The sequence below is a fragment of the Rhododendron vialii genome, chromosome 7a (genome assembly GCF_030253575.1).
Source record: "Rhododendron vialii isolate Sample 1 chromosome 7a, ASM3025357v1".
Classification (NCBI taxonomy): domain Eukaryota; kingdom Viridiplantae; phylum Streptophyta; class Magnoliopsida; order Ericales; family Ericaceae; genus Rhododendron; species Rhododendron vialii.
Genome location: NC_080563.1, coordinates 15,939,027 through 16,083,205, shown reverse-complemented (window position 1 = coordinate 16,083,205; position 144,179 = coordinate 15,939,027). Strand labels below are relative to the sequence as shown.

Sequence of the window (144,179 nt, the reverse complement as noted above, 5' to 3'; positions counted from 1 at the left end):
AGAGACCTCTAATCATCATGCTGACATCATTAGCCGTTACGTATCAGAGTTTTGGACATCCGATACAGATGTTAATCGTAATCCTGATATCGTCCTCATAATCACATCCGATACAGATGTTAATTGTAATCCTGATATCGTCCTCGTAATCCCCATATCGTCACGCATCCCGATAAGCCATTTTGAAACCTGTCTCAAATTAATTTGCATTCCTTTTGATGAAGTTGTAATGTGGAGTACATCTGGAGAGAGGAGACAAGAGGACTGACGGAGAGCGAGTTGCCCGGGCAGCGCGCAGATGTGAAAGAAGAAAAAGGCTGCAGGAGGGCAGGGCAGCAGGGGTGTGGACTGGTGGGGTTGGTGTCAGTTGTGGTCACTGCCGCGCTGGTCACACCGGTCAGCGGATGAGGCGTAAATCATAATGGAATGGATTGCAAAATCGTTTCCCCTCTCTCTCTCTCTCTCTAACGCTCTTTTCCATGCATTCATTGCATTGGCTATTGTTGGCCACTATTTGGCTCCGACACATGCCTTTGTACTATGCTTCTTCCATTTCTACATACATTCATACGTATGTGTAAATGCATATGTGTCGCTTGCCTGTGTATATTTTTTCTAAAGTGCTATATACAAAATAATTTAAATACAACACCAATTATAATCTCACATATACGTGAGATTCAAACACAACCTCTCATAAACATTTAGGGTTCACATAGTGTATGTGAGCCTCACATATATGTAAGATGTTGTGCTTGAATTATTGTGTTCCTAGCATTTTGATATTTTTTTATCTTAGCTGTGTTATAAGTACATACATTTATGTATATTTATATGCATTTTGGACCCAACTCGGATTCCACAAAAAATGATGCGAGCTGCTTATTAATTTTGTTCAAAATAATTTGTTTATGGTTCTTGAAAAAAATCAATTTTTTCGAAAATTGATAAAGATGTCTACAAAACATCCAATTTTAATTTAACTCATATACTTTTTGGTTTTACCCATTACAAATTGAACCTTGCTTGAGTGAGAGCATAATGCGAGTACAAGATGAGAGTGAAGATTCTAAGCAGGAGCATAAAACATAAATTAAGAGCCCAAACAAAGACTCGATGTAGTGAAGAAATTACGTGACCTAGGTTTTTACTCTAACGTAATTTTTATTTATTAAGAAAAGTTGTTTTATTTTTTTCACTAGTAGTAATAAAGAGCACTTCTTTGAATAATCTTTTGAATTCTTATGTGATAATTTAATGGTCCCAATTGATCATTCACAAATATACATTATTCGTAGATTTAAGTAAAAAATGCTAATAATGTTCAATGAACAGTTAATTAAAATTGTTAGCATAATGTCCTGTTAACATATTTTTTAGGTTTGACTGTTGCATTTTCTGTTTAAACTAGATTATTATTCATATTTCTAGTTACTCTCGGTTTTCTTGGTTAGCATGTTTCCTTAGTTTGTTTAGATAGCCATCAATTTTGTAACCTATATATACAGGCATGCTAAGGTTCTATTTTGATAGTATAAAAATGAGTGAAATAGATAGTTAATTGTAGGCGAATTTATTTTTTTATTATTGCAGTGGGCTGGATTTTGGGCTCGCCATCAATTGGGCCAAATTAGCTGGATTGGGCTATGAGCATAGCATGTACTCGTCAAACAGGCTCGGATGTGGTGGGCAACCTAAACAGGACCAGTGGGGCCAACTATTACAGAATACTCTCTCTGTTACTCTTTAAGTGCTCACTATGATTCTGCGTGCTATTTCAATGGCTTATGTTTTTCGACATATATTTATCTTTTTAAAATATTGTCTTATAAAAATAATTAAGATATATCAAACAAGATCCATATTGCATATTTTTAATAATATACATTAAGATATATAGGCTATTGAAAATAACACGCAGAATCATGGTTCACTTAAAAAATTACTAAGAGAGTATATTAGAGGGTGGTTATGGGCGGTAAAAGAGATCAAGATGAGAAAGAGAAGGAAGCAGTTTGAATTAGGAAAGCTATCCTGATAAGAATTCCATTTCTTTTTTGATAATTTGTGTTGCAGAATCCTAAAAGCTACCCAATCCAGTTTTAAATTTTTTTAGAATTTCTTTCATATTTCAGGTTCTCAGAATCTGTAGATTCTAAAAATCAATTATGTAAAAATTTTGACAAACATTTTAAACTGATTTTTTGAAGCTAGAATCTAAAAATTAGTCAAAATAATTTTTTCCAAACACCCACCTTGGATGTCAAGGAGAATCTATAAAAGATGTTATCCTCGACTAAATGTACACATAATCTCACGTACCAAAACTCCAAGTTTCTCTTCTTCTCCTTCGCACACTCTCTAACTTAAATATCGGAGAAGTATTCTGACCTGACCGTAGCCTTATGTTCTTTTAGTTTTGCAGGTATTTGCGTGTAACCTTACTTAGCATACTTTTCGAAGGCTTGATTTCTGATGGTGAAAATCTATCAGAACATATAACATGGTATTAGAGCTTGTAACAAAAATCTAGTGCATATTTTGGGAATAAAAAGTTTGGTGCATGTTGATTGATACTTGACCCTACCATAAGGAAATTTTGTGAAAGGCCTTCTTTACTACAGGAAGTGGGCCCTCCTCTACTACAACTTTTTCCATGCAACGTCCTCGACCTCGAGTTTCTCAAAATCAATTTCTCTCTCTCTCTCTCTCTCTCTCTCTCTCTCTCCTAAAATTTAAGGTGGTGGATTGGATTGGGTTTGTAAAAGGAGGAGGATGGGGGGGTCAAGGGGTGAATAGAAGGCGTCAAATTCACCAGTCACTTTCTCCACTCCCACAAGCTACCCTGGCTCCACTCCAGGAGGTCGGTCATTTTCCTCTCTCCTTTACTTTTCAAATGCTGTATTTGGACCACTCGTAAGTGAGATCTGACGGCTCGCAGGCTCTGTGTGCGTCCACATCAAGTGACAAGATCTCGACACGTGTTGATAGCACCAAGAACCGAGAATGAATGATAGTGTAATGATGGTTAAATAATTTGACATTCTTTATTCTAAAGCTGCCCTCTCTACTGCTGCTCCCACTCTCTCACCTGTCCCCCTGCCCTGCACCATCAATAGTACGCCCTCTCTCTCTCTCTCTATAAATATGTATGCTCTACATATGCATATATATTTACTGTATTGTCCTCGGCCTGCTATGGTTTAATAGCTCATTACTGTATTTGTCTATTTGTTTTCAATGCTTCTGCCTTTGGCAAATAATTAACTCCAGCTTTCGTTTCTGTATTGGGTTTGAATTTTTCTTTCTTCAATGATTTTTGAAAATATGGAGACAGTTTTTTGAAGAATTCCATGCGACAATGTGATACTGAACATCATAATTCAATATCCATGGCTAGGGTTTTGGTTAATTGACTAGCTAGGATCCTGGAATGACCTCATGACCACAAGCTACTTTTCCCAAAATTTCTATTAATATCCAGTACTCTCATTGCACTGATCCTAATCACAGGATCATGATCGATTTTCTACTTATTTGTATCAGCAAATGCTAGAAATTTTGATCACCACATACGCACGCTTTATGCATTTTCTGTGTACTAAGTTTTACAATAGATCAAAGTGCATTACAGCTGGTTCGAGATGGGAAAGAATTAATCCAAGCATATGTGGTTTGGCTTAGGCATTTGTACGTGAATTGAATAGCAAAAACGTAATCCAATGATGAATATAAAGTTTATGGGTGATCACTTTATAACATCTGTGACCTCTCCATTTATTGTTAATTGGTTTTGAGATGAATATAAAGTTTCCACATGGTATCAGAGCGGGGCCCGTTTCACCCCATATTTTATAAAATTCACAATTCACAACCCACGATGACAGACCGGCGAAAAGGCTGCACGATGATAGAACCCAAAAAGTGACCACACGTGACAGACCTCAAAACGCGGCTGTACGTGAGGGGGGATGTTAAGAAAATGAATCCCACATTGCTTGGGAGTGAAATGAGTGATCACTTAATAACATTTCAGACTTTTTCACTCATTGCCAATTGATTTTGAGATGGATATAAAGTTTCTACACTCCAAAGAGTGCGCGATACAACTAAATTGCCAATTAAGCATATAAAACCTAATTACCTTACCGCCCCTTTAGATGTAGTGATTTCAAGAGAAAAAAAAGAAAGAAAAGGATTTTAATTTCTAGTCAAATCACTCATTTGAATTGACTATTTTGATGAGAAATTGAGAGAAAAGTACAGAATAAAATATTTTGGTATTCCAATATCAATAACCCGGGCATCAAATAAAGCCTTTCTTTTTTTTTTTTTGGCCAAACAGAAATATCAAATAAAGCCTTTCATCAACAGGGTGAATGAATTATGAAGAGAGATGATAGTAAACAAGTACTATGAAAGTCCTGTTCCAAGCTACAGTTGACCCCAATAAACAAGTAGTACAATTAATTATTCAGCTCTCCTGGAGCCCATACAAATGTGTGATGTAAAAAGCCTCTGGAGCACTATGTGGCGGTGATTCCGGGGCAAATAATAATTTTTCCCAACTGAAGACTCATGTAGTGGCTGCATAATTGAAGAAACTCCAATGTGTACATGTGTTGCATTTAGTACGCGCAGTTATACACTTGATGTTTAGATTTGCATAGTAATTTAATATACATACCTTGAATCGTATTTCTGGCAATTGTATAGAAATTTATAGAATTTTTTGCCCATGATTTTATTACAAAACTTGAATACCATATTGGTTTTAAAAAAATTTGAGCTTATTTTTTCTATGAAAAATATATACAAATATTAAGAATTTAATGGCGATTTAAGGGATGTATAAAATACATTCCCTATTGAGAATGTGAATAGTAGCACTTTTCATTTGCACTACTAAAATCCGTGCCTAAAATCACGACGTGTTATTTCAAACCAATATCGGTCTTAATTTCCAACAAAACATTCATGTCCCAACTGTCCTATATATATACTTCCTCCGTCTATATTCTTTTGTCTCTCGTTCTATTCTAACCAGATAAAAAAACTTAATTTTTAATTGGTAATACTATTTATATTTAATATAAATCTTATTTGATAGATCTCAATGAGCTCTTTTAAACAATATTTTTTAAAATTACCTAAAATATTATAGATTGCGACATATAATCAATTAAAAAGTAACACGACCTCCAAAAGGAACTAAATAATTGGGACTGAGGGAGTATATACCAAAGTCTAAAACAAAAGGCTGTCAAGGAAGATTGGAGGTTGGTAATGATGATAGCAATAATTGATAAAAAAAAAGCAACAATGCAGACAGGAAGTCTACATTCACATCCGGCCTAATTAAATAAAGTCAAAAAGTTTACATTAGGAGTACTCAAAGTTCATATTAGGAGTCAAATGAATGGCTGGCACTGACAGTTCTCTTAGAACTTCAAAGGATGGTATGGGTAATCGCAGTAATATGTGTTGGAGAAAGGTGTTCAATAATATTTTCATGTTACGGATAATCCGGTGCAAACGAAATCAGACCATGTATGAACTGAAAATGCCCATCACAGCCGCTGAGTATGCAACCAAAAAAAAATTAAAAGAGAGGATCCAAGACATCGATTACCTCACCGATAAACTAGAGCAACATTAATATTATATTTGATCACTTGTCCTCCATAGGCCGTGGCCTGTGGTTGGTTTCTAGTAGTACTTTGTTAAGCCAGGCTCAATTTGGATGCCAATTAGCCAAGTGGAAGGAAATTGTGGCTGAAAGGGTGGAAAATACTTATAGAAGATCACAAGAGGGGATATATAGCGGCTTAATTGGGTTGTTACAAGCGATGGGCCACATGCAGTACCGTGGGAATGAAAACTCAGAAATGCTAGCTCCCTCTTTCTCTTTGCCTAATTATAAACAACAAAAGTGGAAGCCGTTGCATGTTTTGTAGCTATATATGATATGCGTTGGACAAAACAAAACAACATTGCCACCAACTTGAATTCGTTAACGGACTGCGAAACACATCAGGTGTTGATTCATTCGTACAGCTAGCCCGTGATTGATGAGCATATTAGTTTGCTATTTATTTTGTTATTTCAACTCGGTTTCTATCACTCCCTTCGTCCCAAAATCATAGTCTCCTACAAAAAGACGTACAATTTTCGGACCAAAAAATAAAGAGCTACCGTTCATAATTTTTCGTAAAAAATTATAGAACTATATGTCGAGATCTTTAATTTTGTGCAAAGAAACTCGAAAAATCATGTACAAAAGCACTTACTCCATATTTTTATTCGAAAATTGCACGTCTTTTAGTGAGGGACTTTTGAAAGGAAGGAAGGAGTAGTAAAGTTCAAATTGATGTAATGTTAAGACAAGTCCATCTTTTGGCAGCGAATGCCCACTAGAAACATATTCCCTCTGTTCCAAAATGTTGTGTCTGTTTTCTTTTTTGGACGTCTCAAAAAATTGTCTACATCTTTTAATGTATAATATTTCATATATTCAATATGGATCTTATTTGATAGATCTCAATTAATTCTTTTAAACAAAGTTTTTGAAATCATAAAAAATATTATAGATTGTGAGATATAGATAATTTTTGTGAGGTTTCAAAAAGGAAACAGGCGCAACAAATTGGGACGGAGGGAGTTGGTCAGTATATTGATGTATTGTTTTCATTTGTATGTATGTATGTATGTATGTATGTGTGTGTGTGTGTGTGTATATATATATATATATATATACGGGACGGTTCAAGAGACACTCAAAAAAACACTCCAAATTTTAATCTCATAGTTCACGATCAAATTTTTATGATCCGAACCATTCGATGTGTGCAGAATGTGATTTTAGGGTGCCCGCGAGAAATTAGCAAAAAAATATTACCAGAAAGTGCATGTTTTGTATAGTTTTTAATTGAACCGTTGATCAGTAGGGATGGCAAGTTAAACTGAACCGATGGATAACCGAATCGTAACTGAAGTTTTTTCCCGATCCATAACCGAAATTTTCCCCACAGGTACGGGTATGGTTGAGACATTGGATAACCGAATGAGTATCGGTTCGGTTATGGTTTAACTATTACCCGAACCGAACCAAAATATATATAATTACAAAAATAACCTTTCATATATATATATATATATATATATGTGTGTGTGTGTGTGTGTGTGTGTGTGTGTTTATGTGTGCCACGCTAGGGTTCAGTATTCTCTCCAGATTGGGAGAACGCCTCCACTGTGAGGTGATTCTCTCTCTCTTTCTCTCTAATCCGCCCACAACAGCACAACCCCAGCCCTCTCGCCGTCAATCATCCTCAACTCTCTCGCTGTCACTCCTAACGCCATCGATCATCATCACTCCTCTCGCAGGCGGTGGCGATCTTAGGTTTCTCTCTCCCTCCTTTGTTTTTGTCTCCCTCTATCTCGACTCTCATTGTCTCTCCTTTGCTGTGTTTTCTAGGCTATCTCATCAACCAACCTCTCCTCTTGCAGTGGAGTAGAAGCATATTTTTTCCCATCATTATCTGCTTCTGTCTCTATTAATTATGTACCATCATTTGTAGCAAAGTTTTAGATTATGAGTTTCTTATATCGGTTGAGAATGACGAATTTGTGATAAAAGACTTTTGGTTTGTTCTAGGGGTTATGATGTGTCCCCAAAAGCTACTGGCAAAGAGAATCAAACCTGAGACATTACGAATAAGCAAACTCATAAGTCGCAAGCTAAGATCATTTGGCTAACCCCTTGGGATTTTGCAAGTTGTAGAAACCCTAATTTGGCTTATCAAGTGCTTAAGCCCCACCTCGGGCAAGTGCCGAATGGCAGAGTGAGTAGTAGAGTGTGGAAACGTGTTTTAGCCTTAGTGGCACTGTCGATCTTCAATATGGTTTATTTTCAGCCCATTTTTCATAAACCAAACTTCCTTATTTTTATGGTTGGATTCCACTATCGCTTAGTACTTTCAAAACTCTCTTTATTAATATATAGTAAGGCTCAATCCGATTTGAAATGAGGGAGATGCGATGATTTTACCAAAACAATTCATTTTTCGATCCACTAAGGATATAATCTTTATATCTTTTGATGTACAAAACATTTTGGATCCAAACCACTTAGGTTGGAAAGTAGACTTTACAAGCTTACTAACGGCCTAAAGAACACGCAAATTCAAGTGGAGTATCCAAAGTGTGCCCGTGAAGTTTTAGTTAGTTGGGTAGAGTAAAAAGTTGTTCATCCCATCAAAATTTTCAACTTCAAATTTGGCGTTAAAAGACAAAGCCCTCACCATAGAACTGGTGACAGACCTCGTTACTATCAGTTTCGTGGACGACTCCTCAGACATCTTTTGATCCTATTTTCATAACCTACCAAACAAGGAATCCAAAAAATCAAGCGGAACAAAAAGAAGCCCAAATTGAAAACCTACGCTCAGATACCAATTTTTTGTGTGCAAGACCACCTAAGACTTAATCGCACCCAAAGAAACAATGGTGATTATGAACATTTATTCGAAGATCGAACAAAAAGTGCAAAGCAAACAAAACATATGAGAAGATGAGACAAATCAAGCAAAGGAGAGAGAGAGAGAGAGAGAGAGAGAGAGAGAGAGAGAGAGAGAGAGAGAGAGAGAGATTTTTTACATGGCTCGCTTACTTTGGGATGTAAACTTACTCCACGGGCAGTCGATCAATGACTTCATTAAATAAAAGGCAAACCAATGCTCAAAGAGTTAAAAAGAAGAAGTTCTGCAAAAATCCTTCCACCCAATCCAAGAATAAAGGCAAACTCTCTCAAACCCTTATGCAAAATCTAATATTTGCTCTTATGCAAAATAAGATGCCAATTAATAAACCTCAAAGGATTGGCCAAGTGGTATTGATCTGAGACTTAGGTGTTTGCTTCATCTTAAGGTTTCAGGTTCGATGTTCTTTGCAAATAACTCTTGGAGCTACCTCACCCCCACACGTAAGCATGTGAAAAGGCTGTGGGAGGGGCTAAAAGGATTAGTCTGAGGTGCGCGTAAGCTGACCTGAGACACTCTACATTACCAAAGAAAAAAAAAGATGTTAATTAAAAAATATTTATACTCAGAGTAATTGTAATACAGAGAATAACCTAATTGGGTTAGGAAGCCCCCAAACCCCCTAAAAACGAGGTCTTCAACGCATCACCCAACCCTAGCCGACCCTATCTCTCTCTTTCTCTCTCTCAACCCTAGCCACCACAACTCTTCTCCCTTTCCTTCCCCCCTGTGGGTTCCAAACCCGTGTGCGGCAGTGGGAGGGAAGACATGGTACTATTTTGACTCCCTTTTTTTTTTTTTTTCCTTTTTTTCCTGTCTCTCAAGATCAACGACTTATTGTTTGATTTGTGAGAATTTTATCTCTCATTTTATGAGAGTTATTAGTTTCATCTTTGGACGAATTTTGCCTGCAGATCGGGTTCTCTCAATCGATATTGCTTCACAACGATACTTGAGCTTCAACATTCTATTCCTACATTGGTGCATTCATACTTAGGAGATCTGTAGTTCTTGGGAGTTCATTGGTGTATTCATACTTGGGTGGAGTGCATCTGATCGTCTGGATATTTCGTGTCTTTTGTACTTAACTTTGCACTTTTTTTCGTTTGAGACTCTTAATTAGATGTTAGGCAGTTTAAAAGTGTCGTTGTTGCATCAGGTTATGCTTGGGTTAGGATGAAATACATCGATTGTCTTGTGATTTACTAGTTTTGTTTTTGTTAGACGATTAGTTTGGTTTTATCCAAATTCTTTGTAATGATCTCTATTTGTAAGTGCCGCTGAACATTTATCAGTACAATCTTTTCATTTTTGACAAAAATAAAAATAAAAATGCATCACCCGCATTTTGAACTGTCTGGATGGAATTTACCACCATCTGGACATACATGATTTATAGAGACCTCCTAGAAACCAACTCTGTGTCGACTGCCCGAACAGCCATGACTCCCGTCTGGATAAAATTTAAAGAACACCCAAATCAAGTAAAAATTCAATAGAGTGAAAGGGGTTGGGTATTATCCATTTATCTTTAGGGATGACATTCGGGGTGGATATGGAAATTTTCGTACCCGATCCCTAAAATCGAATGTCTATCCATATCCGCCCTGATACCCAAACGGGGAGAGGAAGAGGGAATCATAATCGAACCGATTAGGTAACCGAATTAAATGGAAAAATCTGTTTACCAACTTGTAACCACCTCAAACCGAACCAAAATAAAAACACTTACAGTTGCAATTAATAAGAGATATACAAATCTAGGGTTCGATCAAATTTGGACTCCAAAAAAATCAATAGAAACAAAACTCCAAAGCAAATCCGCAAAAATGTAAAATGGCTATGGGAGGGGTGAAGAGATTAGTTTGAGTTGCGCGCAAGCAGGCCCCGCACATCCTATATTACCAAAAAGCCAAACATATACTACAGAACTCCAATTGAATAGTGCCACCCCTAGTTCAATCCTGGCTCTGCTGCTGCTTGAGTCCTCCACCGCTGCTCGGGTCCTCTTGCTCAGGGTTATGGTGTGTCTCGGGTCATCTTGCTCAATGTTGTGCCTGGGTCTGTTCTTGGGTATGCTGTCTTCTTATCTTCTGGCATTGGGAACTATTGCCATGGTGGTCATGCCGTTGAGTTATGTGCCGGATTACCAATGTATGGATGCCTTCCAATTATTTCCTGGCTGCATTTTGCTCATAGTACTATGGGCATAATAAGCCTTTTTTTGGTTCGCGGGCATTGCTGTCACTGGTTTTTCGCTATTGCAATTGCTTTTATGTCCAGTTTTTTCTAGTTTTTTTTTTTTTTTCTCGGCGAAAGAAATTTTTTATTAATCTCGAAGGGGTACATCGAGGAAAAAACAAAAATTACAAAGCACTAAAAGCATAGAAATATATCCAATCAAAGTTGGATAAAACACCTCAATTATCCAATCTACACTTTCACTTTTCGAATCCCATCCAAATACCCTTTGAAATCCTCCACTGTGTAGATCTTGATGTTAAATTTAGCCTTCATCCACATAGCTACTTTTGTTTTAACCATATCCGCCACTTCCGAAGCCTGGGTGGTTGCCCCATTGAATATATACCCATTCCTCTTTAACCAGATGGACCAGATCGTTGCAAAAAAACATACTTTCCAAATGTCTTTCTCCAAGTTTCTAAACCTATTCCCAAACCACCAAAGTGCTAACTCTGCTAAGGAGGATGGACAAACCCATTGGATGTTCCACCAAGCCAAAATTTCTAACCACACCACCCACGAAAATTGATAATGAAGGAACAAATGTTGAGGTGTTTCCACAAGCAAATCACACAGGGGGCAGACTGCCAATTGAATCTCAAAAATTAAATTCCTATCGAAAAGTACCGACCTTGTAGCAATCTTATCTTGAATGGCCATCCATGAGAAAATTTCCACTTTGAGAGGACTCAAATTCTTCTAAACTGAGCCAAGTAGGGTATTTCGTGGCTGTGATTGGGCTTCCCACTGCCTATAAACCGATTTTACAAAGAAAACTTTGTCGGCTGTCCAAATCCATTGTAACATATCAGACTTTGAAGGATCTAGAGTCACACCATCCAATCATTGTTTCAAAACCTCGTGCTGGTGATATTCCCGAGCCCTTAGTTTTTTCTAGTCCTGTTCTGAGGATATTGCTACTACTTAATTTTGGTCCACTGCCGCATGCTGGCAAATTGTTGCTAGGTTGCTGATCAAAAAAAAAATCTGTTGCTAGGTTGCAGTTTTGTTCAAAGGAGCTTAGGGAAACATACTGTGGGCCACATTTGGTATTTTGCCAAGAACTCTGTGTATTGTTTTGCTTTCTATTGGTTGCTAGGTTGATTCCTTCTCAACCTTGTTGGGGCTAGAGTTGCATACGATTGTCAGGGGATAGAGTGTACCCTCTTCTCTTGTTAATAAAATTCATTGTTACGTTCCGCCATTAGAAAAACATTTATTTATTTTTGAACGGCAATTTTTTTTAATTAATCTTTAAAGTGAATACAAAGATTTAAAGGAGCTGGGAGAAAGGCAACAAGTGCCCATACGAGACCCAAATCCTTGATTGGCAAGATGCCAACCAAAAAGAAAACCTCTTGGGCTTTTTTCTTTTTTTTTAAATTTTAAGAAACGCTTTTGTGATGCAAATGGAATATTTTAAAAAGCTTATGGAAAAACGGTCCAATCCCCTTTCTGTTTGATTTTTTTTAACCAATAATGGTCACTGAGAGAATTTTTAAATTTCCAAAACCATATTGTGAAAGTCATACATGCAAGAAATTACATACTATTGTCCATTCGATTTCCTAGAGGCCTCTAATCAAAATTAGTTGGCAATAGGCAGAGTAATCTCCGATTACATTAGCTTAAATGAGCGATTGACCTTAAAAAAAAGAAGAAGAAGAGCAATGTGAGATAATTAGTCTAACGCATCCAAAACCCTATCTAATAATACTGGAAATAAAATTAAGGTGAAAATTTTCCTCCTTTTTTTCCTCATTCTTTACCAAAACAATTCTCACTTTCACTTTTTCCAATACAGAGGAAAGTGACAAGATGAATTTCTTATCAAGGGAGTAACTTTATGAAACAAACCCCCTACTAAAAGTCAAAACATGAGCTACAAAAGTCAATTGCGAGGTCCCCCATTTTTCTGGGCTAGCATTCTAAAACCCAGCAAAGGTCACTACCCTACAACTCAAAGTGGATGTTACTTGATACCTTTGGCAAATAGCAAATTTAGGTAAGGATTCCTCAACCTATGTGTTGTCATGGTAAGTAATAAATAAATGGCTGAAAGGAAATGAAGGAAAAGGTAAACAAGATTTTCCACAATGGCTTGATGTGTCATGTTTCTTTGTCTCTCGCACTCACTAATGAATTGAACTTCCTGGTTTTTATGAGGCGATTCTAGTAATATTATAGTGCAATAGTATTCTTCTAAAGTAGTGTATCCACTATTTTAGGTATAGAGATACTCTCTACGTCTCATTTTGTTTGTTTTTTTTTTGTTTTTTTTATTTGTGTCTATTTTCAATCGCTGAATCTCTAAAATATGTAATAGGAATCTTGTTTGATAGTTCTCAATTAGGTCTATAATACAAAAATTTTAAAATTATGAAAAATATTATAGACTGAGACATATAAGCATTTAAAAAACAACAATAATAACAAAAATGAATAAATAAAATGAGATGAAGGGTGAAAGTCGTCGTCGGTAAATATGGGATGGACTCAAATTGTTGGCTGCCATATGCGCATGGATCAGGATCAATCTCGAAAGTTTGGGCGAATATATGCTCATTGGAGAATCCATCATCTCACTTGGGTTACTCTATTTGAGACAGCTTTAGAGTTCAAGTGAATTCAGGTAACGCTACTGTCTTTTGGGAACATACCTGGTTGGGAGAAAAGCCTTTCAAAGAGGAATATCCCAGATTATTCGCCTTATCTACTCAACGGGAGGCGAAGGTGTGTAACATGCGGGGTGACGTGAATGGGGGATGTTGGGAGCTGCTATTTTGGAGAAATCCTTTCGGAAGGGAGAAGCAAGAAATGGAGAATTTGAAGCGGAAACTTCAGGGTGTGATTCTAAACCCAACCAAGCCTGACCTTTTACAGTGGAGATGGGCGGTGGACGAAAACTTTTCTGTGAAATCAGCGTACGAACAGTGGGAACTCACTGCCCATTCAAATAATGCTTTCTTAGGTTCTCTGTGGAAAAACTTAAGTCCCCCAAAAGTTGAAATCTTTGTGTGGATGGCTATTAAGGTGAAAGTGGCGTCCAGATCTCTATTCCTAAGCAGAAATTTGATTAGCGAAATTCAACAAGCCCTCTGTCCTCTCTGTTCCGAGCACCTTGAAACAAATCAACACTTGTTTCTTCATTGCAGATTTTTTTGGGCTGTGTGGTCGGGAATTTTGGAGTGGTGGAACGTCCAGTGGGTATGTCCATATACGGTCCTAGACTTAGCTACATGGTGGTTTGCTCATGGATTCCACAATCTGGAGAGGTATATATGGAAAGTGTGCTTTTATGCTACTATGTGGTCTGTGTGGCTGGTTCAAAACGAATACGTGTTCAACAACGCATCAACTCGGGCTTGGGAGGTGGGGGATTTAGTTAAAACAAGGGTCGAAATTTGAATGAAGGTAAAGTTTGATATCAAAGTGTATACGGTGGAGGATTTTAAGGTGTTCCTAGATGGTATTCGGAAAGTAAAACTGTAGCCTTTTCCTTAGGCACATCATCCAACCGTTTGTTGGAGATGTTTTTTGTTTGTTGTTTATGGTTGTTCTGTTGTATCTTGGCTTGTTGAGCAAAGATGTAATCCCCTCGATGTACCCCTTTGAGATTTATAAAATCGTTTGTTTGCCGAGCAATAAAATAAAATAAAATAAAATGAGATGAAGGGAGTATCTGTTATAAAGTCACAAACTTATTGCACTGGAATGTACCTCTTGAATCGTACCGGCCTTCATAACTCATACATGGATTCATAACATCTGTTTGTTATCATTTGACTTGATGTTACGATTTTTACAATAAATATTATGAATTTAAGGAGATTCAAGGAGTGCATCCGGAACACAGTCAATGAGAATATGTATTGTAGTGCACTTTTTTTTTTTTTTTAATATATTCGGGTTTTTTGATCACCAACATATGTGCACTTGAACCAACGCCAAGACCCTAAGTTAATGACCATCATACTCCATAATAGGACTCAAAGAGCTTTTTGCGAGCGATGAGAGTGAAATTCGCCATACTCTCAATCGACCAAACCCCATGGGTTATTAACCCCAAAAGGTTAATATATTCTGCACAAAATCAAACTCTTAAAGCTTAAGGTGTTTTCTTTTGATCTTTGTCTTTTTCTTTTTGTAATATTCCCTCTTCTTTAATTTGGTCTTACGTATTCAGTTCCGAGTTCTTTCCTTTTTATTGGTGAAGTGTAGAGCACGTGACAATGCCTAGCAAAGAATGAATAGAGAGAGAGTTCCAACTGACAACTCATTTCATTTGGTAAACATATATATTTCATTTGTTAAATGTAACAATGTGTTCCCATTACATGCAATTACCAAGGATCACCCCTCATACTTTAAGCTACATAGTTAAATCTCTCTCTCTCTCTCTCTCTCTCTCTCTCTCAATTAGAGATAGCATATTTACGTAGGAAGATATGTATCTCACAACTTGATACAGAAGACGGACATACTAGCTTTTCCCTACCCTTCTCCTTTTGTTGCTTTCTGTCTTTCTTGTCTTCTTGTCTTCCTTTAGTACTCTTTTCCTTTTCTTTCTCTTCCTCTTTTCTTTTTCTTTTTTTCTCCCTGATTTCCCCAGTGGAGTACCTGATTCTCTTCACCAGCCCCCCTTCAGAGAGAGAGAGAGAGAGAGAGAGAGAGAGAGAAGGAGGAGGAGGAGGAGGAGGAGGGTTCACTCTGGTGTACACAAAGTGAATTCCAGATTGGGCTTCTTGGGGCTTATCTCTTCATAGCTCAAGCACTTTGGATCCATATCCTTCTGCCCAAAGAGAAAAACGGAAAAAAAATGATCATAAGAGAAGTGTGTTGAAAGTAAGAATCAAAAGGACATTTTGACCAAGGGGAATAAAGGAATATTTATCAGAGGGGTGCTTAGCTATGGTACTGTGAAAAGGCTGTCGTATTGTGTCTCATGTGCAACCACACAATATTCTTCTTATGCACAATCCAACAAAAAAATTGGCACAATACCATAGTTCCTCATCATCAACAAGATGTATCATGTTTGTGTACTCGTTAAAACAAGAAAAATAACGAGTCATGCATTTATATACAAACAGGTGCCCAAACACACACACACACACACACACACACACACACACACACATATATATGAAACTTTACAAACTAAACCTTCATCGAGAAATCTTGTTCAGATGAAAAACACAGTAATATAGTAAATTTTGAGATCGTGGACACAATGGTGGTCTTGGGTTTGTATTTATCGAATTATTGATCACCAATTCCACTTAAAAGTCTAAGCTGCTAGGATGCTAGTCCTTTGAAATTATGTCAAACAATCAGTATTTATTCGCTGCTATGGTATCATGTTGAATTGTTGAGTACTAACTCAATTAGTAAAAACTTAAGCTCAATAGCAGCTTTATTATTTGTATCCTAAACACAAACAATAGACACTCATCCTTGTTATTCACACTCTCAATAGGAATGACAGAGGTGCACAACCATCGATTGATCACGATTGTTGAACTTGAAAATGATTAATTTCTCTAGAACGGACTTCATTTTTTCTTTTTGTTTTACCTCAAAATTGATCCTTGAATTTTTGCAAGAGACTCACTCAGCTTTATGTGTTAAGTTGCCTTTCTCTTTTTTCTATCCCTTTCTACTTTACATGGTTTTTTTTGTTGAAGAGAAGGCCATTTTGGTGAATGGAATGGAGTCATGTGTGAGTGATATTAGGTACCTCAAAAGATGGTATGTTTCCTCCACAATCCCTTGTTTTTCTATGCAACCAAACTTCCCTGCAGCAACAAAAAAAAAAAACCAAAGCAAAGAAAGCAATACTGTCAGGTTAATAAATTTCTTCTGTCGAGCCAAAAAAAAAAGACCAAAAAACCGAAGCAATACTTGGAGAATATTTCAGTTCAGATTTGAGAACAGTAAAACTGAGTATAGAAAGCCATCTTTTTACTGTCTTGTTTGGACTTTGCTCAGTTTATAGGCTGATTCAGATAAAGTTGAACCCACCACCCCATGTGATACTATAGTTCCAATGCCCATGAAAAAACAGACTTGCAAGGAAGTTTCACAAGTCGGATATACTCTTTTGGAACTCGATTCTAACACTTTTTTGTTTTTTTAGAGGAGCAAGAGGGTAATTTCAATTCACCACTCACCTAGACAAGGCCAAGATGGACTTTAAACACACACATACACACAAACCCAAACTGCCGATGGGTGAGGCACTTGGGCCTTTGTCTGTGGAGTTAGCTCCCACATCGAGAGTTTGAATTTGTGTGTGTGTTTAACACCCTTATTTTTACCATTTACACTTTTTTTTTTATTTTTTTGTTCTTATTTGGTTGCCTTTTAAAGTACAAATTAAAACCAAACCACTAGAAGGATAATATTACGCATTCACCATAACAAAGATAGAAAATGGATGTAGAAATGAAAAAAACAAGTACAAAAATCACTACCCTACTCTTTTCGGGGGTTGTTTATAACAACTTTTTTTTTTAACTAGCCGATCAAAAAAAAAAAAAAAAACAATTTTTTTAAAACTGGTCGTGGGCAGATGGAACAAACCAGTGTTACAATTCCTTACGATCTATCCGATTTCCGCATCTCCTCTTTTTTTTTTTTTCCGCATTTTGATAGAAATTGCCCAGTTATTTTTTGACAAGCATATCTTCACTTCCTTGAATCTCAGAACCCTTCATTCTTCAAAGCAAGAAAGTTTGCATAAATAGAGAAACAATTTTCGCTTGTAAATTCGTTAATGACGCTCAGTTTATGGAAAATACGCTAAACACTCTTTAGGAACTTTTATATATATATATATTCTCTCAAAGACATACACCATGGCTTCGAAACAGGTGAAATGTGGCTTGAGAATCCAAATTTTCTGGCTCTATGTCTACCTTAATTAACCTCCGCTTAATAAGCGGTAGACCGTAGTCAACAAAATTCATTGTGCCTTCTTGCAAAATTTCCCTTTATTTTATTTTGGTTGCAGAAGTTGTGCTTAATGATTGCCCCAACTGATCTAAAGTTTTAGTTCCGCCTTTGATATGCCCGTTTATGAAGGAGATCTAATTTGGCCTCACGGGATGCAATTTTAAGCGGCATAACCAATACATTACTCATATCTCAACAGCCTAGCTAAGCTTTTAGATTAAGTTGTATACCAATGCCACAATATGCACATATCCATAACGTATATAGTATATAAGAACTTTATCGAGTTTTAATTACCTTGAAGAGTTGCTCCAATGGGCATGATTTAGTTGCGGATTCGGCCCCTCTTGAGTTGATAGCTCAGCCTTTCTACGGTTGTGAACATTTTCAAACATCATTTCGTCTGAAGTTTCTCCAGAAGACCCATTTTCATACACTTCCGATTGTTCTGTATATTTGTGAGGATAAAATAATTAATAGTAAACAATTTCAGAATTCCCAACTCATAATTCCAATATATATAAATGAAGGTAAATGTAAAAGTAGGTAATTATTTAGGGCCAAACCTGAAGAAGCTGCCGCTCTATCAGTTGTCTTCACCGTTCGATACATCTGCAATTAATAGGAAGATAAATATTTCAGTGAAGCCATAGAAGCAGAATATTAATGTGTCGTTATACATTGCCGAGCCAAAAAAAATAAAAATAAAACAGAATTACACAAACTTAACATTTGATGACAAACACCTACTAATGTGGCTCATTAATACGAAACTGGAGCCTCCACATCATTTGTATTTGGTAACACGGGTGTCCGAGTTAACTAACTCGATTAGCTCTGAAGATCAATTCTACCGTCTACCAGTGGGTGTCTCCGGGGGGTGTCTCCATTAAATCAAAAGCAAAGCTCGGAATCATTCTTGATGGGAAACGGTTCCCATTTTGCACTAGAGGAGACAGTCGAAATCTAGACTGTCCAATAGTGCAATCAAAGATTTCGGATCTACTCAGACTCTTCACGGGAAGAATCGATGTATGGTCCAGATTTGGACTGTTTTGTCCGATCCAAAACTTGGACCGGAGAAAATCCGATCCCTTCTTGATGAGATTCTTGCATTAAATTATGATTGCATGCCCATTATCTATATACCTTAATGGGATATGTTTTACACCCAACTACATAATGTATGAGAAATGAATTAATTAAAACAATTGAAGAATGTAGAAATGCATAAATACCCTTCTCTATACAATTCAGTAATTTTAGGCCCTCTTTGATAATAGTGACAAGTGGATGGAATTCGTAAGGAGATAGGATTGGAATTGGTAATGAGAAGGGATTGATAATGAATATGTTTGTTTAGGATGAGATTAGATGATGAGATTATTAATATTATGTTTGTTTGAGATGTAATTAGATGATGAAATTGGATTGATATAAGATATTGATAATGAAAAGGGGTTGGAATTAAACTACGAGTACTAAGTCCCAATGAGTATTGCTAATACCTCCTGTGGTCCTGTGGGACTATCAATCCAGACCAATTTTGAAAATCAAACAAAGTATTATTAATACTATCACCTTCGCAATGCAATCACAACCTCAAATCCGTTTATCAAACGGGGCCTTATGGTACAATGCTAGTAGACAAAGTAAGTAAATGTGGCTATTTACTGGTCGTTAATTATCTGCTGCTCCCCGGCCCTTCGTACAATGCTCCCCGGCCTTCGTACAATGAAGAAAACGTGCTACCATTATAGAATAATATATTTTGTCTTTCTTGTTTTTCATAAAAGAAATCAGTATTTTCTTAAACTTGCGCTTGAGCTTTTCCATCTCAAAAACAAAGTACTTCCTTTTACAATTTCTAAATATTTTCATACCAATTTAAAGAGCAAAGAGTTCAAAAAAGTAATGCACAAAAGTTAGAGTTTCTCGACCAAGATTTTGTGACGGAGCAAATGGTTCTCAGCGGAAGATGGTTAATTTACGCAGCGGAAGATGGTTGCGCATTGTCCACATCCTACTGGACAATGAATGCCATAATACTACGTACCATTAAAGTTCCAAGTTTTACTGCACTTTTTTAACGTTATCAATGATCTATAAATTTTTTAAAGACATATGTTGACGCCTTTTTTCGTGCAGCAAACATTACGTACCCACAGAGTTGTGGTTAGCATTTTTCAAAAAATAAATGAGAAGTGATATTTCAACATCACTTGATTAACATTAATTTGTTTTCTGAAAGTTGTACAAGAAATATACTCCACCATTTTACTCCTGCCAGTTGAAAAAAAATTTACTCCCATTTTACTACTTCTGATGTGTTTTTGTAAAAAGCACTTTTTTTCTCTCTGTGTGCGTCTGTCTTTCTGTCTCCAGTGGTTAAATTTTTCTCTTACATGGATGGTTCATTCTTCCATGCAAAAAAAGCTGCTCTCAATATATAACTTGCAGGACTATCAGATCTAAGAGAAATACAAGTGCTGTGGATGGATTTGAGAGACCTCTGTCTCTCTCTCTCTCTCTCTCTCTCTGCAGCGAACCCAAGACCTTGGAATTTGAAATACTATTTATTATAACACCCTTATTGAACTAGTTTTAGGCTGTACAAAAATACAAAGTTGAGCTACTATCAAATTCAGACACCACTTTTTTAACTGCGGGCACCTAAATTCGAAAGATGTACAACTATAGTAATAGTAGTTTGGTGCAAAAAGATATTAATAATTTCTGAGGGGGAAAAATGCACTTGAGATTTAAGAGGTTCATTTTTACCTGTAAATGGGATTTAACATGTGCCAAGGTGAGATCTTTGACATCCATGAGCTCAAGAACTGACTTGGGTGTAGCCCCTAAAACCCCCCACACACAACAAATTAGTATTATATTAGTGCCAATTTAATTAAACTAAATTAAATACTCGAGGTTATGTCGTATTTCTCTTGAACGGCGAAGAAAAAATTCATGTATCCTGAGAATAAAAATAAAATAAATCTTTGAAATAAAAAATATAAACACTGAGAGAGTCTAAGAAAGTGCACTAGAGTTCGTAATTAATTATTTTCCTAATTCTATATCTTATAGATTTTCGGGTGATTAAACATCTCCAACCCCAAGATCCTCCGATCCTCTATTCGGGAATATAAAAGTAATGCATTCTATTCAAAGAGTGATTTTGAACTGTTTTCTAGTATCTTTCGTAAACTCCAAAACTATTTCTAGCTCTCTAGTTTTCAAAAAAAATACTCCAAAAGTCGAACATTCTTCATTTTTCTCCACAATGTAAATTATCATTGTCTGAACTTTAACTAACTAAAAATACTCAATATTTGTCCCACACCAGAAATATTATAAATCTCTCTTAAACCATTATCAATATTATAGAAAAAAAAACGGGTAAATTAAAAATTATACCCAGTTGTATATATTTTTTTGTTCCACTCTCCAAAAATATAGAGGATCATCTTCTCATCCTCATATCTGAAGTATCAAAATCCATCCTCTCGGGAAGAAGGGTATTGCACTCAAAAATATGAAGCAGATAGAGAGTGGGTTGGAGATACAAACCCCCGTGGGAAAAAAAATTTCAGTACTGAGCGGGTATCACGTGGTGTCCGCTCGTGCATTCGAGCCGTCCATTCCATATTTGAACGGCTCAAATTTGGAAAGAAAAAAATAAGAGATAAAATGTTGAGATGAGAGAAGAGAGGGGGTTTCAATCTGAACCGTCCAAAAATATATCGGACACTTCGGATATGCCGAGCGGGTACACGTCGGATATAGCCGCTGGACGCTGAAAAATCTCTCATAGACTGGAGTTGGGTAATGTACGGATATATGTGAGAATGACAACTTTGACCAGAGAGAGAGAGACAGCGGAAAAGCTTACTTTCATGGCCACCCAAGAGCTCAACGGCATGAACGAACCGGGCATGGAGGGTGGTCGTCCATCGCATCCGAGGCGCCCTCATGCTCCGTTTCGCCGGGAACCTCGGAAAGAATCTTGACCGGATTACCCCTTGAGACTGGAAGTAACTAGGACAGTTATTGGTACTAGTGGTGGTGGTACTCCCACCATTTGTGCAAGATGTATCTAAAAAAGACTGTTGAGGAAATATAGGGTACGAAGGAGGGTAATTTTGGTACACCGGAATCCCTCTTATGGGCCTCAAGAAACGAAGTTCTGGGCTAAGCCCGTATTGTTGTTGCTGTGGCTGTGGCTGATGCTGCAGTTGTTGAAACAGTTGCGGTGGCGGCCGGTGGCGGTCGGTGGAGGTGGGCTCGGAAGGCCGCGGATTAGAGAGAGAAAGATCGAAGCGGGAATCCGGTTGGGCCGTCGAAGAGAAGGAGTTTCTGGAGCCCAAAGCTCTTTTCCAGAACCCCAAATCCATGTCTTCTTGCGCTGTAGCAGCACTAGTTTTCCAACTTGATGTGGGGTTTTTTGTGCTGTTTGGGGGGCTGATTTGGAGAGAGAGGTCTGGTTGTGGTGGAAACAACTCCATTTTTCACTCCAACCAAACAAGCCCTGTGGGCTATGAAGATCTCGTATATTGTTCTTCCTTCTTCTTTTTTTCTTCTGCTTCTTGTTCTTGTTGTTCTAGGTTTTTGTTTCTTGTTATGAAGAATGGAAGAGGGTTGTTGATTTTAGGGGGTTTTGATGATCTGGGTTTTGGATTTTGAGGTGAGAGATTTCTGGGTTTTCCTCTTCAGATGGAGATTTAAGGAGTCGTTGTGGAGATTTCAGATTGGGAGGAGAGAGAGAGAGAGAGAGAGAGAGAGAGAGAGAGAGGGGAAATGACAAGGAATGGAGTGAATAGTTGTTTCATTTGTGTGAAGTATGTGTGAGAAAATGACACTTGAGGGAGAGAGAGAAGTCTCTTTTGTGGTAGAGATTTTTCAGTGTCGAGCGGGTATATTCTCCGTGTATATGTTTAGTGCATTCGAACCGTCCAATACACTTTTGGATGGTTCCAATTAAAACATTCTCTCTCCTACCATCCTAACATTTTCTCTCTCTAAATTTGAGCCTTTCAAATACGGAATGGACAACTCGGATGCTTGAGCGGATATCATGTGGTACCCGCTTGGTACTGAAAAAAATTTCCTTTTGTGAACGTGGGGGTAGGGTGGAAAGGGAGAAAAAGATAAGAGGAAAACAGTTTTTTTCTTTTTCTTTTTCTTTTTCTTTTTCTTTTATTCTCTCGTTTTATTTGATGGAAAAAAAAAAGAGAAAAATCTTTCTAACTTGTGAATGTGTCTCTTAACAAGGCATCAAATATTGAATGGTGTAATGCGATTCATATACACACAAAAAGAATAATAAAACATTATACTAATACAATTCGATCATGTGCATTTTAAGTTTGTCTTGAGTGCTTTCCACAACACTTTTATGTATCTGGATTACTGATTGACTTTTTCTATTGTGTTGTTATTTATGGTTAGCTTATGATGTCTTTACTTTGTATTTTTTCCATCCAAATTGATTCACTTGCCAACACTACTGTTGCAGGGGGAGTTTCGATTTCTACTCTGTTTTCATTCTATTTTTAAGGTATTTAAGTATTTAACAGTGTCATTTTCATTACCCTGGTTTAAATATATGCAACCGTTGGGGTCTTTTTGTCATCAGATTTTCTATATCTAATTTGGTTCTCTTTATTTTCTTATTTTCGTACTTCCAATGGAAATTCTTGACAAGTGCAGCTGGACTTTCACAAATAGAATTATTTGCTTGATAGTAATATGCATGTTGTTATAGTGGTATTAAATCAATGTCACGTGATAATCTAACATTAGAGCTGATTGAACAAATTTGATATTATTATTATTATTTTTTCCAATCGGTAGGAGAGATTATTACATCATGTATGAACTATAAAGTACAAATCAATGGATACTACATCCATTATGTGAGAGTCCAAGAGAAAATCAAACTCTACAACAGAATCAATAGGATAAATAAGTCCATTATCAAAGAAACCACAATTACTATAAACTCAACTCAATTACAAGCTCCATTAAGGGAAGAAATAATCTCAACAAATGCAAAGAAAAGAACACTTACACGCAGGTGAGGTGAGAAGACTCGAGCTTCTAACCTCATAGTGAGATTCAAAAGTTCAGCCATCTGAGTTAACCTCAGTTGGTCACACAAATTTGATAGTTTATTCACCCTACATTAGGCTTACGGCATGTTATAGTATATAAGTGGTACAAGAACCTTGTAATGCAAGGATGCACTATCGGGATAGTGCGTGATCCAAACTGCAAATCTAGGCCATCAAAAATATTTTTGAACAATTTAAATTGCACACTACACCTCTGCACTAAAAGGTCCGCGGTTCCTATGATTGGGTAATCATTTGGTACAGTAGTTTTTCATCTACATTCAGACAAAATCTAAGATTATGCTTACGCATCATGATGTGGATGATTACACTCAAGTTTCAACACCCTAGGGTTTGGTTTAACTACCACTCAATTTAATCATGATGATGAAACCCTAATTATAGCAATTGTGGAATAATTTGTCTAGGGGGGGTACAGTGTTTTCAGACCAATTACTCATTTTCTCGATCGTCATGATCTTCTCATTATGGTGGTACTGTGTGACTGTGAGTGGTTGAAAGAGCTGGCACGTGACAAAGTCAAAATTACTTTTGCTTCACATTTGTGTAGGGGCAAGAATGTCCTTACATTGTCAGGTGTAGATCAAATTTTTTTTGATCCGAGGTGTAGATCAATTAGGGCGCTCAAATCACTATAAAGGATACTTGTTCAGTAATCCGATCGCAAACTGTTCAGAAATAGGTCTCAAGTTTTTTATTTCAATGATCGAAGAGAAATAGGTGTCAAGTTTTTTTTATTTCATTGATTTTTTTTTTTTTGTCTCTAAACTGTTCAGATTAAGCTTTTATTAGATTTTTGGGTGCTTATGTATTATGATATCTCTCTTCTTCTTTTTTAATGGAGAAATAAATCGCAATAACAATATCTTGCTACTGGAAAGGTTTTATGGGAGGCTTGTCTTTCTTCTCGATGTTTTCTTTGTCGAGTTTCTAATAGAATTTTGTTGGCAATCCAAAAAAGAAAGATTCTATTGGTGGCCTGTGACCATGTGTGGACTGTCTAATCCATTATTTTAAGCATTTGCAATTCAGAAATGCTAGGGACAAAAAAAATTTACCCCGAAACTATCCCGAAAAGATCAACTAGTGGTTGAGATTCACTTTGATGTATGTGACACAATCATCAAAGTGATTCTCAACTATTGATTGCTGTTTTCGGGGTACTTTCGGGGTAAGTTTTCTTTGTACCTAGCATTCCCCTTTGCAATTTTACATTTATTTTCTTGGAAATGGGATCGACCAAATTTCCAAAAATTTCCAAGGTCACTTATTCAAGGCAGAGTTAGAACTTGTCATTGCTTCCGCTCCTAGATATAATATGCATAGATCATACTAGTATTTGAAACCAATAAAGTAGAGGCCCGCTACCGAGAGGCTTTCTGTTCAACGGCATCATAAGTGTTCATAGGTGCCAAGAGAAAGGAGATCAAGATTCAATTCCTCTTTCAATGTGCTAATCTAATTATTCTTACAAAAGTGACTTTCCCCGATCAAAAAATAAATATAAAATAATAATAATAAAGTGAGCACAATTTAAAAATGGGTTTTTTTTTCTTTCTTTAAAGACTTGGATTGAAGATTACTACCAATTTAAGCCCATTTATTTGTCACGCGGACCTGGTAATTTTCAATCCATCTCAGCCCCAAGAAAAAAAATTACAAATCAAACGTGAATTTTCATGACAAAAAGGTTTAATTGAAAGTTGGTTCATCCACGGGTGGGTTGCCGAAGATAGCTCGTGGGAAACCTAAAAATTCCATGTTAAACTTTCGTTTAAAAGAAGAGAAAAGTGAACTCAATTATATGGGGGGGCAAGTATACATGGAAGAAAAAGATGACTAAAAGCAACTGAGCTCGGGATTTAGTGATTTGCTCTCTCAAAATTTTAGGTTCGAAATCTTCAAAGTACTATCAACTTCTTTAGGACTAATACATACGGAGCTTTACCTAGTCCTTAATTGAGTTCTCTGCAAGTGGATGGTAAAATTGTGTATTTATGATAATTCGAGGCGCGTGTAAACTAGGCCGCGAACACCTCAGCTTGGTTATCATGAAAAAAGGATGACTAAAAAAAACAAGGTTAAAAGGACTTTAACGTGGTCAATAAGCATCGGTACACGCAATGGTTACCTTTGGCCATTGGCCTGTTGCCGGTAGTACTTTGCTTTTTGGTGCCAAAGTTTTCAATCACCTACTAGCTATCTATCTACATGTGGCTATGTTGAATTTAATAGATGGGTCAAATACTCAACTAACACCTTTATGAGAGAGGATGAAAAAACAAAAACCCATTATGTTGGGGTCTGCGGGTAGGGTCGGGTTGTACCCGGTTGTGATCAGTACAATAGTACTACATTAATCCTTAACCAACTCCTTTTTGATATATATATATATATATACACACACACATACAGTCCGGTTTCTATCCACACCTCTTCCCGTCCGCACCCCTTTTCTGATCGAATTTTGATGATCCGAGCCGCTCAAAATGTTCAAAACGTAATTTTAAGAGTGCTCGCAAGAAATCGGCAAAAAAAAAAAACACCAGGAATGGCTTGATTTAAGCAGTTTTTTATTGAACCGTTTAATAAAATATAAACAAAAATTGTTAGGATGAAGCCCTTTTTCGATCATTTTTTTTGCCGATTTCTCACGAGTACTCTTAAAATCACGTTCTGATCACATTGAACAGCTCGGATCATTGAAATTCGATCGGAAAATGGGAGGTGCGGACAGGAAGGGTGTGGACTTTAGGACTGTGTGTGTTTTTCTTGATGATGAGAGGTATGAGTATCATATTCACATGTATCATGAAAACGAGGGATGGAGCGAGAATTCACATATAAGGGAGGGCCGAAACTTAGAAACTAGAATTCCACATATATATTCGCATGGTCGAATAAGTGCAATGGACTTTTGTATGGTACGGTCGCGAGAGAAACAAATGGGCTCACTGGATAGCATCAAATTGTCTCAAGAGAGAGTTGTTATTTCATACGGGTTGTATTCCGCCCGGGCTAGATGCCGTTTTGGCTAGTGATTCGTTTTATTAGCTTCTACATCTCTAATGATGATATCAAAAAAAAAAAAAAAAGAATAACCATAGTTTTTTTTTTGCTCGGCAAAAGAATAAGCATAGTTAATGTTGAATGTTTAAATTTTCATTACACCTAGTTTGGAATTCAAACATATTCATACTCGGTACATTGTGACTATTTAATGTATATTTTACGTTATATATAGGGTTATTTTAGCGAGTTATATTAGTGAAATGGATTATTGACGTCAATATCACTTATTTTAAAAATATATATCGCACACGTATATTCATGCTTATTATAGATATATGTGTACATAAATGGGAAAGCAATATATGACTGAGGCATGGTGATCCATATAACAAGAAGACATAACAAATCTTACCCAGAAATACATTCTATTAAACAAAAGAAAAAAAAAATATCACTAAATCCCAAGGAAAAATTCATGAGCACACCACGTGGCACGTGCTCTACTGTTTGATCACCTACATGTACATCTCTAATTTAAAAGAAGGGAATTGAGTTTTATTTTATTTTTTTTTCACTCTTCTTTTATTCCCTTGCCCTCATTTTCATGTTTTTATTCACATAAAATTATTAAATTATTTTATGACTACAATTTCCACATATGAATGGAATTTTTGTCATTTCACGTGAATAACGACAAGAAAACGAGTGCGAGATAAAAGAGGATTGCAAAAATCATTTTCCAAAAAAGAAAAACAAACAAAAAAAAAAAGTGGAAAGAGACCCTAATATTAAATTAACCATTTTTGGTCCTCCTTAGGATTCCCGACAACATTGGAAACTAAAATAATATTGTACAAAACTCCCAGAATCATGTTATTATTTTGTTCTAATGTCTGTTCAATTCCCATGATTTATCTAATACTAGTAGATTAGTAAAACTATAGTATGAATAAATACTATAAAACCCCTCCGCAGCAGCGATCGATGCGGAACAAAAATGGAAGAGATTTTTTTTTTCCTTGATCGGCAAAAATGGAAGAGATTTCTGACATTTTTTCGGTTTGTGTGTGGCAATGGGGACTTGATCATCATCATAATCATAATCTTATCATTAGTGCAGGGGTTATTATTAATTAATTTTAACTAATCAATGGGATCAATGTCAACCATTCCATATCCTCGGTAATGAGGATTATTAGGGTATTGAAATCCACACCACTCCTGCCTGCTTGTTAGTACAGTACTATTTTTGAGGAATTTTCAGAGATGAGATGAGATGTGGGTTTGGAGGCATCTGATCTAAATTGGTCAGCACAATAAATAATCCTACTAGTAGTAGGATTGGTCTGGTCTTCCCTAGACATTTAATGGCTACAAATGAGAGAGGTCCATGAAGAAGAACTTAAAGATGAATAATAAATAAGAAAAATTCTAAAATTAGTCTAATGGGCTGACAATAATAAGTGTGTGAATGTGTATTAAAGAATGCAAAAAGTACACAAAATTACGTGTTTTTCTTATTTTCTAGTGTACTTATTGTCAGTCCAGTGGGCTGACAATAGCAAGACCGAATAAATAAACCTAATTTTGTAGGGTATCATATTGATATTAGAAGAATCTACGAGGGTTAAAATGTTACATATTGGACTAAAGTTACTCCATCCGTCCCCTTTTTTGTGTCCAGTATTCCATTTTGGGCTGTCCCTTAATAAGTGTCCATTTTGTAAAGTTAGGGAGGTAAAAGTTAGTGTATTGTCTATTTTGTCCCTAAAAGTAGATTTTATTTTGAAAAGTTAGTGAATAAAAGTGTAATGATGATGGGTAAGTAGAGAAAGTGGAGGAAAAAGTTGATGTGAAAGGTGTAATGATGATGTTTTTTTAATAAGTTGGAGTTACGAAGCAGAACACTTAAAAAGGGACGGAAGGAGTACTATTGTTATGCAGGTAGCAATAAATGGTGATAAATTGAATTGATAGATTGAGCATTTGCCAATATTCGATTAAACTGAATTTTTGCTTAGTCTCCTAACAAATGATGCCAAATAAAATAAGCGGTTCCAATTATCGTAGTAAGACACAGAATAGGCATACCCTCGCGAGAGTAAACGAAATTTCGACTTCTATCTAGTTAAGAAAAAAAAATAGGACTATTCCAATTTTTTGAATTTCAAGCCCATTCAGGCCCCTTTTCCACTAACCAAAATATTGTAGACCATAATTTTTTGGTTGTCCTTATTTAAATTTTTTTCACGTTTGTTACTTTTGTGCCAAATTTTTATGTATTATTAGTTCATCTTGATGAGAGGAATTAAAATAATAAAAAATTATGACTTTTACACAAGTATTTTGAAAAATATTCAAGAAAAAACCCCAAAAATCGATCAGTTTTTTGGGCTTTTTCTTATATATTTTAAAAAATACTGGTGTAAAATGTGTTCAACGGCTTTGCAATAAAGTATAAATATATCTGCACTAGTAATATTTACAAAACATAAATCTGCACGGAGTAATATTTAAACAAACTTATTTAGTTGTTAACAGTCTGACTACAATAATAAATAAATACATTACTCTTGGATCTAATATCAAGTGCGAGGGCGCTCTTAATTATTATCCATTATTTTTATTAGGGTCAACATGGACTTTTCTCAGCGGAAAACGAAATCATTAATTAATTAACTGCATAATGTGAAAATTTGACTAATACAAAAAAATATTGACCAGTAGATCATATTAATTGTATCTGGGGGGAAATTACCTACCGACATAAAATGTCTCTATCCTTCTTCTTTTTCTTTTTTTTGAGGTGTCAGGGTGTTGATAAAGGACTCAATATGATTGGAGGACGGTAAACGACCCCAAATACAATAAGTACCTTGTGTGAGTTTGGGGGACGGTAAAATACCCCGTGAGTGTTTGGACAAATGGTAAAGGACCTTGGGTATATAGTAAAGGACCCCCGGTGTTAGTATTGTTCAACCCCTACTGCACGAGATGTCATATGGTTATGTCTTCCCTTGTTATAGTCGTAGGTGAATCTGGAATGAGTAGATCGTTTGGTTGTATTCACTTTGTACTCTGGGTGATCGAGAGGAAATGAGTCTTGTGGAGAAGACTCTTAGAATTCACTTAAATTTGAAGATGAATTAAGTTGTAATCCTATTTTAGAAATTAAGGCCCCGTTTGATAACAGTAATAGATGGATGAGATTTATAAGGAGATAGAATTAGGATTGGGATTGGTAATGAGGATGGATTGATAATGAGTATGTTTGTTTGGGATGAGATTAGATGATGGGATTATTAATATCATGTTTGTTTGAGTGGGATTAGATGATGGGATTGGATTGATAGAAGAAATTGATAATGAGAATGATTGGTAATGAGAATGAGTTGGGATTGGATTATGAATACCAAGTCCCTTAGGCCCCATTTTGTAGGGGGATGAAAACAATTGACGCTTCGGATCAACTGGATTGCAACGGCTTATTCGTGCCTCTTCACCGGAACCCTAGCTCGACGTCTGAACCCTAATCTGCAAAATAGACAGGGGGTGAGTGCACCTTTGCCTCTCGTGGCAAAGGCCCTCCGATGCCTTTATTAGTATCACGTACTAGAAAACTCAGCCCTAATTATCAGTAGGAAAGCAATAATAATGCAACGTATTGCGTACCTCTCACCTCTAGGTTTTCCTCATATTTATAGATTTATGGATGCTTGCTGTCCAAGCATCCTTATTGCCATAGGATTCCTAACTCGTATAGGAAACCCAGGATATCAAGGAGTCTCGTTTCCTTTATCAGTTTATGGAAAAGAGTCCTTTTAGGATTCTTTTCCTTTAAGAGCCGAACATCCCATACTCGTTGGGTATCTTTCTCAGATCCTATATTCTTGGGATCTTTATCCCTATATGAGACATGACTATTCTGGAATCTTCCAGAGTATTCTCTCTGCTCCAACTCTCGATTGGAGTTCCATCTTTGTTCGGCCGTCTCATAGCCGAACAGACGGCTTGGACCAGTTACCTCACATGTAACTGGTCCTTGAGCCCGTACAACCTTCCTGGACCATTGACTTCTCATGTCACTGGTCCATATTGCCGAACACTTGTTTAGCATGATGACTGTCCTGTCTATATTCAAACTATGGTCCCACGTACCATTTATTCGGATATCGATTGCATTGCTTTCAACCCGTGATCACTCGTATCACGTGCTAGGTTCTTTACATCATCTGTTCGGCTGTATCATAACCGAACAGTCTATTTATAGCCATGACTTCTCATATCACTGGTCCATATCGCTGTTCACCGAACTGCTCGGCGATAAGTCCAGTCGTATTTACCACGTGTTCCCAAACATCACGTGTTTGGTAACTAAATGTATCTGCTCGGGAATACCTCCCTACAATTGCTCCCCAGCTTCATGTATTTACCACTGTTCGGGGGTAATATATGACGCTTAGAAACAGAATTCTATCTAGACCAAACTCTTTTGATCCCGTGCAGTCATAATTTCAATACTTCATTGATGCCTTTTGGCGCCTATGTCATTATACCATTTCGGGGTAAACGACTCCACGTGGCACGTTTTCGTATGCCTAGCATTAACTTTGAACTGACGTTCTATGAAACGGCGTCAGAACGGTTTCGGCTTTCCGTTACTTTTTCCTGTAACGGTGTGAGAGGAGACGTTTCGTCTCCGTCTCTCACCCTTAAACCCCTGAAAGGGCTCCGTCTGGTCTTGTACCCAGAACTCGAACTTTCAGTCTCTCTAAAAACCAGGCGAAAGCATCCCGCTATCTGCCATTGCCGCCATCTGCAAATTCGATTGCACTCCAAGAATTCATCACGGTATCGTTTGTAAGACTCTCGTTCCAACTCCATTTCTTCTGCTTAGGTTTTCATCTGAGATTTCATTCTCAGATTGTGGTCACTTCTAGGGTTTCAATCACGCCCATTCTTTCATTTACGTTTTCTTCGAGTATATCCATGGCGGATGAACGTGATACCCCTCCTAGACCCAGTAAGTTTAGGAAACTCTGTGAAACCCCAACTGCCATGGCGGCATTTAGGTCTGAGTATAATATCCCTGATAATGTGGGGCTCGAACTCGCCCCTTTAGGAGCAGATAGGGATGGTGGCTCCTGGGATAGAATGTGCATCCCTATCGTGGCCATCGTCGAAGGTGGGGTCCGATTTCCTCTTCACCCACTACTCCGTCAGATCCTAAACTGGTATCAACTCACCCCCATGCAAGTATCAACAAATGTCTTTAGGCTGATAATGGGTGTAATAGCTTTGAATAGGATTCTAGGGACCCAGTTAGGAATTTGGGATATTCAGTGGTGGTACAGTATTGTACTAAACCCTGACTATAATACCTACTATTTCAAAGTTAGAAGGGCAGAAAAGCGCTTCGTGCTCAATCTGCCAGATTCTGCTCGTGACCACGAGATCGACTTCCTCTATGTGACTGGAGCATTCGAGCCCTTAGGGGAAGATGGCCAAGTGATAGGGCTCCATTGCCCCCACATATGGGGTTATCCACGTATGCTCTTGCTTTTTATCTTTTGCAATTTCTTCATTTACTGCTTTCTCGTAGCTTTCCTATGAACTAAATTTGGTTTTTCAATTTGAAACTTTCAGCTGAAAACGTTAACAAACGTCCTAGACGTGAGCCGAGCTACGTCCGAGCAGGGGACATTAACAGGATACTAAAATATACAGGAGAACCAGGTACCCGAACAGCTGGTCGGGGTCGAGACGCTGATATACTGCTGGGATACGAGCCTTCGTATAGAGGGGTCATTGATAGAAGACTCGCCCATCCCAGTACCAGTGCTGCATCCACCTCAACTGCTCCTCAAGAACGTATTTCAAGACTTCAAACTGGGGTTACTGTTGCTGGCCAACCTGGTGAAGTTCCCATTTCAGAAGGCGTGCCACTTCCTCGTTTGAGACTCAGAAGATCTACTCGTGGATCAGTCTCTAATCAACAACAACCCGAGCAGTTAATTGCAAATCGTGATACCAGCCAGTCTTCTTCTTCTGGTTATTCTCGATCCCCTTGTAACCCAGGTACAATGACCCGTCAACCTCTTAATCTGAGCTCTTTACTTACTGTGTCCGCACGAGGACGTGGTGCTACCAACAGGGTAGCATCAACTGGCGCCCCGCCCCCACAATCACGTCGCAACAGGGGGGGATCAGCAAGATCGTCATCTTCTCCTCGGGGAGAGGAGGGTTCCATTGATGCTGCTAACGCACATCGGGACAAACGGCTTAGGTCTGATGACCCAGCTGGTTCTGTTCCACAGGCTGATACAGAAACCCATCTCCCCGTGTCACCAACTGCTCAAGTACTCCCCCAGACATGGACTCCTCTTTTTACTAGAGGAGACCGTCTTGTTCATGTTGGGGATAGTGCTAGTTCATCTGAGACTGCTCTAGCCTTGGCTCAAGGGTTAATGCTCCCTGTTGATTTGCAAAAGGAGTCCCTGTCGTCACCTGATCGGCTGGTGTCTACTGGGCTCGTTAATGGAATTAAGGTAATGTGACTCAACCTTTTCATATAAGTCTTTATGTATATTTCGTATACCACATATCATATATTGCTACACTTGTCACTTACCACTCGCTGTTTTTGCCAGTTCATTCAAAAAATGGTAACCATAGGGCAAAAGTACCAAGAAGCTGAGGCCGAACAAATCAGATTGCTGAATGACAACACTCGACTCCTTCGGACAGTTGCTCGTCTTGAAAGAGAAAGAGACAAATCCAAGGCGGATTTCAACCAAACCAAAGAAAAACTTGAAGTTGCCGAAGAGAGTCTCAACCAGGCTCTATCAGAGATCGACAATGCCAAGAAAGCTGCATATGAAGAAGGGTACCAGAAGGGTTTCGACACCACAACTGCTAACTATGTTGAACAGATTCCCTCTATCCAAGATCAGATTTGGATTGCTTGCTGGGAAACGTGTTTAACGAAAGTTGGCGTTGGTGAGGACTCTCCTCTCTGGATTGACAATGAACTACCGAGCAGCCGTGCTGCAGCTTCCCAAGAGCAAGAAGTTCCTCTGGAAGATGATGTTGAACAACAAATTGAAGATTTTACTGGAATAGAAGAAGATATTCCCTCTGGATCTCAGACTGTCCAGTCTCTTGTTCGAGATTCAAATCCTGAACCTATCAACTTGGAGGAGAGTGTGACTGTAGGGGATGTCACGACTGAAGGACCTGTCAGGGCAAACTCAGATGTCCAAAACCTGGACTAAACCTTTGGTAAGTTTTTGAAAAAAGACTTTTTTGTTTTTAAAACAGTTTGAGCTGGTCCTGCGTGACCGTAGTTTTTAAACCCTGCGTGGTACCAGTACTTTCGTTTGGTAATGCTCTGGATAATGCAGGTATTCGGCCCTTCGTGGCACTACTTTTATATTTTGCTCGGCTTCCATGTTTGATGCAGCTGTTCGTATGCAATTTTCAATCTAAGTATTTCGTACCGTTTATGTATCATTTGTTTGCATAAGTATTTCGTACTTTTAGCAAATCTTTCACGCCTGTTCTGAATTTTAAGTTTCACGTACTTAATGTTTGTTTAAGTTTCTCGTACTTACCAATAAACGTTTACAAGAGTCATGTACTTGCATTCGTTGAGTTTCACGTACTCACACCACAACTTCTAAGTATCACGTACTTAGAACTACTAGTGTATTGGATTCCTAAGTATCACGTACTTATAACACCATATAAGTATCTCGTACGTTGAACGTCCATACAAGTATTTCGTACTTGTATTTGTTAAAAACACACAAGTATTTTCATACTTGCTAAGTATCACGTATTTTAAGAAAATACATACAAGTGTGTTCATACTTGCATTCAAATGTATACCCAGGTTTCACATACTTGGGATTCTATACAAGTGTCTCGTACTTGTATTCGTTAAGTGCCACGTACTTAAAAATGTATAAAACCTTTTAAGTTTCACATACTCAAAAGGTATACCCTGCTCCCCAATACGAATAAGGAGAACCAAACTCGTAGTTCGTATTTAAATACCACAACAGTTAGTTGAAAGAAGTGATTTTATTCATAATCTGTAAAACGCAAGAGGGCGTTACTCGTACCCTTTAGAAAATAATCAAAACTAGAACAAAGGAATTATATTCGTAATTCCCACACAATCACGTAGTGTAAATCCAAAACAGGATTTAATACTTCTAAACAAAGAACTTTCGTAAATTATGAACATTCCAAGGCCTTGGAATTGGATCACCATCCAAATCTGCCAATCGATAGGCTCCTATGCCTATAATCTCAGTTACTCTATATGGGCCCTCCCAGTTGGCCCCCAGCTTGCCTTCGTTTGCCACCTTGGTGTTGCCGAGCACTTTTCGTAGCACAAGGTCCCCAACACCAAATTCTCTAGGATGAACATGTTTGTTGTAGCTTTTCATCAGCTGCTCTTGGTAAGAAGCAAGATGTACCAAGGCCTTTTCTCTCTTCTCCTCGGCAAGATCAAGCTCGATTTCAAGGGCCCTGTCATTGCCTCCACTCTCAACCAAAGCTGTCCTGTTGGTCGGCAGACCCACTTCCAGAGGTATGACAGCCTCTGTTCCAAATGCCAACGAATAGGGGGTCTCTCCCGTAGACCTCCTAGGCGTTGTTCGGTGAGCCCATAAAACTAATGGTAACTCATCAGGCCATTTTCCCTTTGCTCTGTCCAGCCTCTTCTTTATCCCATCTAGGATAGTTTTATTGGATGCCTCTGCTTGCCCATTACTTTGAGGGTAGGCCGGAGTGGAGTAATAATTTCGTATTCCATACTGGGCACAAAAAGCCTTGAATTTCTTCTGAAATTGGGATCCATTGTCTGTAATCAATGAATAAGGGACCCCAAAGCGGGTGATGATGTTTTTCCACACGAACCTTTCTATCATAGGCTCGGTGATTTTGGCCAGTGGTTCTGCCTCAATCCACTTTGTAAAATAGTCAGTTGCAACAAGCAGGAACTTCCGATTCCCAGTTGCTTTGTGCAATGGACCCACGATATCCATCCCCCATTGAGCAAAAGGCCAGGGACTTGTCAATGGCACCAGATCTTCGGCAGGCGTTCGAATCATTGGTGAGAACTTTTGACACTTCTCACAAATCTTTACATACACCTTTGCATCTTCTTGCATGTGTGGCCACCAATAGCCTTGCGTAATTGCTCGGTGGGCAATAGATCTGCCTTCAGCATGGCTCCCACACGTTCCCTCGTGGATTTCATGAAGGAACTTCTGTACCATCTCAGGATGTACGCATAGCAAATAGGGACCCGTAAAGGATTTCCTATACAACTTACCCTCTGGGGACAGCCAAAACCTAGCAGATTTGACCCTTATCTTGTGGGCCTCCTTTTTATCAAAAGGGAGTATCTCGTCTCGTAAGAACTCCATGATTGGGTCCATCCAACTTGGTCCTTGGTTCACGTCCAAGACCAAATCTACACTCTTCCCAATGCTAGGCTCATTTAGGTATTCTACTGCCACCCTTCTTTTGAACTCTGTTGGTACTGCTGCAGCCAACCAAGTTAAAGAATCTGCATGAGCATTCTGTCCAGAACTTATTTGCTCAATATATACCCTCTCGAAGGTATCAAGCAAGTCTTTTGCTGCCTGCACGTAGGCTACCATATTTTCATTCCGAGTCTCGTACTCGCCGGACAGTTGATTCACAACAAGCTGGGAATCACAATACACCCTGACCCTTTCTGCTTTAAGGGTCTTCGCACTTCTTAACCCAGCCAAGAGTGCTTCATATTCAGCCACATTATTCGATGCACTGAATCCAAGCCGAACAGAGAGTTCAATGAGAACTCCTTGAGGAGGAAAGAGGACAACTCCAATTCCAGAACCAGTATTGCACGCTGATCCATCAACGAATAACTTCCATTCTTTGGGATCCTGTTCGGCTACGGGTTGATCCTTCAAGGATGATGTCTTAGCTGCCTGTTCCTTTCTCGTAGGAGGCAAGGGAGCAACAGTGGGGGAAAACTCTGCCACAAAATCAGCCAATACCTGGCCTTTAATTGCTGTACGTGGCTGATACTCGAGATCATACTGACTTAACTCTACGGACCATGTCGAGATCCGTCCCGAGAAATCTGCCTTTCGAAGCAGTGATTTTAATGGATACTCAGTATAAACCACAACCTTATGGCTTTGGAAGTAGTGTGGCAATTTCCTGGTTGCTGTCCTAAGTGCCAGGACAAGTTTTTCTAAAGGCAGATATCTCGTCTCTGCATTCAACAATGTCTTGCTAACATAATAGATGGGGATTTGTTCGATCCCCAAATCCCTCAACAAGACTGCACTTACTGCATGCTCGGAAACAGCTAAGTACAGAATTAAAGACTCACCAGGCTGTGGAGTTGACAACAGTGGGGGCTCGGCCAAGTACTTCTTCAGGTCCTGGAAAGTTTGTTCACATTCTGCTCCCCATTCAAATCCCTCCCTTTTTTTCAATAACTGAAAAAAGGGTCTGCATTTGTCACTTGACCTGCTGATGAATCTGTTAAGTGCTGCTGTCATTCCAGTCAGTCTCTGGACTTCCTTGGTAGTTTTGGGACTCTGTAGTCTTTGTAAGGCATCAATCTGATCGGGATTTGCCTCTATCCCTCTCAAAGTTACCAAATGGCCCAGGAATTTTCCTGAACCAACTCCAAACGCACACTTCGAGGCGTTGAGCTTTAATTTATACTTCCTCAGGATTTCGAACACTTCCTTTAGATCAGAAATATGCCCTCCCTTTTCTCGACTCTTTACCACCATATCATCTATGTAAACTTCCAAAGTCTTCCCGATGAGCTTCTTGAACATAATGGTTGCAAGTCTTTGGTATGTAGCCCCAGCATTCCTCAGCCCAAACGGCATGACACTGTAACAGTATAACCCTCGTGGTGTGATGAACGAAGTCTTCTCTTGATCAGGTTCAAACATAGCAATCTGATGATATCCTCGATATGCATCGAGAAAACTCATTCGCTCGTAGCCAGAGGTTGCATCAACCAATTGGTCAATCCTAGGCAAAGGAAAACTGTCCTTAGGACATGCTTTGTTCAAGTCTGTGAAGTCCACGCAGATACGCCACTTTCCGTTCTTCTTCTTTACCACAACGGTGTTGGATAACCACTCTGGGTAATAGACTTCACGTATTGCCTTGGCCTCTAATAAACGATCGACCTCTTCAATCACTGCATCTACATGCTGCGCGGCAGCCCTTCGTTTTTTCTGAATGATCGGCTTGTGTTGAGGGTCAATGTTTAAATGATGACAGATCACGTCTGCATCCACCCCGGGCATTTCCTCTGGCACCCATGCAAAAACATCAATATATTCCTTTAGAAATCTTATTGACTCAGCCTTTTCGTTTGCTGATAATGATTTCCCAATCAAAAAATATATTTCAGGATCAATCTCGTTGATCTGAATCTTCTCCAGGCCCTCAACCACTTTTTCAGCCGGGCTTCTCCCAACATCCTCGATGGTTGGTTGATCTGGTACTTCTAGTGTGAGAACATGGTGGACCTTTGGGGTTGTTTTGATGATGGAAATCAAGCATTGCTGTGCTACCTTCTGGTTTCCTTTAAGGACTTCAATCCCATTTGATCCTGGAAATTTCACCATCTGGTGATATGTCGAGGAAACTGCTCTCATTTTGTGCAACCATGTCCTCCCTATAATCACGTTATAAGAAGATGGGACATCGACTACCAAAAAGTCTGTTCTTAACACCACAGATCCAGCCCGAACAGGTAAAGTCACCTTTCCTAGGGGCCAGACTGCTCCTGCACCGAACCCAATTAGAGGTGTTGTTGATTGTTCTAAGTCTGATTGGGCCAGGCCCAGCTTCTTGAATGCATCATAGTACAACACCTCTGTACAGCTCCCCGAGTCCACTAGAATTCTTTCGATGTCGTATTCCCCAACTCGTAGGGTTACGACCAATGCATCTTTGTGGGGTATTTGGACCTCCGCCAAATCATCGTCACTGAATGCCATGCTCTCGTTGCATGCATTAGTCTCTCGCCCTCTCTTGTTTCCCAACCGCATCACGTGCTGATCATGCTTGACCTGTCTTTGCAACAGCCTCACCTCACTCCTTGTATAAGGTGCAGCCAACCCATGTATCATATGGATCACGCCTTTAGGGTGTTGCTCGTAACCCAGTTCCATGGCCTTCCCTTTCTCTTTAGGGTCCTCCTGGATAAACTCTTTGAGATAGCCCCGAGAGACCAAATCATCAAGGTGCCGCTTGTATACCTCACAATCCTCGGTCATATGGCCCCAATCTTTGTGATAACTGCAGTGCTGATTCGTAGCACGTTTTGCATCTTTGTCTCCACCTAGACTTGGGGGCCATTTAAAATATGGCTGATTCTTTATTCGATAAAGAATCCTGTATATTGGCTCTTTCCAAACCGTAGTGATAGAAAAGAAGGACTTGGGGTCAGGAGCTTGCTTGTCCTTGTATGCCTCCTTCTTAGCCTGCCCGTACTCCCTTCTGTCTGTGTAAGACTTGCGTTCTGGCTTATCCACCTTTTTGGCAGGTGCCTTCTGCTGTTCGGCAACCGTCCTGCCATCCTCACGGAGTATGTCATCCTCCATTCTGGCGTGTTGCTCTATCCGTTCCATCAATTTAGCCAAGGTGGCTACTGGATGTTTATTCAATGAACGGCGCAGCTCCCCCCGAACAGGCAAACCAGTTTTGAACGTAGCAATTGCATACTCTTCACTGCAACTTTCAATCTCGTTGAAAGTTTCCCAGTACTTCTTTGCATAATCCCTGATCTGCTCGTTCTCCTCCTGCTTCATGGTGGAAAGACTCTCAAAAGTCTTTGGGGCCTTTCTGCTCGTTAAGAACCGAGCAGTGAATTCCTCTGCCAACTGCCTCCATCCTCGTATGGATCGTGGGGCCAACTTATGAAACCAGGATAAAGCCACCTTGCCAAGACTGGAGGGAAACATCTTGCACAAGATGGAATCATCCCCCTCATGCATAAACATGGCCTGTTGGTAATGCTGTATGTGAGCTACGGGATCCGTATTTGTCTCGTAAAGTACGAATGCACCGTGCTTCACTCTGCTCGGCAACCTTGCTTCTTGTAGCCTCTTCGTAAAGGGAGAGGCTGCAATATTACTCAGGGCCTTGCGTGCTGCTTCTCGTGCAGTCGCTGTCCCATCCTCTTGCTCCTTTGACTTGTGGGCCGAAGTCTTGACCCAATCAGCATCAGGTCTCTCGTACCTGTCTCGATGATGCTTTCTCGTGTCCTCTTCCTCGGGGATAGAACTCCGGTCTCTGCTCCTCCTTTTTCGTGAAGAAGTCCTTCTCTCTGGTGTTCGGCTTCTACTTTTTCTTCCCCTTTTTCGTGGAGAAGCTTCATGACGCCCTATGACAGGACTTCTGCTCCTTCTTCCTCGTAAAGGATCTTTTCTGTATTATACCATAGCATACCTACTGCCTCTAGAATTTCCTCGAGACAGGCCAGAATCCTCCGGATGCTCCCTAATTCTTTCCAATTCTCTGATCTCATGCTCTCGTTTTTTAATCAGACGAGCATACTCCTCGACTTCTTGCCTCTTCCTATCAAGAACGTCGTCACTATGGTGCACACTCCTGGAGTGCGCGATCGATTCATCCCTTTGATGGGATTTACTCCTTCTCGTGGATCTCGAAGCCGTCTCTCCATCTCCTCTATTTTTGGAGTTATGATGCACGGTAAGGGGGCGGTCCTTACTCGTGTTCCTTCTGTGCCCACCCTGGGGCTTTCTCGGAGCCCCAGGTGGTGATTTGTCCCTTCCCTCATCTAACACATCTTTTGGTTCATGCGGCGTTGCTGGAGTTACTTCCACCATGGTCGTATTTCAAAAGGGAATTCTTTCGTTTCCCACAGACGGCGCCAATTGTAGGGGGATGAAAACAATTGACGCTTCGGATCAACTGGATTGCAACGGCTTATTCATGCCTCTTCACCGGAACCCTAGCTCGACGTCTGAACCCTAATCTGCAAAATAGACAGGGGGTGAGTGCACCTTTGCCTCTCGTGGCAAAGGCCCTCCGATGCCTTTGTTAGTATTACGTACTAGAAAACTCAGCCCTAATTATCAGTAGGAAAACAATAATAATGCAACGTATTGCGTACCTCTCACCTCTAGGTTTTCCTCATATTTATAGATTTATGGATGCTTGCTGTCCAAGCATCCTTATTGCCATAGGATTCCTAACTCGTATAGGAAACCCATGATATCAAGGAGTCTCGTTTCCTTTATCAGTTTATGGAAAAGAGTCCTTTTAGGATTCTTTTCCTTTAAGAGCCGAACATCCCATACTCGTTGGGTATCTTTCTCAGATCCTATATTCTTGGGATCTTTATCCCTATATGAGACATGACTATTCTGGAATCTTCCAGAGTATTCTCTCTGCTCCTACTCTCGATTGGAGTTCCATCTTTGTTCGGCCGTCTCATAGCCGAACAGACGGCTTGGACCAGTTACCTCACATGTAACTGGTCCTTGAGTCCGTACAACCTTCCTGGACCATTGACTTCTCATGTCACTGGTCCATATTGCCGAACACTTGTTTAGCATGATGACTGTCCTGTCTATATTCAAACTATGGTCCCACGTACCATTTATTCGGATATCGATTGCATTGCTTTCAACCCGTGATCACTCGTATCACGTGCTAGGTTCTTTACATCATCTGTTCGGCTGTATCATAACCGAACAGTCTATTTATAGCCATGACTTCTCATATCACTGGTCCATATCGCTGTTCACCGAACTGCTCGGCGATAAGTCCAGTCGTATTTACCACGTGTTCCCAAACATCACGTGTTTGGTAACTAAATGTATCTGCTCGGGAATACCTCCCTACACATTTGATAACGGGTTTGGGGGTTGGGATTGGAGTACTAATCCTATGGGATTATTAGTACTCTGTTTGGTAACAAAAAAAGGTATGGACTATTAGTCCGTTGGGTTGTCCAATCCGACCTTTAGGGGGTATTAGCAATACCCCGTGGGACTATTCGTAGTCTCATCCCAACCCATTCGTAGTCTCATCCCAACCCATTTTCATTACTAATCCCTTCTCATTACTAATTTCTTCTATCAATCCAATCTCATCATCTAATTCCATCTCAAACAAACATGATATTAATAATCTCATCACAAACAAACATACTCATTATCAATCTCTTCTCATTAACAATCCCTTCTTATTACCAATCACAATCCTAATCCTATCTCCTTATGAATCTCATACATCTATCACTATTATCAAACGGGGTTAGGGTATTGCTAATTCCCCCTAAAGTTCAGCTTCCTTATCCCATGGGATTCACAATCCAAAGCCATTTGTGTTACCAAACAAGGAATTAATAGTCCGAAGGGACTATTACACCAATCCTATGGCCGAATCAAGTTATCAAACGAGGCTATTACATGTATTTCGCATTTGATGAAATCAAACTAATTAAGCTTCCGCTGATAATTAACAAATGTCTTTAACAACTGCAAATCATTCTGAAAAAGAACTTTTAATAACGTGTCTGAAAATCGAAGTGTTACAAATGGCATGAAAATTCAGCCCAATTGATACGTTCCGGTTTGGCCCAATAGATGTTTCGGTTCGGTCCATAGGTGATCCGGTTCGACCCACTGACATTAAATCAATGTACTTTATTTTCACAAAAGGCCTTCTGAAAACTAAGCAAGGATTTGTTTTTTGGGCATCTGAAAATGGACTTAAAACATGTCGGGTGTTTGGATCTTGAGTTTGGAAAGGAATTTGGTAATGCTAAAGAAACCGACGGGAGCCACCGACGGCATGCAGGGCCCACTCTGGGCCCCGCACGGATGATCCGAGCCGTTAAAAAAAATTTAAAATTTTTTGAGTGGGCTCGCTATTTGCGCCATATCTGTGATTTTTATATTCCCCGTCGATTGAGTGCCACGTGGTATAAATGAGAGGGTAAATTAATGGGACTTATGGTTGGATTAATTAATCTGATTATTATTAAGCCATAATAAGGTTTAACAGATTAATTAAACATAAAGTTTGTTTCTTCCGTCGATCGATAGCTATTGGTCGTTTTCTATGACGATTAAATTACAGGTGACAAAAGAGAGTGTTTCCAGTTATCCTATGATTAGGGGAGCAGTTATGCAACGTGTTTTCATGCTTCTTCATGGCAATTATTTGCATGATTTCTCTATGTTAGTTATTTACACGAGCGTGACGGGAAACCATCATCCTGAATTGGGGGGAAGATTTAAATTCAAACTTACGAGGGCCTATTTATGCTTGAGATCGTGACAGTTTTCACAATAACAAACAACGCCAAGAGACCTTTATCTTTTCTTTTCTTTTCTAGGAGTAGTTATAACTTGTTATCGTCCACTCGACTATCTCAATTGGTTGTACTTCTACTTTGGAGATTAATAAAGTCCATTTATTATTATTCTTTCATATTTCATCCACTTCATTGTTTGTTTCATCCACTTCATTGTTTGTTTTCAAAGAAGTCGTGAAAACGGCAAGTGTAGAGACCTGTAATTTCTAAAAATATTTAAGAGTTTATTTGATATTGAAAATTGAGAAAGAATATAAAATGTTATAAGTTAATGTGAAGTTGGGGTTAATATGAAATTAAGGAGTTGATTTAATTTGGGGTTTGAAAAGAAAGGAACTTGTATTTTTTTTTTTAAAAGGATTTTTATTAAAAATCCTTCGACTATTCTTGAGCGAATCAACGGTTTCCGGTATTCATGCACAAAATCAACGGACTCCGGTTATTCAAACTCGAGTCAACGAAGCTTGACCCGTAAAGGTCGAGAGTTTTCTCAAAACTATTTTGGCAACCAAAAAGGGATGTTTTTATGAAAGGAGGCTTGGTGATGAATGGTAAGAAATAAGGAAGTTAAATGTGACATTCATTTGAGAAATTGTCATTGGTTATCTAGATTGACGTGTGTTTAATGCTACTTCTAGCTTGATATATGAATGGTTAAGGATAGCTATAAGTCGTATAGAATCCCATAGCCGTAGTTTGTCGGTTCTTCGTGATATTCCATTGTATCTCTTGCCCGTTTATTGGAAACCATTCACTTTTATTACATGTTTCATCGCATTTACATATAGCTTGAGTTTAGAAATTTCTACTAGGCTGGTGTAGCTCAACCTATCATTTTCAGGTGCATCCCAAGGACCTTGACGCGGAGTGCATGGTGTGCATGCTTGACTTCACATCTTTGAAAGCCGTCATTAAGAAGTGGTTCTATCATCTTTTGTATGACCTCATGAAAAGATGTAATTGTAAATTTCATTTGAACTCTTTTAACTTTAGATATCTTGTAACCTATAAATTTACTGTCTTTGACTAATTATGTAATTTGGGCCAGAGTGCCAATGTTGTAAATTCTCCAAACTTGGGGACTTGTTTTGTAAGTGATCTTCTCGGGAGCTCTCTTTTGGGTATTATCTCTATATTATGCGAAGATCGATTACTGAAAAGGATTATTATTTATGTTGAAAATCGACGGCGTGACAGCAAGGAACCAAACTCCACTTTTTACACCCCACATTCCAGCAAAGTCACGAAATAGTTCCCCGTCAATTGGTATTCTCCGTCGATTGGATAGAAATCAGAGAATTTGGTAACAATTTTGGCACTAGAAAGAGGGCTCTTATTAATTTGGAAGCGATTGATGGCACCAAAGACTAGGAATCAACTGCCAATAGATGGTAGTAGTGACAACAACAATGCCACCAATGCTAATGGTGGGAACAATGTGAATGAAATGAATGTAGTGAATCCAAATCAAAGGATTCCAGCGGGAGGCCAGCCAAATGGCTTATAAATTGAATCATCTTATTTGATTCAACAATTTGCAAGGGTTTTAAATGATCCAGAGAATGAAACAGCCAAAGCATTGATGGTTATGTTTCAGGATGCCATGGCACGAAATCAGCCAACAGTGGAAATGCCAGTTAACGTAAATGTTAACCCTGGACAAAACAGTGGATATCCAAATCATGCTACTGAAATGCCTTCTTCTCAGGTATTTGATAATCTAACTTTTGAAACTGTTTTTACTAGAGTTAATAGAATTCCGCTTGGAAACCAAAACTATGAACGAAATCAAAGTTTCAATCAAAGCATACCAACCACAATTCCTATAGGTGTAGGGGCTGGAAATAATGGAAATAACATCCCAACATAGAGATTGGGGAGAAAAATCTCAATGCAAATTTTAATAGGAATGATAACAGAAATGTTCCAAATATGACTAATGTTGACCCAAATATGTATGGGTATGACCCACCAAATGGAAGAAGGTAGGATTACCCTTATGGGTATGATATGAGGCTTGAAATTCCCAACCAAGCAGGAAGAGTACAGGAGCCCTATTTAAGGGTTCAACTCATGAATATCATGCAAGATATGTATGGTCCTGGACTAAGAAGGATTGAAAAAACCTAAGTTTAGGAAACCATATCCAAATTGGGTCGATAATGTGCCTTTTCCCAGGCATTATAGAATCCCAGACTTAGTTCTTTTCAATGGAGAAGAAAATCAGTCGTCCATGGAACATGTAGGAAGATTTTGCCTACAAATAGGTGAAGCAAATTTGGATGAGGCTTTAAAGTTGAAATTGTTCCCTCATTCTCTTACTAGGACTGCCTTTTCATGGTTCATAAGTTTGCCTCCAAATTCTGTTCACTCCTGGAGAGAAATGGAAGAACAATTCCATACTCAATTCTTCAGCCATGCATCAGAAATTTCAGTAGCAAACTTGGCTAAAATCAAACAAAAGCCTAAAGAGTCTGTTGAACAGTATATGACTAGGTTTAAAAAGATTAGGAATCAATATCATTTTTATATTCCAGAATCTAAAATAGTTAAAATTGCCCAAAAGGGGCTTGATTATGACTTTAAGAAACATTTCACTGGAACTGAATTTAGAAATTTGTTTGGCTTTACATCAAAAGCTATATGATACGAGGCTATTCTTATGGAGGGTGAATATAAAAAGAACAAATCACTTGGCACTTATTATCAAGATATAGAGGGTGATGTGGAAATTGATGTTGCCTAAGTAATTGGCAAGGCTCCAATTGTATGTGATACTCTAACAAAGGCTGAGAAGCTTGTGAATATGCCTTCATCTCATCCAAATAGAAGGAATCAATCAAATTTTAGGCAATATTCGTTTGACCTATCTAAAGCGGACCAGTTGTTTGATGAACTAATGATAGTTAGTAGTAGTATAGATTAGTTAGATTTGTAGAACAGAAGAAGATAAACCAAAAGTTCTTAACTTTGTCACCAGGGCATGTGATTCCTCTAGAAAAGAAACAGATTATTGTAAATGGCATAATTCCTTTAGACACAATACTAATAATTGTATTACATTTCGAAATTGTGTACAGAACCTAATTCAAAAAGGACTGTTGCAATATGCTAAGGGGAACAAAGAGGTGATGGAAATTGATATTGATCCATTCCCTTTAGTGGAAGTCAATATGGTGACTGCTAGATTGAAGAAAGGAAAAATGGCATCCCAAGTTGAAAGAAGAATTCAGGAAAAAGAGGATATCATGGAGACTGAAGAAGAGTCACATGTGAAACAGAAGTTTGAAAATGATTTATGTTTGAGATGTGATAAGGAGATCAAATCAGGAGAAGAAGTGATTGCAGAAAAAGAGTATAATGGAACTTATGCTAAAGGTTCCCTAAGATTCAATACTATGGGAAACAACGATTTACAGATTTATGTTGGTCCAAAGTTAATATTTGAAGGTGAAGATCCTGGAATCTTTATACCATCTAAATTACTTAAGTGGTATGGGGAAGATGATGGACCATTTCTATTTAAGGGATATCCCATGCTTCCAGCATTGCCAGGAAAACCAAATACACCTACGTTCACAAATGAAAGAGAAAGAGGTTTCTACCCAAGGGGTATGAGACCAAGAGGAAGAAATCCTTTTATTATGGGTGGTTAATAAGAAAGAATGGTCATCCCACCAAATATTGAGCATCACATGTGGGTTACAGTGAGACATCCTAAATTCTCAAATATGGGAGAATTTGTTCCTATTACTAATACTCAGAAAATGAGGTTGCAAAGGAAAATTTCAGAAATTGAGAGAAGAGATCCCCATATGATGATAGAACCAACACACTGGCCAAAACTAAAGGCCAAAGCGGTACCAAATCAATCAACTCCTATGGTTTGGACTAGGGAACCAATTGTCCCAATTATGCCTAAATAGAAGGCAAAGGAGACAGAAAAGCCTGGGGGGCAAACAAGCAAACCAACCTTTGCTCAAAGACTTGGGGGGCAAGGCCCAAGTTCATCTGGAACTTTTATTTTGTCAATTGAAGAAAAGAAAGCAGAATTTTTAAGGACCCGTATTTTCAAAAATTAATAAAAGGTTTATTTGCTATTATAATTAAGGAAAATATGGGTTTTATTAAGTTTAAATGAATTGGGGTGAATGTGATGGAATTGATTGTAGGAGGGTGCAAGTGCAATTTGAAATGTGGGTAGTATATATATGTGTGGGTGTGTATGTAGAAGAATATTATACCCTTCACTCTTTCTCTCTAACTCCCGATCTCTCTCTCCCTTTCGACACACTCTCTCTCTCCTCCTCCAACACCCAAAACTTCACTCCTCATTCAAAACCCATGACAAATAACCTTCAATACTTCATCCATTCTTGTTATTGAGCCCATATCTCGTTGGATATAGCTCGGAGAGGTGTTTTCTTGCTCGGTTTCGACTTTGGAGTTCAAGGGCTTGGTCGATCTCTTGGGGTTCGGCTTTGGTAATCGAGGTAGGGAATTCTTACTCTCTCTACATGTTTATGTGTTGGTTGTGTGCCAAAGATTGAGCTCTAAATGGTTGAATTCGAAGTTATGATCTCTTTTGATTTTTCTGCAAATCGTCCGCTGTAATGCAGTGGTACCGATACTATTTTTTTGAGGTACTGATACCTTGACTCTGATTGCTTACTGGATTGGCATGGTACCAATACCTACTTGTTTAGGTACCGGTCCAATGACTCAGAAAACTATTTTGAACTCTATTGATCATTCGTCGATTGTATTGACTTCCGATCACTTCTAACACACTCCAATCACATTCTAGTCATCTCTAAACCTTGTTGCTCGTGTTCCAACGACTCGATGTTCATCCCCATTCTTTTGGCCCTCGTTATAATAAAGAAAAGTGTAAAACTAAATGAATATGATACTTGTTCCTTTGTTTATGCATTCGGGTTATTATGTGAGTATTGTGGCTTGTTTTGTGAGTGATGCGGACTTGTCATATGTCGTGCTTTACGGCATTGAGACTTATAGAATGCAAAATCACAACTTAGAACAATAGAACGAAATGAAGAAAGCCACGGATCCACTATAAGGTGTGATGCCGGAAACGGTACGCACGGGGTCCCAAATGCTCGGAAGTGCATAAGAAAGGCACAGATCCACCGAATGGTGCGATGCCGGAATGAATTCGGGATGCACGGGGTCCCAAATGCCCGGAAGAAAAATTGAGAACACTTGATATAATAAAAATGGGGAAATCTAGAGATTATTAAGTGGCGTGAATATGAACGTTGTGATATCAAGTGTTATTCTCTTGCTCTTGTACACATGGGAAACTTTCTTGTATCAATGTTCATCTCGGTGCATTGTCCATCTCATTAGCATATAGTTTGAGCAAAGATTTCTCTACTGGGCTAGTGTAGCTCAACCTATTATTATTTTTCAGGTACCTCTCAGGGGCATTGACATGGAGTGCTTGCTGTACATTTTGACTATACTTTTGAAAGCTAACACCGAGGAATTACTATGGCATCTTTATTAAAACCCTTTTGAAGATGTAATCGTAATTTCAATTATATTCTTTTGGCTTACATTCCCTTGGATTATTGTCTAGGAAATTGGGGCTAGAGTGCCAATATTGTAAGCCTTTAAACTTGCTGTTCACTTGGATGGATTATGAGAAACATTTTGGGGACATTATGAAGTATTATCGTGATGGTCTATTATCGAAAAATGCGATTATTATTATGTAGAAAATTCAGGGCGTGACAACTTGGTATTAGAGCATAGGTTTAGAATACCTCGAGACCGTGGGGAGACTTCGTCTCATGGGTTCAAAAAAAAAAATATTGGATCTTTTTACATGACATGTGTGTGCTTGTGTGATTGACATTCATGGAACTATGTGGCATTTCATTTACCTTATCGTAGGGTGGCGTAGAGTTATTAACCCGTGTTGGGAAGTTAGGGGTTTGATCTCATAGTTGATATATTGCGGTTGATAGTTTTCTCTCTTAATCCTTGTAGTAAGTTGCCTCTGAGACTACACGAAAGGCGAGGGAGGGCTGGAAATCGGGGTGGCCGGGGTCGTGGTCGTGGCCGTGCGGAACTGTTAGAGGATGAGATTAGTCATCATGGGGAGAACCCAAGTAGGGATGCGGAATACGGGACCGGGTCCGAGGGCGCGAAATGTTCAAAACCCTTTTGCTAGGGATATTGTCGCGGCACTTGCAGCCGCTAATCTTTTGCAACCTCCTGCTAATGAGAATGCAGACAATCGGGCCTTAGTAGCTATGCGAGAATTCTGTCGTTTAAATCCACCTTCGTTTGACGGGGCAAGCAGCGACCCTCTCATGGCCGACCACTGGTTGGCCCAAATCCGTAAGAACTTCACCGCTCTTAAGATTACTGAAGATGACCTATGAGTGAGCATCGTGGCCGTTCAACTCGTCGGAGAGGCCGGTGAGTGGTGGGAGTCTGTTTTGGAGAGTAGAAAAGATGCGAGGAGGGCGGCTAGGACTGCGGTTCAAGCAAACGAGCCGGATGTGGAGAATATGACATGGGCCGAGTTTGAAACACTTTTTGAGGATCAATACTTTTCGGAGTCTTCCCGTGATCAGTTGAAGGATCAATTCGAGAAGCTTGAGTAGGGTAATATGACCGTTTTTGAATACGCGATGAAGTTCCAATCCTTGTTAGATTCGCTCCAGAGTTAGTGGCTACTGAGGAGAAAAAGTGTAAACGTTTTGAGAAGGGGTTACATAACACTATGAGGAGGATGGTAACGATGCAATGCAAGATGAAGTACACCGAGGTAGTTGAGTGTGCAAGGAGTATTGAGATACCAAAGGAAGCATAGAAGAATAGGGGGGTTTAGGAATCGAGGCAACCAGCTGTTACTGCTAGTTCTTCGGGTACTTTCGGGAGTCATGGGAGGAAGCGATCACGGGAAACAACTTTTGTAACTCAGAGTCAACCGAGTGTCAGGCCATCGACCGTTTCTTCCGGAGTTCGAGGAGCTCATTCTAGGCTTGCGATTACGTGTCACCGTTGTGGTCAGCCGGGCCACTTTCGAGCAGATTGTCGGGCGAAAGAGTGTTATGTGTGTGGGGAGTTTAGACATCTAGCCAAGGATTGTCCTCGTAGAGCGAGAGGTGCTCGTAGTGAGTCAAGTTCTGTGCAGCAGTCAGGGTCAGGGCATGGGTTTGGCCAACAGTCATTCAGAGGTACGCAGAGGCAGCAACAACTACATTTCTACCAGACCACTACCATTCAGGGCTCTCAGAATGAAAGGGGTGCGAGTTCTTCTTCTCCTTCTCAGGCTTCAGGACAGCGGGGAGGATTTGTGCAGAATTAGACTACTCAAGGAAGAGTTTTCGCCATTACTTCTGCTATTCCACCACCTCTAGTTACTTCTCATGCTCCAGAGGCTTCGGTTGTGAGGAGTACATTTCTATTGTTCAATTCCTTTGCTAAAGTACTCTTTGATTCTGGAGCATCTCATTCATTTATTACTGCATCCCTTGTGTGTGCTTTAGGGTTGGAAACTGAAAATCTGAGTCCACCATTATTTGTTGAGACACCCTTAGGGGGTAAGACACCTTTGGATTGTATTTGTCGAGACTGTGACCTTCTTATTCATGATCGCCATTTCACCTTTGATTTCATTGTATTGGGAATGTTAGGTTTTGACCTTATATTGGGAATGGATTGGTTATCTAAGTTTCATGCCACTATCGATTGTTTTAAGCGTCGAGTTCGTGTTTATCCGCCTAAGGGTGCTTGTTTTGAGTTCTTGGGGGAACGTCGGGAACCGTTGGAGCCGTATCTGTGTGGGTCTTGAGAGCGGGGGTCCATTTATTCTTTGTTGTCGAGTTTGACTCTAGATGTGGATGTGTCCGTGAGTGGGGAGTTGCCCCTAGTTGTTTGCGATTTTCCAGATGTGTTTCCGGAGGAGTTACCCGGTTTACCTCCCGAGAGAGAAGTCGAGTTTACTATCAAGTTGCTTCCCAGTACTTCACCGATATATGTACCTCCTTATCGTTTCGCTCCCGCCGAACTTAGAGAATTAAAGGTCCAGTTGCAAGAATTTAAAATTTTGAGGTTTTTTCGTCCGAGCACATCTCCGTAGGGGGCGCCGGCACTTTTTGCGCAAAAGAAGGATGGCTCACTTCGTTTGTGTATCGATTACCGTAAGCTCAACCGTGTCACCGTTAAGAATAAGTTTCCAATGCCTAGAATCAATGACTTGTTTGATCAACTTCGGGGTGCGACGTGTTTCTCTAAAATCGATTTGAGGTTCGGTTATCATCAATTAAGGGTCCAGAGAGAGGATATTCCGAAAACCGCTTTTCGTATGCATTATGGTCATTACAAGTTCGTGGTTATGCCATTTGGGTTGATGAATGCGCCTGCTACTTTCATGGACTTAATGAATCGTATCTTTCGTGCCTACCTTGATCGCTTCGTGGTCGTTTTTGTAGACGACATTCTCGTATACTCACCTTCGGAGGAGGAATACCAATCTCATCTCACTATCATTCTTGAACTCTTGAGAGAGCACTGTTTGTACGCGAAGCTTAGTAAGTGTGAGTTTTGGTTATCCGAGGTCAAATTCTTGGGTCACGTGGTTTCGAAAGGTAGAGTGTCCGTTGATTCGGGGAAGGTAGAGTCTGTCATGAATTGGCAACGACCGAAAAATGTGTTTGAGATTCATAGTTTCTTGGGTTTGGCAGGGTATTATCGCCGTTTCGTCCAAGATTTTTCGCGTCTGGTGACACCTATGACTAGGTTGACACGGAAGGGGACACGTTTTGTTTGGAGTGATGCATGTGAGATAGCTTTTGAGGAGTTGAAGAAACGATTGACGATCGCTCCGGTTTTGATTGTGCCCGAACGTGGGGTTGACTATTTCGTTTATTACGACGCTTTGAAAGAGGGGCTTGGGTGCGTTTTGATGCAATTGGGGCGAGTAGTGGCGTACGGGTCACGGCAATTGAAAACTCACGAGCGGAATTATCCTACGCAAGACTTAGAACTTGCGGCCGTTGTATTTGCATTGAAGAGTTGGCGTTATTACTTGTACGGTGAGAGATTCGAGGTCTTTTCCGATCATAAGAGCCTTAAGTACCTATTCTCCCAAAAAGAGCTTAACTTGCAACAACGACGTTTGATGGAACACTTGGAGGACTACAACTTCGATTTGCAATATCACCCGGGGAAGGCGAATGTAGTGGCCGATGCATTGAGTAGAAAACCGACACACCTTGCGAGTCTAGCGATTCATGAGTGGAAAATGATAAATGATCTAGGATTCTGTGGGTTGCACTTTGAGGAAGTCTGGGATGGGGTTATCTTATGCAATTTGACTGTTCAATCTTCTTTGTCGAATCGAGTCATTGAAGCTCAACAACATGACGAGGAAGCGAAGGCACTTCGTACCAAATTCCTTAGTGGGAAGGCTCAAGAAGGGTGGATGATTCATACCGATGGGGGCTTGCGTTATCAAGGAAAGTTGTTCGTACCCATTTCGTGTTGGGAAGAAGTTTTGCGAGAGTTCCATCATTCTCCGTTTGCCGTTCATCCGGGAGGGACGAAAATGTATCATGACTTGCGTAGACAATTTTGGTGGTCCGGAATGAAAAGGGATGTCGTTATTTTCAGTGTCTCACATGCCAACAAGTGAAAGCTGAATATCAACGACCCGCGGGAGAGTTACAACCGTTACTAGTAGCCAAGTGGAAATGGGAGAACGTGACCATGGATTTTGTTACGGGTTTACCAAAGTCGCCGAGGGGACACGATGCTATATGGGTGATTGTGGATCGTTTGACCAAAACCGCTCACTTCTTACCTATTCAAGTTATCGATTTGATTGACACGCTTAGTCGATTGTACATTCGAGAGATTATCCGTCTTCATGGAATCCCCGTTTCTATCATATCCGATCGAGATCCGAGGTTTACCGCATGCTTTTGGCAGAGCTTACAGGCCGCTCTTGGCACCAATCTTTTGTTTAGCACTGCGTATCATCCTCAAACAGATGGGCAATCCGAGCGAACAATTCAGATTTTGGAGGACATGCTTAGAGCTTGCGTCATGGATTTTCGGGGTAGTTGGGAGGATCATTTGCCGTTAGTCGAGTTCGCGTACAACAATAGTTATCAATCGAGTATCGAAATGGCACCATATGAGGCTTTGCATGGGAGACCATGTAGATCACCCGTGTGTTGGACCGAATTAGGCGAGGCTACATGAGTAGGGCCGGAATGATTAAGGAGACCTCCGAGAGCATGAAAGCAATTCGCCAACGCCTTTTGGAAGCTTAAGAAAGAACGACCGAATAAGTCAAGGTGATTCGTCAAAGATTGTTGACCGCACAAAGTAGGCAAAAGAATTATGCCGACATCATTGCCGGCCGTTATCATTTGAAGAAGGGGATCACGTTTTTCTTAAAGTATCACCACGTCGGGGTTTGTCACGTTTTGGGAAGAAAGGGAAGCTTTTACCACGTTATATCGGGCCATTTGACATCATTGAAAAGATTGGGGAAGTAGCATATCGCTTGGCTTTGCCACCAAAACTTTCAAGAGTACATGACGTGTTTACGTGTCCATGTTGAGGAAATATGAACTGGATCCGTCTCATGTCTTAGAGTGGTCCAAACTTGAGTTAGAAGCCGATGCGTCATATGGGGAGGAACCGATACGTATCCTTGATTCGCGCGATCAAGTGTTGAGGGGTAAGACAATACCGTTAGTGCGAGTCTTGTGGAGTAACCAAGGCAAGGAAGAGTCAACTTCGGAACGTGAAGATGAGGTTAGGGAGAAGTATCCACATTTATTTCCAGTTTAAATCAATGTGAGTTTTCGAGTTAATACTTATGATTATGACATTGTTGCATGATATTTAGTAATACAATTGGTGCATATCTAAATGTTGCATACCTTGTTGATTATGGTTATAAATTTTGATGACGAAATTTCTTTAAGGAGGATAGGTTGTAAGGACTCGTATTTTCGAAAATTAATAAAAGGTTTATTTGCTATTATAATTAAAGAAAACATGGGTTTTATTAAGTTTAAATGAATTGGGGTGAATGTGATGGAATTGATTGTCGGAGGGTGCAGGTGCAATTTGAAGTGTGGGTAGTATATATATGTGTGGGTGTGTTTGTAGAGGAGTATTATACCCTTCACTCTCTCTCTCTAACTCCCGATCTCTCTCTCCCTTTCGACACACTCTCTCTCTCCTCCTCCAACACCCAAAACTTCACTCCTCACTCAAAACCCATGACAAATAACCTTCAATACTTCATCCATTCTTGTTATTGAGCCTATATCTCATTGGATATAGCTCGGAGAGGAGTTTTCTTGCTCGGTTTTGACTTTGGAGTTCGAGGGCTTGGTCGATCTCTTGAGGTTCGGCTTTGGTAATCGAGGTAGGGAATTCTTACTCTCTCTACTTGTTTATGAGTTGGTTGTGTGCCAAAGATCGAGCTCTAAATGGTTGAATTCGAAGTTATGTTCTCTTTTGATTTTTCTGCAAATTGTCCGCTGTAATGCAGTGGTACCGATACCATTTTTTTGAGGTACCGGTACCTTTGATACCGATACCTAATTTTTGAGGTACCGATACCTTGACTCTGATTGCTTACTGGATTGGCATGGTACCAATACCTACTTTTTGAGGTACCGGTACCAATGACTCAGAAAATTGTTTTGAACTCTATTGATCATTCGTTGATTGTATTGACTCCTGATCACTTCTAACACACTCCAATCACATTCTAGTCATCCCTAAACCTTGTTGCTCAGTTCCAACGACTCGTTGTTCGTCCCCATTCTTTTGGCCCTCGTTATAATAAAGAAAAGTGTAAAACTAAATGAATATGATACTTATTCCTTTGTTTATGCATTTGGGTTATTATGTGAGTATTGTGGCTTGTTTTATGAGTGATGCGGACTTGTCATATGTCGTGCTTTACGGCATTGAGACTTATAGAACGAAAAATCACAACTTAGAATGATAGAACGAAATGAAAAAAGCCACGGATCCACTATAAGGTGTTATGCCGGAAATGGGACGCACGGGGTTCCAAATGCTCGGAAGTGCACAAGAAAGCCACAGATCCACCGAATGGTGCGATGCCGGAATGAATTTGGGATGCACGGGGTCCCAAATTCCCAGAAGAAAAATCGAGAACACTTGATATAATAAAAATGGGGAAATCTAGAGATTATTAAGTGGCGTGAATATGAACGGTGTGATATCAAGTATTATTCTCTTGCTCTTGTACACATGGGAAACTTTCTTGTATCAATGTTCATCTCGGTGCATTGTCCATCTCATTAGTATGTAGTTTGAGCAAAGATTTCTCTACTGGGCTAGTGTAGCTCAACCTATTATTATTTTTCAGGTACCTCTCAGGGGCATTGACATGGAGTGTTTGCTGTACATTTTGACTATACTTTTGAAAGCTAACACCGAGGAATTACTATGGCATCTTTATTAAAACCCTTTTGAAGATGTAATCGTAATTTCAATTATATTCTTTTGGCTTACACTCCCTTGGATTATTGTCTAGGAAATTGGGGCCAGAGTGCCAATTTTATCCTATAAACTTGTTGTTCACTCGGATGGATTATGAGAAACATTTTGGGGACATTATGAAGTATTATCGTCATGGTCTATTATCGGAAAATGCGATTATTATTATGTTGAAAATCCAGGGCGTGACAGAATTCAAGAAGAGTTTGAAAATGAAGATAGCAGAATTTCAATAGGTGTTGATGGAGGATGATTAAGATGACGACGTGCTATCTGTCGATAGTTTAGATATCATAAAGGATGACTTCAAAGATCATAAGAATGAAGTACTCTCAAAAGTCTACTACTTTTGGCCAAGCATTGGATACCATCCAATTTGGGTCAGCTTCTCCTACTAGACTTCTTTGCAATATGATTTTAGTATTGCCAAAAACTTTTCAGGCAAAACCTAATCAACCAACAAGTCTGGAAGGAGATGTTAAGGATAAAACAGATGCTATAGTTGAAATAAATAAACGTGAGAAAGATTTTCAGCAGGAATCCATACGAGTTGAAAGAGATACAAAAGGAAAAGATGTTATTGTATTAAGGTCTCCTGATGATGCCTTGGTTAGGCATTTAAAACCTTTATATATTATGTCACATATCAATGGTCAACCTGTTAATAAGATTTTAGTTGATAATGGGGCTATTGTTAACATCTTACCGTCAAAAATGATGAGGGTTTTGAACAAAAATGAATCATACTTGATTCCAACAGAGGTAACAGTTGGTAACTTTGTAGGAGGATGTTCACCTGCTAAAGGTGTGATCTCTTTGCAATTGCAGATTGGAAATAGGAAAGTGAATATTACTTTCTTTGTTCTTGATTCTTCTTCCAATTACAATGCCTTGTTAGGCAGAGATTAGATTCACATAATGGTTGTGTTCCTTCTTCTTTACATCAGGCATTGATATTTCTAAAGTAAGGGCAGAATAAAGAAGCCACAGAGATGGAGATTTTCTGGGCAGATAAGCATCCATTCAAAGAAGATACCAACAATGTGGAGGCAGGTCTGTATGTTGAAAACTTGTGGCCAATCAAAATTGAAGGTTCAGAGGTAAAGTCAGTAGGGGCAAGTCTCACTGAAAGCCAGTGTCTTAAGTATATTAAGGATGGCTTCCAAGAAATAAGTAAGGATTTTGTTAGACCTAATATAATACTGAGGTTTAGTGGCTCTGAATCAAAGGTTTCTTATGTCTAATGGTGCTTTGAATTATGTAGATGAAGAGTTGGCTACTTTAAAAGCTACTTTTAAGAGATTGTTTTCTTTTATTGTGTCTAGGAGATTGGAGGCTAATGAGCCTATTTCTTGTAATTGGGCAGACTGTGTAGTAGATGATAGTCCTTTAACTCTTAAGGAATTCGCTATGGAAGATCTTAAAGCTACTCCTGCTAAGCTTGACGATCTAGGAGCAGAAGTTAAAGATCCTTTAGAGGATTTCAACGTAGGAACAGAAAAAGATCCTAAAATTCTTCATGTATGTGCTTCTTTACCTGATGAAATGAAGGACCGTTTGAAGTACTTATTGTCTGAATTTAAAAATTATTTTGCTTAGGATTATCCTGATATGCCTGGTTTGGATAGATCATTGGTTGAACATAGGATTCCTATTAAGGAGAATTTTGTTCCATACCAAAAGACCCCAAGACAAATGACGCCTGAAGTACAAAAAGAAGTAAAGAAAGAAATGGAACAATTATTTAAAGCCAAATTCATTAGGCCTGTTAGATATGTGGAATGGATTTCTAACATTGTTCCTATAATTAAAAAGAATGAAAAAGTTAGAATTTGAATTGATTTCAGAAATCTGAATACAACATCACCTAAAGATGAGTATCACATGCCTGTTGTAGATCATTTGGTTGAGCAACTGCATGCCATCAATTTCTTTCTTTCATGGATGGATATTTTGGTTATAACCAGATATTCATTGCTGAAGAAGATACACACAAAACTGCATTTAGATGCCCGGGATATATTGGGTTATTCGAATGGATTGTGATGGCATTTAGATTAAAAAATGCAGGTGTAACTTATCAAAGGACTATGAATACAATTTTCCATGACTTAATTGGAAGGTTCGTAGAAGTCTATATTGATGATGTAATGGTAAAATCTCATATATTTGATGAGCATATTGACCATTTAAGGCAAGTTTTGTTGAGAATGAGGCAATACAAGTTGAAAATGAATGCAACAAAGTGTGCTTTTGGAATTATTGTTGTAAATTTCCTAGGCTTTTTAGTGCATAAGAACGGAATTGAAATTAATAAGGATAAGGCTAAAGCCATAATGGAAGCACAGCTTCCAACAAATAAACAAGAACTACAACAGGTCTTGGGGCAAGTCAATTTCCTTAGAAGATTCATTTCCAACTTATTTGGGAAAACTCTTGCTTTTTTACCACTTTTGAAGCTAAAATCTCAAAAAGATTTCAGGTGGGATGGAGAACATCAGAAGGCTTTTGAGATTTTAAAACAAACATTAGTTAAGCCTCCTATTCTTATGTCACCAATATATGGGAAACCATTGAAATTATATATTACAGCCAGTCATCAGTCGATTGGTAGTCTTTTGGCTCAAGATAACGAAAATGGTCATGAACAAGCCATATATTATCTTAGTAGAAGGTTAAATGAGTGTGAAGTAAAATATAAACCAATCGAGAAGTTATGCCTTACATTGTATTTTTCTGCAATTAAATTAAGGTATTATATGTTATCATCAACAGTACATGTGATTGCACAAACTGATAATATTAAAAATATTTTGACAAGGCCTATATTGAGAGGTAAACAAGGCAAATGGCTCTTAGCCTTAATAGAATATTGCTTACAACATGTGCCTCAAAAGGCAGTAAAAGGTCAAGCATTGGCTGATTTTCTCGCAGATCATCATAATATGTTAATGGAGAAGGATGAATTTGAGATTCATATGGTTGAAATAAAACCATGGAAACTATCACTTGATGGTTCTAAAATTGATAGAGGAGTTGGAGCAGGTGTAGTTTTTACATCTCCCAAAGGAGAATTATTACAGTTTTCTTTTCAACTAGATGAGAACAAAATCTTGTCCAATAACCAAGCTGAATATGAAACTTTAATCATTGGCTTAGAAATTGCAAAAGAATTGAATATAAGACATTTAAGTGTTACAAGAGACTCACAGTTGGTGATTCGACAGGTAACAAGTGAATACAAGTGTAATCATCCATTATTAGAATTACAACTACGAAAAGTTAAAATTCTTATGTCATACTTTGATGATTTGCAATGACAACATATTTATAGATTAGAAAATGGCGAGGCCAATCAAATGGCACAAATTGCTTCTAGGGTTAGGATCCTAGAAGGGCAAAATGAAAAATTAATATAAGAGTGCAAAAGAGATTCTTGCCTTTCTTTGTTGAAAGAGATAGAAATGACTTAGATGTTATGAAAATAAACCTATTTGATGATTGGAGGGTTCCAATAAAGAAGTTTTTGGTAAACCCAAATGAAAAGACAGATATGAGTATAAAGCAAAGGGCTGTCAATTATATTTTTAGATAATGATTTATTTAGAAAGTCATCAGACGATGTTTTGTTACTATGTATAACGAAGCCTGAAATAATGACAGTGATGGGTGAAGTTCATGAGGGAACTTGTGGATCACATCAATTTGGAGAAAAAATGAAATGGTTAATTAAGAGATATGGCTATTTTTGGCCTACTATAAGAAAATATTGCATTGCATATGCAAAGGGTTGTCAAAAATGTCAACAACATGGGCCAATTCAAAGGGTCTCAGCTTTTCCTTTACAGTCAATTGTTAAACCTTGGCCTTTTATAGGTTGGGCAATTGACATGATTGGTGAAATCAAACCTCATTCTTCTTTACGACATGAATTTGTAATGGTGGCTACGGATTATTTCACAAAATGGACAAAAGCCATTCCGCTAAGAAGTGTGGCTCAAAAACTAATGATTGATTTCTTGGAGGAATATATTTTCTGTCGATTTGGTATTCGTGAAACATCTGTGTTTAATGGTCAAGAGGTAATGGCTTATGCTAGTTCATATGGAGTCAAAATTTTAAACTTTTCTCCCTGTTATGCTCAAGCAAATGGACAAGTGGAATCTACCAACAAAATAATTAAAAATACTTTGTCCAAAATGATTACTATAATCCTTGAGAATGGCATGACTTATTGCCAAAAGTTTTGTGGGCTTATAGAATATCAAGAAGGAATAGTACAAAGGCTACACCATATGAATTGGTGTATAGTCAAGCGACAGTTTTACCTGTTGAAATAAATGTCACTTCTCATTGAGTTGCTAGACATTATGATCCATGTAATTTTGAGTTTGAAGAAGCAATGTATCAAGAACTAGATGGACTGGAAGAGTCCATAATAGATGCCTTAAATAACATATAAGCCCAAAAGAAAACGTTAGAAAGCGTGTATAATAAAAGAGTCCATGAAAAGTCATTTGCAGAAAGTGAGTTAGTTTGGAAGGCAATTCTACCTTTAGACAAGAAAAAAGAAAGGAAGATTTGGCAAATGGTCTCCAAATTGGGAAGGACCATTTCGTGTGTTGAGAGTTCTTAGGGGTGGAGCATACCAGTTGGAATCAATTCTCGGGGTCGCCCATGAAAGAACAATCAATGGAAAATATTTAAAGGCATATTTTCCATCTCTTTGGGAATCAGTCGATTCATGAAGATAAAGAGCATTTAAAAGACTCCAAATAAGATCTTCTTGGTATTACATTATGTATTGATACTAAATGGAGTAAGTTGGGAGTTGTACAGGGTTTACAATTAACTGCAATAGTTAATTATGAGTCATGAAAGTTGTGCACGTTTAACCTAAAAGGAGTTGAAAGGTTATGATGGCTATTAGTGATTATTAAATTAAATCATTCCAGTATTCTTTGGTTAGAAGTTTCAAATGAAGCCCTGTCAAATAAGGTTATAGTTAACATAATAGCCTGTAGATTGAGGCCTACTTCTCATTCATAATAAGAACATATTACATTGCCTACTCAAAAGGGAAATGAAAATTAAATAAAAACTAAAAGCATAAGCAGAACATAGATTGAACCTACAAATCTATGATTTAGTAGATGCAATGGGATTGCCCTCAGCATCGATCTTGATGATTTCAAAGTAGTGTGGGAAACTCCAAGTCACAAAAACATGGAATTTGTCCCAAGTATAAGTCAGAAAATCATGCTCTTTGTCCCTGGCAATTTCTTCTGCATCCATCTTTATCTTCTTATTCACCAATGGCCTCATGGCTATAACCCTCTTCTCAGCTTTGGCTAGGAGTTCAGCCCCTTTTGTAGGTCTTGGTTTTTAGCCAACTTTGGTGTTTCTTAAGAAGACTTTTTGAAGGATTCGGAAGGAGAACCCAAGTAGAATTTTCAAGTTCCGTTACTTTGTTATGGAGCTTGACTACTTTGTCATGGTTCACTTCATAATCGACCCAAAATGGGTCGTAATGAGTAGTAGTACTTGTTTTCATCCAAAGCCTTATAAGAGGCAAAGCAGATTTTAACCCATGAAGATGGGTTGTTATGAGATTACTCTCATAAAACTGGAGAGTTTCACATGCCCACAGAAAATTAAGATATGGGACGTGTTCCTCCAGGATATGAACATCCAAAAAGGCAAAAGCAACCATTAGTTCATTGGCTGTAGTTTCATCAGAATCAGCATAAATGGAATATCCCGTATGGGCCTGAGAAAGTGGAGGATCATACCTCAATTTATTTAATTCCTGAAACCAATTAGGCTTTTCAGGAAAAGGGGTTATGTCTGGTTGATCATCTGAAAAATCAACAGGGTAACAAGGCTTTCGAACTACCTCTTTCCAATAGCTTTGCTGATTTTTAGCCCTTTCAAAAAGGGATTCATGGCTCTCCAAATTTGGTTATCCACCTGCCTCTACCAGTTGAAATGGCATTGGTCTGTAAGTCATTGAGAGCAAAAAGTCTAGTAGCATAACCCTTGGTTCTTCCCTAACCCAAGGGAATTGGTAACTGACTTTGACGTGGGAACGTCGAATGCTTGAGTTTGGATATGTAGGAGGCATCTCCATTCTTACAACAACCCTTTCAGTAGGTGGTTCGATACTTCATAGTGTAGGAAGATTGGAAGGTAAAGGATCATCCCAGCTAGAAATGGCTGTGATGGGATAAAGTGGACAATCGACAAAGGAGTTACCCTCTTCAAAGGTAGGTGTGGGTGCTTTCACGTCGATTTCCATGGTTTCAAGGTTATGAGTATTGACTACCATGGTCGAAGAGAAGAATATAGTAGGGTTTTGATTCGGAGTTAGATTGATTGATGAAACTGAATTTATGTGGGGTTCAATTTATAAACAAGGAAAGAAAATGATGATTCAGTTTTCTAGGTAGTTATTACCCACGATCTCCCTGGAAGAGTCATTTGGCGGCTTGTTCAAATTTTGAAGTATTAACCGTGTCAACAGAGGTTAATTTCAGCATACTAGTAGACAAGATCATTAAATACAAGCTAAAATTAAACCTCATATCACAGGTTTAACACAAATTAACTTAAATAAAAGTAAACAAACCTGAAAAAAGTAGGCCAAACATGGTTACAAAACTAACAAAAATTTCAAATTTTATGATCAGGGCTAACACAAATAGGCCTAAATTAATATTGTTTACAGACAGTCATTGAACTTTAAACTTAAATTCCATGAAGAGCTTAGAGAAATAGCTCCATCTGTTATCTATGACATTGTATCTCTTTTGATTCTTCAAGAAGTCATCCCTTGCCATAGACATCATTGTTTAGATTCCTTGCTTGTCATAGTTGATGTTAGCCAATTCATGGTTGATCAACTCTTTCTGTGCTAGCAAGGATGATCTTTCCTCTCTGAGTTTGCCTAAACGGGCAATTAGTGCGGCCTCTCCCACATCCACTTGATGCAACCTATCTTTCAATTGATGGATAGTATTTCTCATTACATCCAATTTACCAAAGACATCAGCAAACTGGTTTATGGTTTCAAGCTTTTCCTTCATTTCCTTTTGGCAGTATGCTGCCACAGTTAGGTTTTCATTTAGGCTTGACCAAAACTCTTCAAGTCTAATGTGCTCTGATCGTGGAAGAACTTTCTTCGATATCAAATGGCTCACATAGCTAGTGAAAGCTAGGGTATGATCAATAGCAATCTCTGCCAAAGAGAGATACAGCATTCTAAAGAAAGACTTCACTTCGTCTTTAGTTTCTTCACTGAGCTCATAGAAGACAGGTGGGGTCAGAGATTCAAAAAATTTAGATACAAACCTAGAATAGGACTCAGAATATGTCTTGGCTTTGCTGAGCATGAGATCTAAGTCAGAAGTATGGGTGTTAACCAATCCGGGGTTGACCAAATCAGGATTCACCTTATTAACAAAAGAAGGTGAAGTCATGGGGGTCATTTCAGTTGTTGCTTCCTGGTTAGCCGTTGGGAGAACCTCTGTTGTTTGTGGTTGCTTATGAATTTCAGTAGCTTTTATCGACAGAGGAGGAGGATTAAGCTCTGTGCTTCCCAAATCAATGGCTTCTTTTTCCTTAGAGGACACTGGTTCAACATTCTCTTTATCCATCTGAGACATTGACACATCTTGACCATGAAGGTCGAGGTCAAAATTAAGATCAAAAGGTGTTCCTTCACCTTCTTGAAGTGTTTCTTGCATAGGGGTTTCAAGTATGGAAGCATCAACTGGTTCATCTGACGTTTGAACATCAGTGTTTGATTTCATAATTTCTGTTGTAGATTCAATCACCACAACTTCTGGAGCAACAATTATTTTTGTAGGTTTTGACACTGTTGGATTCTCAACTTTGTTAGGTTCTGTATCTTTGTGGTCCTGGACTTGAGGTCTAAGAAGTGGGATTATAGGAGAATTGGGCTCTTATCATTTGGAGATTGAGGCTTTTCAGCACTTGAAAGGTCAGTAGTTGAACCTTTATCTTGGCCATTATCATCGTCTAAATTGGCTTGCAATTGAAGCTTTCTCTTTGTCCTTTGATTTTAAAAGAAGTCAATAATATATTCAATTGGTCAAATTAAAACAGATAAATTCAGGTAAGATTCTTACCCTTTTGTACAATCCTATGATTTCTAAGACTTCAGCTACTTCCGTTTGTCGATTAGATGGGTTATAGCTTTTTATAGCATCTGCCATAAGTGGAGTATTGTGAATGGTGTCCGAAGCTTGAGAACCCTTGGTTCTTTTCTTCAGAATGGACAAATCTTCAATAGACTTTTTCCCCTTTCCTTGACCTCGAGGTTGAGGAACAGGCATCTTCTTGGGAATTGAAACTATAGGAATAACAAGATAAAATTAACAACTGTTGAAACAGAAGTATTGAATTAAACAACTGAATAAAGTTATACCTGACTTCTTGTTCTCTAGATCAAGCCTTAAAAAGCAGTTATCAAAATCGTTGGTAAGAGTTGTTGCTTGAACACATTCCCAAAAGAATTTGAATTCGGGTGTAGAGGAGGGTAAGGGTTCAGCTACAAAGCTTTTAAACTGAAAGCTTGCTTTGGTGCCTTGAAAATACCCAACCAACTCCCTGATAATGGAAATTTCAGTCACATTTGGCCTAGTGTTGGCCAAATCTTTAATCCAGGGATGAGAGTAAGGAACAGGAATTCCTTGGACCAATCCAAATTGCCTAGCACATTGATTAGGAAAATACACCTTAAAACTGCAATTTGAAAAGTGTGTAAACGATGGGGAGAATCCAATAGAGATAAATTTTGGAATCAAAATGCTTGCCCATAAGTCATTCACTGTTTGCATTGGGGCTAATAATTGAAGGATTGGCTTTATCTTTTCAGAAGCTGAATATTGGCATTCCTTAAAAGGAAGCCAATTTGGTAATTCTCCAATTGCAAGCTTGTAGAAAATTCTGAAGTACATCTTGAATGAAGCTTTTTCTTGCCTTGGTTTATGAGACAGTAAATATTCAGCATAACTTAGACACCTTTCCCCATCCTTTCTTTTGGGATAGTAGCTAAGAGGCTTGATGGATGGAAAGTAAGCATATAGCCATGCTTGAAGAATCCAAAAGGGGCCACCAAAGTTGCTGGTTATTTTGTTCTGAACAAATGTCCAAAGTCCTTTGTACAGAGTTCCCAAAATGAAGGGAGCTAAGGCAAGTTTAGCACCATGGGCCAAACAAACGGCCAAACGAACATACTCATTGGTGATCTTTACACCAAATACACATAACAGGTATTTGTTAAGCCAATACAAATAAAAGGCAACTTTCTCATTAAAAGAAGGATCTTGATCATTAGATGAACTGTATATTGCTATGAAATTTGCATAACTCCATGGGCGTTTAGAATTGTCAAATGGTGGGTCACAAGGTTGGTGGTCAAGGGTGGCATTGGCCTCTGTGCCCACACTCGACAGACTAGTAAGATGGATAATGTCCAACACAGTAGGAGTCATTTGCCCATTTGGAAATACAAAGGTATTTAACGATACAAACCAAAAACATGCAGCGACAACAATCAAATTAGGGTTTAATTCCAACGGTTGTGTAGAAAGATCAATAGCCTCATATATAGATGTTCCATGAAGAATACAGGTGTCCCTTCATTCAAGTGACCCATTTTTCCCAAGAAGGAAAAACATTCGGCCATGATCGGATTGTACCTTTAATACTCCAACCAGTTCTATGAAGGCCTAGGAGTGAAAGGAGTAAAGGCTCATCATAGTTCACTAGGTAATAAGTAGGTAATTTCGCTGGCGCAGTAGGGTAATAGATGGGTCCAAGTACAAAATTTGTTGGATTATCAATTATTGAGATAAGGTATTGATTCACCTGGTTTGCCTCTCTTAGGCATTGGGGATACCGTGGTGGATAGTTATCTGTAGAAGCTTTTGGTTTTGGTGAGCTCTATTTCTTAGCTTTGCTTCATGAAGATGATGATCCAGAAGGAACTTTTTGTTTGGGCGCCATTGTTTTGCTCAGAGAACTTTCAAAGTGGAGTAAAGTAGAAAAACTGTGAACTGGGAATTTATACGCTTGAGACCCATGTGCCAATCACGTGTTTGGGGAATTATTTATTTGAGTTAAATATTTTAACTCAGCTAAATAAGAGGGGCATTGTTTGCACCATATCTATGATTTTTATATTTCCCGTTGATTGAGTGACACGTGGTATAAATGAGAGGGTAAATTAATGGGACTTATGGTTGGATTAATTAATCTAATTATTATTAAGCCATAATAAGGTTTAACAAATTAATTAAATACAAAGTTTGTTTCTTCCATCGATTGATTGCCATTGGTCGTTTTTTGTGACAATTAAATTACAGGTGGCAAAAGAGAGTGTTTCCAATTATCCTATGATTAGGGGAGCAGTTATGCAACGTGTTTTCGTGCTTCTTCATGGTAGTTATTTGCATGATTTCTCTATGGAAGTTATTTACAAGGGCGTGAAAGGAAACCGTCATCCTAAATTGGGGGGAAGATTCAAATTCAAACATACGAGAGCCTATTTATACTTGAGATCGTGACAGTTTTCACAACAACAAACAACGCCAACAGGCCTTTATCTTTTCTTTTCTAGGAGTAGTTATAACTTGTAATCGTCCACTCGACTATCTCAATTGGTTGTACTTCTACTTTGGAGATTAATAAAATCCATTTATTATTCTTTTTTCATATTTCATCCACTTCATTGTTCGTTTCCAAAGAAGTCCTGAAAACGACAAGGAACCAAACTCCACTTTTTACACCCCACATTCCAGCAAAGTCACGAATAGTTGCCCGTCGATTGGATAGAAATCAGAGAATTTGATAACACCCGCAAGAGCTTAGCTCCATCCGATGTGTGTAGGTACTCGATCCAATCATCCATTTTTCGGGGCTCATTCTAGTTTTTGAAAAATGGGATGATTGGATCGAGTACCTATACACATTGGATGGAGCTGAACTCTTGCGGGCCCACTTGGATTTTTTTTTTAAATTTTTGAACAATTCAGATCCACTGTGCGAGGCCTGGAGTGGGCCCTGCATGCCGTCGATGGCTTCGGTCGGTTTCCGTAGCAGAGTCCGAAAGGAATTATTTACAAATTTCTTCTTTAACTGTAGATATGCATCGATTTAGCATTGTATATATATGATCATAAAAAGCTCGTCTTTCTATTCATTAGATAGGCGTAGAAGTTTGCACAAGAGTGTTCTTAATTGAAATTATCCATACTTATTGACCGATGATTAGTGAAATCCTAGTGTTAAAAAGAGGGTAAATTTTTTGTTTCGGTTGGATAATTACTTCGTACTTAGGGACAATTTTATTAGAATTGTGGCATCAAATTAGCAAAATATAGTAAAAGTTCACTAAAATAATGGACAATTATGGAAGTCAGTGGGGTCAAGTGAACCCACTTAGCTCCGCCCATGCCCACTCACAGCATACTCCAGTTTGTTACTCAATTGACTTCTTTGGAATACTCTAAGAGCAAGTCCACTTGTTGGTAAATAACTTTGTTGAAATCATTTTTTAGCAATGTTGTTGCATCAGCTTGGTGGCATTTTGGTTTTCAAATCCAAATCATTTGATTAAATCCATCTCATTTTTCGATGTAGATCAATCAGTTTGGATGACATAGTAGATTTACCCAAAAAGTTGATAGCAAAGTTAACATCAAATAAATAAATAATACTTTCTCCGTCCCTTTTTTAGAGTTCAATATTTCATTTCGGGTTGTCCCGTTATAAGTGTCTATTTTGTAAAGTTAGTGGGTAAAGTTGATACATTTTTTATTTTGATGATGTCTCTATAGAGAGTAAGTAAAAAAAGTAGAGATAAAAAATTATATTTAAGGTGTACTGATGATGTTACCTTAATTAGTTGGAATTACGAAGCTGAACACTTAAAAAAGAGACGGATGGAGTAACTTTGAGCCAATATAGCATGATGAACTTGCTCAAACTATTTTGACTCACCACATTCACAATCCTCTGTTTGGTATAGAAAATCATGAAGAATGATTACAAGAATACTTTAATAGATACCCCATCATATGTAAGACCTCGAATACCTCAGATTGGGAATGATGCAAAGTGTCTATTTCCCAACATGCAAAAATATTCTCATGAAACTTGACCACATTTCAAAAGCAAAGATTTTCCCAATCATATATATACCCTCATATATTCTTAGTTTTTTCCTATCTTTCTGGTTGCTACAAGTATAGGATCCTGTTCAAAGACTGATATATAACATCCAAAAAATTCAAAAGGTTGAGACATATTGAATCTTTCCAAAAGACTTTTGAGCAAGGAAAAGCTCATCTAAGTGCCCTACAAATCTATTGAAACTAGTGATTGAAAGTAATATGCAGATTTTGACAAGAACCCATTAACATTTTTCTTCTGTCCTCTTTTTCTCTTTTCCTTGTTCCATTAGTGTATAATACTTATTTACTTGTTTCACTTTCTTTTCAGTTTTTGAGTAATTTGTTTCACTTTCTTCTATTCCACAGTTCTACTTTCTTGAATTAAGACCTTTGAGAGCAGACCCCACAAGCCTGATGAAACAATAGAGTCCAATCAGATTGAATTATGGTGCTTCTATTATGAAGGTTAAGGTACAGAATGTCATGGATTCAATTATAATATTGCACCTTTGATTGGGGAACTTTTACATTTCTACAAGTGGTGGTTGTTACAAATGCATTAAAGGAAAATGTGGGGCCAGCATTTTTAATCTTGTTGGATTTTCTTCCTTTATTTTCACAAAAAATAGAAGTGCAGGTATGGTACCCTGTCACCTTTGCCAGAGGGAAGCAAGGGGCAAGGGGATAGCAGCGTGCTGCTGGGCCCACTCCGGTCTTGCTCCGATGATCGAAATCGTTCACTTTGTAAAACTCGTCGAGTAAAACAACTATGAAAAAAATCAGCTTAATTGGATATCATTAAGTGCCTGATCGGAACTTTTTTATTTTGAAAAGAATGGATCCGAAACACTGGATCAAATCCACTGTAACCCATGGACCGAGAGTTATATGGGCTCCGATCAGGCACTTAATGATATCCAATTCAGCTGATTTTTTTTTACAATTCTACTCGACGAGCTCTACAAAGTGAACGATTCCGATCTTCGGAGCGAGACCAGAGTGAACCTGAAAGTGGGCCCAGAAGCACGCTGCTGTCCCCCAGCCCCCCGCATCCTTGCCAGAGAGTATTATCTTGACACACCACACCACTATCTTGTAAGGGCCTACACTGCTCCTTTGTCGATACTGAAACTAAAGTCTCTCCAAATGTACGGTGGTTTTAAGAATATGTTAAACCTCAATGAGAGGCTATCGAGTCAAGTTCTTACCATCCTTCCATCCATAGTTGAGTACTTTTGATCAAGACTCTAAACGTTAGCCCTTTCTCTCTCATCTGAGTAAAAACCTTCAAAACCACTCATTTCCTCTCAAAATATATAATCACCTAAACATGCTTACATGAATCTGCATTATACAGCCAACACCTCCAACTTGATGAATTTTATACATTCACGGAACACGCAGAAACAAATAAGGAAATAAGAAATTTCAAGGATGCCACAATTCCAATTGATGAATTTACTGTGAATTTTATTCAAGTAGTCCAAGGCACAATTATGCCACATTGCTACAAAGAATAACCTAATAAGAGGAAGCAGCAGACTAAGTAACATGATCATGGGAATACCCATTTTCCTAACAAGAATTACTTTTGACTGTTAAAATAAATTTACAACAAAAGCCACTAACCTAAAAATCTACCTTCTGTTTGCAGAAAAAGGTTCTCCTGCCACAAGACAAAAACTCCCCGGCCCGAGAACCTCAAGAATATCACCATCCTGCGAATAGCCCCAATTTGAGGCCTGCAGAAAGAATGTAGTTTTGTCATCTAAACTCAGGTTAATTTTGTGCTGCTACCCGAAACAATTCTTCAGTTTTTTTCCTGTCGTTAGAACCCTGTTAGAGAAACAAAGTTAGCAGGGATCTACTCAATGCAACTTGCTGTGAGGCCCAATAATTGTCGGACCTTTGACTTTAAATCGCTTCGGCCCAATCTCTACAGGGTGTGGCTCTCTTCTCATTGCCCTTTCCTCAGGTTGGAGTTTCTTTAGTCGCTTAAGTCCCTGTGGAAATAAACACGACTCAGGCCACAAGAGCAAGCTTTTAATAGCACAGAAAATGTGAGGAGATGATTGGTGTGGCGTTAAGTGTTTAAAACATGCGTCAGTATTTAACATCGTAAACAACCAGTATGCTTCAAAGTTCAAACCAAATTACAAGCATTGAAGGCTTTGAGCACATACGAACAATACTACAGCCATACAAGTTAACTGAAATGGGAGCAGACATAGGCCTACCTCCTATGTCAACTGTTGAAAACCAATGTCCTCCTTCCACTTTTAAATTTTTAGTGGTGTTTGTTTCACAAGTGTGTACATCAATCAAATCTTTTCTTCATTAGCATTAAGCCAAAAGGCTGCTTCTTTAAGTCATGCTCTTTGCTTAAACTATGGTTGATTGATGGTCGGGAACGGTATTCAAACTTAGTGTCGCAAGACTATATTTCTCTTCATTTCCAATAAGGCCAGTTATCATGAAATACAGTTAACACATACGACTATTGACTTCTCAAGATAAATTAATCAGGAACTTTCAACTCTGAAAATAGCAAAACAAGCAACCAATGAACCAATAGTCTCTAAAAAACATGTCATACTCATATCCTTCAAGCTATATAAGAGGCACCAATGAGGGGTTGGTTTAGCCTCATTGGTTTAGTGGTGAAAACTCAGACTTGATTGGACAAGGCCCGGGTTTGAGTCCCCATAGCCCCTTATTAGGGCTAAACATACTCCTAACACCACCAACTCGTGCTGGGAGCTTCGGTCCCGAAGTAGGTGTGGTGAGGTCCCCTACAAATATTGGTGTGGTGTGATGGGACAATACTCCCTGTCGGAGGTGACGAGAGATCATACCTGCACTTCCATTTTATGTACCAGAAAAGAAAGAAAAAAGAAAAACCATATAAGAGGCACAAAATCCCAATCCTGTTCGAACAATGATTTCTCAACTTACTTTTCCATATCAGCAACGTAGTAACTCACAGGTATATTTTCTCTTTGCAAGAAAATCCCATTTACACCAAATTCTAGGATTGTGTTGGCATCTTGGACTCGTAGAGAAAAAAGAAAAGGCAAAGCAAGGCAAGATATGGCATAAGAGAATGAAATTAAAGCTAATTTTCAATTGGGATACAAGGCTTGGTTCAGTTTTCTCCCTTTTAGTTGGGCTAGAGAATGGGAAGAATTGAGTATATATTCCGTGAAGAAACCAATTTTTCCACGTATACTAATCTATAAACTAATGTATCTATTAACCAATTGAAATCCATATGATTTGCCTTTCCCGTGACAAATCCCTGATCCAAACATAGCCAACAAAAACAGAGAATCACATAATTTAATTGTACAATTCCACCGCTGCAACTGCAGAAGCGAGTTTGGAAGGGGCATCCAGTTTCCTAGCTACAAATGAGGGACAACTAATTGATTCCACTGCACTAAACACTAGAATAACTCATATGGCTTCAGTAAATGTACTCTATTAGCTACTCCAATCGAGTGACAAAGGTGATAGGTATCATCTCCTATTGTCTAACACGGTCGATTTTGCCATCTTGTGAACATATTAAAACTACATGGAGATACTGAAGTTTGAAGATCGAAGAGAGATTCCAGTAATTAATAAAAACACCAAAAGGCAATTTTGATCAACAGCCGAACAAGAACCTTAGTTGCATTCTCAAGTGTAATAAAAAAATAAAAAATAAAAAACTTTGATTGCAAACTATAAGAACTTATCTATAAAAGCAGATATTAGAAGATATCCAAATAAGAGTACGGCTTTAAAGCTTTTCATAGGAAATCAATTCAGTTGGTTCATCTACAATTTAAGTCTCCTCTCAATTCTAAAGGTGGATTTAGGTATTGGATTTAGGTATTCTTACCTTCCCCATTCCCAGGACTGCAACTTCAGAAATTCTATAGGTTTAAGTCCAACCCCAGCTTAGCCCACTATTCACGAAAACACTTGCCCAAGGTCAAACCTAAAAAGGACAGACTAAACTGAACATCACTTACGGAATGGGGACCCTAGAACCAGCCTAGTCAATTCCAGAAATGACAAGAAAAGCAACCATGGGCAAGTGAAAATAACTTCAAGTGAAGAAAATTATGCACTATACAGTACAGGTTCAACAGTTCAGAATCAACTGTTAAATTTGAGACAGTCAAGCAATTTACAAAATGGAATAGAGATAGGAACTGTACCTGATGTTCAAAATTTGAGAAGGCATCAATCACATTTCTCTGTCTCACTTTCACAGAAGAACGACGTTTAACTCTGAATATCTCTGAATCAGACTCATCACTGTCCTGATTCAAAACAGGCCTAACCCCTGACTCTTGAATATTACCGTGTTGGGTGCTCAAACATGAATCGCTGATGCACGACTCTGAAGACTCATAAACAACGGAATGTGCGTCTTTAAAATGCTTAGTGGCTGTAAGATCTTCAAAACCTAAGCTGGCATGATTCTGTACCTGCTGGAAATATGAAGTTAGCAACAAATTATATTTCAGCAGACTCTAGATTTTTAGAGTACCCATGAAGCAAAGACTGCTGACATTATGCGTTATGTAGCATACAACATGAGGGACAAAGGAAAGAGGGGGCAGGGGGATGCAAAAAAGGTGCTAAATCTTACATTGTTGGGTATGAGAAGCTTCTTGGCTGGACATATTGTTTGTGCAGCATGAGAAAGACAAGTATCCAATCCTTCAGCTTTGCACTTTTCTGCACCAGCGCAGGACATATGCTGGCTGTGAGAGCCAAACTCTGGTTGTTGGATCTGATCATCTGACTTAGCAATCTCTGGGCGGAGATCAAAGTTTGTAGGGCAATAAAGGGTATATCCATCCTCTTCTGCTATTGGAAACATTTTCAGTAGAATAGACAAGTCATCGCCACTTCTACATTGTTGTTGAGCCTCAGACAATATACTTTCGTCATGCTCAAACCTCTTGGATGCAGCTTCCATGTCAGAAACATTTTGCCTCAAGAACAGAGTAAAATTCCCCCCACAAGGTAAGTCAAGCGACTTAATCTCTGCACAGTACAATCATCAGTTACGATAAGAATCGCAACAAACATTCCACTCAATTAGACTAAAACAAAATAACGAGCAACATACCATGACGAAGGCATAGGGGGTGCAAGCAACAGCTGCAATTAAGGTATGCTACATAACAATCACGCTTGCACAAACTGCAGAGAATAGTTCCATGGGCAATTGGAGAAACACCAATGCATGCCCTACTTTTCATTAAACACCAGCGAGCGCGGTGCTGGAATCGCATCAAATTAACAAAAGAAATCTTGATACTATGGTGACAGCTTAAGTCTGCAGAAGCATAATTCGGATTGTCAAGTTCCAAATCCGTGTGAAGCAGCATTGCTTCTTTGCAAAGGAGCTCTTCATGAGGAAGGAGAGGAATTCGATTAAGAAGTGCATAACGCCGACTAGCAATCGAACCCAGAGGGAACCAATCACCAATTGCAAAGTTTACTGCTTCACCGCAATTAAAACCTGAAAATTAAGACAAGTGTACAAGTTAAACAATGCTCATTTGGTAAAAATGAAGGGGCCCTTTGCTCCGGCTTGGAGTATAAATCCATGGGGACCACATATCCTACATTTAGTTAAAGTGCAGCGTGATATGCTGACCACAAACTTTGTGGTCAGTAATATCTTGGAGGATGTGGTATTAGTGGTCACACATAATTTGTCGGAGAGGATTACATGAGAGATTATGTATCCCTCCACTATTAATCCAGTCAAACAAACAGGCCCGAAAAGAATAAGGAGTGTAGGAAACGGACGAAGAAAAGGGCATGCCAAAATATTACCATGACTAAATCCTGCATGATATGCTCGGGGGAAAGTTACTATAAATTCCCCAGGCTTTTGCACAGCCTTGTAGACGGGGACGTCATGTTCTACCAAAATATTTGGTGGAAAGAAAGTCGTTTTCCCCAAAAGCACGTCAAATGCACCATCCTCTCCATCAGCCAATAGTATATCGCGAGAATAAACATGCTCCCTGACCACCTTTTCAAATTCCAATGCTGCATGACCAGGAATACCGTACCAAGTTTTTGCCGCACCACAGTGATGATAGTTGATACTGCAGAATAACAGATTATTGATAAAGTTCTCTCTGAGCAGAAATATAAGTATTAAGAGACATTCTGTTTATTTAAGCATGTATACCTATATAAATAATGATCCTCCACATGCCAAGCAAACATACTAAATAGCATTCCTATGTAAAGCATTGGATCTGTAACTCCCTGAAAATGAACCCTGCACTGATTAGAAACAGAAGCAAGCAAGAATTAAAAAAAGAAATTCAAATTACGATGGGAGAATTGTCTTTGTACCGGAATTGTGGTTTCTAGAAGACGTAATATAGACTTGGGCAACCGAGAAAGTTTCTGCAATAAAAATAGTTAAGATGCATCACAATAGGATGACATAATTCAAATAAAAAGGTACAAGCATGAGCAAATAACAGTAAAATGCTGGCAAAAGATTGCTCCTACACAAAATTTAATATCCCAAAGAGGAGATAGGGGTAATAAAAGAGGATAAACGAAGACACATGCATGCAATATTGATGTCAATAGGATAAGAAATAGCAAATCTAGAACCGTGTAATCCGATAACGAATACCACGGAAGATATCAGGAAAACATAGACTGGGCCTCAATTGAAACTCACTAGGAAAGAAGTATATCTACTCTAGATGTGTTTCATTGGAAATCAGGAATGAGCAATTTGAAGATACAAAAAGGAAGATAAAGGGATACACCACAAAAAAAAAGTTGTATAAGTTGGTTGGAAATTCTCTTCGCTGATAAAGAACGAAAATTTATCAATATAAAGAAAAGCTCAATGTACATTTATTTCCGTCTTTGTTTTTCTAATATGCCTACTTTCATACGTTCAAAAGAAGATCGTCCATCAAGGCTCCAGCAAAGTCAGAAAAAGATCCAATACCTTTAAATTCCATTTGCTTTTCCCAAGCTGGTCTTCTGAAGAAGACGAAAATGCGCTGCCATCAACATCACAAGCATATTCAACGCTTTCAGTCTTTCCACAAGCTATTTCATGCCAAAATTCTTTCTCCAAGTATATGGCAGGAAGACATCCAGCACTACAGTATCTACGAGCAAAATCCTTGTTCGCCATCTTTTCGAAATCACGAAATGTGTAATTTCTGAAAAACCAAATTTATACTCAAACACTGAAGAGATACACTGAAAAGTTTATAGCTCCATTAAGCATGAAAACTCACCTCCCACTCTTGAAAAAGGTGACCTTGTCATCTGTATCCCACTCAGCAAAACGAAGGGGTTGCACTCGAGATGTAAACTTAAAACCTACTTTCTCCTTCATCAGCACTATACCAGCTGGAACAGAAGCACTCAAAGGGGAAACAATCTTGCATATGCCTGAAAATTAGAAGCACGGATCAACGTGAACTAAGGTCATTGGTCCATTTTCAATTCATTCATCGAAATTAAGTCGTAATACATTAACAGCAACTCCAAAGTCAAACAAAACTAAGTCTTCTGCCCCAATCACTTGGGATTGGCTACATAATTTCTTTTTGCCATCCCTCCTGTATTTCGAGAAATAGAAGGGAGTACATGCACAATAACTCGAAAACAGAAAATTAGCAGCACGCAGTAGCATCAGTAGAAATAATAACTTCATGAAGAGGAGGAATTATATGGATTGATGAAATGTGATGCCGTCATAAATTGATGCGAATCCCCTAAATTGCGTTAGCATTATTTCCAAGCAATACTACTAAGCTAGAACATCTGACTTTAACAAGCTAATAAATGTCGTGCAAGTACTGAACCCTTAAAATATGCGACAAAATTTGAAAAACAACAGGAAGATAGACAGCACATGCCCTTCCTGAATTCAAGAAACCATAGTTATACATCCGTTGATTGGAAATGCATGTGAAAATGGGAAGAAAGAAAGCGGCAAAATAAATGTCATACAACAAACAAAAACAGAGTCAGGTTTTTAGGCCTCAAATCAATATATTAACAACAAAGAGCATACTGTTCCTATATGAGCTATTATGTAGCAGTATCGATATATCTTTGTTTGCCAGCTTTCTCCTTTTCTGCTAAAATTTCCTTCCAGTGTGCAATTAGCGAATCAAATATCTGGATTCTAACCTTCGAATTTTAAGCCCAATCAAATTTCATATAACGATGAAGTTGACCATACTCAATATCCTTAAGGGGCAAATATGTGCTATTATCCAGCAGTATCATTATATCCTTGCGTGCCAGCTTCCTCCTTTATATGATGATGAAGTTGCCTTCCAGTGCACAATTAGGGAATCAGAAATCCAGTTTCAAACCTTTGAATTTTAAGCCCAATCAAATTTTGTATAAAAACGAAGTTGAGACCTTACTCAGTGTCCTAAAGAGGCAAAGGAACTTGAAACTTTCGTTTCAACTCCAAATGCTCTAGCCCTAAAAGAGAGGACAATAAAGACTTTCCAGACTATGTAGGGTTTTGCAGGTATTTTTGTAATCCCTTAAAGAAAACAGGAAGTATATTCAAGAGATTCTGGTCAAAGGCAATCGCATCTTCTACATAATCTCATTATCCAAGTGTTTCGAAAACACGAACCAATAACTGTAACAAAACACAGCTAAGGAGCCACCCTTATGAGTTTAATCAATTAAGTGGTACCTCTAAACCATGACTCAGTCTCATTTTTGTTAAACAAACATCTAAACACAATGTGAATAATATCGCAGGAAGCACGAAGCAGTTATATGCATCATCCATGTTAGATTAAAAGAAAGCAGTTATATGCATCATCCATGTCAGATTAAAAGATATGTTACCATATCTTGAAGCTTCAGGAGCTATTTTTTGCAGATAAACCAAAGGATCCTGAAACTCCTCTTTACTTGGACTGTAAACAGGACACTCAGGAATTTTTTCAGTCCATTCTAGATCATTTACGTCAAACTTAGCAACATTGTGCTTTGAAAAGGCATCATTCCCCTTTGAAGCTCCGCCAGATCGAGAAAATGTATCAAGATTACCATGTAACCTCACACCACATGATGCTGGAGCTCTTAAAGCATCTCCTCCGCTTCTATTCATGTTAATGACACATATATTGTCGGTCAAAGGTTCGGGCTTTATATGCTGAAGCCTTTTACGCTTCAATAATTCTAACTTAGCATCTCTGGAGCTACAAACCCTTCCTTCCACCTGAGAAAAAAACAGTTCGTATATAACTTCCATCAGAAAATTAGCTGTGACAGACATAAAATCAAATCAACACTGATATAAAGAAACGATCAAAGGAATTCGACAAAGCTAACAGTTTCACTCCAAAAGAAAATCTCAGCAGAGTCTTCAGATTGCTCCACTACTACCTTTAAATATTACCTTGCTGGCATTCCACAATTTACTTTTGAAAAAAAGGGTAATGGCGATACTAAAATCAAATGATAACCTACACATTTGCGATCATTTTCATCAGATGTATAACTCTCATCTTTTTCTCTAGCAGCAGCTGTAGTACTGCACTTCAGTTGTCGTTTTTTTCAGTAATAAAACCGGTCACAAATGGCATTGAGCAACGTCCAGATATATTTAAAACTCACCATGTAATTAGGGATCTTTTATATTACCTAGGATCACTGTATAATGTATAAACTGCACCAACATAGAAAAAGAAACACTACTGTAAGAGATTGGGCACTTCAAAGTCCCTTTCAACCCCGGGATTTGTGAGCTGGCACTTGCGGCTCCTAGGCATAAAGCAAATAATGTTTTCTCTATTTGCAAGTGGGTGTTCAATCAAAACCCACATTTAAGTTCAAAATGAATTTCAGAAGAGTTGCATAGTTACATAATTGTAAGCGAAGCAGGTTTGAGATTCATCAAAAAGGTCGGTTTAAATTAGTTGTAAAAGCAACAGATGGTGGAATTTAATATCCCACGTTCACTAAAACCATATTATACGGTTATACCAATAGCACACCATAGGAATTGTTGTCATATCTAAAGATGACGCCCATGATTCTCTCTGAGTGAACTGTAACTATGTATAAAATAAAGGACAACACATAACAAAAATGTGATTCAAGGGTCTGCCAAGAAAGTGACCTTGCAAAAAGATTCTAATACGATGCAGCAAACATGAAAGAATGTGAAGGCTTTCAAAGAACTAATTCTCTTGAGCAGACTCAGCAGAGTCAGAATAGGAATTCCTAATGCAACACATACAGCTTTTGCTAACAATTCCAATAGAGTTCAAAGTGAAGCAGCCTATTTTCTTATGACCACATGAAACATGATGCTAGAATCGTAACGATAGTTTGATTCACCAAAACCCCGAACCCCAACACACACAGAGACACCCCACACACATCTTGAATGGTTTGTGGACCAGTTGCACCGTAGCATTTCCCCATCAAAACTAACCACAAGTGCACCTCACTAGCCTGTATTGGGAGTGAACCATTTTCTTAACACAAAACGATGACCCGTATGTCTAATCTTCAAAACTCCAAACAAAGCCACTTATTTTCTTCCTTCCCCACCTTTCCCTATGCCAGCCCATCTGTCCTCACCATGCATCGACACCATCTACTCGCCCCCCCTGATGCTTCCCACCTACCTCCGGCCCAAACCAATGAAATCTCTTCAAAACTATCAAATTGGAGCTAGAGTTACAAATTTTAAGAAATACTGAGCCGAAACCATAGCTATTCTTCATTGATTGAGCCAGGAATGCAAAGCCTAGAGTATAATTTGGGTTTTCAATTTGTACATACATTCATAAGTACATATACCTCTACTTTCATATAAAATAGGTGCCTAATGATATGTGTGTGCATGCATGCGTGTGGGCAATTATGTGTGGGTTTAGCTCATCAGATCAAAGGATGAATAGGAGAATACTGAAGTACATTACTCCAAATCAATGGATGTCAAAGGTGCACTACTATACGAACCACAAGGAGTTATGAAATGAACCGTATAGGAAAAGAAGAAGATATATATTTATCACAAGCTTTATACACATTAAGACAATGCAATCATGTGTTCATGTCACAAAAACTTCTTAATCTCAGAAATGCATTTTATTTTGTGTGAACGTTCTCTACACACTTTATAGTTTATATTGTCAATAACACTGACGAATCCCGAGACACTTCATTCTGGATGTACAAAGAAAAGGGGAAAATATCATTGGTAAGGCAATTATGCACTGGAGATGAAACCAATTTTCGCCATTGCAATCTTAATGCTAGCATAGATGTGTGGGTATTCTTTCAATAACACATTGAACGCAAAATATAATTCACAGCCAAATTCATCATAGACTGAAGAGTGAAGATTCACTCCAACATAGAGAGCGGTAATTGAGAGGAGGACGACACCTCTGGTAATTGTTTAGCGCACTCCATCTCCCCCTTACCCTCCTACCGAGCAATGAACGCTCTGCTATAGCAAGAAACCATCGGCATCATCTGTGCCTTAGAAAATACGGGACTTTTCCACTTGACCACTTTAATTACTTATGCATCATTATCATCAGCATATTTATTTACTTCTGTATATTATCCACAGGCCATCGAGAGTGGTGATTAGCACAACCGTTCATGAAATAGTTAAAAAAAATACACAAAAATTAATATTTTCTTATATTTCAAAACACAGTCTTCACAAGGTTGGTAGAGTGTTTTAGATCAGAGGTCCCAAGGTGTTCATTCTTCCTTCTCAACTTAACATATGACCACTCGAGACATACATATGCATAGACACGATAGAAGCCTAGGGACTCATGTGAGTACCTTTAGCTATAAGTAGCGACTAGCGCCGCAACTCCCCCACCCCCTACCCCCACTTTCCTGCATCACAATCCATTCCAGCCACGCAAGGTCCTAATTATTCTCAGCAAACTACTAAATTTTTCAAATTTTAGCCCAAACAATGGATATTACACTTTTGCAGGCCAGCAGCGGCAGACAAATTATAGTTCAAATAATTACTAACCAAACTGGAAATTGCAACAACAACAACAATAACAGAAACCATCTAGTCCACAATCATTGGGGAAAAGGGCAAACTAGGAATTGCAACTCGCAAAAAATTGGGCAATATGCCATAGCAAGAAACCATCATCTGTATTTTCTCAAAATATTGTCACTTTTTCAGTTGACCACTTTAGTTCCTTAACATGAGTATCAGCCAATTTATTCTCTCTTTGACAGAAAGGGTAAGGCTGAAATTTTACTTCCTACCATATCAAGATACAAATACTGCAAAAATCCACAACTCAAAATTAATCATATTATCAATGGATGTGAAATTATTATTATTTTTTAAAAAGGCACCACTACCGAAAAAATTAGCAGAAAATTGCTAAATGCCAAAATCGTATAAAGGCATTCACAACTTTCTAGAAGCATATGGGAAACTCTACGGATCAAACCACCATGAAAAGATATACCAAATCGTAGGGATGATGTGTAAAGGCATTAAGGAAATCCATGAATGAGCGACGAAATTTAAATCACTGTTCAGGATCCGAGAGAAGAAGAAAAAAAAATAACAAGAAATCCATCGACGGTCAACTGAATCACGCACCATTTCATTCCGAAGCCTTTCTCTGTGAGCCTCCGTCTTCTTTCGACTACGCTGAACAAACAAATAACAAAAGCCGAATACGAAACTCTAGGCCACAATTTCGGCCATGAGAGATCCGAAGAAAGGCCTCAGGCTCACCACATTCTCGCGACTCGCCGGCTACCGAGTCAAACTCGAGGATCGGACCGATTCCACCAACCGAGCCACCAACTCCACGCGCCACGAACCAACACTACTGGTTGACGGAGAGCAGTCGGGCGAGAATTGTGCCGCAGAGATTCCTCCGGCGAAGGAAGGATTCACCGGCGGGAAAAAGACAGGTGGCACGGCCGAAGGAATGAGAGAGAGAGAGAGAGAGAGAGAGAGAGAGAGAGAGAAGGGAACAGTAGATGGAAGTATGGCTTTGGAAACCGGAAAAAGAGGAGAGAGAGGATAATTTATACTAGTAGGTTTATTACTACATGGGAAAAGGGTTTGGTGTGTTTTATTAGTTGGGAAACTAATTCCAATTTGGTAAGGAAAAGGCAGAAGAAGAAGATGTGTGGAAGGAAGGAAAGCGGTGGTTGTTAGGTTGGTTCAACCAAACGACTCCAGCCGGCCAAACCGCGTTCTCACTTCTTTCCCGATAATGCCCCCCAGCATTAAAAAAAAAACAGTAAGAATAAAGTGCGTGTTTGCGAGGAATCTTTCAGCGGATTTTGACATTCTAACTTTCCTAAATCAGTTTGGTCTGTTCGTCGAAGATTCGACATAACATATTCTCAATTTTTATGTATTTTAGCTTAAAAAAAAGAATTAAATTCTCAAAATTGCAAAGATAGATTTAGATAGATTTTAGGATTCTATAATGCAAATTCTCATAACCTCTGCAACATACATGTTTTTCTAATTTTTATTAAAATTCGAAATCTAAAATCTAAAGCAGAATTTTAGAATATTTTGGTCAATTAGACGGGCACGGGGTTAACGAAGAAGGGGTCTGGGCTTTTGTTTTGGTCAGAGGACAGAGTTTGGGAAAGCGAGAGGGAATAATCACGTGTATTATCCCCAAGAGTCGATCGAATCGGAGACGTTGATCTCGTTTTTTGTTTTCTTCGTGGACTGTCAGCTTGTAGGGGACCACGTTTCCATTTTAGACACGAATAGCGTAACTTCGACCCCACATCTCCGTCAGTCACACATATTCCCTCAAAAGACCCTTCTCACCCCTGGTTGTTAGGGCTGTCCAAAAAACCCACCCGACCGATGACCCGACCCGACCCGACCCGAAAATTCAGTATCGGACGGGTTAAAACAAGACATTCGGTCGGGTTCGGGTTGCAAATAACAAATCCGATAATTTTGTCGGTCGGGTTCGGGTTTTAAATGGTCGTAATTCGGGTCACCCGACCGACCGAATTATTAAAGTACTATAAAAGCAAAAAATTAGGGATTTCTTTTCTCATTTCAGTCTTCACTTAGGGCTGAGTTCTGCCTTCTCCAGTTCTCCTTCTGGTCTCACGACTCTCACTGCCTCAGACCTCAGTCTCGATCTCCCTCTCTGCCGACAGGCCCGACACCCACGGGCCACGGCCCACCCCACCCGGCCACCCCCACCCCACGCCAGTACGCCACCCAGCCCCACCCCACCCGGCCACCCCCACCCCCACCCCACACCACCCAGCCCCACCCCACTCTCTCCGACCGGCGACCAGATCTCCGATTCTCCGGCCAGTCCTCTCCTCTCCTGCTCTCCACAGTCCACTCCACCCGATCTTGCAGCCGATCGACACTCTGCCACTCTGGTACCGTTGTAACTGGTACCGTGGACCGTGGTACGTCTCTGAGTCTCTCTCTCTCTCTCTCGCTCTCTCTCTCTCTCTCTCTCTCTCCTGCTCTCCGGTCTGAGCAGTCTCCACAGTTTTGAAGATTTTATATGATTTCATTTTTTAACTGTTAAGTTTTTTCTAGATCTCCAGATTCTCCGATCTCCACAGTCCACTCTCTTGTTCTCGTTCACAGCCGATCGACGCCTAAATCAGTAAATTTGGTACGTCTCTCTCTCAGACTCTCTGATCAAAGAATTTAACTGCTTGTGTTTTCGTTTCTTGGGTTTATAGTTTCCTATTACATTTTGTCTTGTTATTCTCGTTTTGTGTTAGTATATACTAGCGCCCGGGACTCACGCGATTCTTGTGCAAATGAAAAGCTGTGGGTAATTTTAAAAATCGAAAATGTGAGCCAGTTTCGTAACTGGCAACTGCTGTCCAAGCTGAAACGTTGCTCTCCTCCCTTTACAAAATAGTATAGATTTTAGCAGTAGAGAGAAATGCAGGCGATACCAAACTACTATCACTAGGAACAGAGAACTACGAGAGGCTTTAGATTTTCGACCACTCGGACAGACTCTCTGATCAAAAAATTTGAACTGCTTAATTTCCCGGTGTGCTTGGATCAACTTTAAGCGCAATGCTGAAAGTTAAATTTTATATAGCTGCATGTGTGGTGTGCTATTGGTTTCTTGGCTGCTGTCATAGCTGTTGGTAGTTCGTCGATGCTTTGCGGGGAGAGTATTATTGTCAAGCACAAAGCGCAATGTGTGAAGCTATGCACGTGACAGTGCATAAGAATCTGCTCCAATTTTTAATTATAGTACTACTTTTATTTGATGGTTCAAGGAATTGGAATGCTACAATTAAGTTGGAAATATTGCAATTGCTGGAATAGGGATGTTATTTTGCAGTTTCGGATGTGCCGTTGTTGTTGTTGTTGCTGCTGGCTGCTGCTGCTATTGTTGTTGTTGTTGTTATTGTTGTTGTTGTGTATCAATCTGCTAGTTAGTTCCTAGCTAGATGTTCTGTCTGGTACATTTGTGTTACTTTTCTTGTATTAGGTTTTAGTGCAGTGTGGTTGACTTCTCGATCGCCAACTGTTATTGTTATTATTGTTATTGTTGTTGCTGCTGCTGCTGCTGTTGTTGTTGCTGTTGTTGTTGTGTATTAGTCTGCTAGTTAGTTCCTAGCTAGATGTTCCGTCTGGTACATTTGTGGTACTTTTCTTCTATTAGGTTTTAGTGTAGTGTGGTTGGCTTCTCGATCACCAACAGCACACATGTAGAACTTTTTGGATTAGACATGCAAAGTTGCAAATACTATATATACATAGAATTTTGCTTTTCAAATGCTATGTTTCCCTTTTTTAAATTTAACTGATAAAACCATCTGATCATCACTTTTGTTTGTTTTAGGTGATGGAGCCAGTTTTTGATTTCCATCCTGGGGGGGAACTTGAGGATGATGTTGTTGATATCGAAGAACTTGAACTTCAAGGTAATCCTAATCCTGCTGTGACTACCCTTGCCGATGTTGTCAATGTTGAAGATGATACGGTACAAAAAGTAAATCAAGTTAGGAGAAAAACCAATAAAAGAAAGTTTCCACCACAAATTCCCAAAGGCCCTAAGCCAAAAAAAGATCGACATCGATCTCCTGCCTGGGATCACTTCGAAAAAATAGTAGAGGGCAATGATACATGGGGTGAGTGTAACTATTGCAAGAAACGATATGCGGCTGATAGTAAAAAACATGGCGTTAGTAATTTGAAAGCTCACATCCCCGTTTGCCCGTTATATCCTCTTAAAGACCAACATGGACAACAAAACCTTGCATTCAAAGTCAACGAGGGGGGCGGTGTTGATGTTGTGACAAGTGTATTTTCTTTTAAAGAGTGTAAGAAAGCTCTTGCAGAAATGGTGATTATTGATGAACTACCGTTTAGGTTTGTTGAGGGGATTGGGTTCAGAAAATTTTGTAAGGTCATGCAACCGAAGTTCACACCGGTCCCTTCTCGCCAAACAATTACTAGAGAGGTGGTTGCAATTAAAGACTACGAGAAGGGAAAATTGAAAAAATTATTAAAGGGCCGTAGGATTTGCCTCACGACTGATACATGGACATCAATTCAAAACCTTAACTATATGTGTTTGACTGCACACTTCATTGATGATGATTGGAAGTTGCAAAAGAGAATCTTAAACTTTTGTCAAATTGAAGATCATAAGGGAGCTACAATAGGCAAGAAAATTGAGTCATTATTGCTTGAGTGGAATGTTGATGGTATTTTTACAATGACGGTAGATAATGCTAGTTCGAATGGCACGGCTATTGAGTACTTGAAAAGAAAAACAATGGATTGGAAAAGGACTGTCTCGGGTCATGAATATATGCATATGCGATGTTGTGCACACATTTTGAATCTTATTGTCGTTGAGGGGTTGAAAGATATGAGTGAATCTATTTTGCGTGTTCGTGATGTTGTGAGATATGTGAGATCTTCTCCACAAAGAATGGAGACTTTCAAGAAGTGTGTGGAGAAGGAGAAAATTAAATCGAAACAAACTGTGTGTCTTGATGTGTGTACGCGATGGAATTCCACTTACTTAATGTTAGAAGTAGCCATCAAGTTTGAGAAGGCATTCCAAAGAATGGGGGAGGAAGACAGTAATTTCATAAAATTCTTTGGCATAAAAGAAGGCGATGAGGATTTGTCATTGGAGGGTGAGGGTGACCAAAGTGGGAGCCATAGCCATAGGGTTCCAACTCCAAGACAAGCAACTGTCCCAAACAAGCTTGATTGGAAGAATTGTGGGTTGTTTGTTACATTCTTGAAACTTTTCTATGATGCAACCAAGAAATTTTCAGCTTCTCTTTTTGTCACATCCAATGTGTTCTTTCATGAGTTGTTTGAGGTTGATACCCGTATAAATGAATCAATTCTCAGCCGAGATTCTTTTATGTCTAAGATGGCAATTGAAATGAAGAGAAAATTTGAGACGTATTGGGGGGATGTAGAGAAATTTAATCCCTTACTTTATGTGGCGGTGGCACTTGATCCCCGATATAAGTTAAGGTTGGTGAAATTTTGCTATACAAGATCCAAAGGAAAGGCGGTGGGTGAGAAAATGGAGAAACAAGTGAAGGATGTTTTGAACAAGTTGTATGATTTTTATGAAAAAGAGGGTGAAGTTAGACAAAATGTGTCTAGTTCAAGTTCAATGCCGAGAGTAATGGAGGAGAATGAGGATTGTGAACGTCGCTTGAATTTAGCTAGCGAATTTGACACTTACTTGGAGGAAGAGTATTCTAGTGTTTGTTCCTCGGAAGTAGATAAGTACTTGGTGGATTTGTGCGAACGTAGGGACAATCCAGATTTTGATATCTTGGTATGGTGGAAGAACAATTCCAACAAGTATCCAATCTTGTCAAAAATGGCGCGTGATGTATTAGCTATGCCCGTGTCTACCGTTGCTTCCGAATCAGCCTTTAGTACGGGTGGTCGCGTACTTGATCCATTTCGAAGTTCACTCTCACCGTCAATGGTCGAGACTCTTGTATGCACCCAAAATTGGCTTTTAAGCACGGTTCCAATCTCTCTTCGACAATCTATGGATAAAGTTGAAGATCTTGAACGAGGTAATTTAATTCAATTGATCTAGTCTACTTACTATTTCGTTTTTAAGTGTTTAATTCAATTGGCTTTTAAGTGTTTTTTGTTTTTGTTTTTCAGAACTCTTACAAACTGAATCAATTGATGATGCAACGCAAGTTTCTAGGGATTGAGTGATGGGCCTTTGGAGTTTGGACATTGGACCTTGGTAAAACATTTAACATTATGTTATTTTGTAATCTTCGAAATTTTCAATTTAATTGTGTGATTTTTCTTTCTATGTAACAGGTTTGGTCAGTTTACATGGGATTGGGGAGCACTTTGGACATTCAACTACTGGACTAGTTTATTTAATTATGGACGTGCGTGTTTGGTTGCTTTTAATTATTATGGACTTGTAGTTTTTTAATCACTTTGGAGTTGTAATTTGGACTTGTAAAGTTGTAATTGCTTGCCTAGTAGACAGTAGTGAACTGGAAACATTAGGACTTGTTGTATGGCTGTTGAAAAAACAAGGGAGGAGAGACTAGAGAGTAGAGAGGCTGGTCATTGCCTCATTGGTGTGTGGCTGTGTGCTGTGTTTGGTTTGATTTTTTTTTGCTATGTGGTTGTGTTTGGTTTCTTCTTTCTTTTTTTCCAACTTAATCTTGCTAGAAATCTCTTGCTGCCTTGCTGGGAATGTACTAATGTAGTAGACTAGTAGTGGACTGAAAACAGGGAAGACAGGGAAATCTCTTACTGGAAATGTTTAATTTTTTTTGAACTTTTTTTGACGGGAGTTCTCTTGCTGGAAAGTGGAAATGTCCAATTCCAATTAATGAACTTTTTTTGATATGGCTTGGTGGAAGTTGACTGGAAATGTGTAAAACTTTTTGGCTGATGAATGAATGGTGATTGGCTGATTGCTGGAAAATTGGGTATTGAGCCATTCGGCCCAATGTAATTAGTGAATTTTTTTTTATATGGCTTTGGTGAAAGCCCAAATAAGGGCATTGGGCCTTGTGGCCTGCTATGAAACTTACAAATTTAGGAGATTTAGAGCCCAAAATATATAAGAAAATGGGAAAAAATAGCCCAGAAAAATGAATGTGGCCCAAAAATAATAGGCCCACTGAAATGGCCCAATCCGACGACCCGACCGGACCCGACCAAACCCGCCCGACCACAAACCCGCCCGAACCCGACCAGAAGTTCGGTCGGTTGCGGGTTGCTGTTTAACCAACCCGAAAAATGTCGGGTCGGGTCCGACCCGACCCGAATCCGGCCAAATCCGCCCGATGGACAGCCCTACTGGTTGTTGGTTACGTTTCGCCGTTTCGGTCAGTTAAGGCAGGTGTAGTTTGGGAATTTCAGGGTTTGTCCGAAACGAGTTCCGTAACGTGGGTTGGAATTTTTTTTGGTCAAGCGGAAAATTAAAAAGTTGGAATTAAATAGGGGCACGAAAGGTGATGGAACGGACGAACCAAATCCGGAAACGTGGCTTAACTGGCGTCAGGAAATTACACGTAGAAGCGGGTGATGAAGAAGGGAGGTTGTAAACGTGGCTTAACTGTTCAAGAAAAATCAAGAACCGTGAAATCAGACAGGACCGAATCGATCCATGACTTTTGGATTGGATCCATGAATTAATGGTCCGGACACAGATTCGAAAATTAAAAAACCGTGAGATATGGTTCAGTTCACGAATTTTCATTATGAAACCGTAGATTAACCGAACCGGACCGTAAAATATTTAAAAATAATAAATAAAAATAAAATACACACATTTATATAAGTAATATTTAGTAAATAATTATAAGTTTTACCAATTGTTATAATTTTTACAGCAATTTTATCTTAATGTGATACTATATTGTAACAATAAATAATAACCTCACGCGGTAAACTGTATTTCATTCCTAGGGGGAAAAAAAATCGTGTATGTTGTATTGTAAGTAATCTGGAATTTTAGATAATATTTGTGTACTTTACTTCATTTAATTGCTACCTGTTTGCTACCTTGTTGGATGTAATGGCAGATTATAATACTTGCTTTTTTGGGGGCAAAATTTTTTTTTTTGTTGGATTTGCAATTTCGTGATTATTGAATATAATCCGTGGATAAAACCAGAACCGAACCGTGACTTACGATTAGATTGGAACCGAACCGTAGGACTTTTGGTCCAACACAGATTGTATTTTCTAAAAACCGTGACTCGCGAATTAGAATTGGATTCATAGCAATCCAGTTCAATCCGGACAACCCTAGTATTACTGTGTGTCGTTCGCAGGAAAAATGGGACGGACTCCCTCTCTCCTCCTCCTCTCTCTCTTTAGACTCTTTCTCTCCACATGGGCATCTAGTATTAGTCAAATAATCCAGTTGGTTGGTAAGTTTGTTCCTCGTAGAATTGATCAGTGTTTCATTCTTAGGGTTAAGCCGCAATGAAATAATTCCGTGAATTCCCTCATTTCGACGTGGATAGCTTATCTTTGATCAGACAAGGAAATAGATTAGTTGAAATGCTTATAAACTGGTACAGACACTCTGTAAAAAAAAAAAAAAGGAAAAAATGTAAAAAAAAAAAAAAAGGAAAAAATATATTACTCCATCCAGTATTGGATGGTCGGTTTGGTATCTCTCTCTTGATACTATTGGTTTGGTTGGGTTGGGTTTTTTAAGCTTTTTGTTACGCGGAGGTTGGTCTAAATGATGTACTAGTTTTCGCTGACTGATGAAAACGAAGGGTAGAACCGTAGTATTTGGTGTGAAGAAATAGGAGTGTTTGGTAGTATATTCATTCAGAACAGAAGAAAAGGGGTGTTTGGCGGCTCGGCTATATTCTCATGTTTTGTACTCTACTACTCCAAGTGTCAGACAGTCAACAATTTCAACACGGAAAGTCGCTGGCTAGGCGGCTGGTTTGCGGCTGGGCTGGGCTCCCTTTAACTTTTCACATTCAAAATATAACAAGTCAACAAATTTATATTTTACACGTGCGATTTTACCAAGTAAAAAACTATGGGTAAAATGACCGCAGAAATTTTGATCCAACTGCATGCACGGATGGATCTACTTTGAAATCCACACAAATTATTCAAGTTGTTCATTAATTTCATAAAAAAATAAAATAAAATTTAACTTGGTCGATGGAATAATTGTATGCACTTGATTCGATTTTTCAGTTTTTCATTTGAAATCCAAATATTATGAACGAATTTTGAAAGAATGTTGGACGATTGGATCAAGCATTCATATTTATGTGATTGAGCTAATTTTTGGCAAACTGACTTACAATCCATATTGATGGACAACTCGGATAATTTCTTTGGGGTCTAGAGTACTTTAATGCTTTAGGCCTAATAGTTCCTACAATACAATTTGAATCCAAAGAGTAATAAAGTACAAGTATACCTTGTGTGTTCAATTACTTACATTGTGTTTGATTTGCAATTTTGAGATTTATTTTTGAGATAAAATTTTTTTATAGATTTGCTTATTTTTATGTCTTTAGTAAAAAAATTTAACATTTTGACAAACTTTTTTACTTTTTGAATAGAGGTACACTATGTACATCCAAAAAATATAAAATCAGTAAAAAATTTGACAAAAAATCGCTAAAGACAAAAAAACACGGATGACAAATAGGTCAAAAGTTTTGGAGAGATTATTTCTCAGAGGTGAAGCAAACAAAGTGTTGTGTTCATATTGCTTAGTGTAACTTGCTATTTCAATTAATTATACCTTGTGATGATGGAATGTACGAGATCTAAAAAATGAATTAGGTGAATTGGGTAGTTTGCAGACTTAGAGAAATCACGAAGATGTGCCGCTACGTTTATAATGGGAAAAAATAATAATAATGTGGTGTTTGAGGTGTGTTACCCACAGGGCTCAGTGTGTATAGGTTATATGCAGGGTTCAATAATAATGAATACAGAAAGTCTAGGGTCACCGCATGGGGAATGCGGTGACCGATCCACCGCACGTTTTTTGGGGCTCACTCCGGGTCCCAAAAAAATATAGAAAAATATTCATAAATTTTAAAATAATATTTTATGGGACCCTGTAAAAAATCAACTCCAACGGATATCGATAGGTATGTTTTTCGGAATTCGTAGGAACGAAACTGTTTAGTTTTGCAGTTTCATCCCTATAGATTCAAAAAATATATCTACCGATATCCGTTGAAGTTAATTTTTTACAGGGTCCCATAAAAACATTATTTTAAAATTTATGAATATTTTTCTGTATTTTTTTGGACGTGCGGTGGACAGTCACTGCGAATTGCATGCGGTGACCGTAGTCCTGCTCTAATGAATAACCTACAAGGCTCAATATGTTAAGGTTTACCTATTGGGTCTTAAGTGCGTGGGTTACCACCAAGGTTTGATGGTACTATAAAATGAACGAAATATTGTTATGGTTGTAGAAGAATCCAACTAAAAATAGATAACTTAGACAAATTCACCTAAGACACTGGTGCTAGACAAAAAAAAAAGGGGGGATGGAATCATGTGAGGACCATAGTCGATGGTTAAGAAAGAGAGATTTCTCGAGGATGAGACTCTTATAACACACATAGCTCAATGGCTATACAAGGAAGCAATGGCATCATGTACTCTTCTATGCATTCGTATTATTGTGGATTACTTGTATTGTAAAGTAATGGTTAGGGAGGTAGGAGATCGATGATCTAATGTGCGTCATTCACATATCATATTATGTAACCTTCGTACTCAAACACCAGGTGTAAAAAGTGGAAGTGAAGACTCGTGTCCAACTAAAGGTGTCGCTTACCCCTTAATAGGAATACCTTGAGGCTTACAATCCATAGCAGCAGTTGTTCTATAGCAGCAGTTGTTCTGTCAAAATATTTTAAAAATTGATGTAATCAAACTAAGCTTCCGCTAGCTATTATTCATGTAATTGTTTTAATTAATACAAAATTTTTATCCGCTGAACAAAAATCTTACGGTCGCCCATGAACACAAACTTTATATATATCCATTCATTTAATGGGTCAACTATACATGATATACATATCGGAAGTTAAACCTACGATCCAATATGGTGGGGAATAATGACTAAAAAATAGACCACATTAATGAGTTAGAATAACAAACCATATTCGTATTATTTAATTATAGCTGCGAAAACAACAGTGAAATGGCATTATAGAATCTACTCTTGTGAGTTGTATATATATACACACATGGAAAGTGGGGTAGTCGGCACACATGAATGGTTGACTTGGTATTTTACACAAATTTGTTAAATGCCGCTCATCCATATATATGCAAGTACGGTAACTATAGAACTCGGGGACAACACTTTAACAGTTGAAATAAAACATTACACCGTGCTATCCTTTTGAGTGACAACAGGCTCCCCCATTTGCGTAAGGATAAAAGGTCGAGGATTATTTTTTTCAAATAAATATAATGATATCCATAGGATATACGGATGGAATAAACTTATCTTTTAGGGGAGTTAGCCACATCATCCGTCTCACTTTTTTCTCTTTTGTAGCATGACGTTAGTGTTATGCAAGAAATTTTACGAGAGATTTAGGAACACTAAAATTTGAATTTCTTCTGCTTCTAGCGGCTGAGCCTTCTTCTTGGGCTCTCCTTCTTATGAAAGTTTGTTCTGTAATTACATAATAAAATAAAAAATTAATAAAAAAAACTCACTATTAATCTCAATCCGTTGAAGATTATTTTGTATGATGTTTTGTGGTGTAAGATATATGATCTTTAATAAGTGGCGGTTTTTCGAAACTTTTCAATGCTTTTTGATTAAGAACAGATGCTATTTCTAGGCAGTGCACCTGTGTTTTCTATCGATGAAGCTATTCACATTTTGACAAATAAAAAAAAAACCAATCCAATCAAGCAATTTTGTCATTACGTATCTGGCGTGCCTATTATGTACAAATGAAACGAATCTTAAAAGGATATGGATTTTGTGTTGAAAACAAGCATGGTCTTATTATCATGATTTAACAAGGACATATGAAATCTGATCAACCCTACCTTGAAGATACAAACATAATGACAATCAACAATAAAAATTACACTACATATGTGGAAAGGGAATTGATTTTCACACTTCTCTTTTATCCAAATGCACGTCTTTTTTTTTTTTGTTTTGCAGTGTTGTGAAATTATAACATGATTACCATTTTCATGTGTGAAAAATGTATGAAGGGTAGTTTTGTAATTCTACATGAATAAAAACAAAAAAATGGAGTGCACTTAGACAAAAGGAGTGCAAAAATCAATTTTCCGTAAATATCTATGGAATTCTAGTTGCTTTGTGCATGTTAGACAATAATTTGAATTGGTAAGATTTAGAAAGTTTTCTTTAGTTTTTTTTTTTTTTTCTTTTTGCAACTCGGCCAGGCATAAAATTGAGTAATGTAGTTTATATCAATTGATGATGAACACTTGTTCCATAATAATCCACCCCACTAAAAGTACCCTTTTAATAAGGAGATAGAATACGTTGTAAAAGTTTAGACAACTATATAAACTTATCCAAACACAATAAAACAAATACTAAATAACATGTATATACTTACATATAAAACTTGAATTAATTTCACTTTTATGCATTGTCACACTCCCACTAGCTAGCTGATTCCTCAAGGAATCTTCTTGTTAAAATGAAGACTTTTATTGGAACCACAGAACCCAAAGCCATTAAACTATTGCCAATCATTCAGAGCTTATCATAACTTAATTTCTCACCTACTATTGAATCTCCCCACAAAAGAAATGGTAAAACCGAATATCCAATCTACAATCGCTAACACCCTCCATTATCTGTGGGAATGGGGAAGCTGCCAAGTACCCCTATTAAGCTGGTGTCAGGCGACTGATCTGACGATTTAATTATCTCTGCAATCGATGACTTAGATTTTTGTCGAGCAATCGACGGTTCAAATTTATATGCGCTTAGATTTAATCCAAACTGTTCGTGTCGAGATGAACGGTTAGATCGGCCGCTTGGTAGGGATGCCTCTCGACAACATGCACAGATGACGTGTAGGGATCCACCTCGGGGTCCTACATAATTTATCCAAGCCGTTCATTTTTTTTAAAATATTTTTTCAAGATTCCACATAAAAAAATCAGCTCAATCAAATAATTATAAGAGCATTATTTTGTAATCCAATTTTCGGTCCTTGTAATTGCATGGACTAGACATTGAACGAATCGGTCAACCTCTTACAAATGTCCAATTAAGTTGATTATTTTTTCAAAGACCCTTAAAAAGTATTTTTTTGAAACCCCTAAAGTGGGTCTCCATTCTCATGACACCAACTGTGCAACTATTTTCTAATCTGAACGAATTGGAGTCTTTGTATGATAATAATAAAAAAGCAAATCGGAGTCTGATTAATAGCAGTTGGCATCAGCTGGCTTATGGATGAATTCAACACCCCTTGACATTACGTGGCTAGCAATTCAGGATCTGCAAAATAATAAGCTCCCAAGCACTACCTTAAGCCTCCTTTATTAGCAAACCATAGATACCATGCCATGCATAGTCACTATGACGTCAAACTCTAAGTGCAAAAAATGCCCTACGAAATTGGAGTGCGCTTCAGTGTGACCTTCAAGATCGATCCTCTGATAGATATGTCAATCATATCTATCACATCATCTAGATAGATATGTCTTACAGTTCATTCACTGAGTCATTCTAGCACGATATGTTATGCATGACATCCTTTTTTTTTTTTTTTTTTGATAACTCACATGTCCAGATCAATTTATTTATACATCGATTAATCTAGCTATTAAAGAATATGTTATGGATCGTTTTGCAATTCTTCAACGCGTATATATCTCGAACCAAGTTCAATGGTACCCAGCGCAATATCTATATTATATATATGTGGGGTCGTGGGAAAATATAACATGTGGGGAATTCCCAAACAATTGATAGGACACGTAATGCTTGCCCATAAGTAGTCCATTCTAGACCCACACACATTTGTTCTTTGGCGTGTACATGTCAAAAAAGGAGCAGTCAAGAATTTGAAGGCTTTTCTAGCTAGCCAACCAGCTTAAGCTGGCTGACCAAATCTTTGAATTCTCTCACCCCTATTTTCACCCACTAGACTTGATCAATACGACCACGACTCTTTCTATATTTGTGTGACTTTTCTCCATGCTTCCAAAGGAATTGGTCTTTTGCCTTGTTGCATTCATTGTGGATGCACGGGGTCAATATTTTTACTAGTCTATCCTGTAGTCAAATACCAAAACGGGGAGAGAGAATGACAGAGACTTGTTATTATGGCCACCCAAGTTGTCATTATATGTTGAGGGTCAATTTTTGTCCGGGGAAATTAAAAGCAATTTTTTGTTGGAAAAAAAGCATTTCACGGTGCGTTTAGGTATTGGGTGGCCTCACATTTCGTGGGAAAGTCTCTGTCATCTCTATCGCCTGAGTCAATCAGTCAGCTCATGGTCAGTCACCTTCATGTGCATCTGGGCTGCACGCGAGGGGGACTGTTAGATTTGTCTCACATCGCTCATCTAAGCCACTCTAGCTTGGTTAATAAATTCTAGAGGCTATTTCACCTCTTGCCAATTGGTTTTAGATTGTAACCCTCCAAGAAATCTAACAGTCACGTTGTGTCCAATGCAAAAGTGGTGGGTCGATATATACGAAAAAACCTAGTTCGCCTAGGTCTATAGATTTGCTATATTTTTAATCTCTTATAATAACAACTAAACCACCAATTGATATACTGAAATTAATCAAATGCACAAACGAAAGCAATCAAACAACAAACGCAATGATATACGTACGTGGAAAACCCCTGAAAGAATAAAAAAAAAAGGGGGGGGAGGGGGGGAATCAAACACTATATTATGTTGTAAGGTTACAAGTAATATCTTATCCTATAATTCTGAATCCGCACAAATCGTCCTAAGAATTACTTGCCGAATCTACGTTCACCACACCCAGTGCTTGATCGTTGCCACCTTGAATCTATAAACCTTCCACTTTCCTTCGAATATCCACCGAAGGCCAACTCAAATAGTTTAATCAAAGTTTATAAAAATTTCTTGGAGTTATGCTTGTTACATCCATCGATCTTCTTTTTACTTCAAGATTCAAGCCAAAGACCATGCACCTTCAATATTTTCCAAGGTTAGGAGGAGTTTTGGAGCACCTATATCATATATGGTAGTCCATGCATGAAACCCTAAAATGATCGTATATTTATAAGCTACAGAATGTGTCTGAGTTCTTCCTCTAGCATCTTTTGTAATTTGTCTGAAGCCTGTTGAGCAACTTTCTGAAAAATGTTGCCATATATCAAAATCCTTGATTTCCTTGATTTTTTTTTTCTTTCGAAGTTGATATATATCAATTGCCTTGATTTTCTTCCCCTTCAATTACCTAAACACTTGACCTCTCAATTACACAATTATTGATTTCCTTCCTCTTTCTAAACAGATAATCTAGAAATAAATGTGTTATAATTAAATGTGTGTTTTGTCGTGAAATTTGCCAACACAGAGAGACCGGCCATGACCTATGGTCCTAACAATATAAAGTAGGACTTAAGAAATATGAAGCTCGTTGCAATCTCGTAAATCACTAGTAACTTTGTGAATAATGAGTATGACAATTTTGTTCTTATTTTTGGTGTAAAGATTGTTTACTATCTTATTTTCGTTCTTTACGGGAGAAATATGTTAAAAGATTTTGATTAACAACTACTCTCACTAATACAAATTTCTAGCTCCAACACTGACGGCCTATCTTTGGGTGTATATATCGTCCCCTTTAATCATTCGATCGAGGTTTCTAAAGAATCGGATGGCTTAGAATTGAACCAAAAAATTAAGTGATCTTTAAGAATTGGCACAATAGCAAATGGCTACATCACTCAACATTCATTTCTATAGGATGAATAGAGACTAGAGTATAGAGTATATGGTAACATGAGGTAATGGGTACATCACTTACATACAAAATGGGAAAGACGAGGTGGATCAACTCACGTTTTTTCTATTCTCTCCTGTAATCTTTTGACACTACACAACTTTATATTCTCTTAATTAATGAAATTTGAAGGAGATTTCATAGTTGATTTCGTTCATGAAACTCATCATGTCATTCGATTCCTTTATCCTTTTTGTCTTTATCAACGTGAATTGTCTGCCTTTGACTGAATCGAATAGAGAAACAATCAAGGCCCGAAAGCTACCCGCACACTCCTGATCCTTGACCGCTCCTAAACTTGACCGTCAAAAATAAAAAATAAAAAAAAGGAAACAAAAGAAACCCATCATGTGTCATCGAAAATCATAAAAGGAAAAGTAGTTGTGGCCCAACTTTACCTTTTTCAAATGGTTGTGGGCCCCAGGCCTGTTATGGAGTCTACCTCACCTCTAAATTGAATGTATCATTAATTTTGTTTCAATTGTTTGGTGCCAAGCAAGCAACAAGCTACCGTCACTTTATTCATGCTTATTTCTATATTTGGTGGTTTTAAAGTAGTTCAATTTTTTTTAACTAATAATGACGTGGCCAAAAGTAGTAGGCCACTTTTCGGTGGACTAGTATTTAATTTGGTTTATGCATTGGAGTTAGATTCCCTTTTTAATTTGTCGATGGGTTTGTTGTGTTCGATAGACAGAAGAGGTTTCCAATTGAGTTTTGCCATAATTCAACCAAATTTAAATGTAGAACAGGCGGTGGGATTAGTCTCTCAGAATTAGTTCAAGTGCAAGTGCTTGAGTTGGCCTGAACAGTTGGTTATCAAGAAAATTTAAACGTAGAACACAAAAGAACGACTTTTGATCAAATTAACTTAACATACTATATAGTTGTTTAGAACCCTAAAAAAATAATATGTTGTTACAAGTCCCGTTTCTCAATATACCTCTAAGATAAGATGTGAGATTCCAAATAGATATAAAGTTGTTATTTTGTTGTTGTAATGTGGCAAAGAGATGAGCCAAATGGGTATTCGTCACAAGAGATTCCAAGTGTCCGTCAATATCTTCTAATTGCTTAAATAATCAACAAAGAAACCATAATACGAAAAAGGAGCCAAATAAATTATAAACTGGCCGGAGGTCGGTGTGGTTATCCCATCGGATTAGCTTATTCGTCTATTTTGCTTTCGAATCTTTATTTATTTTACGTCGTTCATTTGGGAAAAAGAGAGAGAGAGAGAGAGAGAGAGAGAGAGAGAGAAGAAACTAAATAAATAAATAAGATGAGAAACTAAATAAATAAATCTCATTTGTAATTGACTAGCTACTGGCTATAGACTATAGTGTCTCGACAAGGATGTTTGATTCCAAAGGAAGGACGTACCATGACTTCAAAAAAGCATATTTTGTGAGCCGGCCGCAACTTGTCCAAATACAACTCCAACTTGGCCTCTGTACAATGATTTGATGAAATCCAAATTGTACCTTTCTAATCTAATTTCCTCATTCTGAAAAGAATTAAATTATGCACTTTTCAAAGTCATATATGTTCATGTACATGTGTGTACTGTATAACTTACATTGCTGAGCCAAAAAAAAAAAAATATATATATATATATACATGTATAACTTTAGTTATATTTCCTTTCACTCCTTATGGGATAGGCTGCATATATAATCAAACCTAGAAATGGAAGGAGAAAATCATCGCTATCAAGGGCGGAAGCATACTAAGACTGGGTTGGGCTGTAGCCCAGGTTAGCTTCAAAAAACAAAAGTAACATCATACATACATATCTTGTTTAGCGTAGGGCTAGATTGGGCGATTTGATATGTTACTGAGCTTAACGTAGTACTATCCTAGATTAAGTTTGTATAACGTAATTGAAAACAAGATAATGTCATACATATCTTGTTTCCAAAAGTTTCGCTTACGTAGTTCAACGGAATTGAGATTAACTTGGATGTTAGTTTTAAGAGCTGGCCTAACTATTTATGTCACTTCTTTCGTTTTTGAAGTAAACTAGCTTTGTTTGTATAAAAAAGAAGAAGAAGAAAAAGAAGTAAACTTGTTTGTAATATTAGGAGGGGGGGTGGGGGGACAAGATCTGACGCAGCGGAATTCACGAAGAGATTAGTTGCGTACTAATCAGAACGAGATAGGTACTCGTAGCCACGAGCAGTTTTTGAATCCTCAAGAGAAAAAGACAAAGTCTAAATATTATTGATAAATAAACTGCATAAACTCTAGGTTACAAACCCTTAAATAGGCTGAAACCCTAGAAACCCTAAAAATAAACTTGGAAAATAAAAAGTCCAGTAATTTGGGGCTTTTCTTAAAATTGAAAATGGGAAAGAAAAACGAAACTTTCCCAAAAAGAATCAACTTAAAAGGAATTACGGTCTAAGAGTTATTAAAGAAACAAATCTTTCCTAAAACAGCAAAATAAGGCAATTGAAGGCCTAAACGAAGGAATTAAGCCGAAAAGCACCATCGATCATCAACTTAGGGTTATGAGTATTGACCGGAGCGCGGAAATAAGTCAACCCACCAAGTTTGGGCCTATTCCGAGCTCGTCCGAATTTAGCCAATTTGGGTAATCTGAAATTAAACACCGTTTGGACTTTCGGGGCTTGGCTCGGTTCAGCTGATCATGAAATTGGGCCTCCACATGTTCTACATCAAGATCACTATCGTTTTTCTTTTCCTTTTTAGGCTTGAGATCATCACAATTGAAACGTTGGACTAACAAGGCAGTCGATAACACCGCAATAACTAGCTAGGGCAAGCAATTGGCCCGATTGTTCTTAATTGGTTTTAAATACAAATGAACAAACATTTTAGTTTTGCTTGTAATATGTGGATGATCAATATTAGAAATGTTGGAGAGTAAATTATTACCCATGCCATGTGGGAGAAGTATGGGATAGCATATCTTAGAATTACAGTTAAAGCAAACTCAAAATCTTACTTTAATTGGTTGGGGATAAACTTTTTGCCTTCCAGCTACTGGGTGCAACCGTCTATATGTCTACATGTTGGAGGGTTTGATTGGTTGTTAATTTCAGGGCATCGGAATTAGGCGAAATGCGGGCAAGCAGTCCCGACATCCGTTTATAAAAAAAAAGGAAAAAAAAAAAAACAATGGAGTCACTAGAAGTGGAGGATGCGTTTTATCTCCGGGAAAATGACGGTCAATGACGTGTTTTGATAATTAATATCCTCTAAAGACATTTTCAGTATTAACAAATGTTCTTAGCATGTCATTGACGGATATTAATTATCAAAACACGTCATGGGCCGTCATTTTCCCTTTTATCTCCTAGGTTTTGATCCGAAAGAATCGGAGAATAAGGAGCTAAAAGAATTGCTATTGGGCTTGGGTGGGCTCTTTAGGCTAACAGCCTGAGGCCCTGAACCATGTGTTAGCCTTGAAGGAATATACAAAATGTTTGTCACAACTATACCCTCTGATTAAACACCAAACAAAAGAATGAAAAAATTCTTATAATTTTTGTTTTTTTAATTTTTTTGGACAAAATTTTGTGTTTTTTTTTTAAAACTCAAATAACGTGTTTCTATATATTTTGATCTACCAAAATGAATAAAAAAAATGCCAAGAAAGCTTTTGTTTCTTTTCTTTTTTCCATTGAAAGTACTCTACAGTGTTTGGAGATGTGAGGTATCAATCTTTTTACCTCTCGTATGCTAAGCAATAGTCATCTGAGCTACATCCCCGTTCGTTGTGCTTAGTTTTTGTCAAACCAATAATTCCAAAAAAAAGTTCTTAAACCCATCATAAAGAACAAAGTGAATGCTTTCAAAAAACGTAAAGTGAAAAAAGTACTAGGTGAATTTTTTTTTTCTGGAAGGTATGTTAGTTTAATAGTAATGTTTTATCTCCTTGAGTTTAAATAAAATGATTCAGGATTTTGTATAGGAAAATGATTTTCATGATTCTCTTTTAGCCACCCACACTCTTTTCTTTTCTTTTTCTTTTTGTCTTTATCCACTTGAATTTACTATCTTGCCCTTTATTTAATATACTTTTTTCACACATCCAAGGACAATATCGTAAATTCATGTAGAAAAGGACAAAAAAAAGAGTGTGGGTGGCTAAAGGGGGAGTGTGAAAATCCACTCCTTTTTGTATATAAAAATAACGCTATCACCTCTTTTAGTGTTTTTTTTTTCTTTTTATTTGGTGGAAGAACATGAGAAACTTATATGATGACTGGGAAAAAAAAAAGGACCTTTTTTCAATAAATACCAAATTTTTAAATCCTCTTTATCCATGTCATATAAAAATTCATCCCGCCATTTTTTCATGCTTATGTTTTCATCATCTTAGTGTATGAATCTTTCTTACCCTTTTCACTATGATATATATATGCGTTATCTGGTAATTTGTTTATTATTTGTTGCCTTTGTTTCTAAACCAAGAAGTCGCCAGAGTCTATTCCGTTGGCAATGCCTCCAAATAATGAGTGTGGAGAATAAGAAGAGGTGTGGAATGGAGACATTGAACACGAAGAAGAGGTATGGAGTGGTCCTTCAAGCAAAGACTGTGATGAGATAGAAACTACTAATGATGAGAAGGACGAAACAGAAAATTGTGAAGATTAAGTTGAAAACCCAAAAGAAGGAATGGCATTTGATACATCGGAGGACACATATCGTTATTACTTAAGATATGCTAGAGAAAAAAGATTTGCTATTGCAAAAGGATCATCAAGAAAGGGAAGTGATGGAAACTTGAGGCATATAGGGTTTGAATGTTGTCATGCTGGAAATGTAAGGGTGAGAACAAGCAACCCGGTCAAACCACGGTCACAAACAAAAATTGATTTTCCAGCTTATGTTACTGTTGGGATACACCCAGATGGAAAGTGGAGGTTAAACACTGTTGTTTTGAAGCACAATCATGAACAGAGCCCGGGAAAGGCAAGGTATTTCAAGTGCAATAGGGTACTGGATGAACATGTAAAAAGAAAGCTTGAATTGAATGATAAAGCCGAGATCAAAGTGTACAAGACTTATGACTCACTTCAGATTGAGGCAGGAGGTCCTGATAAGCTTCCATATCTTAAGAAAGATTTGTGAAATCATTTGGACAAACAACGACGTTTACGACTTGTGGAAGGAGATGCTGAAGTGATGCATCGTTATTTCATGAGAATGAAAGCCAACAATTCTGACTTCTTTTTTGCAATGGATTTGAATGAAAAGGGTCGATTAAGGAATGTATTTTGGGCTAATGCAAAGAGTAGGGCAGTTTGCAAGGAGTTAGGTGATGTTGTGACCTTTAACAAAACGTACTTGGTAAATAAGCATGACATGCCTTTTGCTCTATTTGTATGCGTGAACCATCATTTTCAATCTATTTTATTAGGATGCAAGCTCATCTCTCATGAAGACACAGAGTCATTTTCGTGGTTATTTGAGACTTGGAGGACGTGCATGTGGGGTTGTGCTCCGAAAGCAATGATTACTGACCAATGCATGGCCATGAAGAATGCTTTAGAAAATGTATTCCCTGACACCCGACATCGGTTGTGCATATGGCATATTATGAAAAATTTGCCCGAAAAATTAAATGGGTGCAACGCCTATGAGAATATTAGTTCGTGTATGCGTAAAGCAATATGGAATTCATTGACAATAAAACAATTTGAGAACGCTTGGGATGGATTCCTCAAAAAGTACGAGTTTCAAAGTAACCCATGGTTAGCAAGGTTGTATCTAGAGAGGAAACGATGGGTTCCTGCTTATGTGAATGATTGCTTTTGGACAGGATTGTCATCTACACAAAGAAGTGAGTATAAATTCATATTTTGATGGTTACATTCATTCAAAGACGACCTTGAAACAATTTGTAAAGCAGTATGAAAATGCATTGGCGAATAAGGTGGAGAGTGAAAGCCAAGAAGATGTGAAAAATTGGCACACTTATATCCTGTTAGTAACTAAAAATGACTTGGAGCAGTAATTTTAGAGTGTTTACACGCATGAGAAGGTTAGAGAGTTTCATGATGAATTTTTCGGGAGACTTGAGTGTTCTTGTAGTCTAAAAAAAGAAAGCGTGTCCGAATATGAGGTGAAAGAGTGGGTTACATATGGAGAAGGAAAAAAGAGAAGGAGATTTCAAGTGTCATTTGTTGTTGATCTTAATTCAGAAACTAATGCAGCACATTGTAATTGTCGATCGTTTGAGTTCAGAAGAATGATTTGTAGACATCAACTGACGCTGTGGTGTCAAATGGGAGTTGAAAGAGTGCCTGACAAGTATATCTTCAGAAGATGGTGCAAAAATGTGAAGAGGGTCTATATTAAAATTCGGATCAGTTACGATAAATACTAAACGTCAATTGAAGCGCATCGGCATGACAACATGTGCAATCTCTTCAATGAGGTTGTCGATTTAGCGGAATGTTCTCAAGAGAAGTATGACATGGTGATGACAATGGTACGCGAGCTAAAACGAGAGTTGATGGAAGCTTCGGTCATTTGTGAAAGTAATGTGGTTTCAATTGGTGATGACATGGGTACTCATATTGATCCTATTTCACTTGGAGATAGGGTTATAATTTCCAAACAGAGCACGAACATTCTTGACTCGGAAGATCTTCAATGAAAAAGGAGACCGCCATGCAAAGGGAAGCAAGGTGTTGTGGAAATAGCCGTTAGAAGAAAAGAGTAAAAAAAAAAAAAAGTCATTGTCCAATGAAAAAATCAAGGTATAAGTTCTTTATTATTTGTTGCTTACTAGTTAATTTTTTTGTTTGAACAACTTACTAGTTAATATTGACATATAGATCTATTGAATGCATGTGTAATAGTTATATTTGTTACAAATTTCAGGAGGTTGAGAAGATTGCGGTTGGCCATTGTCACACCCCAAAATGGGAAGTGACCGGCCATGAACCACAAGATTGAAACTCGTAGAACATGCAGCCTAAAAAGAAATTTATTAAAAACCAAGGCAATGAACTAATAAATAGTCAACCATTTTTTTTATTATTAAGAACAACTCCAACCAATTAAGTTCAACAAAAAGTATGGGGCACAACCATCCCATGAACCAATCAATATCTAGAGATCCAACAATAATAAAGAAGAGTCGTTATCTGACAATTGTTTCGAATGCGAAAGCGATTTATTAAAATAATATTTGAATTAGACACCCTAAGGAGGTTAACAAAAGAAAGCTCCGAGATGTCACCAGAGTCCTTGCCTAATTCCCCAACTTGCCTGAAAGAGAAGTTGGATAAAAATCTGTCAGCTGGCGAGCTCAGACAATAGCAAGTATGTATAATAAATAAAGTTGAAAGCGGGGATTAAAATAATTTACCATTAAATCATAATTTGGCATGCGAGGTGTCCAATAAAATAATATATTAATCAATAAAGCATTTAACCAATAAATATTCTTGGTGGTGATCACAACAATAACTCCATCAACAATGGGGAATCACAATCAAACAATACCATGGCCAAAATAAATCTCATCAAAATTGGATCCAATATAGAACTTAGAGTTACCAAGGTTGGCAGCCCGTGGTACTTTTCCCTAAGACAATCCGGCGAAAAAAAGCCGTTGCGCATTAGGGTCACCGGCCTAACACGGTCTTTTCCCTAATGGCCAGGATCACCAACACGAAGAGGAATAATTTCCCTGGACTTCCGAAATAAATGTTCCCATTAATATCCACCAAGTTCTCACAAAAAAGAATATTAACAATTGATCTCAGAAAATTCATCGCAAGCCAATTTATAGAATTTATAAACAGTTTTGAGTCTCCGAATAACATTCATATAAATTAGGAAATACTTTTCAGGTACACAGGGATCTTTCGAAAATATGTAATATACTTAACTACTCACCTGGGTCTAAACGTAATGCAAATGAACAACGCGAAACAAGTCTAACCTGAACAAGAATCATGTAGCACTATTATCACTAACTGTATCAACATAATTGTCTAAGAAAAATACTCTTCTAACCTAAGACTAATCCAACTCAACCTCAATTACAAGAACCCATCATTGTAATTCCAAGTCTAAGGGTCCACGTGCACAAACACATGGCACTACCGCCAAAACTCTTCTGTTCCATAAACCAAAACATCCAAATCCCATAATCCCACATTCAATAATAATGTAACTAAATTCGTTTACACTTGTCCCATTCACCCATACTACACAAATCACCCCAGCCCACACACACACCACATCACACCACTCACCAACCCAAAGTCACCTCCAAATTCCATGGTCCAATAGCATGATGAAAAGGAAATAATTCTAGCCAGAGAACTTTGTGCAAAACTACAAGCAAAACCCATTTTTCCTTTTATTAACTCCACTGATCCACACTTTCAATAAACCCAAGTTTTGTTTTCTTGTTGAAGTCCCTAAAACTACTATAATGTGGAAAGGAAAAGAAGGAAGAAGAACAAGAAAGAAAAGGAACATACCAATTCGGCAAATCTTCCACCAAGCAAAACCCTTGACTGCGGCTACTCTCTCTCAAACGAATGATATAATCCAATATAAAACCCTAGTCTCATATTACTGACCCACGTTCACCCCTTATAACCACTTAATAAAAGTACTTATTACAATACAACACCAAATACTAAAACTATTTATACTTAAACCCCAACACTATAATAGTGCCGACAACAATTTATACTATGTCGAGAGAGAGAATATCAATTAGGATCCAAATCCTAAATCTTTTTTATTTATTTATTACAAAAATATAATTATTAGGAATAAGAAAAGACAGGGTGTAACAACCATGGGTTTGAAACACAAGAGAGTATTGTAAATGTACATATAAGGAACTTTATTTTAATTGCATAATCTCCTGTTTCATATAAAAGTTATTGATAATCATTCTTTATTGTTGAACAGGGTCACCCAAGCTACATGGGGCATTCAATGTGGCCAAACATGATGCCCCATAATATGCAAGTAAATATGATACAAGGCAGAACCATCTTCCCATTTTCTCCAACTCTTTGCTCAACCGGAACAAGATTGAACCAATTTAGGCCTTTTTTTCCAAGTTCACGAAGCTTCTTCAATGGCCAAGTTCGGAGAGGTCAATCAATTCTTGCGGGCAGCCAAGTTTGTGGAGGACAATCAAGTCTTTTGGAAGACCAAGGTCAATATTAGGGGAGACCACAACCAAATTTACTACAAACTCAATGGGCATGGATGTGAAGGACAACCAAGTTTCATTGATATGATGAATTCAACGAATAATAATGGAGAGTAGTTCACTTGGTTGTTTTATGGAAATGATGAATATGTTGTGTTTTTTTATTGGTCATGACATTGATGAATCTGTAATGTTATTAGCATTACGACTTCTTTGTTGAACCTGCGAATGCTGCAAAGTTGCAATGTGTTAGATTATATTGGATGAGGCAATTTATGGCAGTCCAATGTATCGTGTCGTATCCATATCGTGTCTTGAAAGACGTGTCTCATGTTATTTTCTAGAAAATTGGACAGACCCTTGTTTTCAGTCTCTATTTTTTTTTATCAGCAAAGATGAAATTATATTAAAAAGGGGAAAAGGGGAAAGGGGATCCAACAAAGAGTTTGGACAAACACCTGAAACGAGCAAAAGTCCAACCACCAAGGGTCTACAAGGGATCACAAAATAGAAACATTAGAGCCCAACAAAACACCCAAATAAAACAATACAACCCAAACACCCAAATCCCGGCCCACCCAAGCCAACCCCCAAAACCCTAACCACAACGGCACCCACTACTGTACAAACAACCGGAGAAACCAACCTCGCCGTTAAGTCGATCCAGCTGCTCCCCGAAGTAGCAACCGGCGGCTGGACACCGGCCTACAAGGGAGACCACCGATGCAGCCACGGCTTGGGAACCAAAACCGACCACCAAAACACAACAGAAAACACAAAAAATCCCCCAAGATTCACGATCAACACAAGCAGCAGCAATTGACCGAAGAAAACGAACTGTTGGTCCCTCGCGTGAAAGATATCTCAGAAAGGCTATCAGCCGAAATTCGGCACACAAAGACGACCAATAGCAAACCAATCATGAGGACCGCAACCAACTCGCCACCGCCGGAGAGACACTAAACCAGATCTGACTGCCATCTTTGCCAATCGATTTTGAATAACACCTACAACAACAAAAGTTAGAAAGCCCTATTTACACCTCCACCTCCACCGCATCACTGCCCAACGCCTTCACCCAAGGAAACCAGATCAAAAACCCCACCACACCACCGCCCGCGACCACCGATCATATGAACACCCAGTGTCGCTAGGCCTCCAGAGGTAGCCAGGGAAACCTCCAGTCGGTGGCGGAGAGCAATACACCCAGCCGCCACATCCTTCCCATGAGAAAGGGTGGTGCCCGAGACAGAGACAGAGAGATACAGCGAGAAGGGTCTGGATCTGGAGAGGAGAAAGAGAAAATAGAGAGATAGCGGGAGAGACAGGAGGAGAAAGGAGCTCGGGGGGGGGGGGGGGAGAGAGAGAGGCACCCCCCACCCCCCTAGGCAGTGGTGCTGAGGAGCCCTAGCAGAGAGTAAGGTAGAAAGAGAGGGTCTAATGAGCCTTGTTTGTCGTGGTTTCACATAAGAATGTATTTTATGGCAGTACGTATCATGTCCGTATTCTATCTTGAAAGATTTATCGTATCTTGGATTATATTTGATGAATGCAACTTATGGTAGTACGTATCGTGTCCGTATCGTATCTTGTATCTTGAAATATGTGTCTCAAGGTATTTTCTAAAAAAATTGATAGAGTTTCTCTTGTTTTCGATCTTGCCCGGCGTCATAGCTTCTCAATCAAACACATTGTCATCTTTACTCAATAACCACATTGACAAATCATTCTAGATTGCTATGAATTAAAAGAAAAGAAACCAACGGTGCCATCCATCAACCCTATCAACAAATTTGAGCATTTGAACAATATATCCAAACCATGTGATAGCAAAAAGAGCTAGATTGCTCTCCAATGAAAAAAATACATAATGTTTTACAAAAGAGGCATGAGCCAAACATCATCATCATCGTCTACCCTAAGCTATATTACAAGCAAAATAAAAAAAATCCCAATCACTAGCATCTCTTCTTGGCTGGATGCTCCATACACCAAGGGGAACTTGATTTTGGAGTTATGGAACTGCTTTGTGCTCTCCCTCTTGCTGGGACAGTAGCAGTTTTGATGATCTTGATGCAAAAAGCACCCAATTGCAAGATTCTGATCTTCAGTTTTCAGCATAATAAGCATGTTGCTTCACCCTTAGGCTCTTCTCAAACAGCCACAGTAAACAAAGAAAGCAGCAAATTGCATATTCCAGTATAAGAATTATTGGCAGAATGAGCAGAGGAAAGTCAACAGCAGATTCCAATGCAGGTTTATGAATTTAGCAGTTTACAGCATGGCCATAATGCTGCAAAAGATTCAATCAGCAGCAACAGCAACAAAAAATGTAATAGCAAAAAATGAAGCAATAACATCAATCCTTGACAACAGCAAAAGCAGCAACAGTCCTTGGCACTGATGTTCAAGTGTTGAAAAGGTTAAACCCTACCTAAAAAGGGTTAAACCCTCACATTAGCATGCTCAAAACACACAAAGATCACTCTAACTATAGTTTAAGTGTTGAACTAACAAAAAGGCCAAATTTTGGCCACTATTTCTTAGCAACTGATGTACATATTAATAATCCAAGATTTGATTATAAGTACCATTCTAGAAGTAACTTCAAGTAAAATGATTAAGAAACACAAAGCCAGATATCTAATGCAATCAATTGGGACTTAAGTAAATCAGTGGATGACAAAACTACAGTGCTAAGGTGAGGCGGTTGTCCATGGTAATAAAAGAGAACTGTAGACGAAAAAGGAAGCTCCTGTGGTTATGCAATTGTGGTGATTAAAGTGACCTCAATTGGTACAAGCTCACTGAAGTTCTAATAGGTTTTAAATCTTATCAACTTATGAAGTCAGAATGAAATTCTCCTTTTCCATTGAATATCATTGTTAGACAAGTAATTTAAATAAGTAATATATACCAATGTATGTATTACTCTCCTCCAAATATTTCCCAGCTTCAATTTGCTCTCCTCCAAATATTCCCTTGCTTCCTCTCTGAGATACAATTTGATTTCAATTCTATGCCGAAGTTTTTCATTCCATGTATCCTCAAAAAATGCGCCATCAGCCTTTGATTCCCAAACATACCTGGAAACCAATGATTAAGATATAGTTACAATTATTCGGCTAACCTTTTGATCCGCAATTGGAACCCTAATTTTTTTTTGCAAAAACCCCAATATCTACGAATTGAAATTGGAACCCTAGTTCAATCAATACTAGCATTCGAGAATGATCGAAAGACTGACCTTCGTCGGTGTACGGTGGCGGTGGCAGTGGCGGTCGAGACCTTTGAGATCGATACTAGTAATTTTGATTCGAAACTCGTCGGCGTACGGCGGTGGTGGTCGGCGGTGGTGGAGGCATCTTCTCCGTCGTTGTCATCGGCAATGGTGGTGCTTGGCAGTGGGTTGGGTTAGGTGTGGTGCCCCCTCTTCTCTATCTCTCCGTTCCTCTGCACGACTGAGAGGGAAAACAAGGAACACGTTCTAATTTTCATATTTCTTTTTTTTTTTTAGGGACACCCCAAAACGACGTCGTTTTGGGGAGGTAGTGGATGTGGTAGTGTATGTAGCATTCCTGACATACATATATAGATCGGAGCGGGTTCGGGTAATATCGAGGTGGGTTTAGGGGCAAGGCACTGTCACCTTGAACCCTACCTGAACCCGGTCGGGTTTTAAAATTTTTACCCTGACCCCGATCCGATACCCAGAAAGGAGGTGGAAAACCCGCCCCGTTCGAGACAAGGCAAGGCGGTTCGAGGCAAGGCAAGGCGGGGCGGGTATGATTGTCATCCCTAGGTTTGACCCCGTGACCTCTATTTACCTCTTAGACAGACTTTTATGCTACACGATGCATGCAACTTACATGTGACATAGAAATTACATATTAAGCATGGAACTTAGCGAATGGATACCATATTCCATGATCGTGGACCAGTGGCGACTCCAGGAATATTAGTTCATGGGGTCGGAAATTCTCTCAAGTTTGACTCACATTCAACCAATGTCTAACATTGTTAATTATTGGCCAATTCAATATTCAAAAAATTGCACTTTAAATTATATATCTCAAACATTTTTAAGGCGATGCAATTTTCTTGCTTGTTTTTTGAAAAAAAAAATGTATTGTCTCCGTCCTAAAACCTCACATTTGAAACCTCTCATGTAATATCAATGGGTTAGATCCTCCGGGCATTGTCCTGTCTTTAATTAGGCTTAGGTTTGAAATGTTAGGCCTCATGTTCGAAACTTCACAAGCACTATCAACTCTTATGGGTTTGAACATACGGGGTATTGTTTTGACTTTAATTGGACCCCGTTTTAGTGGACGATGGGATTGGATTCTCATGAATTAGTCAAGGTGCGCGTATACCCTGAATTTGTCGCAAGAGTGGATTCATATAAATTATTAATGGGTTCATATACTGGTCAACTGATTCCTATAGCATACTACTAGTAGCATATTAATTTTTCGTTTTTCGCCATGGGGGCGGCCGACCCCACTAGCGTAGCTATGGCGTCGCCAGTGATCGTAGTGATGATATTTGTCTTTATTAGCCCAGCATGATTGAATGTATGTTATGTGTTGTTAAAAATTTCATTTGATTGCGTTAATGAACCAAGCATGTGTAGATAACTATTATTAATGAATTGTTTAATCATTACATAAAAAGGATGTCTTGGGTCGTGTTATTCATCAGTCATGCTATGTCTTAAGATGTGACAGTATTCTAAACTATGAGTTAGGCCTGACGTACGAGAGCATATATCCTCCTCCTCTTTAATAAGAATGTCTTTCGCTTGTCATTTTTTGGACAAGTTTGCCCTTGCTACTTTCTGGGCAATCTTTGCTACTTTCTGGATGGACAATTTTGCCCTTTTTCTATTGTCTTCTTCTTTTGTTGTAGTTGGGTGAAATAGCAATTTTACTCCTTAGACTTAGTGGGCTACGTGTTGTTTGTTGGGTCTTACTGGGTGATGTGGCAATTTTGGGGGTGAATATTTGTGTTTTGGTGGAGCTGTGTACATATACTATACACAGGTTTTGGCAAGTGCTGTCATGCGAGAAAAGAGAGAGAGCGAGGCTTGGTTAGAGACAGAGGTTTTTAGTAAGTGCTGTTTGGTGGATTATCGTTGTTTGCGTTGCGGAATTTCGCAACTACTGCTTCTCGGTTTCTTGCCGTTTGCCCTTCGGATTTGCGTTGTTTGCTTTCGTCTGTTCGGTACCTGTCGGTGTGTTTTATGCTTTAATTTCCAGTTCGATTTGTGTTCGTAGAGTTATTTAGGGCAAGTGTTTTGTACATTTTTTTTTTTTTGGGTATTCTATTCATGTTGCATGTATGCTTTTTTTCTTCAGTGTTTTGTTTTCTTGCTTTCTGCATTCTTGATTTTGTAGTTTATGTATTTGATGAGGATGATATTTCTTTTGGTATTCTATTGCTATTGCATATGCTCTATGTTATAGATTTGCTATTGTTCTATTTTTTGGTTATTTGATTTGTTATCTGGAAGATTTTATTTTCATGTGTAATCTTTGTGTGAATGTTTGTTTTTTGGCTTGATGAGAGTTATTTCAAAAACAAAAAAAGTAAAGTTAAATTTATTTGGACTTTTTCTTCAATTCGAATAAAATGCAATGAAATCTTTATTTGAATTGGAGTTTGCTTATTCATCATATATGACAATCTGTGCTAAGGATCCATAGTTATATATGACAATCTGTGCTAAGGATCCATAGTTAAATGGTCAGAGAGCCGAACTTGTAATTGGAGAATGCCTAGGTTCAATTTTTACAACATGCATGCAGTTAACCATATGGAATTAATTTAGATATGTGTTACTTTGTGAGTGCTATAGATTAATCCATATAGCATTAGTTTAGGAGTATGAATTCTTAATGCGAAGTTTTCTGCTTTAGCAATATGGTTGTCCGTGTCCTATTTCGCCGATGGTTGCATGTGAAGCATCGGAATCCTGAAATTCCACATGGTGGGTTTTATTGTCTTCTTCCCATTCAAGGTCGAAGGGTGATTGCCGCTGTTGCAAGGTATCGACGTCCTGGTCAGTTAGAGTATAAGGCATTTAGTATCTTTGTACGCGAGTATGGGGAGATATTGGGTTTGGGTGAGAATTTAATATGGACTGAACGTGAAGATTTGGTCAAATGGCTGGATGCTCTTGTTCATAATTCATACACACGCCATAGTACCCCAGGTATTTGTTTAGTTTGGCATATAAGATAGATTAAGTTATATAATTTATACATATATGAGGTCATATTGTATACCAATTGTTTGATAGTGTTGTGAATTTTAATTGCTTATATTTTGAGTACTGTTTGCACTTTTTTATTTTGTAGGTGTTGGACGATGCTGGTATAAATGAGGTTGAATCATCTAATGTTCAAAATGAGGTCGTGGATTGGGAATGCATCAATGAGATTACCATTTTGTTCCGGAACAGCCTGCAAGATCGATCCCTGTTTCAGACTGCTTTTATATTTGGTAAGAAAATTTTCTAAATTTCTTCCAATTGACTCCGGTTCACATGTTTATTTGCATTTTAAATGTGAGATAAACCGGTGATGAAATGATTTAGGTTATTGATTTAGAGCACATCGAACTAGGTATTGAGAGCAACAACGAAAGGCTTTTTTGAACATTGGATGATTTGGATCATGTCCATGTGAAGGATTTGCATTTCACTGCAAAAATAATAGTATTGTTTTCACATGCTCTATGCAATTTGTTGGTTCACTTCAATCACCTGTATTCCTCTGTCAGGACACTAACGCCAAATGTGTCAAAACTCTACTCATGATTAAGCATTCATGAACTACTATGTACCCAAGTTTTCAAACAGACTGAAGGATAAAAATGAATGAGGTTAATCTGTCATGGCTTGATCAGAGGTTCTTAATTCACTAACAATTTGTAGAAAGAAGGCCCTTCGGGCATTTTTTGATGATAAAAAAAGTGTTGTAGAAGTAGATGTTTCATAAGTGCACAAATTTTTTTTTTTCGTTGATCGTATTGTTTTCTTATTCCAATCTTCCTTGTTCTTGTTTTTGTTTCATATTGGTAGATAGATAGAGTATTTGGTGGCGACAACCAGACTAGGCACGTTTATGAGGAAGGAGCGCGCAAAGGAAATTGCTCTTTCAGTGGTCAGTGGCATTAACTGTGAGTATAATCTTCATGCTATTGTTTTCTGGTAATTATGACCTCATTTACAAATTGAATGAGATGAGAAAGGTTTTCACTTCCAAATTTTCTCCATTCAGCAAGTATTTTTGCTTATGGGCAAACAAGCAGTGGAAAGACGTACACCATGGTTGGTATAACCGAATACACAGTAGCAAACATTTATGACTATATACATAGGTTAACTATGAAATGCTGATTAGGTGTTGCTTTTTTATTTCATTTTCGTAATCAATTATCAGTTTGTTTTCTGGTTTAAAACCTTTTTCTTCCCCTTTCCCTCTATGTTCCCCAGCATGAAGAAAGAGCATTTGTTTTGAAGTTTTGTGCAATAAAGATCTACAATTACGCTATAAGAGATCTCCTTACCGCGGATAGTACTCCACTAAGGTTCTAGACGATCCAGAGGTTTCCTTTGTGCGGGTGACTTTTTATGTTGACAAACTTAAGTGGAAAATGAGTAAAACCGGCTTGCACTTGTATATTATTAGATGGTTAGCTGCTTGTTTTTGCCAATTCCAGTGAGTTGCTCGTTTGTTTTGTGATCCTATTCTGTCCAAGCTTCAGGATTTGAATTACATTTGCTTATTTTGACTTTTTATGTTGAGAAACTTAAGGGGAAAATGAGTAAAACCAGGTTGCCTTTTCCACTTCTTTAGTCTTCCCCTTTCTCACGGTTATTAATCGATGACGCTTACTATAACATAATAGGTAATATGTTGAAAACGTGCCTTTCATTCAGTTGGTTTCTCAACCTTTGTCCAGGCAGGGATGTAGAAACTAGACAAAACTAGGATCAACAGAAGATGATTTTCGTATGGGTTAAGCTCCCGATGAAATTAGCATGTGCCTAGAAATCATGTATGTGCTAAGCTTCTTTTAAATTTCATAACGACAAAACGTAAATTGCTTGACATTGTGACCAAACCCTTATGCTTAGGAATTTACTTGCTGCTGCACAAGTTTGCGCTCTGCCGAAAATATGTTCAACTTTCGGTTAACAACTGCCGAACATAAATTTTCAGTAAATAGTTGTTGAAAAAAATATTATATTTCGGTAATTGGATGCTGAAAATATATTTCAATTTCGGTAACTAACTATCGAGTATAATTGGAAATTTTTAACGGACTATGAAAGAAAATAAAGGGCTGCGAATAGCAGTGCCCTTTTTTTCAAGATACATGAGTGATTCTTTGGTATTTAATGCTCCAAATTTCATTGATGAGTGAAAGACAAAGATTGGCAAAACTCATGAGAGTTTCTTCGAAAAAATCAGTTAATTGGTCAAGGTAAGCAAGTTCATGCTGCTTTAGTTAGAATTGGATATGGGTCTGATATGGTACTAAAGAATGACCTAATAGATTTGTATGGGAAATGTGGTAGAATGGACATGGCTTGTGACGTGTTTGATAAAATGCTTGAAACAAATGTTGTTTTGTGGACGGCTATGATGTGTGAGCACTTGCAGCAGGGTAATCCCAAATCGTCACTATTACTTTTTTGTTGAATGGGTTATAATGATGTTAAACCCAATGAGTTCACATTTTCGACAAATTTTAAAGCATGCGGGTTAAACCCAATGTGTTTCAAGGTTTCTTTGGAAACTTGAAAAATATATTCAACCATATGCTAGGAAGCATCAACACTCTTAGAGATTGCCATGTTCATGTCGGACACTCCGTGGACATGCGACACGTCGAGAAAAAGAGAAGAAAAAAAATACACAGAAATTAAACTCTTATATTTAAGATTAAGAGAGATGACATTCATTAAAAAGAGGGGTTATTGCAAGGGAGAAAAAATTACCATCCCTTTGGAGGAAAGAAAACACCCATCAAGGATAAAGTCCTCCCCTTCCGCTGTGGCATTAGGGTGGTGAAAACCCGAGGAAGAGGGAGGGAAGGAAGGGAAGGGAGAGAGAAGGCGGCTGCCCTGGTTTTTTTCTTAGAGAGAGAAGCTCTCAAGTGGGTCGAATGAGCGTTTGATGTGGTTGAATTTTTACTCACAATACCCAGGTTATGAAATGTTTCTTGGCGCTTGGATCCTTTAACAGATAAACCACACAAATTCTTTCTACCATATTTCTATGTTTTAAGATATAGGATGCTATATCTCCAACTATTGAGCACGTGTTACATCTTGATGTGTGTGTTGTTCCTTTTATGTTTTCATCGATGTACCCTTATTGAGCATGTATTTCAGTTTCCTAATATCTAAGAGAACGTGTGGGATTGACAATTAATCTAACATATAGGTCGTACTATGGACCTCAACCTTAATGAGCTTCGTAGTCCTGACTCGGGGCCTAGAGATTGGTCGATTCTATGTTTACAACAGCAGCACCGCTCTCGAGAAGTTTGGGAAGCTGATGTAAGTGACATTTGGATAATGTACATACTTCATAAACTTTTGTGTAAATTTGTCAATCTAACCTATGAATTACCAATATATTTAGCGCACGCGGCCTGTGGATTCAAAAAAAGTCAGAGTTTGTAGTGCCAAGAAAGGTGTACGAGCATTGCCATGGCCGTCACCCCCTGTTTTAGAGTTGATATGGCGTGCCCGTTTAGAGGGCCTTTGTTCATTGCTGTTTGTGTCCGTGGATTGGGGTCTCATTATGGCACTTTTGGAGCGATGGTGGCCTGAGACACACGTTCCACTTGCGGCCCGGTGAGTCCACAATCATGCTACAAGATGTTGAGGTTTTGTTAGGCATTCCGGTTGAAGGTAAAGCTGTGACTAGAAATAAAAACTTGAAGCCCCATGATTTGTGTAAGCATTTATTGGGGGAAAACACTACAGAAGAGTCGGACATAAACGGCATAAAGGTCAAGGCCAGCTTGTTAAGTGATAGGTTCACTGGCCAAGTAGAGGAAGGGGCTGACCCAGAGGTTGTTGCATGCCAGGCGCGCGGCTACTTGTTGTTGCTTATGGGGGAAACCATATTTGCTGACCACTCAGGTATGTTGCAATCGTTTGTAGAAAATATTTCAAATGTTCAACGCAGGGCTTTATATTTGCTTCCATCTGTGATTTGAAAGGTAACCAAATGAATTAAAGTGGACAAATTATTTGGGTTTTATGACTTTATGATACTTATATGTAGTGGTTGTTTTTAATTTTTGTACAGTCTGTTAAGAACCTTCCTCATATTTCCTTTGATTGTGTCTTCATTTTCCACACAGGGGGATATGTGCACTTGGCTAACCTAGAACGTTTGGAGAACTTTGATGAAGCTGGGACGTACAGTTGGGGTAGTGGTGCTCTTGCCAATCTCTACCATAACCTATGTCATGGTTGTAAGGCTGGCATAAAACAGATTACTGGCTGCTTCATACTGTTGCAGGTTTGGGCTTAGGAGCAGTTGCCCTACCTTGCCCCAGGACGATTAGGGAAGCGTGCTCCAAAGGCTGGTGCTCCACTTATTGGACAGTAACTTCACTTCAAATTTAAGCATAAAAGAGTTTAAAAAATAATTTTGTTCAAAACTTAACATGTAGTTTATTTTTGTTGGATATTCCGTTCTTTCTTTATGTTGAACTTGTACAATTCTCAGGTGGGACAATGTATTTCATTCCCCTGACTTTGCGACCCATCTCGTAGGCACTTACAAGTACCACTTTGACATCCAGAGACCAGATGAGGTACATACACAAGTTTGCTTCAATACCTCTACTCTTTAACTATTTTCATGACCATCTTGTCTCCCTTCTTTACAAAATATGTTCATTGCATTGAACTGCTAAAAAATTAATACCCTTACCCTTTAATTGTTTTCATGACCATCTTTCTCCCTTATTTACAAAACATGTTGATTGCGTTGAACTGCTTTGATGTATTTTTTGAACATATTTTTTTGCAGGTCATTTGGACCCCATACAGTGAGGAGCTCCTTGAGTCTCTACCAGAATACTATCGGACTGGCAGAGCTGTTTGGCGGGCTAATGTTCCCCTAATATATTATGCTACTTGTCAATATCACCAGCCCAAGCGAGTCATGCACCAATTTGGTTTCCGCCAATGCATTCCACCACCGTCTCGCTCTCTAGATCCGCCGCATGATAAAACCCTTCAAAGTGGTGCGTTAGATTGGGCCTTGAAGTATCAGACAATTATAGAAGTTTGGAATAATAGACTTAATCTAGTTGTACCGCCGGGTGATATCGACTTAGTTGAATACCCCTTCAACGACCCTTACGTGGCTTGGTATGATAGGAGTGGTAAGAACAATTAACTTCAACTTTAACCTTTCCATATGTACGTCACTACGAAATTCATCAAATAACATGTGTTAATGTTTCATGTGCAGACTCGTTGTCTTAAGGCCCTCAATATGCCGGGGGTCCCCACCCCTTACCAAGATGTTGCTTTGGCGGGGCTTATGCACATGGGCGTGTTCAAAAAGTTTTTGTGCCTTCAACCCCCATAACACGGTGTTTTTAAGGGCAACCAAGAGTTGGGTCAGCAAGGTGAGGGCTTATTAGAGGAAGAACTCCAGCCACAAGATGATGCAGCTGGCCACGGACATGACCATCCTCACGTGGAACACCCCGACAATAATATTTCAATTCCACTACATGCACCACCACCACCACATGAACCTAGTTTTTCTCCTCTCCCATATTTTGCCTCGTTTGTGATGAGTCCGTCTATTTTTGACTCTCCGGTAGTTGAACCGACAGTTGGTGGTGGTTCGTCGTCTCAAACTTGTTCACATTCAGAGGTACCTTGGGAGCAATTAGAAGTGGTTGGATTTGGTGCAAGTACATTCAGTCATGATAGCTTCGTGCAGGCAAAGAGGTGGAGGATTGATGAGAGTAGCTTGGGGGGGGGGGGTCGGTTGGAAATGGAGATATCACTCAGGTAGGTTTGGACGCCCAAGACTTGCACGTTGACCCACAACATGAGGCAGAGGTAGAGTTGGATTTTGTTCGAATAATGATGGTCAGGATGATGAGGTTAAGGAAGAGGCAAACTTTCAGGATTCAATTGTAGGGGGAGACAGAGAGGGTGAAGGAGAGGTCACTCAGTCTACTACTAAGACTCCTGTTGTTGCCCAACGTAGGAGTACGCGGCAGAGAAAGAAGCCACGTTGTGGTACGAGTGGCACAATGTGCAAGGATGGAAGGGGAAAGACTAAGCGGGCTTGCCACTAAAGGTAGGGTATGTGCATATTATGCTATCGGTTTTTTTGTTTAATATAGATAACGTTAGTACTTTTTGCTGAAGATGAAGATATGACTTTATTGGTAATGTTGGTGGAACTCAATTTAAGTTTGTGCTCCAATAACACTCCTTTTCTTGGCATGAAAGACATGTAGGTAGGCAAATTAGTTTTCAGAGATTTTTATCTTTTTGCAAATGTGTTATCATGTGGAGCAATGTCTGGATATAATGGATGGGCGTGTCCGTGTCCGACACGCCGAAATAGGAAATGGATGGTATTGTTTTATTGTAATGCATGGTGCTTTGTTTGTTTTGGCAAGTAGGTATTATGTATTTAATGGCTTTGAATGGTTCCAGTAGAGGCGGACTTTTGCTTTTTGAATATTATGGTCAATGGCAAGTAGGCCAATGGGTTTGAATGGTGCCACTGATTTTGGATTGATTTGTGAGACAATGAGAAGCAGGTATATGCATAGAATATTATGTGTTGGAACTGATTTTTTTGTTGAAACTGTGTTGAAGCAGGTATATGCAAATACACCAATGTGTAGACTGTTTTTATGTTTTTTATTTTGGCAAAAACGTGAAACTGTTTGTTTGGCCAAGAAGAGAGTGTAGGCCGAATGATAGAAAACACATACTGCGACGATCCACATTGCCATAGTCCGACTCATTCTTTTTGTTCTATCGTTTTATTTTAGGTTTTTGTTTGACTCATTGGCATATGCTTCAATTGTGGAGCTTGATCAATTTAATAATGATAATGCCATTGGACAAAACCTTATGGTCCCTTCGGCTGAGATAGAATATGGAAGCTGTCCCCGTGAAGGGGAAAGCCCTTTAAAAGATGAATTTGAAGCAATGATAATTAGGATAGCTGAAATGGAGAAGTTAGAGAAAATTGAAACGAAAGAAGTGGAACTAGAGTTGAATTTAACTGAATGCCAAGATCAACTTAAAGCAAGCACTGCCTATTTTTTTGTACTGTAGATCCTCAAAAGATGAATTAGTAGTAACCACACCTTCCTGGTAGGTCCTTGGGACTGCTATTAGTATCAAGAGTCCTTGGTTCTTCATTTTTTAGTTTTTGGCCTATGGACGTTTAAACATTTTTGAACTTTTGGATTCTGCCCGATTTGTACTGGGAGTAGTACTGATTGGTTTGCTTACTGCTACTCTGGTTTTACCTGTTGTAGGACGATACCCGTCTCCACTAAATTATCATTTTTTTCCAAAATCTTGATGCACGTACATATTTATTTTATTTTTGCATTTGTAAATTTTGTGTGAAACTTTTGTGACCTATCAATTCGTCTCGACGAGAGGAATCGAAAAAGTAAAAAAAATTGATCGAAACTCATAATTTTTTGAATAAAGACAAATGCGAGTCAAAAAAACAATTTTTTCGAACTTATTCTTTTGTCTTTAAAAAAAATTACAGTATTCGTTTCGACTAAATTTTTTATACTTGTTAAATTCCTCTTGCTGAAACGAATCAACAACAAATTGACGCAAAACTAAGAAACGCAATATTTTTTTTGGTATAAAGACAAAAAATAAATTACTATTTCACTTTTAAAACTCAATCCACCCAAAGGGCCAAACCGGCCTATGAATAGACTGTTTGTTCCCAAATGAATATTGTCAGGCCGTATTGGCTCACACCCTAACTAGACTACCCTAATCGAATCTTGTCAGGCTGTAAGGGTAGAGCCATTTGAAGTGGTGCTAGTCTTATGGAGTGGAGCCATGTGAAGTGGCGCTACCATTATTGGGTGGACCTCCCGATAGAATCTTGTGCAGGCCGTACGGATAGAGCCATTTGAAGTGGCGCTACCTAAGAAGAGCCATTTCAAGAGGCGCTACCATATCTGGGCCCCATGCACAGATCGGCCTAGTTTGACCTGAATCTTGCCAGCCGTATTGGCAAATCGAATCTTGTCAGGCTGTAAGGATAGAGCCATTTGAAGTGGCTCTACTTTGGTAGAGCCATTTGAAGTGGCGCTATTCTTATAGGGTGGAGCCATGTGAAGTGGCGCTACCATTATTGGGTGGAGCTCCCAATAGAATCTTGTGCAGGCCGTACGGGTAGAGCCATTTGAAGTGGCGCTGCCTAAGAAGAGCCATTTCAAGAGGCGCTGCCTAATCTGGGCCCCATTTGACCCGAATCTTGCCAGCCATCAATCTGCACGAGCAATGACTTCACATTGGGTGGGATGGGAGGTCTGAGCTTTTTGAGGGACAGGTATTTTTTAAAGAGAACTCTCCCATTTTATATTTCATCATACATTCCATAGGTAAAATGTGGTATTCATTGAAAACATTGCATTCTCTTACCTGTATCGATTTTTTTCCCGCAGATATTTCGAAGCTTGAGGTTAAAAATACAGTGAAAAAATATAGCATGGACAGAAATTATGTGGCAAAGACAAAACAGTCCACAACCCGTTTATTGGTCTACAAATGCGCAAACCAAAACCCATGCTTGTGGCGACTTCGAGCAATAAGGAAGTCGGATCAAGATGTCTGGAAAATTACGCGATATGCAGGACCCCACAGCTGTTTGGCTTTCAATGTCACCACAGATCATCAGATGCTCGACGCTCGCTACATTGCAAATATGATTATGTCAACCATGGAAGCAGACCCAAGTACGAAGGTCAAGGCATTTCAAGCAATGGTAAGAGATAAGTGCGATGGTTACTACCCATTGTATGCAAAGACATGGGCTACAAAGCAAATGGCTATAGCAGCCATTTACGGTGAATGGGAAGAATCATTTGCGGAACTCCCTCAATACCTGGAAGCTATTAAAGAGAGGAATCCGGGTACTCAAACCCATATCATAACAAAGGAGACAAGCAGGCCGGGACATGTTATATTTGATGCTGTGTTTTAGGCTTTCGGACCCGCCATTGAAGGATTCAAGCATTGTCACCCAGTAATTAGTGTTGATGGTACTTTTTTTACAGGAAAATACAAGGGAACGTTGCTTGTTGCTGTAAGTCAGGATGCTGAGAATCAAATCTTCTCTATTGCATTCGCTGTCGTCAAGAAGGAGAACAAGGAAAATTGGGGGTGGTTCCTCGATTACATAAGGTTTTATGTTACTCAACGTCAAGGCTTGTGTCTCATTTCAGACAGGCACTCAGGCCTTCTTTCATATCTCAAAGGTGCTCCACAATAGAGACCCCCAGCGACGTACCACAGATACTGCGCCTGCCACTTGGGGGTAAACTACATACGGAGGTACAATAAAATTGTGGGCGACCAAGTAAAATTAGCAGCCTGTGAAATACAAGTTCGTAAGTTTGAGATTGAGCTGCAAAAACTTCAAAGGTTTTCTAAAGGTGCAGTAAATAAGAATCTTGAGGAGCTACCCCTACATAAGTGGTCCTATGCACACTATGGGGGTAGGCGATACGGATCGCGTACTACAAACCTATCTGAGAGCTTTAATGGAGTCCTTAAGGAAGCTAGACACCTCCCCATAGTGGCCACAATCAGGACGACATTCTATAAGTGTGTTACGTATTTCAACAACTATGCCATCAAAGCAAGGGAGGGGATCGAATCAGGTAAAACATTTAGCAAATTTGCAACGAAAAAGTACGATGAATGGAGGATGAGAGCAAGAAGGCACGAAGTGATTGAGTTTGACAGAGAGATTGGAATCTACGAAGTGCGAACTCCAATGAATCCAACTAGCCCATATAAAGGAAATCACAGGCACATAGTACACTTCAATGAGCAGACATGTACTTGCAACAAGATGCAACAATGGAGGATGCCGTGCTCGCATGTGATTGTAGTGTGTAATAGAATGGCCATGGACCCTACACGATTCATAGGCAATGTTTGGAGGCTTGACTCAAACATAGCCATATATAGCTCTGAAACGTTCGTACCATTGCATGACAAACCATATTGGCCTTCCTACGATGGGCCAATAATTCATCTTGATGAAGAACGTCTTAGGGGTCGAGGACGTCCACAAGTAAATCGATTTCGAAATGAGATGGATATGATGGACGACTGGCTTGAGGCGCAACTATCACACAAACAGTCTTGTACCTTGTGTGGTGGACATGGGCATAACAAGCGAAAATGTTCAAAGAGGGGAGAAGCATCATCTTTAGTAGCAAATATGTAACTTATAATGTTTAAAACTATGCATCTGTTTCACTTGTCAATTGCTAAAATGGATCTGTAACTTGTAATGTTCAGTTTTTATTTTCTTTCATGGACATTGGAGGATAAGTATTGTTGTTAGAACTATGTAATGCGAAATTATGATGGTTATTAGTTTTTGTAGCGCTTCAGTGTTCAATTGTTAAATTGCCGTTTAAAATAACAAAATCAGTTCCACATAATTGAAGAAAGTTAACATTGTAATGAGGTTTTTGAAATAAATTAGAGAAAGTTAACTATATATTAACAAGTGATAATTAGAATTTTTCAGTAGCAAAACAAATATACACGATGCGTAGCAAAATCATGACAATGTGGAGTGAAAGGTTAATATTTTGAACAATACATTTTAAATGTGACAAAAAGACAATAAACAGTGTAATTGAAATAATGCATTTCAACTGTGAAAACAAACCATTGAACAGTGTATTGCAGAAATGTGAAGTAGTCACGGGGTTTGCATTGATTGGTCAGAAATTAATGTCATTGTGTGGTCTACATCTTGGCATTTATTGCAGGAGTATTGGATTCCAATAATTTTCCAACGAATATGGACAATAATTTATTTCAATTTTATGTGTATAAAAAGGAGACACAAGAACCAGTCTTGCAACTTCATCTTTTCATTATATGGCATATAGCTAGCTATGAGGTACACAGTGCGTGATATATTTCAAGCAACGGGTCGTCATTGGCACCTTGATGACGATTTTGAATACCCTTTGAACCCAAACATGCGATACACACCCATAGTCTTTAGAGAAATGCAATGTGAGTATCAATGCCGACTTGAACAATATGAAGTTCTAAAATTCGACTGCCAGACTTTCAACATTCCAATTCCACGTTGCCAAGCAGTTGACATGCCAATTAATACTTCTCAATTGTTGCAAAGAGCCTTGCATCGTTTTTCGTGAATAAGTGAACAACATGCAAATGCGTTTGCAACGACATCAGTATCGATTCTTAGCAAATGAACGAAGAGATGAAGGACTAATGGGTGAAGCTCATTTTTATATGGAGGCCAGTATGAACAAAGATGTTCAATCCGACATCGAGATGTCAAACGAAGATCAAGAACCATGAATGTGGGATCATTGGAAAATCAACAACCATTGGAACTCTAAGTTTCTTTAATTCTGTCATCCATTTCATATTGTATCTTAGTGTCATTGTTGGAGCTTTTATTTTGTAGCAGTATCATCTTGATGTAACTATTGCAACTACTTTTCAATTCATGTTTTTTCTTATCAATCCATTGAGAGTGATTAGTTATGAATTATATTTATTCATGACGATACAAAATAACTAAATTTAAGTGATATTTAGTATCCGCATTGATGGAATTACAACAACATTAACATACTAGACATAAACTAATACATTAATAGTTCATACTTAATATAGAAAGGACAAATCACTTAACATACTTAATGCATATCCAATACATAACTTCAAATACCTAACACAGAACTAATAATGAGAGATCTACATGTCCTCATCAGACATAGTGATGAGCAACCAAGATTGTATAATCTTGGTGCTTTAGTTCCCTAATTTGTAGCATTTTGATTCCCTTAGATATCTTTTGTATCTCATTTTGCACGTAAGGGTTTGTTTTGGTTGCCTCAGGTAATACGCGGTGCTAAGGCGTTTCTTAACGCCAAGGATCGTAGTCGGAAGTATTCTAGGGTTCGAGGCAGTGAAGTAATGTTCCACAAAGCCCGTCGGGTGATTAATCTAGGCCAAAGAAGGCGTCGGGTCGCTATCGGGCTGTCGGGGCCAAAGCAGGAAAAATCTGAAGTTCTGCCTCCTATGAACCGGTACTGGGATTTGGCCAGTACCGGTTCATGATGTCCAGAGTTGAAGTTTTCCAGCTTTTGAAGACCTATGAACCGGTACTGGGATTTGGCCAGTACCGGTTCATACTGCAGATTTCAGCACGATTTTGCTGCTTTTTCTACTTTCTACTTTTGGAATGTTTTCCACTTTTGGTTACTTTTGGGATATTTTCTTGGGATATTTTGTGAGAGAGAGACCACCTTGTATAAATAGGGTCTCTCTCTCTCATCTTGATCATCTTGTCACTTTCCACTTTAAGTCTTTCAATTTTCTAGAACTCCATTAATGGCTTTCAAGCTTTTCTAGCTAATTTCTTCAAGAACTCCTCAAGGTATTTGTCGTTTAATGTTTTCTCGTTTATTAATGTTGCAGCCGCGGACTAGATCCTTTATAAAATCAACTTTATTTTCCTTTCTATTAGTTAAAATTCATGTCTTACTTCTATGCTTTGGTTTATGCGTTAAGTATGTGTGAGTAGTCATTTGGCCAAGTCTTGGGATAATCTTTCCCGAGGACTTAGGTGATTATTTGGTTCTCAAATATTAGGGCTTAAAAGCATGATTTATGGAATAGAACTTAACTTGTAGATTTGGTCCAAGCAAAGGGGTGTTAACTACTTGGTGAGGCGTTTGCCAAGCGGTCTTGGCGAGCGGCTCCCTGAGGGCTCGTGGCCTCCTATGTGTTCGATAAATTCGTCAAACAAGTTGGTCCGCCTCCGTTTAATCACATCTTTCATTAACCGTAGTCATAAAAGTTAAATTCTCCGGGCGTGAGCACGCGGTCGTGACTCTCGCCTGAGTTATTCCGAGAACCGGTAATCTCCTTTGTCAAGGGTTAGAAGATCCTTAGACTTGCCTATTTTAAGTTAACTAAGCTTTTTCCTAGCAAATCGCCCGGGCAATTTTCACCAATTCTAAGCAAAACCAAGTTGGCCATCTTGAAAGCCGCACTCTACCTTATAAACCTACAATCCAGACTAGCTATATTGCGAATTCCCTGTGGTACGATCCCGGTCTTGCCGGTTTACTATGCTACTAGCGACCTAGCCCTACGCTTGGGGTTTTTCTCAACCTTATTTGAAGGCGAGGTTCGAGGCGAAGCATTTTTGGCGCCGTTGCCGGGGATTTCTTTATCTAGCTTATTTGGAGGATCGACAAACCATTGTAAGTACTCCATTTAATTTTCCCTTTTATGTGTATTGAACTCAACGTAGCGGATACCTCTAACTGAGCCACCAATTCGACTTGAGGTTTAACGAAGCTAGTCGAGCATCAATTGTCTTTTTACTTTCTAGTTATTATTGCTTATATAGCTGTGGTGGTGGCATAACCCCACAGAACTGTTTGAGAACGAGGCGGCGGCATAGCCCCTCTAGTCTGCTTTATTGGTCTGTGCAGGTTGTATGCTCAATATTTATCGTAGCCCCTTATCGAACCGGCTACATCGATCTGCATCTCGCGAGTTATCACCTCCATTAAGCCCAATGGCAGATCAACCGGCAGCGCGCACTTTGCGCGATTATTTAACGCTAGAAAGGGGTCCACATGTCTCCCCCATAGCCATTCCTACTTGCACTGCCGCCAATGCATTTGCTTTTAAGCCAGAGTACCATCGGGTTATACCAGAGTTTCGGGGGCGTGAATTGGAGGATCCCTATGCTCACATTCTGGAATTCGAGACTATCGTTAGCACTTTTGTGACCGGGCCGGGACAGCTAGATCAAGCTCGCTTGAAGTTATTCCCCTTCTCGCTCAAAGATAAGGCTAAGCAGTGGTTCCATTCTTTGAAGCCCCACTCTTTGCTGACATGGGGGGAAGTGCAAGATGTGTTCACCACGAAGTTCTTTCCGGTCAGCCGAACCAAACTTTTCATGGATCAAATTCAGAATTTCAAGCAAAAAGATGGGGAGGTCTTCTACAAGTATTGGGAGCGTTACAAGGATTTACTTGCCGCTGTCCCACACCACAACTTTCCCATGTATCTTGTGATCAACTATTTCTATTTGGGTTATGATCAGGAGTCTAAGCAGCTTTTGGATACTATGGGGAGCGGTGATTTTATGGGAAAGGACCCCGACGCCGCTTGGGAATTTTTGGATGCTTTGGCCGAGAGAGCTCAAACTTGGCAATACATTGATCCGGGTGACCAAGCTATGAGAAATCAAGGACCGGGAGGCTCCGGTAAGTTTTCGGTGAACGAGCACAACGGTCTTGAGACACGGTTGGATGAGTTATCGTTAAAATTGGACAAAATGAAGCTAGATTCGGTCCAAGTAAAAGAAGTGAAAGAAGTCAAGGAGGTTCGCCAAGTGGAAGAAGTTTGTGTCATTTGTGAGACTACGGGTCATTCGACCGACAACTGTCATACCATCCCCACCCTCCGCCAACACTATAACCAACTCCCCGAAGAAGTATGTGCTTTGAATCAACGTTGGGATCCATATTCCAACACTTACAATCCGGGCTCGAGGTCTAATCCGGCCTTCCGGTGGGGTAACCAGAATGAGGCCGGCTCGTCAACTTCTCAAGCCCCTCCTCCTCAGAATCAAACTTGGCGCCAACCTCAGTTTCAAGGTCCGCCACGGTTCCCTACGGTTCCATCTCAAGGACCTCCCGGATTCATACCGCCAAACCAGTTCCAAGGGCAAAACCAATTTCAGCATCAGCCAGCACCGCCGCCACGACGCTCTTTGGAGGATACTTTGAATGCATTTTGTCAAATGCAAACGACGACCAATGAGCAAACTGCTCAGGCGATGAACGATATAAAGAATCAAGTGGGTAAATTGACAACGGCTATCGGTGTATTGCAACAAGAGAAAGGCAAACTACCTACCCAACCTCAACCCAACCCTCAAGGCCAACATTTTGCACACAGCTCTTCGGTGATTCTCCCTGAGCAAGCGAAGGCCATAATCTCGTTGAGAAGTGGGAAGACAGTTGATAATGCCCAAGTGGAGCCGCCGGTCACGCCAATCTTGCTACCCTTTCCGGCACCATTAAAGCCAACAACGCCAAATGGGGAATCTCCCAAGCCAGCTCTTACGGAGGAAGAGAAAGGAAAAGCCGAAGAGAGCGATCTTCTGCCCGCTTTCACCGTTCCTGCTCCATATCCTAACCGACTAAAGTCGCCTGCCAAGCCAAATCTGAACAGTGATATCTATGAAGTTCTCAAGAAAGTGATGGTCAACCTTCCTTTGCTCGATGCTATTAAACAGATTCCATCGTACGCCAAATTTTTGAAGGAGTTGTGCACTCACAAACGGCAACTCCAAGTGCAGAAGAAGGTGTTCTTAAAGTGACGGTCAACCTTCCTTTGCTCGATGCTATTAAACAGATTCCATCGTACGCCAAATTTTTGAAGGAGTTGTGCACTCACAAATGGCAACTCCAAGTGCAGAAGAAGGTGTTCTTGACTGAACAAGTGAGCTCGCTTTTCCAGTCAACCCTTCCGCCCAAGTATACTGATCCGGGGTGTCCTACGATATCCATCACTATTGGGGGAAAGGTTGTTGAGAAAGCACTTCTAGATTTGGGCGCAACCGTGAACCTCCTGCCTTTCTCAGTGTATGAACAACTCGGGTTGGGGGAAATGAAGCCGACTCGGGTGACTTTACAGTTGGCGGATCGGAGTATCCGAGTTCCCAAAGGGATGGTCGAAGATGTTCTTGTTCAAGTTGACCAGTTCGTGTACCCAGTCGACTTCGTGGTCCTTGATACGTGCCCGGTGCCGGCGGCTCAATCATCCGTTCCAATTATTCTTGGCCGGCCGTTCTTAGCAACATTCGATGCTGTAATTCATTGTCGGGATGGCCGACTTAACATGAGTTTTGGCAACATGAAGATGCAAGTCAACATGTTCCATATCGGTAGCCAATTGGGCGATGATGAGGATGTGTGCGGAGTAAGCATGATCGATTCACTTGTTCAAGACCACGTCACTACGTTTATTTGCAAAGATGAGTTGGAGTTGGCACTGACTTCCGTCGAGGCTGATTTTCTTGATGCCCCCGAGGTCGCGTACTTGTGTTCCTTGTTAGATGATGAGGAGATGTGTGGTATGACCCCGTGGGTTCCAAAATTTGAGGAGCTACCTCCACTTGAGAAGCGCGCCGTTCCGTCTAGCGTGGAACCCCCAGTGCTCGAGTTGAAACCACTACCGGATACCATCAAGTACGCCTATCTTGGCGAAGGCCAAACCTACCCGGTGGTGATCTCCTCCACTCTCACCGAACTTCAGGAATTTCAATTACTCTCTAAGTTAAGGAAGCATTCAAAGGCTATTGGGTGGTCCATAGCCGATATCAAAGGAATAGATGGATCTCTTTGCTCACATTACAGTTATATGGAGGATGATGTCAAGCCTTCTCGCCAACCTCAACGACGATTAAACCCGATTATGAAGGATGTGGTACGAACGGAGGTTCTTAAATTGTTGGATGTTGGCATTATTTGCCCTATAGCGGATTCCAAGTGGGTGAGCCCGATACAAGTGGTACCCAAGAAGTCTGGGGTGACTGTGGTGAAAAATGACAAGGATGAGCTTATTCCAATGCGGGTTCAGACTGGTTGGCGGGTGTGCATTGATTATCGGAAGCTGAACGCCAGTACAAGAAAGGACCACTTTCCCCTTCCCTTCATCGATCAGATTTTGGAGAGAGTGGCCGGGCACAAGTTTTACTGCTTCTTGGACGGCTACTCCGGTTATAATCAGATTGAGGTGGCCTTGGAAGATCAAGAAAAGACTACTTTCACGTGCCCATTCGGGACCTTTGCGTATCGTTGTATGCCGTTCGGGCTTTGCAACGCCCCCGGTACCTTCTCAAGGTGTATTATGGGCCTTTTCAGCGACATGGTGGAAAAAATTATGGAAGTGTTCATGGACGACTTCTCAGTTTTTGGTGACTCTTTTGAGGCTTGCCTTGCCAACTTGGGGTTAGTGTTAGCACGGTGCGAGGAAAAGAACCTGGTGCTGAATTGGGAGAAATGTCATTTCATGGTTACCGAAGGCATTGTACTTGGCCATATTGTTTCTTCGAAGGGCATTGAAGTGGATCGGGCAAAAATTGATTTGATTGGGAATCTTCCGACTCCAAAGTGTTTGAAGGATATCCGATCTTTCTTGGGGCATGCCGGTTTCTATCGGCGTTTTATCAAAGATTTTAGTGCAATGGCTCGGCCTTTATGTCATTTGCTCGCCAAAGATGTCCCGTTCGAGTGGACGCCTGGTTGCGAGGCCGCCTTTGCCAAGTTAAAGTCTAGCCTCACCTCTCCACCTATTGTGCGATCACCGGATTGGGAATTGCCCTTCGAGCTCATGTGTGACGCCAGTGATTACGCTGTTGGAGCTGTTTTGGGTCAACGGAAGGGGAAAGAGCCGTACGTCATTTACTATGCAAGTAAGACGCTCAATGAGGCTCAAATGAACTATTCGACTACAGAAAAGGAGTTGCTTGCCATAGTTTTTGCGTTGGACAAGTTTAGGTCTTATCTAGTGGGAGCTCCGATCACCGTGTTCACCGATCATTCCGCTCTCAAGTACCTTTTTACAAAGCAGGATGCCAAGGCGAGATTGATTCGGTGGATCTTACTCCTGCAAGAGTTTGACCTCACCATTAAAGACAAGAAGGGTGTAGAGAATGTGGTGGCCGATCATTTGTCTCGGCTAGAGTTCGAAGATCATACATCACACATCCCTATTGGTGACTCTTTCCCTGATGAGCAATTATTTTCAATTTCCACGGTTCCATGGTACGCGGATATTGTGAACTACTTGGTTACCGGTTTGATGCCGGCCCATTGGAATTTGCAAGAACAGCGTCGGTTTTTGGCCGAAGTGAAACGATTCTCTTTTGACGACCCGTATTTGTTTAAGTATTGCGCCGACCAACTTGTCCGCCGTTGTGTGCCCGATTCTGAGCAACAAAGTGTTATCAAGTTTTGTCACACGGAGGCATGTGGCGGCCACTTTTCGTTCAAAAAAACCGCCGCCAAGATTTTGCAGTGCGGTTTCTATTGGCCACAATTGTACAAGGATACGTTTGCATTCTGTCGGGCGTGTGCACGCTGTCAACTTTTGGGATGTGTGACACAGCGGAACGAAATGCCGCTTACGCCCATCTTGATCATCGAAGTGTTCGATTGTTGGGGAATTGACTTCATGGGACCGTTTCCTACGTCATTTGGTTACCTCTACATTTTGCTTGCCGTTGATTATGTAAGCAAGTGGGTCGAGGCTATTCCCACTCGTACCAATGATGCCCAAGTCGTGGTTGATTTTCTTCGGGAGTACATTTTAGCAAGATTTGGGATGCCGCGAGCCATCATCAGCGACCAAGGGTCTCATTTCTGTAATCGGTCCATTGCTGCTCTAATGAAGAAGTATGCCATCATTCACAAAGTCTCAACGACGTACCACCCGCAGACGAATGGCCAAGCGGAGTTGGCGAATCGGGAGATCAAGAACATCTTGGAGAAGACGGTTAATCCTACCCGTAAAGACTGGTCAACTCGTTTGGTCGATGCTTTGTGGGCTTACCGTACTGCTTACAAGACGATTTTGGAGATGTCTCCGTATCGGTTGGTCTATGGGAAAGCGTGCCACTTGCTAGTAGAGCTTGAGCATAAAGCATATTGGGCCATTAAGAAGTTGAATTTCAATATTGCCAAAGCCGGTGCCCGCCGCAAGCTCCAATTGACGGAACTCGAGGAGTTGAGGTACAATGCTTATGACCATTCTAGCGCTTATAAATCTAAACTCAAAGCCAAGCATGATAATCAAATTGTGATTAAAAACTTTGAGCCCGGTCAAAAAGTGTTATTGTATAATTCCCGATTGCATCTACATCCCGGTAAGTTGCGCTCACGTTGGGCCGGACCGTATGTTATCAAAACTGTGTTCCCTCATGGGGCAATAGAAGTAGAAAGCATGAGTACCGGTTCCTCTTTCAAAGTTAATGGTCAACGGCTTAAGCCCTTCCTTGGTGGCTTTGAAGCTAGCGAGCCCGATGAGGTTTTGGCCGATCCCGTTTATACGGATGGCCCGTTGGTTTAGTTTGCGTTATTTTAATTTGCACGGGGAGCGAAAGCATAACCGCTGAACTTAACTGTTTGTCGGACCCGGCCCCTGGGTAGGGGGTACCCTCCATTGACTTGGATATATGTAGCTCCGCACGCCGCTACTAAAAAAAGGATCGTGTGCCCAGCTCCGGTTAGTAAGGGCAATTTTAATATCAGTGACATAGGGCTTTCATTAGCTTTTCTGATAGGAGTAATTCACAGTGAACCACTCACGTCTTCCAGATTAGCCCCAACGGGGGCGGTATAGATCTTAGGTTAGGCCTTGATATTCCCGTGCTCCATTACCGCACTTGGCTCTATCTTGTGCCTGCCTGGTTACGATCTTAGGGGACGCTGGACTTCATTGTTTGGCGGAGTCCAGCTGTGACTTGGACGCTCCGAGCTCTAATATTAAATTCTGTATGTTTGTACATTTGTAAATATCGCTTTTATGTTTGGTTCTTTCTTTATCATGTTTCGGGATACTATCACCAAGAGATTTCACCAACGCATCATTGTATCGGGCTTTAATTAGTCATTCTTTGACGTAGTTTGCCGTTAACGACCCATGCTCACCAGATATGTCCCTATCGGGGGCAATTTAGGTCTTTGGGTGCGGCTGGCTATTCCCGTGCTTTGGCACTAGGCTCTGTCTGGCATCACTTTGTTTTGATCATAGGGAACGCTGGGCTTAATTGCTTGGCGAGGTCGAGCGGTGAATTTTACTTCGGGCATGATGTAACAACTTTGATGGTCTAGTATAGCCACCCGCGTTTTGCCTACGTGGTGCGACACGGGAAGAAAAGTATGACTCGTAAGGTTGCGTGAAAATTGGGTGGTGTTCTTTGTTGTTTTTCTTTGTATATATGTTTGTTGATGCCCGGATAACACGAGCCGGGCGGTTCTAATGTCATTTGGCTCTTAGTAGGTAGTTCGGGCTTAAGTCTTTTACAGGGTGTATGTGCTACCACACCAGCCTTGGTGGATTGGATCTACCGTCGGAGTGATTGAGGCATTCAGGAGCCCTAAGCATGGGTGCGATTGCGTGTCGCGGTTGTTAGTCCAACAAAGCTTTGGCCATGATCCTGTGTGACTAGCTATGGTTCCGTTGGTAGAGCCGAAGGAGTTGGCCTTGGAAGCCGTTCGGATGACGAAAAGAACCGGTGACACAAAAGCCTCCAACTTGGTCGAGGTATAAGGGGGTTGACATTCCCCCGTGGGTACGCTCTTTTGTTCCCTTTCTCCTTCCTGTTGTTTTTCGTGCTATGGGGACATAGCATCCTTTATGTTGGGGGGAGGGGTATAGTTACGCTATAGTTGTTGTTTCTTGGTTTTCAGGTTCGAAAAGCAATCGGATCAATTTTTTTCGTTTTTAGGTTGCAATCCTTCCGTTATTACAAATTTTAGTGGATTAAAACAACTTGGCACATGCTTATTGTTCTTAATTGGCAAGAGCTCGGTGTTTGATATTAAGTGGCAGTGTACATTTCAACTCATATGCATGATTAAAGATGAGCAATTAAGTGTTGAGTATGTTTTGAGCAAGTTTTACCCATATCCCGTTTTTGTTTCATCGTAAATTCGTAGCTTAGGTAAAACACTCTCTTGTCATACCTAAGTGTGCTTGTTATCATCGTTGAATCATTTTGGAATCTATAGCGTACGAAGGAAGTGATACAAGGCATTCTTTGTTTAATTAAACCATAAATGTGTCCCCTCATCCTATTTTGTAGCCTGGTCCGTGTCCTCCTTTTTATTCAGTAACTTAGGGAACCGGATGTTTGGAAGGTGGTTTGGAATGCTGGTTTACCTACTGAGAGGTGTTCGGGGGATGTTTGAAAGGTGTTGGGAATGAGCGGAGTTCGAAATGTTGAAGAGAGCAAAAATTCAGAAAAACAGGAGACATGAACCGGTACTGGGATTTGGCCAGTACCGGTTCATACAGGGCAGAGAGACAAAAAATCCAGAATTTCAGAACCTATGAACCGGTACTGGGTTTTGGCCAGTACCGGTTCATAACCGACAGAATTTAAAAAAAAAAGGGTTCGGTGCCTTTTCGTTTTCTCTCTCCTACCCCACTATATAAACCCAAAACCTATTCTTTTCCCATTCTCAGCCCAGAAACGGCAGAAAATCGCCCCCCCTCTCGCCTCTGTTCTTCTAAAAACCATCCCAAACCATCCCAAATCCCTCTCATAACTTCATCATCCTTCACAAAAACACTTAATCTTCAAGTTTTGTGGAGGATTTAAGAAGTTCCAAAGGTGGGTTCTCACTTTCAAGGTTCGAAAATCTCCATAACCAAGGTAATCTCGAAATTCTTTTTTCTCTTGTGAAATTCCTTTGTCTTGTACCTTGATACACCTTGATTTCTTTCAAAAGTTGAGAAATTTCAAAGTTGTACGAAGGGTTGTGGGAGTTTTGACTCCTAGATCCCCAATTAAGAGGGAACCCGAAATTTTCTCTCTCCACCCTCTCAATTTCGAACTTCCCTCATAATTTCCTGCATTGACCCACATGCCCATACCACCGGAATCTGTAAATTCTCATCAACCCATAAGAAATCTGAATTTTGTGCTAGTGTTGTTACTCTACACTTGTGGATTAGTTTCGGGAGTTTAATTCAGTGCCTACTGTTTCTGTTGGTAGATTGCATTGTCAGGGTGAATTTTTGTGAATTTTTGGCTGCTTTTGGGCTGTTTCCGTTACGGGGGGCTGAAATTTGCTGCAGGTGGTTGTTTGATTGAAGTTTGGGGGGTGCTCTGTTTTGAGAGAATTGTTGTTCCGAAATGGGGAGATCAAAGAAGCTTATGGGGGATGCGATACAATCAATGGATAGTTCTGGTAAAACGTCGTACATTAAGCGCTCCGATACGGAGAAGAATGTTGAGCGGGCAGAAAGAAGTGAGGAGGAAAATAGGAAGCGGAAAAGAGAGAGAAAGGAGGAGGAGAAACAGAGATGGGAAAAGGAGTTAAAAGGTCGGAAGTACATTTGTGAGCGGCAGGTGGATCGAACGAAGCTAGGAACTCACCCAATCATTGATATCATTAACCAACAAGGATTGCATTTCTTTTTCGATCCTATCAAAGGTTTTAAACCCAAGTTGGTGCTCGATTTTTATGCTAACATGGAAGTGGATGAGAAGGAAGAGAAAATAACCTCTCGCTTGGGGAAGAAAACTGTGCTCGTAACCCCGACTATCATAGCCAAGTATCTAAAAAACTACCAACGCCCCCCACTCCTAGCTATTACTTACCCTGCTAGAGGATGGTCCAAGTCAGAGGAAGAAATTCAAAACGCTCTAACTGATAAACCCCTGAAGCTTGACCGTTTTGTCCATGGCAGGTTATTCGAGAAGTATCGGGTTATTAATAAGGTGGTTCATTACAATCTGTGTCCTCATGGTTCGGAGAAGCTTCCACGGAAGGAGGATGGCGAGGTTATTTTTGTTTTTGGTTCCAATGGAGAGGTGGTTGATTGGGCTTTGTTATTTGGAAGTCATTGGTGAGGTTTAGGGAGCGTTCGGCTCCGTCAAAGCCTAATATTCCGTTTCCAGCTATGATTACCGCTCTTTGTGAGTCTCAAGGAGTACTAGTTCCAGAAAGGTTTCTTCCGGGTACCCCCGGTCCTATTACGGGTGGCTCTGTGGAGAAAAGCAAGGCATTATCTCAGCCACCCCTGCCTGACAGTTTCGATTTCCCTGTGCCTACTGCTAGGTCTCAGTCTGGGAGGATTGAAGAATATACCAGAATTATGGCTACTCAGCTCCAATCAGTGCAGAGGAAACAGAAAAAGCTTGAGACTCAAATGCGTCATACGAGGAGGGATGTCTCGGCCATAAAGAGAGGGATGTTATGGATAGCAGCTCGTTGTGGGAAAGAAGGTGATGTGTATGTTCCCACGGAGGCCGATATGAGAGAATCGACTCCTGAGGAGCCAGAAATTGTCCATGGTGCTGGGACTAGTGGTGTAGGTGAGTCAAGTACTCGGAAGCGAGGTAAAGAACCTGTTCATGAGGAGGATGTCGAGGAGTCGTCGGAAGAGGATTAGGGTCGGTGGATTCGCTTTTGGAAAATCCCTCTACTTGGTCGGGGTACATGGGGGTTGACAGTCCTCCTATCCTATCTTGTTTTTCATTTCAGTAGGTGAATTCGTAAATAATAGGCTTAGGAAGTTTTTGTTTAGGCCGGCATGTGGCCTTTTGACTTGGTAGTTTGGTGTCGGTGGCGGCCTAGGGTAGAAAAAAAAAACCAAGCTAGCATATGGCCGCTTCCCATTTTATTAACCGTTCTCTTGATTAACCAAGGTCATTTCAAGCTTTAAAGCCCTTAGTTGATCCTTCGTACAATTAGATTCCTTTTTGATTCAGTTTGTGGCATATTTAGTCTGTGGCATTTTACTTTTCAGTAAATTTCTAGCTGCTTGGTTAATTTATCTTCCTAATGGTGCCCTCCACTTATATTTGGCTTGGTATTTTTTTTGTTCACCACGCCTATTTTCGAGCACCTTTTGCGTGGGATATGGTTACTTTTGTTTTTAAAGGTTGTTGGAAGTCTCGTATCCACCTTTTTGATTTTGGATACTCCTGTTGGATGCTTGTTATTTACCTACTTAGCAACTAGTTGCTCATCTTATCTCCGACTGTGAGTTGCTTTGGGGTAAATGGTTTGTTTTTGATCTCTTGCGCATTGGATTTATTGAAGCATGTGCAGTAGTTGTTTTGCCGGAAGGATTGTTTAGTTTAGTTTTCCCTTATTTTGTCTGCATCATTGCTCGGGGCTAGCAATGTTTAAGTTGGGGGGCGTGATGAGCAACCAAGATTGTATAATCTTGGTGCTTTAGTTCCCTAATTTGTAGCATTTTGATTCCCTTAGATATCTTTTGTATCTCATTTTGCACGTAAGGGTTTGTTTTGGTTGCCTCAGGTAATACGCGGTGCTAAGGCGGTTCTTAACGCCAAGGATCGTAGTCGGAAGTATTCTAGGGTTCGAGGCAGTGAAGTAATGTTCCACAAAGCCCGTCGGGTGATTAATCTAGGCCAAAGAAGGCGTCGGGTCGCTATCGGGCTGTCGGGGCCAAAGCAGGAAAAATCTGAAGTTCTGCCTCCTATGAACCGGTACTGGGATTTGGCCAGTACCGGTTCATGATGTCCAGAGTTGAAGTTTTCCAGCTTTTGAAGACCTATGAACCGGTACTGGGATTTGGCCAGTACCGGTTCATACTGCAGATTTCAGCACGATTTTGCTGCTTTTTCTACTTTCTACTTTTGGAATGTTTTCCACTTTTGGTTACTTTTGGGATATTTTCTTGGGATATTTTGTGAGAGAGAGACCACCTTGTATAAATAGGGTCTCTCTCTCTCATCTTGATCATCTTGTCACTTTCCACTTTAAGTCTTTCAATTTTCTAGAACTCCATTAATGGCTTTCAAGCTTTTCTAGCTAATTTCTTCAAGAACTCCTCAAGGTATTTGTCGTTTAATGTTTTCTCGTTTATTAATGTTGTAGCCGCGGACTAGATCCTTTATAAAATCAACTTTATTTTCCTTTCTATCGGTTAAAATTCATGTCTTACTTCTATGCTTTGGTTTATGCGTTAAGTATGTGTGAGTAGTCATTTGGCCAAGTCTTGGGATAATCTTTCCTGAGGACTTAGGTGATTATTTGGTTCTCAAATATTAGGGCTTAAAAGCATGATTTACGGAATAGAACTTAACTTGTAGATTTGGTCCAAGCAAAGGGGTGTTAACTACTTGGTAAGGCGTTTGCCAAGCGGTCTTGGCGAGCGGCTCCCTGAGGGCTCGTGGCCTCCTATGTGTTTGATAAATTCGTCAAACAAGTTGGTCCGCCTCTGTTTAATCACATCTTTCATTAACCGTAGTCATAAAAGTTAAATTCTCCGGGCGTGAGCACGCGGTCGTGACTCTCGCCTGAGTTATTCCGAGAACCGGTAATCTCCTTTGTCAAGGGTTAGAAGATCCTTAGACTTGCCTATTTTAAGTTAACTAAGCTTTTTCCTAGCAAATCGCCCAGGCAATTTTCACCAATTCTAAGCAAAACCAAGTTGACTGTCTTGAAAGCCGCACTCTACCTTATAAACCTACAATCCAGACTAGCTATATTGCGAATTCCCTGTGGTACGATCCCGGTCTTGCCAGTTTACTATGCTACCAGCGACCTAGCCCTACGCTTGGGGTTTTTCTCAACCTTATTTGAAGGCGAGGTTCGAGGCGAAGCACATAGCATAGTCAGATAGATATTTCTCATTATTCAAAGCGTTGTTACATTCATTTTCTGTTAGTTCTTGCTGATTTGCCTCAGCCATCTCTGTTGCTAACTGAAGCATGAAATATCTACTCCTGCGCATCAGCATTCTGTTATTCTCCTCTTTGATTCGGGACACGGCTGCTTCATATTCACACTTATTTGTTGTTGGCATCTCTAGAGATCGACAATGTGGAATTCTGACTCCATCATTAACTAGGGGTGAGCATGGTCCGGATTGGTTCGGTTTCATAGCAAACCAAGAACCAAACCAATACCTACGGATTATGAATTTAGAGAACCAAATCAACCCACAAAAGTTATAAAACCAAACCAATCCAAGCCATTAAAATATGGTTCGGTTTCGGTTTTAAACCACGGCTTGCATGTATAGAAATTTAGGGTAATTAGTCTTGATAGTGAAGGAATTATAGGAATAGGAATTGGAATTGGTTTTCATGTATAGAAATTTAGGAATTGGGCTGTGGAAGTTGACTGATCTGGTGATGTTTTTTTGTGTATAATAAATTAGTAATAATCATAGAAAATTAGGATTGGGTTTGATATATAGAAGTCTAGTCTAAATTATCTTGGTAGGAAAGAAAAAATAAATATTGCGGTGGATTTAATAAGATCAATAAAATTAAGAAAGTAGTTAACTAAGACTCTCATATTTATTTGGTGAATCATAATTTTTATATATATATATATATGTAGGTATGTATGTATGTATTATAAATCAATAAAATTGGGCCGTGGAAGTTGACTGATCTGGTGATGCTTTTTGTGTATATAATAAATTAATAATCATAGGAAATTAGGATTGGGTTTGATATATAGAAGTTTAGTCTAAATTATCTTGGTAGCAAAGAAAAAACAAATATTGCGATGAATTTAATAAGATTAATAAAATTAGGAAAGTAGTTAACTACGGCTCTCATATTTATTTGGTGAATCATAATTAAATTATATATATATATATATATATATATAGATGTATTATACGGTTCAGATCGGTTTGGAACCATAACCGTGAACTTCTATCCACAAACCAAATCATATAACGTGGTTTCTAATTTTTTTAAACCATGAACAAACCATACTACTAAAAAACCAAACCAAATCTTTCGGTTTGGATTGGTTTGGATTGGATTCGCAGTTTGACGGATTTTTTGCTCACCCCTATCATTAACCAATCCCTCCTGCTCTTCAACCCTAAATTTCCATTCTTGTCAAAGACCAACATAGTAATCTTTCAGGCTAGTTCTTTTTTCTTTCCAATATGGATCCTTGAACTTGGGAAGTATCCAGACCCTGGAACTTGCTCCTCTGTTTGCCATATGATAGAACTATCTCACGACTAAGGATTATTACACAGAAATGTAGAAGTTGAAAGATAATTTATAGACAAATGCTTTGGCCAATACCTAGATCATACTCTCGATGAAATCCAATAAGACAAGAGCCAGTAGGGGACCACAAAAAGCTGTATATTAATAAGGTTGTATAAAAGCTCAATATAGTTTACATGGATAAAGCTGTATAAAATGACAAATAAACCAAAGATGGTTAAAAAAGTTTGTACGAATTTGTTAAGGCTGAAAAAGATTGTATGAATTGATGATGACTGAAAAAGCTGAAAGAATCGAAAAGTCTGCAATTGAAAAGACTAAACCCATTGAATGAGACTGAAAAAAGCTCAACGATTTGAATAAGGCTGAAAAAAATTGTAGGAATTGATTAAGGCTAAAAAGGCTGAATGCATTGAACAAGGCTAAAAAAGCTGAAGAATTTGAATAAGGGTGAAAAAGACTGTAGTAATTGAATAAGACTGAAACAAGCTGAAGTAATTGAGTAAAGGTTTTTAAGCATGAACGAATTTAATAAAGCTGAAAATGGTTGTATGAATTATAAATACAATTTTTTTCAGTGGAGTTAATAAAACCCTAAGGCATTCCTAAAGTGCATCAACATTTTTCTATATATATTACTCCCTCGGTCCCTTTATTACAGTCCAGTATTTCATTTTGGGCTGTCCCTTAATAAGTGTCCATTTTGTAAAGTTAGTGGGTAAAAGTTGGTGAATTGTCTATTTTGTCCCTAAAAGTAGATTCCATTTTGAAAAGTTAGTAAATAAAAGTGTAATGATGATGGGTAAGTAGGGAAAGTGGAGGAAAAAATTGATGTGAAAGGTATAATGATGATGTCTTTTTAATAAGTTGGAGTTACGAAGCAGGACATTTAAAAAGGGACGGAGGGAGTAGTTATATTTTGGACAATCATTTTTTTTTTCAATTTTAAGCAAAGTAGTTATTGTCAATCTATCTTTTCTTAAACATAATACAATAGTTTTCGCTATTCACTTTGTAACAGCCAAATATTTTATACTACAAACGTGGTTTGCAATTTTTTTAAACGATTTTACTTTCGTTGTTTTTAGTCACGTTATATGAGAACAAACAAGTGATCAAATTAATGAGATTGTGGGGATGTTATTTTATAAAGTAGAGCCAGTTGAAATGGCACTACCTGATTAGGTAGAGCCACTTGAGATGGCGCTACCTGATTAGGTAGAGCTACTTCAAGTGGAGCTACCTGTTTGGGTAAAGCTACTTCAACTGGCGCTAGTCCACGTCATACAGCCAACATAGCACATGGCAGAACGCCACATGGCAAATAGCGCCAATTGTAATGGCGCTATTCAGGTAGCGCTTTTTGAAGTGGCTATACCGAGTAGTTTTAAAAATAGTTTGAAAATGAGAGTATTCCGGCCAATAGTTCTAAAAAAAAGATTACTTTGATAAAAACCTCATTATGTGCGGGCATGCCAGAAAAGAGTAGAATTTTATCCTTTTCAGATTAATTCAAAACAAATAATTTAATCAGGCAATTGTGTTATCCGTTCGATTATTTCAATTAAGAGGATTTTCCTAAAGGTATCAATCAATAATAAATTGACGTTCTTCAATCAGAAAAGATAACTGAACATAAACAGGCTTGAATTTAATCAAAAGCGAGGTTATATTCAATTACTCTTAAGATTTCAACAAGAATAATGCAAGAATATAGACACGCTTGAATTGAATCAAAAACAGGCCTATAATCGATTACTCTTTGGTAAGAAAAAGACAGAAAGAAAATAAGATGACTTGAATATAATCGAAAGTAATCTTACATGCAAATAAGTCTTCAAACTTACAAATACTAAACTAACTAATCTAAGTCCTAAACTACGATAGATCTCTGAGCAATCATTTATGTATGAATTGTCAGATAATGAGTTTTTTGTCGGGTGTTTGCTCTTCCATTGCTTCTTCTATTTATAGACAAATGGTCTGTCTTCGATCTGCATTCTTCACGTTTTCTTTTAGTGCCCACGTTCTCATTCAAACTCTTCATTCCCTCCAAAAACGGTTGCGAAAGGGCTTCGAACAATTGTTTGACTTGGTCTTCTCAAAAAACTCTTCTTCTTCCACGTTTATTGATGTTGATCGTGGCCAATTTATGGGTAACGGGTTCCTGTTTTCATGCAACATGGATTAGTGCTTCAATATGGATTATTCAAATGATTCGATACAAACATAACTAATTCCTCTTATGAGACGGTCCTTAATTTAAGAGTTAATCCACGGTTACGCTTAATTATCATCTTAAGATCTATTACTTGTTGACCAAACGTGGTCGTTTCCAATCTAAACGATATCGTATAGTACTAAAATAATATCGTCATTAAACCTTTCGATTGTCTGCATCTCAGGCCTAATTTTAATGTGTTTTGATTGGATCATACACTGTTTGGTGCCACATGTGATTCTTTCATTGGGTGGCGTATTTTCGGATGTAGACAACGACGCATCCGCAGAGATCGTAGAGCGTTCAAGACTGAAGAGATTGCGGTGGAGCATGAATCTACTAGTCGTGAATCTACTAGTAGTATTTAGATGGCTCAATTTGCAACCCTAATGAGTTGGTTTGGTGGTTAAGGCATGGACGGGTTTGCTCTCTCATAAAGTCTTAGGTTCGAAACCTTTTAGGTGCTACTAATTTTTTTGGGACCAGTCCATACGAAGCATTACGAAGCATTTGTTCGGACTTCAAACGGGAACCCCACTAATAGACGATGAGGTTTATAATCTGTACAAAAATTCAAATTTAATGAATTTCAAAATCTCAATAACCGAAACAAGATATGGTATTTTAGTTGCATTTCAAAATAAATTTCTTTCAATCTTATGATTGTAGTTGTTCGATTAGTTTTATTCTGTTTAAGGATTTCTACACAACGAGACCTCTACAACATGACCCACCATATCAAACTTTTTATGCTTGGGATGAATCCCGTTTTGAGCCATTAAAAATCCAACAATTTGTTTTAGAAAACCAACAAAGCAACAATATCTGCTACTTCCTCCGTCCCAATTTGTTGTTTGTCAAATTATCGAAATTCGTGTATTCCAAAAATATACTTATAACTTACATTTTATAATATTTTTTATGATTTTGAAGATTTTGTATAATAAAACTAATTTAAATCTACCAAACAAAATCAATATTACATACTAAAAACATTACGAATGAAAAATTATAGACAATTTTTTTAGAGGTCAAACACTTTCAAAAAAACAAATCAGGACGAAGGGAGTACTACGTGTGATTTGTGGGTACTATTAGTCTATTACCGTAAAAAATGCAAACGAAGCACAAATTCAGATACAGGTGTATCCGAAAATACTCATGCAAGTGGATTCAAATTCAGATAGAGGTGGATCTTGCCATTACATCAAAACATGGGTTAGTTCGTAGATTAGAGTTCAATTCTTGGGATCGAGCCGCCCAAAAAAAAATGCATTGTGAGTTGTGAATGTTTTTTAGTTTCGGCATTTAACAGAATCAGAAGGAGACTAATTGAGATACGGACAAACAGACCGGAGACCCGGACCATTAGAAAATTTAAAAAAAAAAAAAAAAAGGGGAAATTGTGGGAAGGCATTGTTGCAACTGTTGCAAAAACCAGACACCAAAACTAAAAAAATCTACAAAAAAATGGCTCTCCTTCTCTCCTCACCTCCCTCCCTCCTCACCAAAAACCCTAATACCAAAACCCTACCCTTCTTCCCCAAACCCCATTCTCTCTCTTTCTCTCTCCTCCCCAAACTCCATATACTCTCCTCCCTCCGTTTCCACTCCACCTTCTTCGAACCCCTCTCCGCCTCCTCCACCGACGACTACGTCACCGGAGATTCCCCGCCAGAGATTACGGACGAGGGGGGAGAGAAATCCGCGCCGGAGATTGAGCCTCCGCCGTCGAAGCTGCCCGACGACGATCCGCCCGGGGACGAGGACGAGTGGGGCGGAGGGGTCGCAGTCGGGGCGGCAGCGGAGGCTCTACAGCCGCCGCCGCCGCCGTCGTCGAAGCTTCACGGGGATTCCACGCCGGAGATAACGGACGACTGGGGAGAGAAATCCGCGCCGGAGATTGAGCCTCCGCCGTCGAAGCTGCCCGACGCTGATCAGCCCGGGGACGAGGACGAGGACGAGTGGGGCGGAGGGGACGCAGTCGGGGCGGCAGCGACAGCGGGAGATGTTGGGCGGGGAGAGAGGGGCGAGGCGGAGATTGAGCCGCCGCCCTCGGCGAAGCTGCCCGACGCCGGTGTTAATGGTAGTGCTGCTGCGGCGGCGGTGGAAGAGGAGGATGATGAGGTGGCGGGGTTGAAGAGGAGGTTAGTTGATATGGTTTACGGGACTGATTTCGGGTTCCGAGCTTCAACGGAGACTAGGGCGGAGGTTTTGGAGCTGGTTACTCGTCTGGAGGCGTCGAATCCGACTCCGGCCCCTACCGGGGCTGCGGAGATTCTTGACGGGAATTGGGTTTTGGTGTAAGCTCATTAATCTCTTCATATAATATAGGTTTTGATTTGGTACTGCTATCATTGTCATCTTCCATTTCTAGCAAGCATTTGGTTGATGTTGTTGAGGTTATTTTACGTGGTGCTAATTAAATATGAATGAGCCACCGGCCCACCAGCCAAAGAGAAAGAAGCTTGCAAGAATTATGAAACTTATAAAGCAATTTGTACCAACGAAGGTTGTCCAAGCATATAAGTATTGGGATACGCATTTCGTATTAATGCAATTGCATATATACTAAAAAGATTTAGATAATACAAAATTCCATGTCCTCGACTATGTATATGGTTTAGTAACGGAATTTATGATATCATGTATCACATATTCTTGAATCAGACAGGCATTACAGAAGTTGTTAGTATAGGTCCTTTAGGATTAGTGTTTAGAGAAACGGATAGATTTTACCTCCAAAGGTACTGAATCATCTAAGATATCCTATCGTATTGTTAGATATTTTTAAACATATGATTCCTTTATCAAATGGTTGGTATGTCTCATGAATCGTAAGATTTTGACAACTCTAGTACAAACACACACACAAAAAATGTCGATAAATACGCAAACTTGAAGATTTTGGATTAGAAGACAGTTCCAATTGGTTCATATTGTTACTCTCAGGACTCGTGTCTGACGCTCAAATCCAAAGTGTCCTGTTTTTTCTCAACTTTTTTCATTTGGACACTACGGGGACACTCAAAAAGTTCTGGACACTCTTGGGACACCTATAAAACAAGCTGGGGTGTTAAATGAATAAATAGACTCTAATTATAATTTAGGAAAGTCGTTTTTTTTTTTAATGTGACAGATGGTGGTTTATTGATTATAAAGACACATGAATGACGGAATGCTTTTTGCTGAAATACTTTTGCGAATGATTGTTATGCTTTAAGGTACACGTGGTGTAACATCATTACAGTTAGAACCTTGTGTCTTTTTTTATTCATATAAAAGTTTATACGCATATTTCTAAAACGTGTCCCCCAACTTTTCATGTCCTCCAATTTTTTAAAATAACGTGTTGGAGTGTTGGTGTCTGTTTTGGAGGTACATAGGCTTTTAACTAACAAACTGAAGGGTTACCTAAGAGGAGCTTTTTTTTTTTGGAGAAGAGATACCTAAGAGGTTCTGTTGTCTATATATTGTACATGTAATAGATTCAATTCCATGAGAACGTTTTCCAGGATGTAGAACTTTCACAATGTTTTTGGTCATTATTAAGGAGAATGATCTATTCAGCATGAAATTCCAGTAAGGGGGCACGACGCATTCCACCTTATCATTGTCATGAAATTCACTTTTTTCTCGGTTGTGTAAA

General features: G+C 39.0%; 6 protein-coding genes and 1 long non-coding RNA gene across 10 annotated transcripts in view; 4 read left to right on the top strand and 3 right to left on the bottom strand.

Annotated features, from left to right (window-relative positions):
* Positions 1-15,060: 15,060 nt before the first annotated feature.
* On the bottom strand, positions 15,061-22,616 carry LOC131333773 (probable transcription factor KAN2). The gene is made up of 6 exons (XM_058368505.1): positions 21,634-22,616; positions 20,520-20,596; positions 18,305-18,350; positions 18,036-18,186; positions 16,522-16,579; positions 15,061-15,573 (listed from the first exon to the last, which is right to left on the bottom strand). The coding sequence occupies exons 1-6, from the start codon at positions 22,244-22,246 to the stop codon at positions 15,487-15,489; spliced, it is 1,032 nt and encodes a 343-aa protein (XP_058224488.1). The 5' UTR covers positions 22,247-22,616; the 3' UTR covers positions 15,061-15,486.
* Positions 22,617-69,438: 46,822 nt separating this feature from the next.
* Positions 69,439-81,205, bottom strand: LOC131333772 (lysine-specific demethylase JMJ13-like). 3 transcript variants are annotated; one of them, XR_009201902.1, is made up of 12 exons: positions 80,679-81,205; positions 76,910-77,285; positions 75,322-75,478; positions 75,024-75,243; positions 74,405-74,458; positions 74,235-74,314; positions 73,871-74,148; positions 73,155-73,550; positions 72,669-73,069; positions 72,232-72,507; positions 71,910-72,008; positions 69,969-70,026 (listed from the first exon to the last, which is right to left on the bottom strand). XR_009201902.1 is itself a non-coding variant. In XM_058368503.1 (11 exons), the coding sequence occupies exons 1-11, from the start codon at positions 80,679-80,681 to the stop codon at positions 69,892-69,894; spliced, it is 2,376 nt and encodes a 791-aa protein (XP_058224486.1). In that variant the 5' UTR covers positions 80,682-81,203; the 3' UTR covers positions 69,439-69,891. The 3 variants fall into 3 exon arrangements, 2 of the variants coding, with proteins under 2 accessions (XP_058224486.1, XP_058224487.1); XM_058368503.1 differs by lacking the exon at positions 71,910-72,008 and having other exon boundaries at positions 69,439-70,026; positions 80,679-81,203; XM_058368504.1 differs by lacking the exon at positions 71,910-72,008 and having other exon boundaries at positions 69,439-70,026; positions 72,232-72,504; positions 80,679-81,202.
* A 19,502-nt stretch (positions 81,206-100,707) lies between these two features.
* LOC131332699 (protein FAR1-RELATED SEQUENCE 4-like) lies at positions 100,708-102,421 on the top strand. The gene is made up of 5 exons (XM_058366993.1): positions 100,708-101,125; positions 101,204-101,350; positions 101,453-101,589; positions 101,855-102,018; positions 102,127-102,421. The coding sequence occupies exons 1-5, from the start codon at positions 100,708-100,710 to the stop codon at positions 102,419-102,421; spliced, it is 1,161 nt and encodes a 386-aa protein (XP_058222976.1).
* A 4,590-nt stretch (positions 102,422-107,011) lies between these two features.
* LOC131333771 (uncharacterized) lies at positions 107,012-108,705 on the bottom strand. Its single transcript, XR_009201901.1, has 2 exons — positions 108,147-108,705; positions 107,012-107,522 (listed from the first exon to the last, which is right to left on the bottom strand). It is a non-coding gene; the product is annotated as an uncharacterized LOC131333771 (long non-coding RNA).
* Positions 108,706-111,632: 2,927 nt separating this feature from the next.
* LOC131333770 (kinesin-like protein NACK2) lies at positions 111,633-113,322 on the top strand. Of its 2 annotated transcripts, XM_058368501.1 has the most exons (3): positions 111,639-111,736; positions 112,321-112,414; positions 112,516-113,322. In XM_058368501.1, exons 1-3 carry the CDS (start codon positions 111,641-111,643, stop codon positions 112,632-112,634), a joined length of 309 nt encoding a protein of 102 aa, XP_058224484.1. In that variant the 5' UTR covers positions 111,639-111,640; the 3' UTR covers positions 112,635-113,322. The 2 variants fall into 2 exon arrangements, 1 of the variants encoding a protein (XP_058224484.1); XR_009201900.1 differs by having other exon boundaries at positions 111,633-111,736; positions 112,317-113,322.
* Positions 113,323-114,670: 1,348 nt separating this feature from the next.
* On the top strand, positions 114,671-116,163 carry LOC131333769 (protein MAIN-LIKE 1-like). The gene is made up of 4 exons (XM_058368500.1): positions 114,671-114,806; positions 114,892-115,397; positions 115,622-115,868; positions 115,993-116,163. The coding sequence occupies exons 2-3, from the start codon at positions 115,121-115,123 to the stop codon at positions 115,792-115,794; spliced, it is 450 nt and encodes a 149-aa protein (XP_058224483.1). The 5' UTR covers positions 114,671-114,806; positions 114,892-115,120; the 3' UTR covers positions 115,795-115,868; positions 115,993-116,163.
* A 25,782-nt stretch (positions 116,164-141,945) lies between these two features.
* Positions 141,946-144,179, top strand: part of LOC131333768 (plastoglobulin-1, chloroplastic-like) — a 3,930-nt gene continuing 1,696 nt past the window's right edge. The window contains exon 1 of the mRNA XM_058368499.1: positions 141,946-142,833. Coding sequence (XP_058224482.1) covers positions 142,001-142,833 — 833 coding nt within the window. The 5' untranslated portion in view covers positions 141,946-142,000. The remainder of the gene's footprint in view (positions 142,834-144,179) is intronic.

Coding starts and splice junctions, on each gene's coding strand:
- LOC131333772 (XM_058368503.1), bottom strand. Junction 75,244..75,321: donor ACCTTTTTCAAGAGTGGGAG/GTGAGTTTTCAT, acceptor TTGGTTTTTCAG/AAATTACACATTTCGTGATT. Junction 74,149..74,234: donor GAGGATCATTATTTATATAG/GTATACATGCTT, acceptor GTTATTCTGCAG/TATCAACTATCATCACTGTG.
- LOC131333773 (XM_058368505.1), bottom strand. CDS start 22,246: ATGGAGTTGTTTCCACCACAACCAGACCTCTCTCTCCAAATCAGCCCC. Junction 20,597..21,633: donor GCTCTTGGGTGGCCATGAAA/GTAAGCTTTTCC, acceptor GGGGGGTTTTAG/GGGCTACACCCAAGTCAGTT. Junction 18,351..20,519: donor ATGTTAAATCCCATTTACAG/GTAAAAATGAAC, acceptor TATTAATTGCAG/ATGTATCGAACGGTGAAGAC.
- LOC131333769 (XM_058368500.1), top strand. CDS start 115,121: ATGCTACAAGATGTTGAGGTTTTGTTAGGCATTCCGGTTGAAGGTAAA. Junction 115,398..115,621: donor CATATTTGCTGACCACTCAG/GTATGTTGCAAT, acceptor TTTTCCACACAG/GGGGATATGTGCACTTGGCT.
- LOC131332699 (XM_058366993.1), top strand. CDS start 100,708: ATGGCATTTGATACATCGGAGGACACATATCGTTATTACTTAAGATAT. Junction 101,351..101,452: donor GGCAGTTTGCAAGGAGTTAG/GTGATGTTGTGA, acceptor CTATTTTATTAG/GATGCAAGCTCATCTCTCAT. Junction 102,019..102,126: donor AATTGGCACACTTATATCCT/GTTAGTAACTAA, acceptor GTGTTCTTGTAG/TCTAAAAAAAGAAAGCGTGT.
- LOC131333770 (XM_058368501.1), top strand. CDS start 111,641: ATGAGGTCGTGGATTGGGAATGCATCAATGAGATTACCATTTTGTTCC. Junction 111,737..112,320: donor TCAGACTGCTTTTATATTTG/GTAAGAAAATTT, acceptor ATTGGTAGATAG/ATAGAGTATTTGGTGGCGAC. Junction 112,415..112,515: donor AGTGGTCAGTGGCATTAACT/GTGAGTATAATC, acceptor TTCTCCATTCAG/CAAGTATTTTTGCTTATGGG.